The sequence below is a fragment of the Gossypium raimondii genome, chromosome 12 (assembly GCF_025698545.1).
Source record: "Gossypium raimondii isolate GPD5lz chromosome 12, ASM2569854v1, whole genome shotgun sequence".
Classification (NCBI taxonomy): domain Eukaryota; kingdom Viridiplantae; phylum Streptophyta; class Magnoliopsida; order Malvales; family Malvaceae; genus Gossypium; species Gossypium raimondii.
In genome coordinates, this window is record NC_068576.1 from 5,072,010 (window position 1) to 5,216,188 (window position 144,179).

General features: G+C 35.9%; 9 protein-coding genes, 1 long non-coding RNA gene, 1 other non-coding gene and 3 pseudogenes across 11 annotated transcripts; 6 read left to right on the forward strand and 8 right to left on the reverse strand.

Annotated features, from left to right (window-relative positions):
- Positions 1 to 19,081: 19,081 nt before the first annotated feature.
- Positions 19,082 to 19,834, forward strand: LOC128035428 (secreted RxLR effector protein 161-like). The gene has a single exon (XM_052625162.1). It carries the CDS (start codon positions 19,082 to 19,084, stop codon positions 19,832 to 19,834), a length of 753 nt encoding a protein of 250 aa, XP_052481122.1.
- A 967-nt stretch (positions 19,835 to 20,801) lies between these two features.
- Positions 20,802 to 21,713, reverse strand: LOC105762968 (uncharacterized). The gene has a single exon (XM_052625163.1). It carries the CDS (start codon positions 21,711 to 21,713, stop codon positions 20,802 to 20,804), a length of 912 nt encoding a protein of 303 aa, XP_052481123.1.
- Positions 21,714 to 23,966: 2,253 nt separating this feature from the next.
- On the reverse strand, positions 23,967 to 26,077 carry LOC128035365 (uncharacterized). Its single transcript, XR_008191781.1, has 2 exons — positions 25,510 to 26,077; positions 23,967 to 24,270 (listed from the first exon to the last, which is right to left on the reverse strand). It is a non-coding gene; the product is annotated as an uncharacterized LOC128035365 (long non-coding RNA).
- Positions 26,078 to 26,123: 46 nt separating this feature from the next.
- LOC105762971 (uncharacterized) lies at positions 26,124 to 27,253 on the reverse strand. Its single transcript, XM_012580972.2, has one exon. It carries the CDS (start codon positions 27,039 to 27,041, stop codon positions 26,223 to 26,225), a length of 819 nt encoding a protein of 272 aa, XP_012436426.2. The 5' UTR covers positions 27,042 to 27,253; the 3' UTR covers positions 26,124 to 26,222.
- Positions 27,254 to 27,914: 661 nt separating this feature from the next.
- Positions 27,915 to 28,887, reverse strand: LOC105762969 (uncharacterized). The gene is made up of 2 exons (XR_008191779.1): positions 28,170 to 28,887; positions 27,915 to 28,117 (listed from the first exon to the last, which is right to left on the reverse strand). It is a non-coding gene; the product is annotated as an uncharacterized LOC105762969 (transcript).
- An 8,714-nt stretch (positions 28,888 to 37,601) lies between these two features.
- LOC128035429 (calpain-type cysteine protease DEK1-like) lies at positions 37,602 to 38,552 on the forward strand (annotated as a pseudogene).
- A 14,993-nt stretch (positions 38,553 to 53,545) lies between these two features.
- LOC105762323 (hypothetical protein) lies at positions 53,546 to 54,506 on the reverse strand. Its single transcript, XM_012580184.2, has one exon. It carries the CDS (start codon positions 54,469 to 54,471, stop codon positions 53,653 to 53,655), a length of 819 nt encoding a protein of 272 aa, XP_012435638.2. The 5' UTR covers positions 54,472 to 54,506; the 3' UTR covers positions 53,546 to 53,652.
- A 929-nt stretch (positions 54,507 to 55,435) lies between these two features.
- LOC105762974 (uncharacterized) lies at positions 55,436 to 56,049 on the reverse strand. The gene is made up of 2 exons (XM_052625164.1): positions 56,008 to 56,049; positions 55,436 to 55,975 (listed from the first exon to the last, which is right to left on the reverse strand). Exons 1-2 carry the CDS (start codon positions 56,047 to 56,049, stop codon positions 55,436 to 55,438), a joined length of 582 nt encoding a protein of 193 aa, XP_052481124.1.
- Positions 56,050 to 64,564: 8,515 nt separating this feature from the next.
- On the forward strand, positions 64,565 to 71,029 carry LOC128035430 (calpain-type cysteine protease DEK1-like; annotated as a pseudogene).
- Positions 71,030 to 81,632: 10,603 nt separating this feature from the next.
- LOC128035431 (uncharacterized) lies at positions 81,633 to 82,451 on the reverse strand. Its single transcript, XM_052625165.1, has one exon. The coding sequence runs from the start codon at positions 82,449 to 82,451 to the stop codon at positions 81,633 to 81,635; it is 819 nt and encodes a 272-aa protein (XP_052481125.1).
- Positions 82,452 to 83,423: 972 nt separating this feature from the next.
- LOC105761927 (uncharacterized) lies at positions 83,424 to 84,335 on the reverse strand. Its single transcript, XM_052625166.1, has one exon. It carries the CDS (start codon positions 84,333 to 84,335, stop codon positions 83,424 to 83,426), a length of 912 nt encoding a protein of 303 aa, XP_052481126.1.
- A 7,016-nt stretch (positions 84,336 to 91,351) lies between these two features.
- Positions 91,352 to 94,029, forward strand: LOC128035432 (calpain-type cysteine protease DEK1-like; annotated as a pseudogene).
- Positions 94,030 to 122,115: 28,086 nt separating this feature from the next.
- On the forward strand, positions 122,116 to 122,622 carry LOC128035433 (uncharacterized). The gene has a single exon (XM_052625167.1). The coding sequence runs from the start codon at positions 122,116 to 122,118 to the stop codon at positions 122,620 to 122,622; it is 507 nt and encodes a 168-aa protein (XP_052481127.1).
- A 2,559-nt stretch (positions 122,623 to 125,181) lies between these two features.
- LOC128035434 (uncharacterized mitochondrial protein AtMg00810-like) lies at positions 125,182 to 125,583 on the forward strand. Its single transcript, XM_052625168.1, has one exon. It carries the CDS (start codon positions 125,182 to 125,184, stop codon positions 125,581 to 125,583), a length of 402 nt encoding a protein of 133 aa, XP_052481128.1.
- Positions 125,584 to 144,179: the final 18,596 nt, after the last annotated feature.

Genomic DNA, 144,179 nt, shown 5'->3' on the forward strand with positions numbered 1-144,179 from the left:
TACTTGAAAAACTAGATCTAACATTGTTGTTTTAGATTTTAAATATTAGATTTTTAAAATTTTAAAATTTTTAGTGTTAATTGTCAATCTCATTATTTTAAGTTAAATTTATTGATTTTCAAATTTTTGGTATTAATTTTGAAATTACATTTTCTTTTAATATCCTATGTTAATTATTGGATTTTAGTTTTAGCTCTCTTTTAGTTTTTGATGGTAGGTCGTATATTTAAATTCGTGTTTAGAATTCTGATTTAAAAACCCTAAACACCAAACTTCATAGGATTATCTTTGAATAGGCATTTTAGGGATTCTCAAACATTCCACGCACATAATCATACTCCCGAACTTAGATTTTGGTACTGATATTAGGGTGTAGCATTTATTTATTTTTTTCGTTATATTCATATTAAGTTTAGTCTTAAAACTTTAGGCAATAGGTGGTTAACTAGACTAGCTCGAATTGGTTAATGACAACACCACATTTTTAGGTTTTCATGTCTAGCTTGCTAGGTTCTCGACTAACACGTTATGCAACTGGTTGACTCCACTTGGAACTAGTTTTGAGAGTCGAGTTACTTAGGTTTTGGTATTTGGGTTTCCACTGGTATATGTTGTGAATATTTTCTTTCTAGAGGGATTGTGTATATTCTTGAGAAATGACCAAAATGCCTTTTTGGAAAAAAATTCCGTTTTACCCTTTAGATCAATTTCTTCACAACAAATAATTATTTAGCCACTCAAATCTCATAACTCGCATTCTACCTTTAATATTAATTCATTGGGGCGAGGGTGAAAATTACATCGTTCCCTTTTACAGTAGAAATGAGAATTTTACCATTTAGTCATTGTACTTACCATTTCTGAACTTGCCAGTTTTGAAGAGATCTAGTCTCTATAGACTAGAAGACCAAGTGGAGCATAATTTTAGTTGCATATTCTATTGTTGCGGCAACTACTTCACCATGCTTTTGCATATTTCAACAACAGTGCAGTTCTAGTGTTTTGCTACGCGATTTTGCTCAGATGTATAAGGTGTTGTGAACTCTTTGTTTATTCCATTTGCTTCGTGAAAGGTGTTGAATTCAGTTGACAAAAACTCACCTATCATGTCTGTTTAGAGAGTTGTTTTGTTCCTACTACAATTCAACCATTTGTAAAAACAAGGGGTTTGCACGCAATATGTGCATGTTGCACATGTTGGCAACAAATAGAAAAATGGGTGGAGTTATTATACGATTATCTTTCTGTGGTGGAGGGAGGCAATATTTGCATGCAAGCTTAATAATTTCTACACATATTGCCAACTAATAGAAAAAAAAAGGGTGGAGTTTAATGGTTGATATTTGGCAACAAGCTGGCCTCACCATTTTTCATCAATTGAAACGTGTGATAGATTTGAATATAAGCTTGTTGTTATCACTATTAATGGATGAATCCGTGTGAATAGATTGATTGTTGTTTAATTTAGAGACAAAATAAATCCTACTAGCCTCAAACTTGATAAATTAATTGCATCATATTTAAAAAGAAAGTAAAATAGAAAAACCTAAGGTTAACTTTGTTTCATTACTATCTAGTTACTGTTTTATGTAAATTTTTGTTTTCTCTAGAAGAAAAGAAGGATAAAACAAATGCTACTGAAAGAGGAAAAATAACATGGAGCTTTTGTCGTATGGAAATGGAAAAGAGTATTTCATTTATATGTATGTATGTATGTATGTATGTATGTATGTATGTATGTATGTATGTATGTATGTATGTATGTATGTATGTATGTATGTATGTATATATGTATGTATGTATGTATGTATGTATGTATGTATGTATATTTGATTTCTATACATGATGTAATCCAAAATTGGGTTTGGTTTTTTACAGGGTAAGGATGTTAAGAAGCGAGACTCTTGCTTTGATCATACACCTAAAGTGGCATTCAAGTCCATCTTCAAGATCTTGAATAAACAACTCCAAGTCTTTTAACTGGTTTTGCATATCAAGATTTATGATATCAGATTTGGTTATTTTGAAGGATTTCAAAGCAACGTCAACCGTTTCAAATTCATTCTTGTTTATTCCAGCATTTTCGCATTCTATTCTTCTTTGATGTAATAGTTTCAAAACTGATAACAAACTTCCAGGCTTTGGTCCAGAGATGATAGATAACAAATCTGTTGAAGTTGGCATCCATGCAGCTCATGCAGCAAGGAGCAGCAAATGCAGTCGAGCTAAGCTTTACAGCAGTTGAAGCATGATGTTGCTGTTTAGTTTTATTTTGATTTTGTTACTTCAATGTTCTTTTTGTAATCAAGTTAGATTTGAACTTAGTGAGTATCTCATTCATGATGTAATTAGGTGTTGCTTGACTGAGAATTCAACAAAGCAACATGTACAAGTTAATTTAGCAAGTTTCAATGTAACTTAGTGGTGTTAGGTAGTTGTTTAGGTGAAAATTTTTTTGTCTTGATAAGCTTGAATGATATATGTAATGGCTTAGTGCCTTTGTTGTTTTGAATTAATAAAAAGCAAGAAGTGTTCATCCATATACTCTCTATTTTTCTTTGCCTTCAATTCAGTTCTATTCTTAAGCAAATTTCTACTTTATTTCTTCCCCAAGTCACGAGTCTTGTTGTTCAAGTCATAGCTGAACTAGCTTGCTTGTTTTTCATAACACTAACAATTGGTATCTAGAGCTCTTATCTTAGTGGACCTGTAACATGTGAACTTTAAATCGATGGCTTCATCAGGCTTCTTACCAGCTGCAACACCAATCTTCAATGGAGAGGGCTTTCACATATGGGTGGTCAAAGTGAAGACCTATCTACCGGCATTTGATTTATAAGAGGTAGTCAACTCGGATACTGAACCAGCTCCACTTAGAGCCAATCCAATAGTGGCTTAGATCAGGAAACATGCTGATGAAAGGACAAAGAGGCATAAAGCCATGTCTTGCATTCAAAATTGTGCGTCAGATGTCATCTTCACCAGGATTTTGGCCTGTGAGACACCAAAGCAGGGTTGGGATAGATTGAAAGAGGAGTTCCAAGGGACAGAGAGGACAAGGCAGCAATAGTTCCTGAACCTGGAAGAAACAGTCAACCAATATTCAGATAGGATCATAGTTGTAGTAAACAATATAAGGTTTCTAGGAGAACAGTTCAGTGAAGTAAGGATTGTGGAGAAGGTTATCTCTACCTTACCTGAGAGCTATAAGGCTAAAATTTCTTCCCTCGAAGACTCAAGGGATCTGACAACCATCTCCTTAACTGAGCTAATTAATGCTCTGTATGCACAAGAGCAAAGCAGGACCAGCAGACTGGAGGAGCACCAAGAAGGTGCCTTCCAAGCTAAAACTAAGCCAGTCTCGAGCACCTCTGCCTACAAAGGAAAAAAGACTTGGAGAGACAAGCCTAAGTTAGATGCTGCAAGAAGAAGGGACCAATCCTGCAGGCATTGCAAAAGACCTTGTGATAGCCCGAAATAGGGCCTAATCGAAATAGTGGTTTCATAACCACAAATTCGAAGTGAAATAATTTAATTTTATAAATTTTTATTAATTATTGATTGATTGAAATATTGTGTGAAGATATGGATAGGAAATTTTAATGATTTAGTGCCTAATTGAATTTTTAGGACTAAATTGAGAAAAATGCAAAGTGTGTCTAATTAGTGATTAAATGACTTAATTGAATTATTGCATGAAATTGGAAGTGTTTATGTGGCAATTAGACCATAAATTAGTGTTATGGACACAAAAGGGTAATTCTACAAAAATATCTAAGTAATGGGTCAAGGGCATTTTTGTCAAAAGTGAATAAAAGATAAAATAAAGTGAAAATAAGTGTCCATCTTCTTCAAAATCAGACGTTTGCTGCCAAAAAAATTCATGTCACCATAGCTAGGGTTCTTGATCTTCCTAAGCTCAATTGTAAGTGATTTCTTGCCCCGTTTTTAATTATTTTCGTATTTTTATGCTTATTGATGCTTGAATTTCATGCTTCTACTATTTAATTTAAATGAAATTAAAGTTTAAAAATTGACCCATTCATGATATAATTGTAAATTGATTAGTGATGTTAGATAATGAATGTTTGAAGTGTTAATTACAAGTTTTACTAGATGAATTTTGATGAAAATGTTGAAAAAGGGCTAAATTGTGAAAGATGGTAAAGTGTGCATAAAGTTGTGATTTTGTGAAATTGAGGGCTGTTATGAGCATGAAATATGATTTAGTGAAGTTTGAAATTTAAAATTTAGTGAATTTTATTTTTACGAGCTTTGGGACAAAAGTGGAATTTTGAAAAGTTATGGGAAAATGTAAATTTGCCAAAATGTTGTGTATGAATTGTATTTGAATGGAATATTGATAAAATGTATTAAATTGTGTTAATATAGATCAAGAAAGAAGAAATAGTGGAAGTGATCGAGGAAAAGAGAAAGTTATCGACTAAATTACAAAAATAGTCGTTTTGCATTGGAGGTAAGTTACGTGTAAATAATAGTTATATTTTTATAAATTGTGAATTATATTTGATATGTGAATTAATATTCAATGTGGAAGGAAAATTATTCATGAATTATTCAAGTGTTAAAGTGTTGGAAATAAAGTGTTAAGTGTAAATTCCCGGTTGAACTTAGGAATAGAAGTGGATACAAGTGACATGTCACTAGAGATTAGTGTTACAGTGTTACAGTGAGTCCCGGGTGCTGGGTGATCTAGCATGTGTTGCAGACACCTGACAGCTTGTGTGAGTAGGCCCGTGGACATTTCCAGTGTTATTGATCTGTGGTAGCCGGCTACATTTCAGTGGTAACCGGCAACATAACAATGGTAGCCGGCTACATAATGATGGTAGCCGGCTACATATCGGTGTTGCACTTATGTGCTAAATCTCTACGATCTGTGTATATTCGAGTGTTCAACGGGATTAATGATGGGTTAAAGTGAATATGAAATGAAGTGTGTATGCAGTACAATTGAAAGAATTGAGCATATGTGATAAATGTTAAGTGTGAAAATGTATATGCAAGTGAATTGGTAAGATTGTGCATGTGTAAGTGATTGAAATTGCTAAGAAATGTTTTGATTAGTTATATGTTAAAAGTGTTAATTATTAAAAGAGTAATTATTGTTTACATGTAACTTACTAAGCTATTTATAGCTTACACCTTTCTTTCTTTCCTTTGTTTTATAGGGTTTTGAGCTTGCTCGAATTGGGGATCGTCGGAGCTCGTATCACACTATCACAGCCATCTCGGTATTATATGTTTTCAAAATGTTTAAAGTTATGGCATGTATAGAGTCTTAATCATTTTGAGCATGTTCAAATGATATGGCTAAGATTAGCTATTGAAATAGTTAGTAAAAATTATGTTTTGGGTGTTATGTATGTTTAAATGGTAACTAATTCAAAGAAGCAGTTTCTTTGACAGCAGCAGTGACGTGAATGTGAAAAATCACCATAAATAGTAGAAATGGAATTAGAGAGTGAATGATATATAGAATTAAATCTTATCAAGCCTATTTTTACATAAAAGAAACGGTGTAGGCAAAGGAATTTTATATTCTGAGATATTTTAACTTTAGTGTGACAGGGTCAGAATGGTTTTTGAAGTCCACTGTTCTGACTTTAGAAAATCATTATAAATTTCACAGAAATAATTATAGGTCATAATTTATATTTCTAGATTCCTTGGTGAGTCTATTTTCAAAAGAAACAAACGGTAACCATATATGAATTCTGTATAATTAGATAATTGGTTTTTAGTCCCAAAAGATCAGACCTATCGAGCTGTGAAACAGGGGATACTTTAATGAATAAACTGTACTAATTGGCTTAGTCAAAAATTCTTAAAATTTTATGGTAAATAGGAATATGAGTCTAGTTTCAGGGAAAATTTACAGATCTAAATTTTGAGTCTCGTAACTCGATTTATAATTAAATTAGTGACATTCATGCAGGTGGACAGTTTTGTTGTGAACAGTGAATTTAATTTTAAAAGCAAATTTTTATGGTCCGAATTGGTAAGTTAAATTGGATGACATCTCGTACTCGATTCCGGTGACGGTCCCGGGTAAGGGGTGTTACAGACCTTGTCATCCAGAGGTAAGTTGCTGGTTTAGGCCAGATGTGCAGTGTCAATACTGCAAAAAGATGGGGCATGTTGAAAAGGCTTGCAGAAATAAGGGCAGACAAGACAGAACCAACCCCAGTAGCCAAATGTTGAGGCTCGAGTAGCAAAAGAAGATAGTGATCATGAGGAGCAAGTTTTTTCTGTGTTATGCTCAGCTGCTCAGCAGAAGGTCACAAATGGATGGCTCTTAGATAGTGGTTACACCAACCACATGACACCAGATGCTGCTATCTTCAAGTCATTAGACAGAAGCTGCAAAACCAAGGTAAAAGTTGGTAATGGCCATTTTATTAAGGCAGAAGGTAAATGAGATGTTTGATATGCACTCCTACAGGTAACAAGCTCATTTCAAATGTGTTGCTAGTGCCTGAGATTGACAGAAATCTTCTAAGCATAGCTCAACTGTTAGAAAAAGGTTACTTTGTGGTGTTCAAGGGTAAGGAGTGCCAAATCAATGATCCAAGTGGATCCAGGCTTATGTAAGTCACTATAGCTGACAAAAGTTTTGTTGTTGATTGGAAGAATGACTTACACTCAGCCTACACAACTTCATCAAATGAATCCAAGCTTTGGCACCAAAGGCTTGGTCATGCAAATTACAGATCAATGGACCAGCTAACCAAAGAAGATTTGGTTGAAAAATTCAAAAGTCCAGTTGAAAAGTAGGAAGTATGTGAGGTATGCCAGCTAGGAAAGCAGGCCAGGCTTCCATTTCCCTCAAGTCAGGCCTGGAGAGCTTCAGAAAGGCTGTAGCTCGTGCACACTGATGTGTATGGCCCCATGAGACTGAGTCACTAAATGGAAGCAGGTGCTTCATTCTGTTTATTGATGATTTCTCAAGGTTTTGTTGGATTTATTTTTTGAAGCAGAAATCAGAAGTGGCCTCAGTGTTTACCAAGTTTAAGATTGCTGCAGAGATTGAAACAGGTTGCAAACTCAAGACCCTAAGGTCTGATAATGGAACTGAGTATACCTCAGTTCAGTTTCAAGTTTTTTTTACTGAAGCAGGCATTAAACATCAATTTACTAACACTTACACTCCTCAACAGAATGGTGTAAGTGAAAGAAAGAACATGAGCCTGATGGACATGGCCAGATGCCTTTTGTTTGAGAATAATTTGCCCAAAACATTGTGGGCTGAAGCAGTTAACACTGCTGTGTACATTCAAAATAGGCTCCCAATCAAGGCTTTAGCTAAAAATACTCTATTTGAGGCCTGGTTGTGGTTCAAGCCTTCTCTGGCTCACCTGAGGGTCTTTGGCAGCATATGCTATGCTCATGTTGCAGCAGTGAAGAGGGGCAAGTTGACCAAGAAGGCTCAACCTGACATTCTGGTAGGCTACAGTACAGTCAAGAAAAGCTATAGGATCTTGGATCCTTCAACAAACAATGTGCTTGTGAGCAGAGATGTGGTGTTCAATGAGAAAACATGTTGGAATTGGGAGAAGAATGAACCTGAGACAGTTCCTGAAGACCTGATGGTAGATCCAACTGAGCCAGATCAGAATGATTCTGAAATGGACATAGTTGATGAACCAGTCAGGGGCACAAGACCATTGACTGAATTTATGAAAGAGCTCAAATGGCTGAGGTTGAACCGAGCTACTTTGAAGAGGCTGAAGCTCAGCAAGGCTGGAAATAGGCCATGACAGAAGAAATCAGAATGATTGTGAAGAACTAGACATGGGAACTAGTTGAAAGACCAGCTAACAGAAAATTTATTTGCGTAAAATGGGTGTTTCGAGCTAAGCACAATACTGATGGGAGCTTGAATAAGCTAAAAACAAGGCTAGTTGTTAAGGGGTTTAGCCAGAAGTATTGTTTGGATTACGTGGAAACCTTTGCACCAGTGCCTAGGCTAGACACCATCAGGCTGCTAATTGCCTTAGTAGCACAAATGCAATGGAGAATTCACTAGCTTGATGTGAAGTCAGCCTTTCTAAATGGATTTCTTGAATAGGAGGTCTATATTGAACAACCTTAAGGTTTTAAAGTGGCTAGCAAAGAAGACATGGTTTACAAACTTAAGAAAGCCTTGTATGGCTTGAAACAGGCACCAAGGGCCTGGTATAGCATGATCAATGCTTACCTTGCTAGCCTTGGATTTGAAAGAAGCAATAGTGAACCTACTTTGTATGTTAAGAAGAAAGGTGCTAAAACACAATTAATAGTGTCTCTATATGCTGATAACCTGCTAGTGACAGGTGGAGACCAAGCAATGTTAGTTAATTTCAAAGCCAAAATGCAGCATATGTTTAAGATGTTCGATTTGGGACAAATGTCCTATTTCCTTGGTATAGAAGTGTCCCAAACTCAAAATGGAATCTTTTTGAGTTAGAGAGCACTTGCAATGAAGATTTTGACCAAGTTTTTTATACTGAATTGCAAGGGGACAAACACACCAATTACTATTGGAGAAAAACTATCGAGCCAATATGTTTTTGAACAGGTTAGTGAATCTGTTTATAGAAGCCTAGTTGGTTGCTTGTTATATTTAACTGCCACTATACCAGATATCATGTTTGCTATGAGTTTACTCTCAAGATTTATGCATTGCTGCAATGAAAAACACTTTAAAGCTGCACAAAGGGTGCTCAGGTACATCAAAGGTAGCCTGAATTATGGAATGCTATATAACAAGGTTGAAAACTTTAAAATGATTGGCTATGCTGATAGTGATTGGGCTGGCTCAATGGATGATAGGAAGAGAACCTTAGGGTATGTTTTTACTTTTGGCTCAGCCATTTTCTGTTGAAGTTCGAATAAGCAATCAATTGTTGCTCAGTCCACAGCAGAAGCAGAATATGTGGCAGCTGCAGGAGCTGTAAATCAAGCCATATGGCTAAGGAAGATCTTAGTTGATTTGAATCTGCATCAAAGGGAAGCAACAGAGATCTATTGTGACAACCAATCTGCGGTTGCAATTGCAAAGAATCCAGTGTTCCATGGAAGGACAAAACACTTCAAAATTAAATACCATTTTGTTAGGGAGATGGAGCAAGCTCGAGAAGTAAAGCTGATTGATTGTAATTCTGAATAACAACTGCCAAACATCTTGACAAAGCCCCTTAGTGTGTCAAGATTCAACAAATTAAGAAAGCAAATGGGAATTTGCAGCATGGAAGCCAAGGAGGAGTGTTGAAGTTGGCATCCATGCAGCTCATGCAGCAAGGAGCAGCACATGCAGTCGAGCCAAGCTTTGCAGTAGCTGAAGCACAATGCTGCTATTTAGTTTCATTTTGATTTTGTTACTTTAATTATCTCTTTGTAATCAAGTTAGATTTGAACTTAGTTGGAAACTCCTTCATGATGTAATTAGGTTGACTGAAAACTCAGTAAAGAAACATGTACGAGATAATTTAGCAAGTTTCAATGTATCTTAGTGGTGTTAGTAGTTGTTTAGGTGAAAATTTGTTTGTATTGATCAGCTTGACTGATATATGTAATGGCTTAGTGCCTTTGTTGTTTTGAATTAACAAAAATCAAGAAGTTTTCATCCATATACTCTCCATTTTTCTTTGCCTTCAACTTAGTTCTATTCTTAAGCAAATTTCTGCTTTGTTTCTTCCCCAAGTCACGAGTCTTGCTGTTCAAGTCATAGCCGAACTAGCTTGATTTTTGTTCATAACACCAACAAAATCCTCAAACATAGAACAAGTCACTGCTTCAATCTTCTTCAACATGCTAACAGTTTCTGAAGGTGAGACTGTGTTTTTCCTTTGTATGACCTTCAAGTTTCCCAATGCCTTGTGGATAGTCTTTTTGGCAACTTTCCTGGAGCTCATGTATTTCCTCACTTCACTTGCGATCTCGGCTTCACCGATTTTCCTTCGACGCAAAGCCGATTGAAGTTCACTTGCACTTTCTTTTATTTGCAGCAAAATATCTTTTGCAGTGCTGCAAAGGTTGAGGAGTCTAAGAGAACCATCCAACAACTCATCAGCACATTCGTGGGCTAAAGCATGGTGGGACAGAGGCAACTGAAGAAACTTAACAACACAGTCATACAAATCTTGAAAGCCATTTAGTTTATGGCTTATTGATGATGATGAAGTAGATGCCTCTTTAGAAGCCCTCAATCTATTCAAATGCTCATTAACATCTGTTGCTAGTGGGTGTTGTCTAGATGAGCGGGGGAAATTGTTGGATCGAGTGGTTGCCAATGTTTTTGTTCTGAGCAAAGAAGCCTATTTGTTGAATCAACGTTTCTTGCAATTTTCGCTGAAATACTAGGCATCTGCTCCCAAGTTATATATATGTATATGCATATCAATCCATGGAGACAAAGGGAATCTCAAATGCTTCTTCTTTCTGCTAATGTTGACATGATTAATTAAGATCTCGATCAAAGGGTGGCAGCAATGTTATTGCAATGTCTCCCCTCTACCATCTCTCCAGCTCACAATCCAAGCACTTCAATATATATATATCCTTGATGTTTCTTTGCACACGTTGAAACCATCCTAGCTGCCAATGCACGGGAGTTGGTGACATTTTTCAAATATATTAAGGAAAAACAGACAACCAATTCATTATTTCCACGTGTGTGTTAGCACTTACCATTATTTTTCATGCAATTTGATAACAAAATAAAGAAGGGTTTGAAGTTGAACAAGATCCACTTTCTGATCCTTGCTTTCTTTTCCCCCAACATAAGAAAATTTTATGATTAACATAATATCAAATTAGCATCTTTTCATTGCCATCTTCCATGTGATAAACTGACGGGCATGGAGTTTTTAGTTTTTAGCAAGTTTTCCATTGTCTTCAGTGGGACAAGTGGAATCCTGGCAGCTCACATATTCATAGAAATTATTAAAAATTTATTGATTTTTAATTTTTGGTATTAATTTTAGAATGAAATTTTCTTTTCATATCCTATGTTAATTTTTGGATTTTAGTTTTAGTTCTATTTTAGTTTTTGAAGGTAGGTCATATATTTATATTCGTGCTTAGAATTTTGATTTAAAAACCTTAAACACCAAACTTCATAGGATTATCTTTGAATAGGCATTGTAGGGATTCTCAAACATTCCACGCACATAATTATACTCCCGAACCTAGATTTTGGTAATGAGATTAGGGTGTAGTATTTATGTTTTTCTTTTCGTTATATTTATATTAAGTTTAGACTTCAAACTTTAGGCAATAGGTGGTTAACCTGACTAGCTCGAATTGGTTAGTGACAACACCACGGTTTTAGGTTTTCGTGTCTAGCTTGCTAGGTTCTCGACTAACACGTTATGCAACTAGGTGACTCCACTTTGAACTAATTTTGAGAGTCGAGTTACTTAGGTTTTGGTATTGGGGTTTCCACTTGTATATGTTATGAATATTTTCCTTTTAGAGGGATTGTGTATATTCTTGAGAAATGACCAAAATGCCTTTTTGGAAAAATTTCTGTTTTACCCTTCAGATCAATTTCTTTACAAAAAATAATTATTTAGCCACTCAAATCTCATAACTCACATTCAACCTTTAACATGAATTTATTGGGGTGAAAATTACATCGTTGCCTTTTTACAGTAGAAATAAGAATTTTACCATTTAGTCATTGTACTTACCATTTCTGAACTTACCAGTTTTGAAGAGATCTAGTCTCTATAGACTAGAAGACCAAGTGGATCATAATTTTAGTTGCATATTCTGCTGTTGCGGCAACTGCATCACCATGCTTCTGCACATTTCAACAACAGTGCAGTTCTAGTGTTTTGCTACGCGATTCTGCTCAAATGTATAAGGTGTGGTGAACTCTTTGTTTATTCCATTTGCTTCACGAAAGGTGTTGAATTTAGTTGACAAAAACTCACCTACCATATCTGTTTAGAGAGTCGTTTTGTTCCTACTACAATTCAACCATTTGTAAAAACAAGGGGTTTCTATACAATATGTGCATGTTGCACATGTTGGCAACAAATAGAAAAATTGGTAGAGTTTAGTATACGATTATCTTGTTGTGGTGGAGGGAGGCAATATCTGCATGCAAGCTTAATAATTTCTACACATATTGCCAACAAATAGAAAAAAAGGGTGGAGTTTAATGGTTGATATTTGGCAACAATCTGGCCTCACCATTTTTCATCAATTGAAACGTGTGATAGATTTGAATATAAGCTTGCTGTTATCACTATTAATGCATGAATCCGTGTGAATGGATTGATTGTTGTTTAATTTAGAGACAAAAGGAATCCTACCAGCCTCAAACTTGATAAATTAATTGCATCATATTTAAAAAGAAAGTACAATACAAAAACCCAAGGTTAACTTTGTTTCATTACTATTTAGTTACTGTTTTATGTAACTTTTTTGTTTTCTTTGGAAGAAAAGAAGGTTAAAACAAATGCTACTGAAAGAGGAAAAATAACATGGAGATTTTATCGTATGGAAATGGAAAAGAGTATTTCATTTATATGTATGTATGTATGTATGTATGTATGTATGTATGTATATTTGATTTCTATACATGATGTAATCCAAAATTTGGTTTTGTTTTTTACAGGGTAAAGATGTTAAGAAGCGAGGCTCTTGCTTTGATCATACTGTTCAAAGGTGGCAACTACAGCAGCAACATGCAAGAAACCATGCAAAACTCACGTTGCATGCATGGAACCAGGAACTCAGTAGAAGCATGCTAAAGTCCATGGTGTAATTCGACAGTAGCTTTGTTTATCTAGTTGACTTTTGTTAGCCTATGGTGTAATCATTATTTGCTTTGATCAGCTAAGGTTAAATGTGTGCTTAGCTGATTTAGTAGTCAATTTAGGTTGTCTTTTGTTGATGTAAACCTTTAGTTACTTGCACAAGCAAGCTTTGTTTTCTTTCTATGTATTTTGATCAATTTATGTAAGCAACTAAGTTCTTATTCGGGTAATGAAGAAAACCCTTTGTTCATTCATTTTTCAGCTTGTTTTGCTTCTGTTTTTAAGCTTTCAAACACTTAAACAATTGTTTTGATTGTTTTTGAACCTTGTTGCTAAGTTAAAAAACCAACAAATGGTATCGAGAGCCTACTGTCTTTGAGGGCCTCTTGTTGTGACTGAGGTTGTTGAAGTCAAGTGCTTGAAAGAAAAGAAACAGGAGCTACCTTTGCTACTTAGTCTTTAGAAGCTGCCTTACACAACTGATATGCTTAATTTTTCAATAAGAAAAACAATACATTTATAGCCAACTACATCAGTTATTACTACCTACTACCACTAAGTAGCCTAGTAACTTTAAAAACATTGCTTGTACACAAACAAACCACCTAAACTAGTCATTCAACACCTAAACATATCAAGTCGTCATCGACTTATTCATTTCAAGTAGTTTAATCAACAAAGAAACTAAAGAGAAAAACTTAACTTGTACACAAGTCGATTATGTCAATCAGCACCTAAAAACATCAAAACAATACCAACTTAGTTCATTTTCAACTAAGTAGCTTAACAAAGAAACTAAAGAGAAAACCTTGTTATTACAGCAAGTATACGTCTTGTAGCATGTCATCAACCCGCATTCACTTCAACCAAAACATGTAGCTGCACTGGTTGGCCAATCTCAACAGAACGACCATCTTTTCATTGCCATCTTCCATGTGATAAACTAACGAGCATGGAGTTTTTAATTTTAACAAGTCTTCCATTGTCTTGATGGGACAAGAGGAATCTGACACTCACATATTCACGTAAATGTTTCATGAGATATTCCAAGATACCAGTTGTGATGATGAGGCTCTATAATTCAATTAGGGAAAATTAAAGGTAGGTCTAAGTTATTGGGATTCGGTGTAAGTTTTGGATATTAGCATGTCTTTGGATAAAAGTATTTTCAAGTTTTTCTTGTTCATGGTTGAATATGTCTCAAGTAAAAATTATCGCAACCATTTTGGAAATATAACTAAATGATTACTGTTTTATGTAACTTTTTGTTTTCTCTGGAAGAAAAGAAGGTTAAAACAAATGTTCTTGAAAAAGGAAAAATAACATGGAGATTTTGTCGTATGGAAATGGAAAAGAGTATTTCATTTATATGTATGTATGTATGTATGTATGTATGTATGTATGTATGTATGTATGTATGTATGTATGTATGTATGTATATTTGATTTCTATACATGATGTAATCCAAAATTGGGTTTGGTTTTTTGAGGTAAGGATGTTAAGAAGTGAGACTCTTGCTTTGATCATACACTTGAAGAGGCATTCAAGTCCATCTTCAAGATCTTGAATAAATGACTCCGTGTCTTTTAGCTGGTTTTGCATATCAAGATTTATGATCTCGATTTGGTTATTCAAGGATTTCAAAGCAACATCAACCTTTTCAAATTCATTCACGTTTCTTCCAAAGATCTTCGCACGCTATTCTTCTTTGATGCAATAGTTTCAAACCGATAACCAACTTCCGTGCTTTGGTGGGAGATGAGAGATAACAAATCCTCAAACATAGAACAAGTCATCGCTTCAATCTTCTTGAGATGCTAACTGTTTACGAAGGTGAGACGTGTTTTTCCTTTGTATGACCTTCAAGTTTCCCAATGCCTTGTGGATAGTCTTTTGGCAACTTTCCGGAGCTCATGTATTTCCTCACTTCACTTGCGATCTCGGCTTCACCGATTTTCCTTCGACGCAAAGCCGATTGAAGTTTACTTGCGCTTTCTTTTGTTTGCAGATAATATCTTTTGCAGTCTTTGCAAAGGTCGAGGAGTCTAAGAGAACCATCCAACAACTTATCAAGACATTCGTGGGCTAAAGCATGGTGGGATAGAGGCAATCGAAGAAACTTAACAACACAAGTCAGACAAATCTTGAAAGCCATTTAGTTTATGGCTTTTGATGATGATGAAGTAGATGCCTCTTTAGAAGCCCTCAATCTATTCAAATGCTCATTAACTTCTATTGCTAGTGGGTGTTGTCTAGATGAGCGGGGGAAACTGTTGGATCGAGTGGCTGCCATTGTTTTTGTTCTGAGGAAAGAAGCCTATTTGTTGAATCAATGTTTCTTGCAATTTTCACTGAAATACTAGGCATCTGCTCCCAAGTTATATATATGTGTATGCATATCAATCCATGGAGACAAAGGGAATCTCAAATGCTTCTTCTTTCTGCTAATGTAAACATGATTAATTAAGATCTCGATCAAAGGGTGGCAGCAATGTTCATGCTATTAGGAGATAAAGAAGAGTTGGTTAGTTGTTAACAGTTAGTTAGGTAAGGGCAGTTATAACCACTTTTGACTTACTGTATATATACGTACTTTGCATGAGAAAGCATATATGAAAAAATAATAGATGAGTTTCTATTCAGTGTTTCTATAAGGTTAGCATGGTATCAAGAGCCGGTTGATTCTTGCTGAGTCTTCTAAGAAAAAAAAAGAGGGTGCGTTTTGTCCCTCATGGCCACTGATGCAGCAGTTGATACACCCCGTCACTCGTCCAACACCAGAGAGGCTGAACACTCACAAGGTAATGGTGCTCAAGGCCCGACTGAAGTGCACTACTTCTCCAAGCATGATACAATAAAGCTTGCGTCGCACAACTACCTTTTGTGGAAACATCAACTCTTATTGATTCTTGAAGGGTATGGACTTGAAGGGTATGTGCTAGGTACCACTCCCTCTCCTCCTCAGTTCATTGATGGTCCTGATAGACAGCAAATTGCGAATCAAGATTTCATCGTTCATCGAAAGCAAGATAAGTTTCTTGCCTCTTGGCTTTTATCTACTATTACGGATGATATTTTGGCTCATCTTACAACCGCCAAAACTAGCTGTGATCTGTGGAATGCAATTGAAAGGAAATTTAATGCTAAATCAAACATAAAAATCTTAAGCATGCGGCATGCTTTATACTCTCTCAAGAAGTCCAATCTTTCTGTTAAAGAGTATATGTCGAAAGTCAAGCAACTCAGTGATGATTTGACTGCTGCTGGGAGCTTTATATCTGAACAGGAACAAGTGAGCGTTATATTGGCTGGACTTTCTGTTGAGTTTGATTCCATTAGAGTTCTAGCTACTGCAACTCCGTTATCTCTTGACTTTTTGAGTGAATTGTTACTTGACTGTGAAGCACGTCAGTTAGAGTTGTTAAAAGACACCCCATGTCAAGCAAATATGGCAACTCATCAGCGAAACAATGATGATACGGGTAAACGATCAGCAGACACTGCCAGGTATTCCCAAGACTCCAAGCAAAATGATAGAGGACAGGGCCGTGGGTGGTCTCGAGGTCATTTTTGGGGAAATGGACGAGGATGGTCACGTTCGAGGCCGCAATGCCAGTTGTGTGGGAAGATAGGCCACATGGTTCAAACATGTTACCATAGATTTGATGAATCTTTCTCTGGGAATGAAGGGGCTGGCACGGTCCAAGTTAATTGTCATCAGTTGCATGCTTCCAGTTGTGTGCCTGCTGCTCCTACCTGTCAAGTGGTGTCTCACTGGTGTAACTCAAGTCCTCAGTCTTCCTCTGGTGCTTTTCCTCCTCACCCATCTTCACAAAATAATTCTAACTGGTACCCCGATTCTAGAACGGCGAACCATATAACACCAGAGGTGTCCAATCTTGCGACTCCCTCTTCATATACAGGTAAGAGTTGTGTCAGTATGGGTAATGGTAATTCGGTGCCTATTGATCATATTGGTTCAACCATTCTCTCCACTGGGGCTCGACTTCTAAAGCTTCAGAACGTGCTGCATGTCCCTGCAGTGTGCAAGAATTTAATGTTTGTGGGTCAGTTTGCTAGAGATAACAATGTTTATTTTGAGTTTCACCCTGTTCTATGTTTTGTGAAGGATGTACAGACAGGGAAGACGCTTCTCGAGGGCCGCATACATGATGGCCTTTACAGGTTTCAGTTCACAAAGCCTTTATCAGCTTCAGTTGCTAAAGTTCCAGAGTCAAATTCAACTGTATTGAATACTGCCAACTCTGTTCAGTTTGCACCTTCTTCCTTGTGGCATGACAGATTAGGTTACCTGTGTACTGAGGTTCTTGAATGAGTTTTAAAAACTTGTAATTTTCCAATTAAAAAAAACTGTGTTCAACATGTGTGTACAGCTTGCCAACTCAGTAAAGCTCACAAACTTCCATTTACATCATCTAAAACAATGTATTCCTCTCCTTTTGAACTCGTAGTATCTGATGTATGGGGCCCTGCATGGTTACCTTCAAATGATTTTCGTTATTATGTTTCGTTTGTGGACATATATAGCAGATTTACCTGGGTCTATTTTCTTCAAAACAAATCTGAAGTGGCTCGGTGTTTTCGGGATTTCTATCAGCTGGTTAATGTGCAATTTGATAGCTCCATTAAAATGCTACAAACTGATGGTGGTGGTGAGTATCGAGTATTAGCTCGTGAGTTGTCCTCTCTTGGTGTCCAACACAGGATTGTGTGCCCCTACACTTCGAAGCAAAATGGGGTTGCTGAAAGAAAACATCGACAGTTTATTGATATGGCTCTGTCTTTCTTAGCTCATGCAAGTCTACCTTTGAAGTTCTGGTTCTATGCTGTTATGCATGCTGCCCACTTAACCAATCGACTACCTACTCCGGTCCTAGGACAGACTAGTCCCTATGAGGTTCTCCAAAAAGTCAAACCGAGCTACGAGCTTCTAAGGGTCTTTGGATGTGCATGCTTCCCAAATCTCAGGCCCTTTCAGCACCACAAGCTGAGCTTTTTATCCCAACAATGTGTATTCCTTGGCAATGTTCCTAATACCAAGGGCTATCGATGTCTCGCAGAGGATGGCAGCATGTTTGTGTCTCGACATGTAATTTTTGACGAGAAGAAATTCCCTTTCAAAGATGGGTTCCAAACCAAGGCCGTATCACAAAGTTTGCGGTGCATCATCGGTCTGTTCTCCCAGTGGTGTCAACTGGTAGTTCACATGTTCCTGCTACAGCACGGGCATCTGCTAGCCCATCTACCATAGGCACCTCTCCTGGCTAGTGTCAACACAACCCTACAGAGTCTCCTGCTCCTACTGGTGAACAATCACCTCCTGGTCTATCCTCATCTCGAAATTCCCTTAGTCAGTCAGCAGCAGGTCATGAAACAAGTGATCCACCTGATAGCTCTGACTTATCTCCATCACTACCCACTCGGGTCAATCATCATCCCATGCAGACACGTTTGAAAAGTGGGATTTTTCGACCTAAAGTGCTGGCTTCAGTCGTTGATGAAGTTGAACCTACCACCATTCATGAGGCTTTTCAGAGTCCAGCTTGGACTACAGCAGCTAAGGAAGAGTACAATGCCTTGATTTCTAATCACACCTGGGAGCTAGTTGGTTTACCCGAAGGTCAACGAGCTGTTGGCTGTAAGTGGCTCTTTCGTATTAAGAGGCATGCTGATGGTTCCGTTGCTAGATACAAGGGCAGACTAGTGGTCAAAGGGTACCTCCAGGAAGCCGGTGTTGACTTTCAAGAAACTTTCAGCCCCGTTGTCAAACCCACCACAATTAGAGTAGTCCTCGCCCTGGCCGTTTCTCACCAGTGGTCTCTTCGACAAGTTGACATAAACAATGCCTTTCTCAATGGAGACTTGAGTGAGGAAATCTATATGTCACAGCCACCAAGTTTCGAACAGTATGGCTTGCATGGAGAGCCTCTGGTCTGCAAGCTAAAGAAGGCTTTCTATGGTCTCAAACAGGCTCCACGAGCCTGGTTTCAAAAACTAAGGGATTTTTTGGTGGCCATGGGGTTCGACACTTCCAAGGCTGATAGCTCGCTCTTCATTCGACATCAAGGGGATGCTTTGTTGTACGTTTTAGTGTATGTCGATGACATCATCGTTACAGGCAGTAACTCACAGGAAATTGATCGATTTGTCAAGAACTTGATGCTCAGTTTGCGTTGAAGGACCTTGGACAGTTGAGCTACTTCCTTGGTATTGAAATCAAGTACACGTCGAATGGGATAGTTCTGTCTCAAACTAAATACATCAGAGATTTGCTTCAAAAAGCAGCTATGGACAGATCAAATGCTCTCCCAACACCGATGGTTGCTAATAATCGTCTGACTGCTGAGGAAGGAAGCCCCCTTGAAGATGACCATCAATATCGAAGCATCGTAGGTGCCTTGCAATATATCGTGATCACCAAGCCTGACATAGCCTATTCAGTCAACAAGGTGTGCCAATTCATGCATAAGCCACTAACTGGTCACCTCAAAGCAGTCAAGAGGATACTACGGTATTTACAAGGCACACTGAACTACGGATTACAGTTTACCCGCGCTTCCAAATTCCTTCTTGAAGGTTACTCTGATGCAAGTTGGGGATCGGACATTGACGATCGAAGGTCCACCTCTGGGTATTGTATCTTCCTTGGAGGTAATCCGGTCTCGTGGAGCTCGAAGAAGCAGCATGTTGTGTCTCGTTCCACAGCAGAGGCGGAATACAGGAGTGTTGCACATGTCACCGCTGAAATGACGTGGATACAATCCCTGTTGACTGAATTGTTTGTTCCAAGCTTACCAAAGGCACTGGTTTGGTGTGATAGCTCAGGAGCGATAGCAGTTGCAGGAAATCCAGTCATGCACTCCAAATTCAAACATGTGGAGCTAGATATTTTCTCTCTCAGAGAAAAGGTGGCAGCTGGAGTAGTTCAAGTTGGTCATGTCCCAGGGACCCATCAGCTAGCAGACATACTAACAAAGCCTTTGTCAGCTTCAGGGTTTAACCGTTTTCGGGATTTACTTCGAGTGGTTAACATGAACTAGGAGGGATTTTAGTTAGCCAGGGAACAGATAGGTATGAGGAATATTAGGAGATAAAGAAGAGTTGGTTAGTTGTTAACAGTTAGTTAGGTAAGAGCAGTTATAACCACTTTTGACTTACTGTATATATACGTACTTTGCATGAGAAAGCATATATGAAAAAATAATAGATGAGTTTCTATTCAGTGTTTCTATAAGGTTAGCACATGCAATGTCTCCCCTCTACCATCTCTCCAGCTCACAATCCAAGCACTTCAATATATATATCCTTGCCGTTTCTTTGCACACGTTGAAACCATCCTAGTTGCTAATGCACGGGAGTTGGTGACATTTTTCAAATATATTAAGGAAAAGCAGACAACCAATTCATTATTTCCACGTGTGTGTTAGCACTTACCATTAGTTTTCATGCAATTTGATAACAAAATAAAGAAGGGTTTGAAGTTGAACAAGATCCACTTTCTGATCCTTGCTTCCTTTTCCCCTAACATAAGAAAATTTTATGATTAACATAATATCAAATTAGCATCTTTTCATTGCCATCTTCCATGTGATAAACTGACGGGCATGGAGTTTTTAATTTTTAGCAAGTCTTCCATTGTCTTCAGTGGGGCAAGAGGAATCCTGGCAGCTCACATATTCATACAAATGTTTCATGAGATATTCCAAGACACCAGTTGTGATGATGAGGCTCTATAATTCAACTTGGGGACAATTAAAGTTAGGTCTAAGTTACTGGGATTCGGGTGTAAGTTTTGGATATTAGCATGTGCTGGATAAAAGTATTTTTCAAGTTTTTTCTTGTTCATGGTTGAATATGTCTGAAGTAAAAACAATTTTGGAAATATAACTAAATGATTTCCCAAGAGGTAGAATTTTGAGAAAGAAGATTGTATAATCTTTGTATTTCTTTTCTATTGTATAACCTCTGTAAAATTACAGTATATATGTACAACTGCGATGCCAATATTTAACAGCTGATGATATTAAGAACAGTAACTCTAGTTTTTATCATATGCCTGGAGAGGGTTTCAAGGCCTTCTTCAAGATCTTGGATGCTCAACTCTGAGCTTTGAAGCTCCTTTTGCACGTTCTCGACATGCTTCATGTTTTCGGATTTGATGCAGGAACGCACTGCAGCTTCAGCAGTCAAAAATTTATTTGCTTTCTGTTCTTCCTCGCACATTACTTTCTTCTGGTGCATTAGCTTCAAAACCAGCGACCAACGGCTCGATTTTGGTTCTGCCTCTGGCCCTGAAATAAAGGACAATACGGATTCTAGCACGCTGATGGTAACTGCTTCTACATCTCTTAAGACGCTAATCACAGCTCCATTCTCGCCAGGAGTACTGAGTTTATTCTGTATATGCTTCAAGTTCTTTAAGGCCTTGCAGATTGCCTTTTTCATGGCTTTCCTAGATGTCAAGTATTTCCTAAACTCATTAGCAAGCCCTTCGGCTCCACGTCTTCTGCGTAAAATTGACTGAAGCTCTTGTGTGCATTCCTTTGTCTGCAACAAGGCATCCTTAGCAGTGGTACATACATCCAAGAGCATGAGAGATCCATCCAAAAGCTCTTCAACCATTTCCCTTTGCTTCTCTTGGGCGAGAGCTTGTTGGGTGAGGGGAAATTGAAGCAATACATCAACACATTCATGCAAATCCTGAAGACCACTTAGATTGTGGCCTATCAATGATGATGTAGAGGCTGATTGAGATGCCCTCAATCGGTTCAGGTTCTCGTCGATTTGTGAAACGATAGGGTGTTGCCTTGAGGGCAAGCTGTTTGATCGAGCATGGTAAGAGGCTGCCATTTTCTTGTTATGCAAAAGCGATATGTGTTTCCAACTCTGCTTAGCTATTTGCTGTAGTCCCCTTACCATCTGCGCAACATATATATTACAGGTTGAGGCCAGACACGAGGAATCTCAATCATTTTAAATATCAATTGGAAGGAAGCAACATGAACTAACTCGATCTCGATCCCCACAACTATCGCCAAAATGTTTCTGCTGTGTCTCCTCTCCACAATCACAACAACTCATCACCCTTCGGTAGCAACAAACACTACTAGTTTTCAATGCCATAATATCCATATAAACAAATATTATATAATAATGCGCACTGTGGTACTACATTCAATGCCTTGTATTAATGAATCATTTGCTTTCAACTTGTCTCGTCTTCTTCTTGTTTTTGCTGTCTTGTTGATTAGGTTCCGCAAGGAGGCAAGATCCGCTTACTTCTAACAATTTATCTTTTTTATGCAGCAACACATGTATGGAATGAAATTATTTCTTTATTATTATTACTACTTTTTTTTAGCCAATACGAGTCCTTTAGCTGGTTTTGCATCTCAACATGATGTGTTCATCTCCTGACCCACAACCAGCATCAACATTTTCAAATTCATTAATGTCTCTTCCTGTTTGCTATTCGATTCTGGAAACTAACAACCAGCTGGTCTTCTTTCATTGTTCTTTTGGCCCTGAGATAAGGGACAACAAATTGTCAAACATGGAACAAGTCACGGTTTCAATCTCCCTTACCAAGTTAACCATGGCCTAGCTATCATCATCATCTCAACAAGAGAAAAACATGTTCTGTTTCCGAACCCTCTACATTTTTCAACGAATTTTGGATATGGATTCTACTAAATTTGGTGCTTCATTGTTTATCTATCTTCTACTATATATACAAGTACCAACTCTCTCTATATAAATGTAAGTCCCATTACTGGGAATTTCAAACGTCTCCACCTTTATTCCTTATTTCCCGTTGTAATTAAAAAATTTTCTTTTGTATTTTTCATTGCTTATTATTTTATCAAGTCTAGTTAAATTTCAGTCTAGCCTAAGGCTAACAAAGAATTGGTGTTGGAACTGTGAGATTTGAAACCGCACTTCATCTCATGTTTGCCTTGATATTCACTGTTTTCTCTAAATTATAAGAAAGATAAAGCTTGTCTCTTAGTATCGCTTTTGGCTTCATTTCGAGAGAGACTCCTTATTCGATGCTTTGAACAATACATGGTTGTTAAATATAACTCAATCCATAATTGTTAGTTTATTTTATTGAAGAACAAATGGACATGGTTTCTTTGGGTGTGCAATTGGATGATGTCATGGGAACTAGCTATCTAATTTAAATGGACCGCGCAATTTATAGTGTTAATTAGAGTCAAGGTTTTCTCGTTCACAAGGCTGTCGAATAATTTAAATGTTCTCGACCCCTCGAAAACCTTGACGGAAATGAAAAATGACTATGAACATCTTTTGACATTTTCGATGGAGGAGCTCGAAAGGATTTGGTCATACTCCATTCATTGGAATCTTGGAGCTACGATTTGGCTTGTTTCTTTTCGTTGCACATGTCTTCCATCTTCTGTGCTCTTTCAGATAAAACCACAAACTTTTTCAATTCAAGTGCTCCCACTAACATTCGGATATCTTTGTTCAGACCCTACTCGAAACGGGTGCACATTTCATCTTCTGTTGGCATAATCTCTCGGGCGTACTTACTAAGTCGGATGAATTCCCATTCATACTTTGCCACATACATGCTCTCTTCCTTCAATTCTAAAAATTCTCCTTTTTTTTCTTTTTAACGTATCGCCACCTGATATATCTCAATTCACCCGGTCTTTCGGAACGACTGATATCAAAGTAGTCCACCACTTGTAAGCTTCTTGTCTTAGTAGTGATATGGCACATCTTTAACCATCCTCGGGTTAGCACATCATTTCATCGAAAACTCGCTAAGTATTTTCCAACCAGTATTCAGTTCTAGTTGGACCGGATCATCATCCTTCTAATCTTTGAATTCTTAATCCCCACACTTTCAAATCTTATCAATCAGAGGCCGATGAACACTTACTGTATTTTAAGGAAAATGGGGTGTTGTAGGAGGCACGGTCGGGGGTAGAGATTGAGGAGCCAAGAGAGTATCTCCCGTGAATTGTGTACACCATTAATTCATCATTTGGAAGAAGGCATCTCGCACTTCACTTTCAAACCCTTGCGGAACGACCATACTATATGTTGCTCCTAGATCGAAACAGGGAACTGTTGGAATAATGGCAGCAACAAAAAGAAAGAGAACAAGACAGAGAAAAAAGGAGGAAGAAACAAAAACAATTTACTTGCTCACAAACGTGCAGCAAGGAAGCAATCTGCCTTACACAACTGATATGCTTAATTTTTCAATAAGAAAAACAATACATTTATAGCCAACTACATCAGTTATTACTACCTACTACCACTAAGTAGCCTAGTAACTTTAAAAACATTGCTTGTACTCAAACAAACCACCTAAACTAGTCATTCAACACCTAAACATATCAAGCTGTCATCAGCTTGTTCATTTTCAAGTAGTTTAATCAACAAAGAAACTAAAGAGAAAAACTTAACTTGCACACAAGCTGATTATGTCAATCAGCACCTAAAAACATCAAAACAATACCAACTTAGTTCATTTTCAACTAAGTAGCTTAACAAAGAAACTAAAGAGAAAACCTTCTGTTACAAAGCAAGTATACGTCTTCTTGCATGTCATCAACCGCATGCACTTCAACCAAAACATGTAACAGCAGCATGGTTGGCCAATCTCAACACTCCTCCTTGGACTCCATGCTGCAAATACCAGTCATTCATCAAGTTTTTGAACTTGGCAGCCCTTAGATGCTTTGTTTCAAGCTGACCAATTCATTTTCAACATTGGCCTCATTCACAAACAAATCTGACTTACACACTTGACTATCCCAGTCTTTTTGTGCCAAAGATTTGTTCACCAAATGGAGTCTTCTCCTCCTTCACAGCCTTGGTTGACAACACATCTTACCTTGTTTCTTTGTTCACTACAATCCTGCTTCTTCTTGTACAAACAGTTCGTGAGTACAGTTTATTTGCCTTCATTCTGCCATTTTGGCTTGCAATTCGACAGGCTCACACTTTGCTTAATGTCTTCAACAGGCTTGCAACTATACAACACGCATTAAGCTTCCACATGTTGCTGAGCTCACACCTTTGACAAACTCACATCTTTGCATATTGTCTTCAATAAGTGTCTTCAACAGGCTCGCACTTTGCTAAGCTTGCAGCTTTGACATCTTGCTAAGCTTGCACATTTGGAAAGCTCACACCTTTCCTTGAAACTCCTCCTTCAGCTTATTCAAGCTTGTTTGGGGGTCTTATAAGTTTGAGCCGATGCTGTCTTCTCTTGCTTGTGCTTTGACAGCTTCTTTCTTTTTAACAGGCAACGGAAGCAAAATCAATGGCCCTTAAGACTTAGGCTCTTGATACCATTTGTTGGAACAATGGCAGCAGCAAAAAGAAAGAGAACAAGACAGAGAACAAAGGAGGAAGAAAAAAAAACAATTTACTTGCTCACAAATGTGCAGCAAGGAAGCAATCTGCCTTACACAACTGATATGCTTAATTTTTCAATAAAAAAAACAATACATTTATAGCCAACTATATCAGTTATTACTACCTACTACCACTAAGTAGCCTAGTAACTTTAAAAACATTGCTTGTACACAAACAAACCACCTAAACTAGTCATTCAACACCTAAACATATCAAGCTGTCATCAGCTTATTCATTTCCAAGTAGTTTAATCAACAAAGAAACTAAAGAGAAAAACTTAACTTGCACACAAGCTGATTATATCAATCAGCACCTAAAAACATCAAAACAATACCAACTTAGTTCATTTTCAACTAAGTAGCTTAACAAAGAAACTAAAGAGAAAACCTTGCTGTTATAGCAAGTATACGTGCTGTAGCATGTCATCAACCTGCATCCACTTCAACAAAACATGTAACAGCAGCATGGTTGGCCAATCTCAACAGGAACGACCATCTTTTCATTGCCATCTTCCATGTGATAAACTAACGAGCATGGAGTTTTTAATTTTTAACAAGTCTTCCATTGTCTTCAGTGGGACAAGAGGAATCCTGGCAGCTCACATATTCACAGAAATGTTTCATGAGATATTCCAAGATACCAGTTGTGATGATGAGGCTCTATAATTCAATTTGGGGAAAATTAAAGGTAGGTCTAAATTACTGGGATTCGGGTATAAGTTTTGGATATTAGCATGTGCTGGATAAAAGTATTTTTCAAGTTTTTTCTTGTTCATGGTTGAATATGTCTGAAGTAAAAAAATACTGCAACCATTTTGGAAATATAACTAAATGATTACTGTTTTATGTAACTTTTTTGTTTTCTCTGGAAGAAAAGAAGGTTAAAACAAATGCTACTGAAACAGGAAAAATAACATGGAGATTTTGTCGTATGGAAATGGAAAAGAGTATTTCATTTATATGTATGTATGTATGTATGTATATTTGATTTCTATACATGATGTAATCCAAAATTGGGTTTGGTTTTTTACAGGGTAAGGATGTTAAGAAGCGAGACTCTTGCTTTGATCATACACCTGAAGAGGCATTCAAGTCCATCTTCAAGATCTTGAATAAACAGCTCCAGGTCTTTTAGCTGGTTTTGCATCTCAAGATTTATGATCTCAGATTTGGTTATTCCGAAGGATTTCAAAGCAACATCAACCTTTTCAAATTCATTCACGTTTCTTCCAGCATCTTCGCACGCTATTCTTCTTTGATGCAATAGTTTCGAAACTGATAACCAACTTCCAGGCTTTGGTCCGGAGATGAGAGATAACAAATCCTCAAACATAGAACAAGTCACTGCTTCAATCTTCTTCAGCATGCTAACTGTTTCTGAAGGTGAGACTGTGTTTTTCCTTTGTATGACCTTCAAGTTTCCCAATGCCTTGTGGATAGTCTTTTTGGCAACTTTCCTGGAGCTCATGTATTTCCTCACTTCACTTGCGATCTCGGCTTCACCGATTTTCCTTCGACGCAAAGCCGATTGAAGTTCACTTGCGCTTTCTTTTGTTTGCATCACAATATCTTTTGCAGTGCTGCAAAGGTCGAGGAGTCTAAGAGAACCATCCAACAACTCATCAGCACATTCGTGGGCTAAAGCATGGTGGGACAGAGGCAACTGAAGAAACTTAACAACACAGTCGTACAAATCTTGAAAGCCATTTAGTTTATGGCTTATTGATGATGATGAAGTAGATGCCTCTTTAGAAGCCCTCAATCTATTCAAATGCTCATTAACTTCTGTTGCTAGTGGGTGTTGTCTAGATGAGCGGGGGAAACTGTTGGATCGAGTGGCTGCCATTGTTTTTGTTCTGAGCAAAGAAGCCTATTTGTTGAATCAACGTTTCTTGCAATTTTCACTGAAATACTAGGCATCTGCTCCCAAGTTATATATATGTATATGCATATCAATCCATGGAGACAAAGAGAATCTCAAATGCTTCTTCTTTCTGCTAATGTTGACATGATTAATTAAGATCTCGATCAAAGGGTGGCAGCAATGTTCATGCAATGTCTCCCCTCTACCATCTCTCCAGCTCACAATCCAAGCACTTCAATATATATATCCTTGCCGTTTCTTTGCACACGTTGAAACCATCCTAGTTGCCAATGCACGGGAGTTGGTGACATTTTTCAAATATATTAAGGAAAAACAGACAACCAATTCATTATTTTCACGTGTGTGTTTGCACTTACCATTATTTTTCATGCAATTTGATAACAAAATAAAGAAGGGTTTGAAGTTGAACAAGATCCACTTTCTGATCCTTGCTTCCTTTTCCCCTAACTTAAGAAAATTTTATGATTAACATAATATCAAATTAGCATCTTTTCATTGCCATCTTCCATGTGATAAACTGACGGGCATGGAGTTTTTAATTTTTAGCAAGTCTTCCATTGTCTTCAGTGGGGCAAGAGGAATCCTGGCAGCTCACATATTCATACAAATGTTTCATGAGATATTCCAAGACACCAGTTGTGATGATGAGGCTCTATAATTCAATTTGGGGACAATTAAAGGTAGGTCTAAGTTACTGGGATTCGGGTGTAAGTTTTGGATATTAGCATGTGCTGGATAAAAGTATTTTTCAAGTTTTTTCTTGTTCATGGTTGAATATGTCTGAAGTAAAAACAATTTTGGAAATATAACTGAATGGTTTCACAAGAGGTAGAATTTTGAGAAAGAAGATTGTATAATCTTTGTATTTCTTTTCTATTGTATAACCTCTGTAAAATTACAGTATATATGTACAACTGCGATGCCAATATTTAACAGCTGATGATATTAAGAACAGTAACTCTAGTTTTTATCATATGCCTGGAGAGGGTTTCAAGGCCTTCTTCAAGATCTTGGATGCTCAACTCTGAGCTTTGAAGCTCCTTTGCACGTTCTCGACATGCTTCATGTTTTCGGATTTGATGCAGGAACGCACTGCAGCTTCAGCAGTCAAAATTTATTTGCTTTCTGTTCTTCCTCGCACATTACTTTCTTCTGGTGCATTAGCTTCAAAACCAGCGACCAACGGCTCGATTTTGATTCTGCCTCTGGCCCTGAAATAAAGGACAATACGGATTCTAGCACGCTGATGGTAACTGCTTCTACATCTCTTAAGACGCTAATCACAGCTCCATTCTCGCCAGGAGTACTGAGTTTATTCTGTATATGCTTCAAGTTCTTTAAGGCCTTGCAGATTGCCTTTTTCATGGCTTTCCTAGATGTCAAGTATTTCCTAAGCTCATTAGCAAGCCCTTCGGCTCCACGTCTTCTGCGTAAAATTGATTGAAGCTCTTGAGTGCATTCCTTTGTCTGCAGCAAGGCATCCTTAGCCGTGGTACATACATCCAAGAGCATGAGAGATCCATCCAAAAGCTCTTCAACCATTTCCCTTTGCTTCTCTTGGGCGAGAGCTTGTTGGGTGAGGGGGAATTGAAGCAATACATCAACACATTCATGCAAATCCTGAAGACCACTTAGATTGTGGCCTATCAATGATGATGTAGAGGCTGATTGAGATGCCCTCAATCGGTTCAAGTTCTCGTCGATTTGTGAAACGATAGGGTGTTGCCTTGAGGGCAAGCTGTTTGATCGAGCATGGTAAGAGGCTGCCATTTTCTTGTTATGCAAAAGCGATATGTGTTTCCAACTCTGCTTAGCTATTTGCTGTAGTCCCCTTACCATCTGCGCAACATATATATTACAGGTTGAGGCCAGACACGAGGAATCTCAATCATTTTAAATATCAATTGGAAGGAAGCAACATGAACTAACTCGATCTCGATCCCCACAACTATCGCCAAAATGTTTCTGCTGTGTCTCCTCTCCACAATCACAACAACTCATCACCCTTCGGTAGCAACAAACACTACTAGTTTTCAATGCCAGTATATCCATATATACAAATATTATATAATAATGCGCACGGTGGTACTACATTCAATGCCTTGTATTAATGAGTCATTTGCTTTTAACTTGCCTCGTCTTCTTCTTGTCATTGCTGTCTTGTTGATTAGGTTCTGCAAGGAGGCAAGATCCGCTTGCTTCTAACAATTTATTTATTTTATGCAGCAACACATGTATGGGAATGAAATTATTTCTTTATTATTATTACTAGTATTTTTTGCCAATACGAGTCCTTTAGCTGGTTTTGCATCTCAACATGACGTGTTCATCTCCTGACCCACAACCAGCATCAACATTTTCAAATTCATTAATGTCTCTTCCTGTTTGCTATTCGATTCTGGAAACTAACAACCAGCTGATCTTCTTTCATTGTTCTTTTGGCCCTGAGATAAGGGACAAAAAATTCTCAAACATGGAACAAGTCACGGTTTCAATCTCCCTTACCAAGTTAACCATGGCCTTGCTATTATCATCATCTCAACAAGAGAAAAACATGTTCTGTTTCCGAGCCCTTTACATTTTTCAATGAATTTTGGATATGGATTCTACTAAATTTGGTGCTTCATTGTTTATCTATCTTCTACTATATATACAAGTACCAACTCTCTATATATAAATGTAAGTCCCATTACTGGGAATTTCAAACGTCTCCACCTTTATTCCTTATTTCCCATTTTAATTAAATTTTTTTTGTGGTATTTTTCATTCCTTACTATTTTATCAAGTCTAGTTAAATTTCAGTCTAGCCTAAGGCTAACAAAAAATTGGTGTTGGAACTCTGAGATTTGAAACCGCATTCATCTCATGTTTGCCTTGATATTCACTTTTTTTCTCTAAATTAAAAGAAAGATAAAATGGTCTCTTAGCATTGCTTTTGGCTTCATTTCGAGAAAGACTCCTTGTTCGATGCTTTGAACAATACACAATTGTTAAATATAACTTGATCCGTAATTGTCATTTTATTTTATTGAAGAACAAATCGGCATGATTTGATTCGTGTGCAATTGGATGATGTCATGGGAACTAGCTATGTAATTTAAATGGTCTGTGCGATTTATACTGTTAATTAGAGTCAGGGTTTTCTCATTCACAAGGTTGTCGAATAATTTAAATGTTCTCGGCCCCTCGAAAACCTTGACGGAAATGAAAAACAACTATGAACATCTTTTAATCTTTTCGATGGAGGAGCTCGAAACGATCTGGTCATATTCCGTTTATTGGAATCTTGGAGCTTCGATTTGGCTTGTTTCTTTTTGTTGCACATGCCTTCCATCTTCTATGCTCTTTCAGATAAAACCACAAACTTTTTCAATTCAAGTTCTCCCACTAACATTCGGATATCGTTGTTCAGACCCCACTCGAAAAGGGTGCACATTTCACCTTCTGTTGGCATAATCTCTTCGGCGTACTTACTAAGTCGGATGAATTTCCATTCATACTTTTCCACATACATGCTCCCTTCCTTCAATTCTAAAAATTCTCCATTTTTTTTCTTTTTAAGGTATCGCCACCTGATATATCTCTTTCTGAATTCATATACAAAGAAATCTCAATTCACCCGGTCTTTCGGAACAACTGATATCAAAGTAGTCCACCACTTGTAAGCTTCTTATCTTAGTAGTGATATGGCACATCTTTAACCATCCTCGGGTTAGCACATCATTTCATCAAAAACTCGCTAAGTATTTTCCAATTAGTATTCAGTTCTAGCTGGACAGGATCATCATCCTTCTAATCTTTGAATTCTTAATCCCCACACTTTCAAATCTTATCAATCAGAGGCCGATGAACACTTACTGTACTTTAAGGAAATTGGGGTGTTGTAGGAGGCACGGTTGGGGGTAGAGATTGCAGAGCCAAGAGAGTATCTCCCGTGAATTGTGTACACCATTAATTCATCATTTGGAAGAAGGCATATCGCACTTCACTTTCAGGCCCTTGCGGGACGAGCATACTATTTGCCTTGCGGAACTGCGATGCCAATATTTAACAGCTGATGATATTAAGAACAGTAACTCTAGTTTTGATCATACGCTGGAGAGGGTTTCAAGGCCTTCTTCAAGATCTTGGATGCTCAAATCTGAGCTTTGAAGCTCCTTTTTCACTATCTCGACATGCTTCATGTTTTCGGATTTGATACAGGAACAGACTGCAGCTTCACAACTCAAAAATTTATTTGCTTTCTGTTCTTCCTCGCACATTACTTTCTTCTGGTACATTAGCTTCGAAACCAGCGACCAGCGATCAACGGCTCGATTTTGATTCTGCCACTGGTATTGAAATAAAGGACAATACAGATTCTAGCACGCTGATGGTAACTGCTTCTACATCTCTTAAGCCGCTAATCATAGCTCGATTATCGCCAAGAATACTGAGTTTATTCTATATATGCTTCAAGTTCTTTAAGGCCTAGCGGATTTCCTTTTTCATGGCTTTTGATGAAGTTGGCTTCCATGCAGGACAAGAAGTAGCACAAGGAGTAGACCATGCAGCTCAAGCCATGCATGTTGCAGCTAGAGCCTATGTTGTTGATTTTGTTACTTAGTTAGATTTGAACTAAGTTTGTAAGATATTCGATGTAATTAGGTGCTGATGGATTGATAAATCAACTTTAGTATGTGTGCAAGTTATATTTATCAATTACTAGGTTACTTAGTGGTGTTAGGTAAATGTTTAGGTGACATTTGCTTATTTTGACCAGCTTATTAACTGGTATATGTAATGGCTTTATGCCTCAATTCTTTTGTAATGAAATATTTTAGAAATTCTTCTTAATTCTCTAGTTTTTACTCAAGTTCTTAATCTGATATTGAATGTTTTCCTCAACAAGACATCGAGCCTTCTAGCTCAAGTTTCTATCAAATTTCTCCTTATGTTCTCTTAGTTCTAACAATTTGTAACAAGAGCTCATTTCTTTTTGGACCTGTCATTTTTTTCAATCCTCAAAATCATGTCTTCATCCAGTTTCTCTCCAACTCCACCACTAGTGTTCAATGATGAAGGCTACCACATTTAAATAGTGAAAATGAAGACCTACCTGGACGTATTTGACTTGTGGGAGGCTGTCAACTCGTACGTTGAACCACCACCTTTGAGAGCCAACCCTACTGTGGCTCAGATCAGGCAGCATTTTGATGATAGAGCCAAGAGATACAAAACAATGTCATGCATCCAAAACAGTGTGTCAGACTTGATCTTCACATGGATCATGGCTTGTGAGTCTCCAAAATAGGCCTGGGAAAAGCTTGAGGAGGAGTTTCAAGGGACTGAAAGAACGAGATAGAAAAAACTCTTGAATTTAAGAAGGGACTTTGAAAATTTGAAGATGAAGGAAGAAGAAACAGTAAAGCAATACTCAGACAGGATCATGCCTGTTGTGAACATCACCAGATTGCTTGGGGACCAGTTAAGTGAAGCAAGAATAGTTGAAAAGGTTATTGCAACCTTACCTGAAATATATAAAGCCAAAATCTCTTCCATTAATGACTCAAGATATTTACCAAGCATCACTTTGGCTGAGATGATCAATGCTCTTTATGCTCAGGAGTAAAGCAGAGCTAGCAGAAAGGAAGAGCATCAAGAAGGTGCCTTCAAGCCAAGAGCTGACCAACCTCAAGCTTCTCTGGCTATAAAGGGAAGAAAACTTGATTAGATAAGCCTAGAAGAGATGAAGCAAGAAGAAAATATCCACCTTGCCCACACTGCAAACTCTTTCAGTTCAAGTTCCACCATTAACATTCGTATATCTTCATTCAGACCCCACCCAAAATGGGTGCACATTTCATCTTCTGTCGGCATAATCTCTGTAACAACCCAACCCATTTCTTTGTGGTGTCAAAACAGTGATTTTAGGGCCACAAATCTGACGTATGAGTTAGAAAATTTTACTATTTAATATTTACGAGTCAAATATAGTGTTATAATACAATTTGATTTAATGATTTATGTTAAATGAAAGAATAATTAGGTTCAAGTGGTATGTCCCTAAAGTCAAGTGGTTTTAGAAAATGAGGTCTCGGGACCTCGTTTCTACAAATTGAGCTGTAAATATTTTATTAAGGTCGTATTAAAATTTTGTTAAGAAATTTAAAGGTTTAGATAGTTAATTAAGTAAAAAGAACTAAATCGTAAATGTTACAAAAGTGAAATTTTAATAGCTAAAAATGGGCAAATGGTTATGGAATCTATAAATAATGAACTTAAATGGTAATTAAAACATTCATTTTGATAGTGGACAATTATGGGTATTTTTTTTTTGTTAATTTATAAGTTAGTAACGTAAGGGTAAAATAGTAAATAAATAATAAAATGTAAATTAAATAAAACTTTAGATTGTCATCTTCTTCAATTTGGCTTGGTAGAACCGAAACACCATTGAAATAGGAACGAATCTTTCGGCCTTGGTGAATTTTCATGCATGGTATGGTGTTTTTGCCCATCTTTTAATAATCTTTTTGTTTTTTAGCTCATATTAGCTTAATCTAGCTAACTAGGGGGGTCAATTTTGTAAAACTGTTAAACATTATAGATTATTCCGTGAGTGGATTTCATATGTTTTTGAAGTTTTATGATAGATTGTTAAGATTGGTTGTAAAATAGACATGTTTTGTTTAGTGATTTTTTATGCTTTTAAAGTTTAAGGACTTATTTATGAAAATGGTAAAATTCAAGGAATATATTGTGAATTTATGATAAATATGAGTTGTTATAAGACTAGGTAAAAATATCTAACATGAATTTTAGCAATAAATGATAAATTTGCAAGTTTCGGGTTTAGGGACTAAATTGTATAAAAGTTAAAATATTGGGGAAAATTTGTAAATTGTTAATGGAAGGGTTTAATTGCATAAAATTACTTTTTAGAATTCTGGAAATGTATTAATTGGGTTGAGTTATTATTTAGATCAAGAAACATCGTAATTGAATATAAATCAAGGAAAAGCTAAAGTTTTGGACTAGTTGTCGATTCCGTTTTAATAACCGTTTCAATCAAGGTAAGTTCATATAAGGATTAAGTTATTATAAATTATTTTGTATGTCATGTTTATAATTACTATGTTATAAATAATTAGATTTACAATTATACAAGATTCGTAATATAGACCAAAATATGATGTTAATTAAATTGAATGACATAGTGCTTTGGTTTGGATAAAATAATAAAAGGGAATTATGGTGAAGGAATTGTATATTGAAATAAAAATATAATAGAAAGCAAAAATTAAGGTAAGTGGATTTTGGATGGATTATTATGTATAACATGGATGATGGTATTGTATTTAATAATTAAAGTGAGTTATGATGAATTTATGAGCATATAAATTTCATGAATGGTTATATGAGAATGAAGGTTAGAGATAAGGATATGGAAAGAGACCCGTTGAGCCTAGAGAAAGCTTAGGATACAAATGACATGTAATTAAGAAGTATATGTATTGGGTACTGGTCTTGGAGGTCCTACCGATGGCTGAGATGTAGCATGTGTTGCGGATTTTCCACAGCTTGTGTGAGCAGCATCGTGTAGCTACCGTCCTGACCCACAACTCGTGAGAGCATTATTTAAAAGTTAAAGGAAATGTTACATTAACATGAAAAGGTATTCCATGTATCCGATGTTATTCGAAAAGGTTCAACGGATAAGAAAGATCAATGGAAAAGCATGTATAAAGACTTAATGTTCATATGATATGAAAAGATTAATATGCATATACAAGATGAAAATGGATGATAATTTATGTTGAATATTCTCAAATATTTATAGTATTTCAAGAACTATAAATGAATGGGTGTAATTAATCAAAAGATAAATTTTTTGTCATTGGTCAAAAGTTATATCATTTGATTTTTGAAAAAACAATATAACTATTCAAACAATATTACTTGAATAATTATAAAATTAAATGAATAATTATTATTTATTTATTCATAAAGACACCTATTGAAAGATTTCTCTATGAAGAGACATGAAAATTCCTATAAATAGGAATGAGATTTCATTTGGAAATCACACTAACAAATTCTAAAATTCTTTCTTTCCTTTCTCTATTTTCTAATATTATTAGATTATTCTATAAAGTATTACTGCAGAAATCTTTTTTAGAATTTGAGTTTCTTGTTATACATTGCTTAGTGGACTATTCTCGTCAGTGCAAAGCGCAAATAGTCATTGGCTTCATTGTATCCTCGAGGTTAATTTGCTTGAAACTCTTTTGTACACTGAAGATAGGTGTGGGTGAATATAACCTTAAAGATAATGGCTTGATACATGCCTTGGAGCCTTGTCCTATTTTTTCTTTTTTTGTTCGAGTTCCATTCGTGTGTTCGAGATTTTCCTCACTGGAGATTTATGCTAACAATTTATCGAGTAATGGATGAAATATGCATGAAATTTATTTCTCAATATATGTTACGTTTTATAGATGTATTGTTTACTTACTATCTATTAACCATATGATTTCAATGGAAAGTATGTGTAAAGAATATATGTATGGGTGATGGATTATGGATAAAGCCTAAATGTTTATCATGTATATGCCATGAGTTACTTGGGATTTATATGTAATGATATATTTACTAACCTTATAAGGTGATGTGTATTGGAAAGGAAGTTTGGCATATGACATGATGAGAGAAGGTTTGGTTGTTTAATTTAATATGTTTGGTAAGTTTAAGTTTCATTATATTGAATTTACTAAGCATTAAATGCTTACGTAATTATTTCCTCTGTCTTGTAGATTATTGGAAGCTCATTGGTTGGAATCTCGATGAGTATCCTCACACTATCTATTTGACATATTGGTATTTATGGTTATTTTGGTTAATGGTTATAAATGGCATGTAATAGGGTTGAAAGGTTTGTTCAAGTGAAATTGCTTGTCTTAAGTTATGTCAAGCTTGTTGTGCTTAATAAGGTAAATCTTGGCTTGAATAATAGTTACAAATATGGGTGAATGAACCTTCATGCATACTCCATAGATTCTAGATAGTATATGGTATGATGGTATGTTTTGGAATGGTTATTTTGGCATGGTTGGCATAGGGATAAACTAGATCTTGTGCTTGAGATGTGGCAATATAGCTTTGTTTTAATTGAAGTTTTTTTGGTATAAATGTTGTGCCTTTGAATGGCATATTCGTTAGAAGAAATATGTTGATTGAAATGGTATGTTTGTATGTGTTTGAAGTGTGTATAGGTTTATTTGAATGTATGCACAAATGGACTGGTTGGTTGGGCAAGTTTTGGTCTTAAAATGGCTTATTTTTAGGGTCAATTTATGGAGCACACGGGCTGTCACACAGCTGTGTGACACACACGACCTGGCTACATGACCATATGTCATTTATTATATTTGGTGTAAGTTTCAGGCGGCCTAAAATACGACCGTGTGTATCAAGTCAGTGAGTTACACGGTCTAGAACACGGCCTGTGACATGGTCGTGTGACCCAAGTTAATGAGTCACACGATTTAAGACACGGGCTGGGACACAGCCATGTGTCCCATTGTTCGAATACCACACGATCTAGGATATGTCACATAGCCGTGTGACCCCTGTTTTCAAAATTTTTAACCTTCTCTCAAATTTTTTGAATTGTTTTAAATTAGTCCCAGATTGATCCTGAACTGTTCTTAGGGCCACGAAGACTCAATTTAAGGTCAAATGTGTACATTTGCTATGTTTGTAATGAATTTTTAGTAATTAATATTAAACGACATTATTAAAATGGTTTGAAGTTAATTGTTCTGGTTGTTCAATAATGCCCCGTAACCCTAATCTGACGCTAGAGACAAGTTAAGGGTGTTACATTTAGTGGTATCAGAGCTATGGTGTAGTTGGCTTTTGAACTGAACGTAGCATGTATGGAGTCTAGAAATACATGCTATTTTATAACCCGAGATAGTGTGATATCTCCTGACATGATTTGAAATAATTTTTCATTTAGATAAAAGATTATTAACAATCGAGCTAATTTTGATAATGCTGAAAGTAATATTCAAGTCTCTGATTAAAAGGTTGCTAATGATGAGAAGAAATTCATAAACGTTAGACTAGAGGTTCATAGTGTTTATATTAAAAATGAATGTTATGTTTGTTGTGCATATATAATAATTAAATTTTGTGGCTTTACGACCTCCACCCCCTCGTCCTCAAAATTCTATATCACGGAATGTTTATAGTATTTCTGTTGTGAAAGCCCACAAAAGTGGAGCTAAATAGTTTAACGGTAAAATGAGTAATAACTTTGATTGTTAGAGCCAAGAGCTGATTAACAAATACCAAAAATTCTAGATGAAATATTAGATTTTTCCGAATATTATTTGAGATGCGCGGCGTCACTACTAAAAGAAGTAGTTATTCATTGGTAATTGACTTTAACTATTATGGTATCTAAATTATGGGTTACCCAGGATTTCTCCTGAATTGATTACTTTAGTGAAACAAAATAATGTGAGATCACCGATGACTTTAGTAGCCAGTGTGATAGACCTGAACATAGTCATTAAGGTCAAGTGTCTTTTTGTCTATAGTGGCATGTGCACTTGTTTTATTTTCAGTTATGGTGTTTTACATGTAGGGATGCTGGCTAATCATAATGTTAGGCAGAAATATTCTTAGTCTGGCTGAGTAATGATTGGCATTGCTCTATTTTTGGCATTCTAGTCAATTATGATTTGGGAGAGGACTCGATGGAAAAACTCATGTGTTGTTACTTTTCTTCTTCTACTAGTTGTTGCTTTGCTTTATGCATATAAAATTTGTGTTGTTTATGTCATAGCTGGTTCCAATGCGTCTGAGCGATATTCTCCTTCTAAATTTTTCTTTGGGGTATCATCAATTTCCTTAGCAATCAATATGCTCTTATTATGCCGCAAGGTCTTCAATAGAAATAGCTTGAATGCGGACGAGTTTGCCCAAAAGGCTCATAAATTTGCATATTACGATAGTATAGAAATGGGTTATGTTCTCGGGAGTTTAGTAGGGCTTTACATCTTGGACTTCTTTACCTTGGCTTTCTTATTGTTCTTATTGTCTACTCTATCGTATATGGTCCATTTGCAAAGGATACACATTGGCTTGGGGTTATTACATTTTTTACGGTTATAATTCTTGGTTGGATCATGGAAGCATGTTGATATACGTCTCAGCTTTTTAGAAGTCATGTTGCTACATTTGTTGTTGCTAGAACTATATGGTTTTTTCTCATTTGCTTTGGAGTGCATTATTGGTACTTGAGGCATTGTTTTAGCTATGCGGTTGTAGCATCTGTCTTATTAGAGCACTGTGATCCGTCTAAGAGGAGGTTTTCGTAAGAATGAGCAAAGTAGTTCTTCTAGTTCATTTGATGGTTGTAACTCAAGTATGAAACGCAGTAATAATGTTGAAGCAGGTCATTCTACAAATACTGTTTGAGGTAGTAGTCAGAGTATGATACAATGCTCTGATACTAATAATTGGAATAGTCTTTTTATGTATCCAACTTTTAACTTTTAGGAAAGGATAAATAGTGACAAGAGTGTAAACAGTGGAAGACTAAATTTAACATACATAGCAGTTCTCATTACTCTGATGATCTCGAATTATGTCAACAAGTTAAATCTGGATGTCAGATTTCGTATGAACTAATACAATTTGTTATGAATTTTGATTGGTATTATGAGGGAATTATGATAGATTTTATGTCTGGATTATCTTGATGACAAGAAGAGAGATTTGCTTTGAATTGTTACTATCAAATTAAAGAAGTCGATTCAATCTATTCTAGTTAGAGCGGATTGCCCACTCGAAAAGCTAGTTAAGATGTATGTATATGAATTTATCTTTAGATTCTGAAGTAAATTTCATAGAGTTATGGCACAACCAGACGAAAAGTCATAGCGAGAAACTCAGTTTCTAGAAAATATAACACAAGGATATATCAACCAGATTAGAGATAGTTGGGAAAATGTTATTATGGGTTAAATTCGTTTTGATAATAGCAACTATTAGACTTGCATTTAATTGATACTGTTTGAAGCTTTTTATGAATGGAATGTAGAACCCTGGTATGCTAGCCCCATCCGCTACACACCATCTCATAAATCATACTAGAGCATATATCAGAACATATCTTATCATACCAGAGCATATCATAAATCATACCATCATGATTTGTATCATATCATATCAGATTATATCATACAAAGTCTTACCCCCATCCGCTACACACCATCTTCGTCCAGCCAATCACACCAAATAGGACTACAAGAGTCCGTCCATCCAATCACACTAATATGTGGCAGTGTGCCACTCACATAAGTGCAGCTGAGCTACCATATATATAAATTTGCGGTCTAGTCGCTATAATTGTAGTATAAACTACAGTATAACACTTCCTCCATCATACCATAACCCACCCCAATGCATATGCAAAATCACATTAACATACATACATATCACATAGGTTGTATGGCATGCATTCATAAACATATGTTATACGAAGCGTAACATAACACATAACTTATACAAATCATAGCATAACATATTACATAGTCGAATCAGATAGCTTATCAGAACAGATAACATAACACGTATAACACACAAGATTAACTCACATACCTACTTATAGCAAACCATAACACATTATTTTACTTATCGGAACTTATTAACATACCTCCAACACTTACTTATGTATGTTTACAGAAACTTACACTTTTCTGAGCCTACATAATGCCCACCGACCTAATTTTTGAGTCTTGTAAACGATTCCTAATTGGGACTCAAAATTGCCTCAAAAGGCCCACACAACCCAAAAAGCTAACCCGTGCGGTCCACATGGCCATGTGGCACACAAGTTCCACTACAAGGCTTAGCATACGGCCGTGTGGCCGCTAGGTAGTTTCAAAAACAGCTCTTATTTCATGAATTTCTCAAATTTCGAGTGAAAAATCGAGTTAGAATCACACACCTAATAGCTGGTACGACAAACCACAAGTTTGGAACTCACGAAGCCCCAAAAAGACTAACTTAACAGAAGTCATTAGCCATGGCTAACTCAACGAAGGGACGTCGTATGCACCACCCTTTCCCCCTATTGAAAAACCAAAATGATTAATAGTCGACTGTTTACAAAACACCACCCCTCTCAAATGACAAGAAGAAACTTACCACTGAAGAACAAAATTGTAAAACTTACCCATTAGAAAAATCAATGAGAAAGGAACGGTAAAGCAAAAAATGAAGAACAATGTCAGAGAAACTATAACAAACCAAAATTTTCTAGAAAAGAAAGAAAAAAGAGAAACGGAAGAATGGGAGAAAGTTGAGACGTGAAATAGGGAGAGTGGAAGACCAGAAGAGATTATTGGGTTAAATCAAACTACCCACATCCCACTAAATCCACTAACTAACCACCTATCAGATTCCCTCAGAGTTAAAAAAAATAATTTTCACTTTTCATACATAGGGATTTGAACACGAGATCTTTAGGTAAGCTAAACTCTTACCACTAAGCCAGCAAGCTCATTCTTGTCATAGTTGAGTGAAAATAATTTATAAATCAGATGTTCAAAGATAGAGGTTTAGGCAAAATAGTAAAAATTCAAGGAAAAGATTCAAACCCGAAACCTCACACACATTATTCACATCTCTTAACCATTGATCCAGAAAAAATTACTTGATAAAATATTCACAATATTAACTCAAAAATCAAGGCTTGACCACTCTTGGTTCCACCAACCTAATCCTTCTAACCCAGTTTTTGGGATGTGACAATAAGGATTTTAATTAGAAAGAAAGTTCAATTAATCAACCTAATATTAACTCAAAAATCAGGTTGTGACCACTCTTGGTTCCACTAACCCAATCCTTCTAACTTAATTTTTAGGATGTGACAATAGGGGTTTTAATTAGAAAGAAAGTTCAATTAATCAACCTAATAGTAACTTAAAAATCAGGGCGTGACCGCTCTTAGTTCCACTAACCCAATCCTTCTAACTTGATTTTTCGGATGTGATAATAGGAGTTTTAATTAGAAAGAAAGTTGAATTAATCAACCTAGAGTCAGTTGCTCTTACTTTCGAAAGAGATATTAGCATAATTTAGGGATTTCTACTGATCAAGATACTAAGTGAAGAAATTGTGTAATTGAGATTGATAATTGGTTCGCGATGGAATGTGCAAGTGTACATAGTCGTTATCAAGTAATAAGTAAGTAAAAGTGATACGAGGGTTGCGCGCGGACCAAGATCGAGTTGCCAAGTCACGGGAAACTCCTATGAAAAACCCTAAACAATCAGATCTGAAACGAAACAGAAAATTAAAATATTAGAATTTTGAATTTCCAGATCTGAAATAAAATCTCCAAAATAATAAAGAATCAAATTGAGAATAGAAATAAGTGTTAATAAGGAATCTTGAAACCCTAGAGGAGATTGCGATTCGCCCAATTGAACACCAAGATAGTTTTCCCAAATTTCGACAACTGATTTTACCCAAAAGAGTATGGAAGAACCCTAGAAATTGGGGATTTTTTAATGATTCCTTAAGATAGAAAAAGGTGAAAACACAATAAAACAAAAAAATAAATTAGATAAAGATTCAGTATAGCGTAAATAAAGAAAGAATTGATAGTAAGAAATTAAAAGATAAGTCCTAAGAAGCCTTGAAATCCCGAAAGATCTCACAACTCCTTCAAACGGCTCTAATCTCCTCCAAAGAATATCAATGGCAAGAAGAAGGTTGAAGATGGCTCCCACAATAAAAAGATTGTTAAAACAACTTAAAGAAAACTCAAGAGAAAATCCTTGGAGAACTCAAAGAGAATTTTCACTCAAATCAAATCTGAAATTTTCAATGTAATTGTCATGTAATGTAGGGTGGTGGCCAATCCATATAAATAGGCCTTATAACTAGTCCTAATCTAATTAGAAAACTAAAATAAAATAAAAACTCCTAATTATTTTAATATGGAAATTCACCAAGGGTCTTTATTTGGGACTCTGGGACTGAATATTTACATAAAAATTAAACTAAGTAAAAATAAATAAATAAATAAAAATTAAAATAAAACTTTACAACTTGGGCCACTTTGACAATTTGGCCTGATTTTCAACTAAGTATGGGTGGATTTCTTGATTGGGCTTGGAATCTTCTTATTGGGCCTTGCCTTCAAGAATTTGGGTTGGGCCTTTGTGCCTCGTATCATTCCCCCCTTCCTCAAAAAGATTCGTCCTCGAATCTGAAAAATCAAATGGGGACAAGTCAGCCATATTGAAAGATGGACATGTTTTAAAGCATTCAATCCTCTCAAATTATTTCCACAAACCATGAATAAATCGTGAGTAATAAATCAAATGGTAAACGTAATCGTCACAAGTAGGTATTTGAAAAGGTTCACACGGTTCACAGAGTTGCACAATCATACCATGCATTAATTGACGGACTATAGATTCACTCACACATGCATCATAAAAATTATCAAAAACAATAATCTTTTTATCAACCATCAAAATATATAGATCATCAATAAATAAAATATGACAGTCAAGCATGTTTCGATCTAAGTGTTTTACAAAAATTAAATCATCAACATGATCTTTGTCACTATCTGAGGAGTACAAAGGTGTTTCAAAAGTTTCAAGCATCTTACCTTTATAATGAGAAGAATAAGGGTCGATTTTACCTTTTCCATTTAATACAAACCTTCGCTCATCGGGGGCATAGTGTAGTCGAAACTCCGTTGTTGAGTTAACCTTTGTCAAATGCAACTCAAACTTCATGTATAACCACAGAAACTTTTCGACATCCTTCTTCATATGTGGCCAATGGAAGTGTTCTATCCCACGTAAAGGTGGTAAACCTTTAGGGACTCACTAAAAGATCCACATAATCCCGCAAAAGACATTGAAACACACTAGGCAAATATCCATTAATGTTAGATAGAGATAAATAGTTTTGCCTAAACCTCACAAGGATACAAGGTTGTTTATTGAGTAGGGCTCTCCGCACATCTTTTTTGTTCCAATCAATTTTTCTCTCTAGTTTTGCCACTTATGGATTCACTCACCTTTGGGCCCTTTAAATTTTGACTTTTTCACTACTAGCCTCTTTTCTCTCTGTCTTTTTATTTTTCCTTTCTCCTCACCCCTCACAAAATTTCATCATTTTTAATTGATCTTTATATACATCATTGGGATTTAAAGGAGCAAGAGTGAATTTTCGCCTTTAAACACAAGAGAGTATCTATTGAGCTTGCCTTGGTGTGTAACATCACGATCAAATTGCCAAGGTCGTCCAAGGAGCAAGTGTGCCACATGCATTGGGACCACATCACACCATACCTCATCCTCGTAATTCCCGAGCTTAAAAGTGATCAAGGACTGTTTTGTAACCTTAACTTCGAGCATTCATTAAGCCACTTTGAAGGTGATACGGCTTAGGGTGCTCGATACAAGGTAACTTTAAGGAATCCACCAAATAATCGCTAACTACATTTGAACAACTCCCACTATCAATCATAAGTGAACATAAGTTACCTTTTATAAAACACCTAGAATGGAAAATATTGGTCCTTTGGTTATCACAATTGTCTCCCATTTGGATGTTAAGGGTGCGGAGCATCTTATTATTATTATTATTATTTTGGACTACCCGCAATACAAACACTCAACACTCAAAAAGAAAAATTAGCAAACCTCACCGTTAATCACTCAAAAGAAAAATTCAAATTCTCAATTAGGTAGAATTCAATCTTGTGAGTTCTTTATTGGAGTTTATATCAACCAATTAGAGAGTGTGAACCAAACTACCAAAGAATCCTAATTTGCACTAGGATGCCAAAACCGACGAGACACCAATTGATTTGTGTTGCAATCGAGGAAGGATTGTGCACATGTTTAAATTCTACTAACACAAGAAACAAGAAGGTGTTAGATATTGTAAAGGAAGAATAAAAGCAAACAAATGAAAACCTACAGCTAAGAATCAATAAAAATTGCTGAAAACAGAAAACCCGAAAAACTGCAGAGTAACTTGACAACTTCGTTCGAGGTGTTCCCGATCTCAAAAAATCATGAAAATAAATCTGGAATGTCCTTAAATATTTAATTTTTGATCTGGAAAGTTTGGGCACTAAACTCAACCCGCTGAATATTTTTTTAAAATTTTTATTGGATTTCGTCTTTTTCAATTTTTTGACTTTTTTGACTGATTTTTTTGCGGGAATAATTTTTTTATATTCAATCACAGTGCCACAAATATGTATGTAAAATTTCAGATCAATTGGACAACGTTTACCCACTCAAATGAATTTTTTGAAAGATTTTTCTGGGTAAAACTGCTGTTTTGCTTTAAAAATTGAGATCAGTTTAGAAATCAACCAAGAACACCCAAAACGCCCAAAATCTGATACCAAATGATACGAGGGTTGCGCGGACCAAGATCGAGTTGCCAAGTCACGGAAACTCCTATGAAAACCCTAAACAATCAGATCTGAAACGAAACAGAAAATTAAAATATTAGAATTTTGAATTTCCGGATCTGAAATAAAATCTCCAAAATAATAAAGAATCAAATTGAGAATAGAAATAAGTGTTAATAAGGAATCTTGAAACCCTAGAGGAGATTGCGATTACGCCCAATTGAACACCAAGATAGTTTTCCCAAATTTCGACAACTGATTTTACCCAAAAGAGTATGGAAGAACCCTAGAAATTGGGGATTTTTTGGGCTGATTCCTTAAGATAGAAAAGGCTGAAAACACAATAAAAACAAAAAAATAAATTAGATAAAGATTCAGAGCAAGCAGAAATAAAGAAAGAATTGATAGTAAGAAATTAAAAGATAAGTCCTAAGAAGCCTTGAAATCCCGAAAGATCTCACAACTCCCTTCAAACGGCTCTAATCTCCCCTCCAAAGAATATCAATGGCAAGAAGAAGGTTGAAGATGGCTCCCACAATAAAAAAGATTGTTAAAACAACTTCTAAAGAAAACTCAAGAGAAAATCCTTGGAGAACTCAAAGAGAATTTTCACTCAAATCAAATCTGAAATTTTCAATGTAATTGTCATGTAATGTAGGGTGGCTGGCCAATCCATATAAATAGGCCTTATAACTAGTCCTAATCTAATTAGAAAACTAAAATAAAATAAAAACTCCTAATTATTTTAATATGGAAATTCAGCCAAGGGTCTTTATTTGGGACTCTGGGACTGAATATTTACATAAAAATTAAACTAAGTAAAAATAAATAAATAAATAAAAATAAAAATAAAACTTTACAACTTGGGCCACTTTGACAATTTGGCCTGATTTTCAACTAAGTATGGGTGGATTTCTTGATTGGGCTTGGAATCTTCTTATTGGGCCTTGCCTTCAAGAATTTGGGTTGGGCCTTTGTGCCTCGTATCAAAAAGAGTTATCGTTTCCACAAAGACTATGTCTGTTAATCAAATAAATAAAAATTATGAATTTACAAGTTGATAAAGAAAACAGAATAATTTGGGGTGATAGATTTTAAAATTGAATTAATTAACTAGATGCAAATTAACCGAAATTAAATTAATTAACTAGATTAAAATTAATCAGCTTTTAAAACCATTTCAATTAGGGAAAAACATTCTTGATCGATTGACTATTCGAAACCCACAAATCATGAAGTGTAAGTGCAACTAAGGGTAACTAGTTTGTTATCTTGACATAGTTGTTGGGTAAAGGTTATGAATTGATTAAATGAAAGAATTTAATAATTAATTAGCTACTTATTTTTTAGAATATTATTGAATTACGTGCTAACCCGAACTCCCCAAATCATCCGTAAAGGCGAAGAACGATTGTACGTACGGTTTGCATCGATACAGTGTAAGGAATCTAACTAGTTTGGATTCTTAAAATAATTATAATTTCAACGATTATTTTGAACTCAGAAGTGGGTGTTTAGGGGCTAGTTTAGTGGTAAATTTATTGAATTTATACTGAATTTTTGTTTAGGCTCGTTTAAAGAATTATTAAGGAAAATTGGAAGATTCGCTAGTGTGTTGTGAGGAAGCGAAAAATAAGGTGTGGGTCGTAGAGTCATAAAATTGTTTGAAAATATTAAATATCATGTTATATTTGATAAATTAGCTTGCTGATTGGATTGACTTAATATCCCAATTATTGATTTTTTAAGTGGCCAAACCAGGTATGTTTTGAGCCATAAAAGATTGACATGTTGGCAAAATTGCTAGTTTGATAGTATGAATGTTTGATTGAGTTTGTAATTGCATATTTGAGTTATGAGATATGAGAATGTTTGACTGAATGATATAATGTGTTGAGATATTAAGCTTATGTATGATTTAAATGCATGGGATATTTGTTATGATGTGTACTGAAAATGGTGCTATTTATGCACAATAAAAATCCGTAAAGTACGTGAAATTGAACGATATTGATTGATACCAACTCAATGGTAATTTGAAAGATTGGAACACTGTTTCCATTTACTAAAAGTATGTGATTATTGATGAAATGCTGAGCATGTCAAATAAATGTGAAAAGTATTGAGATATGATTATCTATGAGATTGTGTGACACATTGCATATGCATTGGGTTGAGATTTTGTGGTTGACGGAGGAGGTCCGTGGAGTACTAGCGGCATATTAAGTCCGTATTATTTGTAGCCACTGCACTGCACCAAGAGTACTGAAGGGAATGGTGATTTATCTCATTTTTACTAGTAGCTTGTCTGCATTTTTACTAGCAAAATTCTCTCAATATTGTTATCAGTGGTTTTAACCACAATGGGCTTACGCCCATACTGTTTTGGAGTTCAGATGACAAGTTCTTGGGAACTCGTGGTGTCTAGCTGATGGTATGGGTAGAAACATTTTTGCATTACATCATGTGCATGACATATTCGGAGGTTATTAATTTATGCTATGTATTATATTTGGAGGTTATTAATTTATGCTATGTATTGTATTTTGTTGTACTGAATGGTGATTGTTACTCGAATGAATGATGTCCCTTGCTCATACACCGTTTGACATCAATTTGACAATGGCTATGTAAGGATATGAAATTCCAATGATAGTTTTGTGTTCTTCTATTAATGCTAAGATGTTTCAATGTATTCGATATTTATGTTTTTGTACGTTTAAATAATTTTTCGATTCACACTGAGCTTTTCATAAGCTCGCCCCCAATAGTGTTTAACTTTTTAAGTAAACCTCAAAACTAGGACCGAACTCGACATTCGAAGAATCAACTCGGACCTCGGATTATTATTATTTAATTAAGTATTCTGAAGTCTTTATTGGTTTTGGCTCATAATTTTTAATTATTTCTGGTCTATGGCTTGATAACTTTTCTTTTGGGAAATTTTCCATGAATGGATTTCTTAAGCATAATAACTGGATAATGCATGATATTGGGCTTAAGTAAAATTTGATATTGTTCCCTAGTTTCCACTACATTGCAAAAGAATTGTTTTTGAAAAAAAAAATTGATAAGGCAACTAATTTTCCAAAATGACTTGAAAAATGGTTTTTCCGCTGCATTAGTTTAACTTCGAGTTTTTTTTTAAAGAAGAGAGACAAGCAAACTGTTTTTCTAAAACAACACTCTCAACAATAGAATGAACCCTAAGCATACAAGGCCTAATGAATGAATACTTTTAAACTAACTTAAAGTAAAACTACTGTTTTCTCTAAAATGAGTTTATTTAAAGTCATTAACCATGCCTAACTCACCGAAGAGACGTCGTATGCACCACCCTCTCCTCCTATTGAAAAACCAAAATGATTAATAGTCGAATTTTTACAAAACACCACCCCTCTCAAACGACAAGAAGAAACCTACCACTGAAGAACAAAACTGTAAAACTTACCCGTTAGAAAAATCAAAGAGAAAGGAACGGTAAAGCAAAAAAATGAAGAACAATGTCAAAGAAAGTATAACAAACCAAAATTTTCTAAAACAGAAAGAAAAAGAGAAATGGAAGAATGAGAGAAAGTTGAGACCTGAAATAGGGAGAGTGGAAGACTAGAAGAGATTATTGGGTTAAATCAAACTACCCACATCCCACTAAATCCACTAACTAACCACCTATTAGATTTCCTCAGAGTTAAAAAAATAATTTTCACTTTTCATACATAGGGATTTGAACACAAGATCTTTAGGTAAGCTAAAGCCTTACCACTAAGCCAGCAAGCTCGTTCTTGCCATAATTGAGTGAAAATAATTTATAAATCAGATGTTCAAATATAGAGGTTTAGGCAAAATAGTAAAAATTCAAGGAAAAGATTCAAACCCGAAACCTCACACACATTATTCACATCTTTTATCCATTGATCCAGAACAAATTACTTGATAAAATATTCACAATATTAACTCAAAAATCAAGGCTTGACCACTTTTGGTTCCACTAACCCAATCCTTCTAACCCAGTTTTTGGGATGTGACAATAAGGATTTTAATTAGAAAGAAAGTTCAATTAATCAACCTAATATTAACTCAAAAATCAGGGCGTGACCACTCTTGGTTCCACTAACCCAATCCTTCTAATCCAATTTTTAGGATGTGACAATAGGGGTTTTAATTAGAAAGAAAGTTCAATTAATCAACCTAATATTAACTCAAAAATCAGGGCGTGACCGCTCTTGGTTCCACTAACCCAATCCTTCTAACTTGATTTTTCGGATGTGATAATAGGAGTTTTAATTAGAAAGAAAGCTGAATTAATCAACCTAGGGTCAGTTGCTCTTACTTTCGAAAGAGATATTAGCATAATTTAGGGGTTTCTACTGATCAAGATACTAAGTGAAGAAATTGCGTAATTAAGATTGATAATTGGTTCGCGATGGAATGTGCAAGTGTACATAGTCGTTATCAAGTAATAAGTAAGTAAAAGAGTTATCGTCTCCACAAAGACTGTGTCTATTAATCAAATAAATAAAAATTATGAATTTACAAGTTGGTAAAGAAAACACAATAATTTGGGGTGATAGATGTTAAAATTAAATTAATTAACTAGATGCAAATTAATTAGCTTTTAAACCCATTTCAATTAGGGAAAAACGTTATTGATCGATTGACCATTCGAAACCCACAAATCGTGAAGCGTAAGTGCAATTAAGAGTAACTAGTTTGTTATTTCGACATAGTTGTTGGGTAAAGGTTATGAATTGATTAAATGAAGGAATTTAATAATTAATTAGCTACTTATTTTCCAGTGTATTATTGAATTAGGTGCTGACCCAAACGCCCCAAATCATCCGTAAAGGCAAAGAACGATTGTACGTACGGTTTGCATCGATACAGTGTAAGGAATCTAACTAGTTTGGATTCATAAAATAGTTATAATTTCAATGATTTTTTTGAACTCATAAGTGGGTGTTTGGGGTCTAGTTTAATGTTAAATTTATTGAATTTATACTGAATTTTGGTTTAGGTTTGTTTAAGGAATTATTAAGGAAAATTGGAAGATTCGCTAGTGTGTTGTGAGGAAGCTAAAAATAAGGTGTGGGTCGTAAAGTCATAAAATTGTTTGAAAATATTAAATATCATGTTATATTTGATAAATTAGCTTGCTGATTGGATTGACTTAATAGCCCAATTATTGATTTTGTGAGTGGCCGAACCAGGTATGTTTTGAGCCATAAAAGATTGACATGTTGGCAAAATTGCTAGTTTGATAGTATGAATGTTTGATTGAGTTTGTAATTGCATATTTGAGTTATGAGATATGAGAATGTTTGACTGAATGATATAATGTGTTGAGATATTAAGCTTATGTATGATTTAAATGCATGGGATATTTGTTATGATGTGTACTGAAAATGATGCTATTTATGCACAATAAAAATCTGTACAGTATGTGAAATTGAACGATATTGATTGATACCAACTCAATGGTAATTTGAAAGATTGGAACACTGTTTCCATTTACTAAAAGTATGTGATTATTAATGAAATGCTGAGCATGTCAAATAAATGTGAAAAGTATTGAGATATGATTATCTATGAGATTGTGTGACACATTGCATATGCATTGGGTTGAGATTTTGTGGTTGACGGAGGAGGTCCGTGGAGTACCAGCGGCATATTAAGTCCGCATTATTTGTAGCCACTGCACTGCACCTAGAGTACTGAAGGGAATGGTGATTTATCGCATTTTTACTAGCATCTTGTCTGCATTTTTACTGGGAGAATTCTCTCAATATTGTTATCTGTGGTTTTAACCACAACGGGCTTAAGCCCAAAATGTTTTGGAGTTCGGATGACAGGTTCTGGGGAACTCATGGTGTCTAGCTGATGGTATGGGTAGAAACCTTTTTGCATTACATCATGTGCACGACATATTAGAATGTTATTAATTTATGCTATGTATTGTATTTTGTTGTACTGAATGGTGATTGTTACTCGAATGAATGATGTCCCATGCTCATACACCGTTTGACATCAATTTGATAGTGGCTATGTAATGATATGAAATTCCAATGATGGTTTTGTGTTCTTCTGTTAGTGCTAAGATGTTTCAATGTATTCGATATTTATGTTTTTGTCCGTTTAAATAATTTTTCGATTCACACTGAGCTTTTCATAAGCTCGCCCCCAATAGTGTTTAACTTTTTAGGTAAACCTCAAAACTAGGACCGAACTCGACATTCGAAGAATCAACTTGGACCTCGGATTATTATTATTTAATTAAGTATTCTGAAGTCTTTATTGGTTTTGGCTCATAATTTTTAATTATTTCTGGTCTGTGGCTTGATAAAATTTCTTTTGGGGATTTTTGCATGCATGGATTACTTAAGCATAATAACTAGATAATGCATGATATTGGGCTTAAGTAAAACTTGATATTGTTTCCTAGTTTCCACTACATTGCAAAGGAACTATTTTTGAAAAACAAATTGATAAGGCAACTAATTTTCCATAATGACTTTAAAAATGGTTTTTTCGCTGCATTAGTTTAACTTCGAGTTTTTTTTTAAAGAAAAGAGACAAGCAAACAGTTTTTCTAAAACAACACTCTCAACAATAGAATGAACCCTAAGCATACACGACCTAATAAATGAATGCTTTTAAGCTAACTCAAAGTACAACTACGGTTTTCTCTAAAATGAGTTTATTTAAAGTCTTAAAAAGTAACGTAAGTTACCTTGGCCATTTTGGTGGCTAATGTAGCCTTTTCAATCTAGCAATAATGTCTAGGCCGAGTTTGGGAGGTTATAAAACCCATCAGAGTATTGGTAGAAGTGCAGGGAATGTTGAACTTTTGCTACTGACTTGACTTGTTTCGATAGAAGTCCTCAAGGTATCGATAGAAGTGCAAGAGATGCTGAACTTTTGCTACTGACTTGACTTGTTTCTGTAGAAGTCCTCAAGGTATCGGTAACACTTTGGTTGTATCGGTAGAAGGGACCAGGGTATTGATAGAAGTCTCAAGCCAAAACTTCCTTGCTTACTAGAGTACGTTCTATAGATAAAAGTCTGGTTTTATCGGTAGAACTCCCAGTTCTACCGACAGAATTCTGTAGCTTTTTCAAGGTCTTTTCATCTTGAGTTCTACCAATACTTGTCCACTAAGCATCGGTAGAAGTCCTTCAGACTTTAAAAACTCGTTAAAAATAAGTTAATTTAAGGCTTTTTAACAATTTATTTTGTCCAACACTTTGAAAATGATTTTAAGGACTTATAAACAATTTTGTAGATTTAAGTAGGGAATTTTAATATACTTTTTTAATATCAAAATACTTGAAAAACTAGAGCTAACATTCTCGTTTTAGATTTTAAATATTAGATTTTTAAAATTTTAAAATTTTTAGTGTTAATTTTCAATCTCAGTATTTTAAGTTAAATTTAATTTTATACATTTAAGTTAAATTTATTTATTTTCAATTTTTGGTATTAATTTTAGAATTAAATTTTCTTTTAATATCCTATGTTAATTATTGGATTTTAGTTTTAGCTCTCTTTTAGTTTTTGAAGGTAGGTCGTATATTTATATTCGTGCTTAGAATTTTGATTTAAAAACCTTAAACACCAAACTTCATAGGATTATATTTGAATAGGCGTTGTAGGGATTCTCAAACATTCCACGCACATAATCATACTCCCGAACCTAGATTTTGGTAATGAGATTAGGGTGTACTATTTACGTTTTTCTTTTCATTATATTCATATTAAGTTTAGTCTTCAAACTTTAGGCAATAGGTGGTTAACCAGACTAGCTCGAATTGTTTAGTGACAACACCACGTTTTTAGGTTTTCGTGTCTAGCTTGCTAGGTTCTCGACTAACACGTTATGCAGCTAGGTGACTCCACTTGGAACTAATTTTGAGAGTCGAGTTACTTAGGTTTTGGTATTTGGGTTTCCACTTGTAAATGTTGTGAATATTTTCTTTTTAGAGGGATTGTGTATATTCTTGAGAAATGACCAAAATGCCTTTTTGGAAAAATTTCCGTTTTACCCTTCAGATCAATTTCTTCACAACAAATAATTATTTAGCCACTCAAATCTCATAACTCACATTCAACCTTTAACATGAATTCATTGGGGTGAAAATTACATCGTTGCCCTTTTACGTTAGAAATGAGAATTTTACCATTTAGTCATTGTACTTACCATTTCTAAACTTACCAGTTTTGAAGAGATCTAGTCTCTATAGACTAGAAGGCCAAGTGGAGCATAATTTTAGTTGCATATTCTGCTGTTGCGGCAACTGCTTCACCATGCTTCTGCACATTTCAACAACAGTGCAGTTCTAGTGTTTTGCTACGCGATTCTACTCAGATGTATTAGGTGTTGTGAACTCTTTGTTTATTCCATTTGCTTCGCGAAAGGTGTTGAATTCAGTTGACAAAAACTCACCTATCATATCTGTTTAGAGAGTCGTTTTGTTCCTACTACAATTCAACCATTTGTAAAAACAAGGGGTTTTTACGCAATATGTGCATGTTGCACATGTTGGCAACAAACAGAAAAATCGGTAGAGTTTATTATACGATTATCTTGTTGTGGCGGAGGGAGGCAATATCTGCATGCAAGCTTAATAATTTCTACACATATTGCCAACAAATAGAAAAAAAGGGTGGAGTTTAATGGTTGATATTTGGCAACAAGCTGGCCTCACCATTTTTCATCAATTGAAACGTGTGATAGATTTGAATATAAGCTTGCTGTTCTCACTATAAATGCATGAATCCGTGTGAATGGATTGATTGTTGTTTAATTTAGAGACAAAAGGAATCCTACCAGCCTCAAACTTGATAAATTAATTGCATCATATTTAAGAAGAAAGTACAATACAAAAACCCAAGGTTAACTTTGTTTCATTACTATCTAGTTACTGTTTTATGTAACTTTTTGTTTTCTCTGGAAGAAAAGAAGGTTAAAACAAATGCTACTGAAAGAGGAAAAATAACATGGAGATTTTGTCGTATGGAAATGGAAAAGAGTATTTCATTTATATGTATGTATGTATGTATGTATGTATGTATATTTGATTTCTATACATGATGTAATCCAAAATTGGGTTTGGTTTTTTACAGGGTAAGGATGTTAAGAAGCGAGACTCTTGCTTTGATCATACACCTGAAGAGGCATTCAAGTCCATCTTCAAGATCTTGAATAAACAGCTCCAGGTCTTTTAGCTGGTTTTGCATCTCAAGATTTATGATCTCAGATTTGGTTATTCCGAAGGATTTCAAAGCAACATCAACCTTTTCAAATTCATTCACGTTTCTTCCAGCATCTTCGCACGCTATTCTTCTTTGATGCAATAGTTTCGAAACTGATAACCAACTTCCAGGCTTTGGTCCGGAGATGAGAGATAACAAATCCTCAAACATAGAACAAGTCACTGCTTCAATCTTCTTCAGCATGCTAACTGTTTCTGAAGGTGAGACTGTGTTTTTCCTTTGTATGACCTTCAAGTTTCCCAATGCCTTGTGGATAGTCTTTTTGGCAACTTTCCTGGAGCTCATGTATTTCCTCACTTCACTTGCGATCTCGGCTTCACCGATTTTCCTTCGACGCAAAGCCGATTGAAGTTCACTTGCGCTTTCTTTTGTTTGCAGCACAATATCTTTTGCAGTGCTGCAAAGGTCGAGGAGTCTAAGAGAACCATCCAACAACGCACCAGCACATTCGTGGGCTAAAGCATGGTGGGACAGAGGCAACTGAAGAAACTTAACAACACAGTCGTACAAATCTTGAAAGCCATTTAGTTTATGGCTTATTGATGATGATGAAGTAGATGCCTCTTTAGAAGCCCTCAATCTATTCAAATGCTCCTTAACTTCTGTTGCTAGTGGGTGTTGTCTAGATGAGCGGGGGAAACTGTTGGATCGAGTGGCTGCCATTATTTTTGTTCTGAGCAAAGAAGCCTATTTGTTGAATCAACGTTTCTTGCAATTTTCACTGAAATACTAGGCATCTGCTCCCAAGTTATATATATGTATATGCATATCAATCCATGGAGACAAAGGAATCTCAAATGCTTCTTCTTTCTGCTAATGTTGACATGATTAATTAAGATCTCGATCAAAGGGTGGCAGCAATGTTCATGCAATGTCTCCCTCTACCATCTCTCCAGCTCACAATCCAAGCACTTCAATATATATATCCTTGCCGTTTCTTTGCACACGTTGAAACCATCCTAGTTGCCAATGCACGGAGTTGGTGACATTTTCTAATATATTAAGGAAAACAGACAACCAATTCATTATTTCCACGTGTGTGTTAGCACTTACCATTATTTTTCATGCAATTTGATAACAAAATAAATAAAGAAGGGTTTGAAGTTGAACAAGATCCACTTTCTGATCCTTGCTTCCTTTTCCCCTAACATAAGAAAATTTTATGATTAACATAATTTCAAATTAGCATCTTTTCATTGCCATCTTCCATGTGATAAACTGACGGGCATGGAGTTTTTAATTTTTAGCAAGTCTTCCATTGTCTTCAGTGGGGCAAGAGGAATCCTGGCAGCTCACATATTCATACAAATGTTTCATGAGATATTCCAAGACACCAGTTGTGATGATGAGGCTCTATAATTCAATTTGGGGACAATTAAAGGTAGGTCTAAGTTACTGGGATTCGGGTGTAAGTTTTGGATATTAGCATGTGCTGGATAAAAGTATTTTCAAGTTTTTCTTGTTCATGGTTGAATATGTCTGAAGTAAAACAATTTTGGAAATATAACTGAATGATTTCACAAGAGGTAGAATTTTGAGAAAGAAGATTGTATAATCTTTGTATTTCTTTTCTATTGTATAACCTCTGTAAAATTACAGTATATATGTACAACTGCGATGCCAATATTTAACAGCTGATGATATTAAGAACAGTAACTCTAGTTTTTATCATATGCCTGGAGAGGGTTTCAAGGCCTTCTTCAAGATCTTGGATGCTCAACTCTGAGCTTTGAAGCTCCTTTTGCACGTTCTCGACATGCTTCATGTTTTCGGATTTGATGCAGGAACGCACTGCAGCTTCAGCACTCAAAAATTTATTTGCTTTCTGTTCTTCCTCGCACATTACTTTCTTCTGGTGCATTAGCTTCAAAACCAGCGACCAACGGCTCGATTTTGATTCTGCCTCTGGCCCTGAAATAAAGGACAATACGGATTCTAGCACGCTGATGGTAACTGCTTCTACATCTCTTAAGACGCTAATCACAGCTCCATTCTCACCAGGAGTACTGAGTTTATTCTGTATATGCTTCAAGTTCTTTAAGGCCTTGCAGATTGCCTTTTTCATGGCTTTCCTAGATGTCAAGTATTTCCTAAGCTCATTAGCAAGCCCTTCGGCTCCACGTCTTCTGCGTAAAATTGATTGAAGCTCTTGTGTGCATTCCTTTGTCTGCAAAAGGCATCCTTAGCAGTGGTACATACATCCAAGAGCATGAGAGATCCATCCAAAAGCTCTTCAACCATTTCCTTTGCTTCTCTTGGGCGAGAGCTTGTTGGGTGAGGGGGAATTGAAGCAATACATCAACACATTCATGCAAATCCTGAAGACCACTTAGATTGTGGCCTATCAATGATGATGTAGAGGCTGATTGAGATGCCCTCAATCGGTTCAAGTTCTCGTCGATTTGTGAAACGATAGGGTGTTGCCTTGAGGGCAAGCTGTTTGATCGAGCATGGTAAGAGGCTGCCATTTTCTTGTTATGCAAAAGCGATATGTGTTTCCAACTCTGCTTAGCTATTTGCTGTAGTCCCTTACCATCTGCGCAACATATATATTACAGGTTGAGGCCAGACACGAGGAATCTCAATCATTTTAAATATCAATTGGAAGGAAGCAACATGAACTAACTCGATCTCGATCCCCACAACTATCGCCAAAATGTTTCTGCTGTGTCTCCTCTCCACAATCACAACAACTCATCACCCTTCGGTAGCAACAAACACTACTAGTTTTCAATGCCATTATATCCATATATACAAATATTATATAATAATGCGCACGGTGGTACTACATTCAATGCCTTGTATTAATGAATCATTTGCTTTTAACTTGCCTCGTCTTCTTCTTGTCATTGCTGTCTTGTTGATTAGGTTCTGCAAGGAGGCAAGATCCGCTTGCTTCTAACAATTTATTTATTTTATGCAGCAACACATGTATGGGAATGAAATTATTTCTTTATTATTATTACTAGTATTTTTTGCCAATCTGAGTCCTTTAGCTGGTTTTGCATCTCAACATGATGTGTTCATCTCCTGACCCACAACCAGCATCAACATTTTCAAATTCATTAATGTCTCTTCCTGTTTGCTATTCGATTCTGGAAACTAATAACCAGCTGATCTTCTTTCATTGTTCTTGTTAAGTTTAGTTCCCATGCAAAGGTGGCCATGCACGACATGCAAAGGTGGTCATGCTCGAAGAAATAGCGACAAGCGGTGGTGCCATTGTGTGCAAAGAATCAAGTTTGAAGTCGCCAATCCACTTGCTGTTTTAGTTCCATTTTGATTGTTTTGTAATCTAGTTCATGTTGAACTAAGTAGGTAAATGTTTTGATATTGATTGGTGAAAAGTCAACAATGCAAGTTGTACAAGCTAATCTTGTAAGTTTCAATGCAAATTAGTGGAGTTAGGTAGTTGATTAGGTGATTACTTGTTTGTTTTACTTGTTGATGAAATATGTAATGGCTTAATGCCTTGTTTTGAGTTAATGAAAAATATCAGCTCATTTTTCATTCATTCCTTCTCTCTCTCTTTTCATTATTCTCTGCTAGTTTCATTTTCTGCTTTTGCTTCGAGTTTGTTTCTTCAACAAGGCTCGAGGCTTGCTATTCAAGCAAGATACAAAACAACTGTTATTGTCTCTTTGTTCCAACAATTGGTATCTAGAGCTTCATTCTTAGTGGACTGTTGTATTAAACTAAGAAAGTGAATGTCTTCCTCAAGTTTTTCACCAGTGCCCCACCAGTCTTCAATGGAGATGGCTTCCACATATGGTGGTCAAGATGAAGACTTACCTGCAGCCTTTGATCTGTGGGAAGTTGTTAACACAGATCTTGAGCCAGACCACCGAGGCTAATCCCACGAGAGCTCGAGATAAGGCGAAGATCTTGATGAGAGGACCAAAAGGCATAAAGCCATGTCTCCGCATCCGAGCGTGTATCGATGTCATCTTCACGAATTATGGCTGTGAGACTCCAAAACAGGCCTGGGATAAGCTTAAGGAGGAGTTTCAAGGCCTTTGAGAGAACAAGGCAACAGCAGCTATTAAATTTGAGAAGGATTTGAGAATCTAAAGATGAAGGAAGAAGAAAGCAGTGAAGCGATGATGAGCAGAATCATAGCAATGGTTAATGATATAAGGCTCCTTGGTGAGCACTTTGATGAGGCAAGAATTGTGGAAAAGGTCCTCTCCACTTTGCCCGAGAGATATGAGGCCAAGATATCCTCCTTAGAGGACTCAAGAGACCTTGCTACCATCTCTTTGGTGAGCTAATCAACACTTTCTATGCTCGGGAACAAAGGAGAGCTAGCAGAGTGAAGATCACCGGAAGGTGCATTCAATGCCAAGGCGGAGAAGCCTCGAGCTTCAAAGCGCAAGAGGCAAAGGCCTTGGAAAAACAGCCTAAGATCGTCATCGCAAGGAGTAATGACCAGCCCTGCAGACATTGCAAGAGGCCAGTCATCCAGAAGCAGATCTTGGTTTAGGCGGATCAAGATGCCAACACTTGCAAGAAGAAGGGCCATGTTGAAAGGGTGCAGTAAAAGCGAGGAGTAAGCCAAGGCGAGAATCAATTTCAGATCAAAGGTTGAAGCTCGAGTAGCCGAGGATCTGTAGTGACCAAGAAGAATGTGTCTTTCTTGTTTCTCGCTTAGCTGCTCGGAAGAAATGCTCAAAATCTTTGGTTCTTTGGGCGGTGGTTGCACTAACCACATGTCACCAGATGCCTCCTTGTTTAAAACCTTGGATGAAGTTATAAAACCAAGGTCAAGGTTGGAAATGGTCATTTATAAGGATGAAGGAAGAGGAGAAGTCTTGATATGTACTCCCACAGCAACAAGATCATTCCAAATGTCTTTGTTGGTGCGAGATTGATGAAACCTTCTCAAAGATAGCTCAACCGCCGAGAAAGGTTATTCATTGTGTTCAAGGACAAACAATGCCACATTCTCGATCCAAGTGGATCAAGCCTTATGACGATCACAATGGTGATAAATGCTTTGAGGTTCACTGGGCAAATGACTCAAACTCAAATATACGGCCTCTGTTGATGACTCCAAGCTTTGGCATCAAAGGCTTGGACATGCCAACTTCAGATCAATGGCTCGTATGGCCAAAGAGGGTTTGGCAGAGAACTTCACCAGCTCAGTGGAGCATGATGATGTATGTGAAGTTTGCGGATGGGGAAGCAGCAAGGCGCCATTTCCTACAAATTCACTTGGAGAGCTCTTGAAAGACTGCACTGGTGCACTCGATGTATGTGGCTGATGAGGATTGAATCACTCAAAGCAAAAGCAGTATTTCATCCTCTTCATTGATGATCTTACAAGGTTTTTTGGATTTTCTTCTTAAAACACAAGTCCGAGGTAGCTCAAGTGTTTGTGAAGTTTAAAACTGCTGTAGAGACAGAAACAGGTTGCAAGCTGAAATCGATAAGGACAGACAATGGCACTGAGTACACTTCAGCTCAGTTTCAAGCCATTTGCAATGATGCTGGTATCAAACATCAGCTTACAAATGTCTACACACCTCGCAGAATGGGGTAGCTGAAAGAAAGAATAGAAGCGATGGATATGGCGGATGTCTCTGTTTGAAAAGCGCCCAAAACCATGTGGGTGAGGCGATAAACACTGCAGTTACCTTGAGCAGGCTTCCTACCAAAGCTCTTGCATCCGAGACACCTTCGAGGCTTGGTTCGATTCAAGCCTTCTTTGGCACATCGAAGGTGTTTGGTTGCACGTGTTATGCACAAATACCAGAAAGAAAGAGAGACAAGCTCTCTAAAAGGGCTCAACCAGTGTTCTAGTAGGCTCTATTTCGGTCAAGAAGGGCTACAGGTTCGGATCCCTTGACAAACAAAGTCCAGGTGAGCAGAGATGTCATCTTTGATGAAAAAGCCTGCTGGAATTGGGAGAAAAATGAGCCAGAAGCAGTTTCAGAAGACCTAGTGCCTAATCAAGCTGAACTTGAGCAGCTAGGACCTGAAATGGATGTTGATGATGTGCCTGTGAGAGGCACAAGGCCCCTAGATGATATTTATGAAAGGGCACAGGTTGCAATAGCAGAACCTAGCAGTTTTGAAGAGGCTGAGGCAGATGAAGGCTGGAAACTAGCTATGGTCAATGAAATCAACATGATTGAGAAGAACCAGACATGGGAGCTAGTTGATAAACCTGCTGGAAAGAAGACCATTGGAGTAAAATGGGTCTATCGAGTAAAACAGAATGCAGATGGCAGTCTGAACAAGCTAAAAGCCAGGCTTGTTGTCAAAGGATTTAGCCAAAGGTATGGTCTGGACTACCTGGAAACATTTGCACCAGTAGCCAGGCTTGACACAGTTAGAATGATAGTTGCCTTGGCTGCTCAACATCAGTGGACCATTCATCAGCTTGATGTTAAGTCTGCATTTCTCAATGGTTTCCTGGAAGAAGAGATCTACATCGAGCAGCCTCAAGGATTTGTGATCACTGGCAAAGAACACATGGTGTACAGACTGAAAAAGGCTTTATATGGTCTGAAACAGGCTCCTCGAGCCTGGTATGCTCGAATTGACTCTTACCTGCTCAGTTTGGAATTTGAGAGAAGTCCCAGTGAACCAACACTGTATGTGAAGAAGAACCAAGCTGAAACTCAGCTTATCCTGTCACTCTATGTTGATGATTTACTGGTAACTGGAGGAGATAGAAGAATGCTCGCAGATTTCAAAAGAAAAATGATGGAAATGTTTGAAATGTCTGATTTAGGCAGAATGAACTACTTCCTTGGAATGGAAGTGAAGCAAACAGAAAAGGGAATCTTTCTTAGTCAGAGTTCTTTTACTATGAAGATCCTGGATAAGTTCTCTATGAAGAACTGCAAGCCAACAAGCACACCAATGGCTGTTGGAGTGAAGCTTTCGAGGCAAGGGAGTGGTGAACCAATTTGTGAGACTATGTACAAGAGTCTCATTGGTAGTCTGTTGTATTTGACTGCAACAAGACCCGATATCATGTTTGCTGTTAGTGTGCTATCGAGATACATGAATTGCTGCAATGATCAGCACTTTCAAGCGACTAAAAGAGTGCTAAGATACATCAAAGGCACCATTGATCATGGTGTATTGTTCAAAAAATTTGAAAACATGAAGTCGATAGGCTATGTTGATAGTGATGAAATGGATCGAGTGATGACATGAGGAGCACATCCGGATATGCATTTAGTCTTGGCTCGGGCATGTTTTCTTTGGAGTTCTAAGAAACAAAGTCAGGTGGCACAATCAACAGCAGAAGCTGAATATGTTGCTGCTGCATCTGCTGTGAATCAAGCCATATGGCTTAGAAAAATCTTGGCTGATTTAAACCATAACCAAAAAGAGGCAACAGAGATTTATTGCGACAACAAATCTGCTGTTGCAATTGCAAAAAATCCCATTTTTCATGGTAGAACCAAGCACTTCAATATTAAGTTGCATGTTATAAGGGAGATGGAACAAGCTCATGAAATCGAGCTGATTCATTGCAGTTCAGAAGTGCAAATTGCTGATATCTTCACAAAGGCACTCAATGTGTCTAAATTTGTTAAATTCAAAAGGGAATTAGGTGTTACTAGCATGGAAACTAAGGAGGAGTGTTAAGTTTAGTTCCCATGCAAAGGTGGCCATGCACGACATGCAAAGGTGGTCATGCTCGAAGAAATAGCAGCAAGCAGTGGTGCCATTGTGCAACAAGCTGAAGTTTGAAGTCGCCAATCCACTTCTTCGTTTTAGTTCCATTTTGATTGTTTTGTAATCTAGTTCATGTTGAACTAAGTAGGTAAATGTTTTGATATTGATTGACTGAAAAGTCAGCAATGCAAGTTGTACAAGCTAATCTTGTAAGTTTCAATGCAAATTAGTGGAGTTAGGTAGTTGATTAGGTGATTACTTGTTTGTTTTACTTGTTGACTGAAATATGTAATGGCTTAATGCCTTGTTTTGAGTTAATGAAAAAATATCAGCTCATTTTTCATTCATTCCTTCTTCTCTCTTTTCTGTTATTCTCCTGCTAGTTTCATTTTCTGTTTTGCTTCTGAGTTTGTTTCTTCAACAAGGCTCGAGGCTTGCTATTCAAGCAAGATACAAAACAGCCTGTTATTGTCTCTTTGTTCCAACAGTTCTTTTGGCCCTGAGATAAGGGACAAAAAATTCTCAAACATGGAACAAGTCACGGTTTCAATCTCCCTTACCAAGTTAACCATGGCCTTGCTATTATCATCATCTCAACAAGAGAAAAACATATTCTGTTTCCGAGCCCTTTACATTTTTCAATGAATTTTGGATATGGATTCTACTAAATTTGGTGCTTCATTGTTTATCTATCTTCTACTATATATACAAGTACCAACTCTCTATATAAATGTAAGTCCCATTCTTTGGGAATTTCAAACGTCTCCACCTTTATTCCTTATTTCCCATTTTAATTAAATTTTTTTGTGGTATTTTCATTCCTTACTATTTTATCAAGTCTAGTTAAATTTCGGTCTAGCCTAAGGCTAACAAAAATTGGTGTTGGGCGTGAGATTTGAAACCGCATTCATCTCATGTTTGCCTTGATATTCACTTTTTTTCTCTAAATTAGAAGAAAGATAAAATGGTCTCTTAGCATCGCTTTTGGCTTCATTTCGAGAAAGACTCCTTGTTCGATGCTTTGAACAATACACAATTGTTAAATATAACTTGATCCGTAATTGTCATTTTATTTTATTGAAGAACAAATCGGCATGATTTGATTCGTGTGCAATTGGATGATGTCATGGGAACTAGCTATGTAATTTAAATGGTCTGTGCGATTTATACTGTTAATTAGAGTCAGGATTTTCTCATTCACAAGGTTGTCGAATAATTTAAATGTTCTCGGCCCCTCGAAAACCTTGACGGAAATGAAAAAGGACTATGAACATCTTTTAATCTTTTTGATGGAGGAGCTCGAAACAATCTGGTCATATTCCGTTTATTGGAATCTTGGAGCTTCGATTTGGCTTATTTCTTTTTGTTGCACATGCCTTCCACCTTCTATGCTCTTTCAGATAAAACCACAAACTTTTTCAATTCAAGTTCTCCCACTAACATTCGGATATCGTTGTTCAGACCCACTCGAAAAGGGTGCACATTTCACCTTCTGTTGGCATAATCTCTTCGGCGGACTTACTAAGTCGGATGAATTTCCATTCATACTTTGCCACATACATGCTCCCTTCCTTCAATTCTAGAAATTCTCCATTTTTTTTCTTTTTAAGGTATCCCCACCTGATATATCTCTTTCTGAATTCATATACAAAGAAATCTCAATTCACCCGATCTTTGGGAACGACTGATATCAAAGTAGTCCACCACTTGTAAGCTTATTGTCTTAGTAGTGATATGGCACATCTTTAACTATCCTCAGGTGAGCACATCATTTCATCGAAAACTCGCCAAGTATTTTCCAACCAGTATTCAGTTCTAGCTGGATCGGATCATCATCCTTCTAACCTTTGAATTCTTAATCCCCACACTTTCAAATCTTATCAATCAGAGGCCGATGAAAACTTACTATATTTTGAGGAAAATGGGGTGTTGTAGGAGGCACAATCAGGGGTAGAGGTTGCGAGCCAAGGAGTAGCTCTCATGAATTTCGCACACCATTAATTCATCATTTGGAAGAAGGCATATCGCACTTCACTTTCGGGCCCTTATGAACGAGCATACTATTTGCCTTATGAATCTGCGATGCCAATATTTAACATCTGATGATATTAAGAACAGTAACTCTAGTTTTGATCATACGCTGGAGAGGGTTTCAAGGCCATCTTCAAGATCTTGGATGCTTAAATCTGAGCTTTGAAGCTCCTTTTTCACTATCTCGACATGCTTCATGTTTTCGGATTTGATCTGAGAATGAATGCGACTTCACAACTCAAAATTTTATTTGCTTTCGTTCTTCCTCACACATTACTTTCTTCGGTACATTAGCTTGAAACCAGCGATCAACGGCTTGATTTTGATTACGCCTTGGCATTGAAATAAAGGACAATCTGATTCTAGCACGCGATGGTAATCGCTTCTACATCTCTTAAGCCGCTAATCATAGCTCGATTATCGCCAAGAATACTGAGTTTATTCTATATATGCTTCAAGTTCTTTAAGGCCTAGCGGATTTCATTTTTCATGGCTTTTGTTGAAGTTGGCTTCCATGCAGGACAAGAAGTAGCACAAGGAGTAGACCATGCAGCTTAAGCCATGCATGTTGCAGCTAGAGCCTATGTTGTTGATTTTGTTACTTAGTTAGATTTGAACTAAGTTTGTAAGATATTCGATGTAATTAGGTGCTGATGGATTGATAAATCAACTTTACTATGTGTGCAAGTTATATTTATCAATTACTAGGTTACTTAGTGGTGTTAGGTAAATGTTTAGGTGACATTAGCTTATTTTGACCAGCTTATTAACTGGTATATGTAATGGCTTTATGCCTCAATTCTTTTGTAATGAAATATTTTAGAAATTCTTCTTAATTCTCTGGTTTTTACTCAAGTTCTTAAGCTGATATTGAATGTTTTCGTCAATAAGACATCGAGCCTTCTAGCTCAAGTTTCTGTCAAATTTCTCCTTATGTTCTCTTAGTTCTAACAATTGGTATCAATAGCTCATTTCTTTTTGGACCTGTCATTTTTTTTCAATCCTCAAAATCATGTCTTCATCCAGTTTCTCTCCAACTCCACCACTAGTGTTCAATGGTGAAGGCTACCACATTTAAATAGTGAAAATGAAGACCTACCTGAACATATTTGACTTGTGGGAGGTTGTCAACTCGTATGTTGAACCACCACATTTGAGAGCCAACCCTACTGTGGCTCAGATCAGGCAGTATTTTGATGATAGAGCCAAGAGATACAAAACAATGTCACGCATCCAAAACAGTGTGTCAGACTTGATCTTCACATGGATCATGGCTTGTGAGTCTCCAAAACAGGCCTGGGATAAGCTCGAGGAGGAGTTTCAAGGGACTGAAAGAACGAGATAGAAAAAACTCTTGAATTTAAGAAGGGACATTGAAAATTTGAAGATGAAGGAATAAGAAACAGTAAAACAATACTCAGACAGGATCATGCCTGTTGTGAACATCACCAGATTGCTTGGGGACTAGTTCAGTGAAGCAAGAATAGTTGAAAAGGTTATTGCAGCCTTACCTGAAATATATAAAGCCAAAATCTCTTCCATTAATGACTCAAGATATTTATCAAGCATCACTTTGGCTGAGATGATCAATGCTCTTTATGCTCAGGAGTAAAGTAGAGTTAGCAGAAAGGAAGAGCATCAAGAAGGTGCCTTCAAGCCAAGAGCATCAAGAAGGTGCCTTCAAGCCAAGGTGCCTTCAGATAAGCCTAGAAGAGATGGAGCAAGAAGAAAATATCCACCTTGCCCACACTGCAAACTCTTTCAGTTCAAGTTCCACCATTAACATTCGTATATCTTCATTCAGACCCCACCCAAAATGGGTGCACATTTCATCTTCTGTCGGCACAATCTCTGTAACAACCCAACCCATTTCTTTGTGGTGTCGAAACAGTGATTTTAGGGCCACAAATCTGACTTATGAGTTAGAAAATTTTACTATTTAATATTTACGAGTCAAATATAGTGTTATAATACAATTTGATTTAATGATTTATGTTAAATGAAAGAATAATTAGGTTCAAGTGGTATGTCCCTAAAGTCAAGTGGTTTTAGAAAATGAGGTATCGGGACCTCGTTTCTACAAATTGAGCTGTAAATATTTTATTAAGGTCGTATTAAAATTTCGTTAAGAAATTTTAAGGTTTAGATAGTTAATTAAGTAAAAAGAACTAAATCGTAAAGGTTACAAAAGTGGAATTTTAATAGCTAAAAAGGGGCAAATGGTTGTGGAATCTATAAATAATGGACTTAAATGGTAATTAAACCATTCATTTTGATAGTGGACAATTATGGGTATTTTTTTGTTAATTTATAAGTTAATAACGTAAGGGTAAAATAGTAAATAAATAATAAAATATAAATTAAATAAAACTTTAGATTGTCATCTTCTTCAATTTGGCTTGGTAGAACCGAAACACCATTGAAATAGGAACGAAGCTTTCGGCCTTGGTGAATTTTCATGCATGGTATGGTGTTTTTGCCCATCTTTTAATAATCTTTTTGTTTTTGAGCTCATATTAGCTTAATCTAGCTAACTAGGGGGTCAATTTTGTAAAACTGTTAAACGTTATAGATTATTCCATGAGTGGATCTGATATGTTTTTGAAGTTTTATGATAGATTGTTAAGATTGGTTGTAAAATAGACATGTTTTGTTGAGTAATTTTTTATGCTTTTTAAGTTTAAGGACTTATTTATGAAAATGGTAAAATTCAAGGAATATATTGTGAATTTATGATAAATATGAGTTGTTATAAGACTAGGTAAAATATCTAACATGAATTTTAGCAATAAATGATAAATTTGCAAGTTTGGGTTTAGGGACTAAATTGTATAAAAGTTAAAATATTGGGGAAAATTTGTAAATTGTTAATGGAAGGGTTTAATTGTATAAAATTACTTTTTAGAATTCTGGAAATGTATTAATTGGGTTGAATTATTATTTAGATCAAGAAAAAGCAGTAATTGAATTTAAATCAAGGAAAAGCTAAAGTTTTGGACTAGTTGTCGATTCCGTTTTAGTAACCGTTTCAATCAAGGTAAGTTCATATAAGGATTAAGTTATTATAAATTATTTTGTATGTCATGTTTATAATTACTATGTTATAAATAATTAGATTTAGAATTATATAGTATTCGTAATATAGACCAAAATATGATGTTAATTAAATTGAATGACATAGTGCTTTGGTTTGGATAAAATAATAACAGGGGAATTATGGTGAAGGAATTGTATATTGAAATAAAAATATAATAGAAAGCAAAAATTAAGGTAAGTGGATTTTGGATGGATTATTATGTATAACATGGATGATGGTATTGTATTTAATAATTAAAGTGAGTTATGATGAATTTATGAGCATATAAAATTCATGAATGGTTATATGAGAATGAAGGTTAGAGATAAGGATATGGAAAGAGACCCGTTGAGCCTAGAGAATGCTTAGGATACAAATGACATGTAATTAAGAAGTATATGTATTGAGTGCTGGTCTTGGAGGTCCTACCGATGGCTGAGATGTAGCATGTGTTGCGGATTTTCCACAGCTTGTGTGAGCAGCATCGTGTAGCTACCGTCCTGACCCACAGCTCGTGAGAGCATTATTTAAAAGTTAAAGGAAATGTTACATTAACATGAAAAGGTATTCCATGTATCCGATGTTATTCAAAAAGGTTCAACGGATAAGAAAGGTCAATGGAAAAGCATGTATAAAGACTTAATGTTCATATGATATGAAAATATTAATATGCATATACAAGATGAAAATGGATGATAATTTATGTTGGAATATTCTCAAATATTTATAGTATTTCAATAACTATAAATGAATGGGTGTAATTAATCAAAAGATAAATCTTTTGTCATTGGACAAAAGTTATATCATTTGATTTTTGAAAAAACAATATAACTATTCAAACAATATTACTTGAATAATTATAAAATTAAATGAATAATTATTATTTATTTATTCATAAAGACACCTATTGAAAGATGTCTCTATGAAGAGACATGAAAATTCCTATAAATAGGAATGAGATTTCATTTGGAAATCACACTAACAAATTCTAAAATTCTTTCTTTCCTTCCTCTATTTTCTAATATTATTAGATTATTATATAAAGTATTACTACAGAAATCCTTTTTAGAATTTGAGTTTCTTGTTATACATTGCTTAGTGGACTATTCTCGTCAGTGCAAAGCGCAAATAGTCATTGGCTTCATTGTATCCTCGAGGTTAATTTGCTTGAAACTCTTTTGTACACTGAAGATAGGTGGGGGTGAATATAACCTTAAAGATAATGGCTTGATACATGCCTTAGAGCCTTGTCCTATTTTTTCTTTTTTTGTTCGAGTTCCATTCGTGTGTTCGAGATTTTCCTCCTTTGGAGATTTATGCTAACAATTTATCGAGTAATGGATGAAATATGCATGAAATTTATTTCTCAATATATGTTACGTTTATAGATGTATTGTTTACTTACTATCTATTAACCATATGATTTCAATGGAAAGTATGTGTAAAGAATATATGTATGGGTGATGGATTATGGATAAAGCCTAAATGTTTATCATGTATATGCCATGAGTTACTTGGGATTTATATGTAATGATATATTTACTAACCTTATGAGGTGATGTGTATTGGAAAGGAAGCTTGGCATATAACATGATGAGAGAAGGTTTGGTTGTTTAATTTAATATGTTTGGTAAGTTTAAGTTTCGCTTATACGAATTTACTAAGCATTAAATGCTTACATAATTATTTCCTCTGTCTTGTAGATTATTGGAAGCTCAACTGGTTGGAATCTCGTCAAAGTATCCTCACACTATCTATTCGACATATTGGTATTTATGGTTATTTTGGTTAATGGTTATAAATGGCATGTAATAGGGTTGAAAGGTTTGTTCAAGTGAAATTGCTTGTCTTAAGTTATGTCAAGCTTGTTGTGCTTAATAAGGTAAATCTTGGCTTGAATAATAGTTACAAATATGGGTGAATGAACCTTCATGCATACTCCATAGATTCTAGATAGTATATGGTATGATGGCATGTTTTGGAATGGTTATTTTGGCATGGTTGGCATAGGGATAAACTAGATCTTGTGCTTGAGATGTGGCAATTTAGCTTTGTTTTAATTGAAGTTTTTTTGGTATAAATGTTGTGCCTTTGAATGGCATATTCGTTAGAAGAAATAGGTTGATTGAAATGGTATGTTTGTATGTGTTTGAAGTGTGTATAGGTTTATTTGAATGTATGCACAAATGGACTGGTTGGTTGGACAAGTTTTGGTCTTAAAATGGCTTATTTTTAGGGTCAATTTATGGAGCACACGGGCTGTCACACAGCTGTGTGACACACACGACCTGGCACATGACCATATGTCATTTATTATATTTGGTGTAAGTTTCAGACGGCCTAAAATACGACCGTGTGTATCAAGTCAGTGAGTTACACGGTCTAGAACACGGCCTGCGACACAGTCGTGTGACCCAAGTCAATGAGTCACACGATTTAAGACACGGGCTGGGACAGAGCATGTGTCCCATTATTCGAATACCACACGATCTAGGATATGTCACATAGCCGTGTGACCCCTGTTTTCAAAATTTTTAACCTATTCTCAAATTTTTTGAATTATTTTAAATTAGTCCTAGATTGATCCTGAACTGTTCTTAGGGCCACGAAGACTCAATTTAAGGTCAAATGTGTACATTTGCTATGTTTGTAATGAGTTTTTAGTAATTAATATTAAACGACATTATTAAAATGGTTTGAAGTTAATTGTTCTGGTTATTCGATAATGCCCCGTAACCCTAATCTGACTCTGGAGACGGGTTAAGGGTGTTACATTTAGTGGTATCAGAGCTATGGTGTAGTTGGCTCTTGAACTGAACGTAGCATGTATGGAGTCTAGAAATACATGCTATTTTATAACTCGAGATAGTGTGATATCTCCTGACATGATTTGAAATAATTTCTCATTTAGATAAAAGATTATTTACAATCGAGCTAATTTTGATAATGCTGAAAGCAATATTCAAGTCTCTGATTAAAAGGTTGCTAATGATGAGAAGAAATTCATAAAGGTTAGACTAGAGGTTCATAGTGTTTATATTAAAAATGAATGTTATGTTTGTTGTGCATATATAATAATTAAATTTTGTGGCTTTACGACCTCCACCCCCTCGTCCTCAAAATTCTATATCACGGAATGTTTATAGTATTTACATTGTGAAAGCCCACAAAAGTGGAGTGAATAGTTTAATGGTAAAATGAGTAATAACTTTGATTGTTAGAGCCAAGAGCTGATTAACAAATACAAAAAATTCTAGATGAAATATTAGATCTTTCAGAAGATTATTTGAGATGTGCTGCGTCACTACTAAAAGAAGTAGTTATTCACTGGTAATCGACTTTAACTATTATGGTATCTAAATTATGGGTTACCCAGGATTTCTCCTGAATTGATTACTTTAGTGAAACAAAATAATGTGAGATCACCGATGACTTTAGTAGCCAGTGTGGTAGTGATCGAAATGTAAATAGACCTGAACATAGTCATTGAGGTCAAGTGTTTTTTTGTCTATAGTGGCATGGGCACTTGTTTTATTTTCAGTTATGGTGTTTTACATGTGGGGATGCTGGCTAATCATAATGTTAGGCAGAAATATTCTTAGTCTGGCTGAGTAATGATTGGCATTGCTCTATTTTTGGCATTCTAGTCAATTATGATTTGGGAGAGGACTCGAGGGAAAAACTCATGTGTTGTTACTTTTCTGCTTCTACTAGTTGTTGCTCTACTTTATGCATATGAAATTTGTGTTGTTTATGTCACAGTTGGTTCCAGTGCGTCGGCGATATTCTCCTTCTAAATTTTTATTTGGGGTATCATCAATTTCCTTAGCAATCAATATGCTCTTATTATGCCGCATGGTCTTCAATAGAAATAGCTTGAATGTGGACGAGTTTGCCCAAAAGGCTCATAAATTTGCATATTACGATAGTATAGAAATGGGTTATGTTCTTGGGAGTTTAGTAGGGCTTTACATCTTGGACTTCTTTACCTTGGCTTTCTTATTGTTCTTATTGTCTACTCTATCGTTTATGGTCCATTTGCAAATGATACACATTGGCTTGGGGCTATTACATTTTTTACGGTTATAATTCTTGGTTGGATCATGGAAGCATGTTGATATAAGTCTCAGCTTTTTAGAAGTCGTGTTGCTGCACTTGTTGTTGCTAGAACTATATGGTTTTTTCTCATTTACTTTGGAGTGCATTATTGGTACTTGAGGCATTGTTTTAGCTATGCGGTTGTAGCATCTGTCTTATTAGAGCACTGTGATCCGTCTAAGAGGAGGTTTTCGTAAGATTGAGCAAAGTAGTTCTTCTAGTTCATCTGATGGTTGTAACTCAAGTATGAAACGCAGTAATAATGTTGAAGCAGGTCATTCTACAAATACTGTTGGAGGTAGTAGTCAGAGTATGATACAATGCTCTGATACTAATAATTGGAATAGTCTTGTTATGTATCCAACTTCTAACTTTTAAGAAAGGATAAATAGTGACAAGAGTGTAAACAGTGGAAGACCAAATTTAACATCACATAGCAGTTCTCATTACTCTGATGATCTCGAATTATGTAAACAAGTTAAATCTGGATGTCAGATTTCGTATGAACTAATACAATTTGTTATGAATTTTGATTGGTATTATGAGGGAATTATGATAGATTTTATGTCTGGATTATCTTGATGACAAGAAGAGAGATTTGCTTCGAATTGTTACTATCAAATTAAAGAAGTCGATTCAATCTATTCTTGTTAGAGCGGATTGACCACTCGAAAAACTAGTTAAGATGTATGTATATGAATTTATCTTTAGATTCTGAAGTAAATTTCATAGAGTTATGGCACAACCAGACGAAAAGTCATAGCGAGAAACTCAGATTCTAGAATATGTAACAAAAGGATATATCAACCAGATTAGAGATAGTTGGGAAAATGTTATTATGGGTTAAATTCGTTTTGATAATAGCAACTATTAGACTTGCATTTAATTGATACTGTTTGAAGCTTTTTATGAATGGAATGTAGAATCCTGGTATGCTAGCCCCATCCGCTACACACCATCTCATAAATCATACTAGAGCATATATCAGAACATATCTTATCATACCAGAGCATATCATAAATCATGCCATCATGATTTGTATCATATCATATCGAATTATATCATACAAAGTCTTACCCCCATCCGCTACACACCATCTTCGTCCAGCCAATCACACCAAATAGGACTACAAGAGTCCGTCCATCCAATCACACTAATATGTGGTAGTGTGCCATTCACATAAGTGCAGCTGAGCTACCATATATATAAATTTGCGGTCTAGTCGCTATAATTGTAGTATAAACTACAATATAACACTTCCTCCATCATACCATAACCCACCCAAATGCATATGCAAATAACTTATACAAATCATAGCATGACATATTACATAGTCGAATCAGATAGCTTATCAGAACAGATAACATAACACGTATAACACACAAGCTTAACTCACATACCTACTTATAGAAAACCATAACATATTATTATACTTATCGGAACTTATTAACATACCTCCAACACTTACTTATGTATGTTTAAAGAAACTTACGCTTTTCTGAGCCTACATAATGCCCACCGACATAATTTTTGAGTCTTGTAAACGACTCCTAATTGGGACTCAAAATTGCCTCAAAAGGCCCACACAACCCAAAAAGCTAACCCGTGTTGTCCACATGGCCATGTGGCACACAAGTTCCACTACGGTTTAGTACGGTACGTGGTGGTCATTGTGTAGTTTCAAAAATAGCTCTTATTTCGTGAATTTCTCAAATTTCGAGCGAAAAATTGAGTTAGAATCACACACCTAATAGCTGGTACGACAAACCACAAGTTTGGAAATCACGAAGCCCCAAAAAGACTAACTTAACAGAAGTCATTAGCCATGGCTAACTCAACGAAGAGACGTCGTATGCACCACCCTCTCCTCCTATTGAAAAACCAAAATGATTAATAGTCGAATGTTTACAAAACACCACCCCCTCAAATGACAAGAAGAAACTTACCCTTGAAAAACAAAATTGTAAAACTTACCCATTAGAAAAATCAATGAGAAAGGAGCAGTAAAGCAAAAATGAAGAACAATGTCAGAGAAACTATAACAAACCAAAATTTTCTAGAAAAGAAAGAATAATTTTCAGATAACTAACCACCTATCAGATTCCCTCAGAGTTAAAAATAATAATTTTCAGTTTGCATACATAGGGATTTGAACACAAGATCTTTAAGTAAGCTGAAGCCTTACCACTAAGCCAGCAAGCTCATTCTTGTCATAGTTGAGTGAAAATAATTTATAAATGAGATGTTCAAAGATAAAGGTTTAGGCAAAATAGTAAAAATTCAAGAAAAAGATTCAAACCCGAAACCTCACACACATTATTCACATCTCTTAACCATTGATCCAGAACAAATTACTTGATAAAATATTCACAATATTAACTCAAAAATCAAGGCTTGACCACTCTTGGTTCCACTAACCCGATCCTTCTAACCCAGTTTTTGGGATGTGACAATAAGGATTTTAATTAGAAAGAAAGTTCAATTAATCAACCTAATATTAACTCAAAAATCAGGGCGTGACCACTCTTGGTTCCACTAACCCAATCCTTCTAACCCAATTTTTAGGATGTGACAATAGGGGTTTTAATTAGAAAGAAAGTTCAATTTATCAACCTAATATTAACTCAAAAATCAGGGTGTGACCGCTCTTGGTTCCACTAACCCAATCCTTCTAACTTGATTTTTTGGATGTGATAATAGGAGTTTTAATTAGAAAGAAAGTTGAATTAATCAACCTAGAGTCGATTGCTCTTACTTTCGAAAGAGATATTAGCATAATTTAGGGATTTCTACTGATCAAGATGCTAAGTGAAGAAATTGCGTAATTGAGATTGATAATTGGTTCGCGATGGAATGTGCAAGTGTACACAGTCATTATCAAGTAATAAGTAAGTAAAAGAGTTATCGTTTCGGAAAGACTATGTACATTAATCAAATAAATAAAATTATGAATTTACAAGTTGATAAAGAAAAACAATAATTTGGGGTGATAGATTTTAAAATTGAATTAATTAACTAGATGCAAATTAACCGAAATTAAATTAATTAACTAGATGAAAATTAATCAGCTTTTAAAACCATTTCAATTAGGGAAAAACGTTCTTGATCGATTGACCATTCGAAACCCACAAATCATGAAGTGTAAGTGCAATTAAGGGTAACTAGTTTGTTATTTTGACATAGTTGTTGGGTAAAGGTTATGAATTGATTAAATGAAAGAATTTAATAATTAATTAGCTACTTATTTTTTAGAATATAATTGAATTACGTGCTAACCCAAACTCCCCAAATCATCCGTAAAGGCGAAGAACGATTGTACGTACGGTTTGCATCGATACAGTGTAAGGAATCTAACTAGTTTGGATTCATAAAATAGTTATAATTTTAATGATTATTTTAAACTCAGAAGTGGGTGTTTAGGGGCTAGTTTAATGGTAAATTTATTGAATTTATACTGAATTTTTGTTTAGGTTCGTTTAAGGAATTATTAAGGAAAATTGGAAGAATCGCTAGTGTGTTGTGAGGAAGCGAAAAATAAGGTGTGGGTCGTAGAGTCATAAAATTGTTTGAAAATATTAAATATCATGTTATATTTGATAAATTAGCTTGCTGAGTGGATTGACTTAATAGCCCAATTATTGATTTTGTGAGTGGCCGAACCAGGTATGTTTTGAGCCATAAAAGATTGACATGTTGGCAAAATTGCTAGTTTGATAGTATGAATGTTTGATTGAGTTTGTAATTGCATATTTGAGTTATCAGATATGAGAATGTTTGACTGAATGATATAATGTGTTGAGATATTAAGCTTATGTATGATTTAAATGCATGGGATATTTGTTATGATGTGTCTTGAAAATGGTGCTATTTATGCACAATAAAAATCCGTAAAGTATGTGAAATTGAACGATATTGATTGATACCAACTCAATGGTAATTTGAAAGATTGGAACACTGTTTCCATTTACTAAAAGTATGTGATTATTGATGAAATGCTGAGCATGTCAAATAAATGTGAAAAGTATTAAGTAATGATTATCTATGAGATTGTGTGACACATTACATATGCATTGGGTTGAGATTTTGTGGTTGACGGAGGAGGTCCGTGGAGTACCAACGACATATTAAGTCCGCATTATTTGTAGCCACTGCACTGCACCTGGAGTACTGAAGGGAATGGTGATTTATCGCATTTTACTAGCAGCTTGTCTGCATTTTTACTGGCAGAATTCTCTCAATATTGTTATTAGTGGTTTTAACCACAACGGGCTTACGCCCGTAATGTCTTGGAGTTCAGATGACAAGTTCTTGGGAACTCGTGGTGTCTAGCTGATGGTATGGGTAGAAACCTTTTTGCATTACATCATGTGCACGACATATTCGAATGTTATTAATTTATGCTATGTATTGTATTTTGTTGTACTGAAAGGTGATTGTTACTCGAATGAATAATGTCCCATGCTCATACGCTATTTGACGTCAATTTGATAATGGCTATGTAATGATATGAAATTCCAATGATGGTTTTGTGTTCTTCTGTTAATGCTAAGATGTTTCAATGTATTCGATATTTATGTTTTTGTTCGTTTAAATAATTGTTCGATTCACACTGAGCTTTTCATAAGCTCACCCCCAACAGTGTTTAACTTTTTAGGTAAACCTCAAAACTAGGACCGAACTCAACATTCAGAGAATCAACTTGGATCAGAGATTATTATTATTATTATTTAATTAAGTATTCTGAAGTCTTTATTGGTTTTAGCTTGTAATTTTTAATTATTTCTGGTCTGTGGCTTGATAACTTTTCTTTTGGGGATTTTTACCTGCATGGATTACTTAAGCATAATAACTGGATAATGCATGATATTGGGCTTAAGTAAAATTTGATATTGTTCCCTAGTTTCCACTACATTGCAAAAGAACTGTTTTTGAAAAAAAAATTGATAAGGCAACTAATTTTCCAAAATGACTTGAAAAATGGTTTTTCCGCTGCATTAGTTTAACTTCGAGTTTTTTTTTAAAGAAGAGAGACAAGCAAACTATTTTTCTAAAACAACACTCTCAACAATAGAATGACCCTAAGCATACAAGGCCTAATGAATGAATGCTTTTAAGCTAACTCAAAGTACAACTACTGTTTTCTCTAAAATGAGTTTATTTAAAGTCATTAGCCATGCCTAACTCACCGAAGAGACGTCGTATGCACCACCCTCTCCTCCTATTGAAAAACCAAAATGATTAATAGTCGAATTTTTACAAAGCACCACCCCTCTCAAACGACAAGAAGAAACCTACCACTGAAGAACAAAATTGTAAAACTTACCCGTTAGAAAAATCAATGAGAAAGGAACGGTAAAGCAAAAAATGAAGAACAATGTCAAAGAAACTATAACAAACCAAAATTTTCTAGAAAAGAAAGAAAAAGAGAAACGGAAGAATGAGAGAAAGTTGAGACGTGAAATAGGAAGAGTGGAAGAATAGAAGAGATTATTGGGTTAAATCAAACTACCCACATCCCACTAAATCCACTAACTAACCACCTATCAGATTCCCTCAGAGTTAAAAATAATAATTTTCACTTTTCATACATAGGGATTTGAACACCAGATCTTTAGGTAAGCTGAAGCCTTACAACTGAGCCAGCAAGCTCATTCTTGCCATAATTGAGTGAAAATAATTTATAAATCAGATGTTCAAAGATAGAGATTTAGGCAAAATAGTAAAAATTCAAGGAAAAGATTCAAACCCGAAACCTCACACACATTATTCACATCTCTTACCAATTGATCCAGAACAAATTACTTGATAAAATATTCACAATATTAACTCAAAAATCAAGGCTTGACCACTCTTGGTTCCACTAACCCAATCTTTCTAACCCAGTTTTTGGGATGTGACAATAAGGATTTTAATTAGAAAGAAAGTTCAATTAATCAACCTAATATTAACTCAAAAATCAGGGCGTGACCACTCTTGGTTCCACTAACCCAATCCTTCTAACCCAATTTTTAGGATGTGACAATAGGGGTTTTAATTAGAAAGAAAGTTCAATTTATCAACCTAATATTAACTAAAAAATTAGGGCGTGACCGCTCTTGGTTCCACTAACCCAATCCTTCTAACTTGATTTTTCGGATGTGATAATAGGAGTTTTAATTAGAAAGAAAGTTGAATTAATCAACCTAGAGTCAGTTGCTCTTACTTTCGAAAGAGATATTAGCATAATTTAGGGATTTCTACTGATCAAGATACTAAGTGAAGAAATTGCGTAATTAAGATTGATAATTGGTTCGTGATGGAATGTGCTAGTGTACATAGTCGTTATCAAGTAATAAGTAAGTAAAAGAGTTATCGTCTCCACAAAGACTTTGTCTATTAATCAAATAAATAAAAATTATGAATTTACAAGTTGGTAAAGAAAACACAATAATTTGGGGTGATAGATGTTAAAATTAAATTAATTAACTAGATGCAAATTAATTAGCTTTTAAATCCATTTCAATTAGGGAAAAACGTTATTGATCGATTGACCATTCGAAACCCACAAATCGTGAAGCGTAAGTGCAATTAAGAGTAACTAGTTTGTTATTTCGACATAGTTGTTGGGTAAAGGTTATGAATTGATTAAATGAAGAAATTTAATAATTAATTAGCTACTTATTTTCCAGTATATTATTGAATTAGGTGCTGACCCAAATGCCCCAAATCATCCGTAAAGGCGAAGAACGATTGTACGTACGGTTTGCATCGATACAGTGTAAGGAATCTAACTAGTTTGGATTCATAAAATAGTTATAATTTCAATGATTTTTTTTGAACTCATAAGTGGGTGTTTGGGGTCTAGTTTATTGTTAAATTTATTGAATTTATTCTGAATTTTGGTTTAGGTTCGTTTAAGGAATTATTAAGGAAAATTGGAAGATTCTCTACTATGTTGTGAGGAAGCGAAAAATAAGGTATGGGTCGTAAAGTCATAAAATTGTTTGAAAATATTAAATATCATGTTATATTTGATAAATTAGCTTCCTGATTGGATTGACTTAATAGCCCAATTATTGATTTGTGAGTGGCCGAACCAGGTATGTTTTGAGCCATAAAAGATTGACATGTTGGCAAAATTGCTAGTTTGATAGTATGAATGTTTGGTTGAGTTTGTAATTGCATATTTGAGTTATGAGAATGTTTGACTAAATGATATAATGTGTTTATATATTTAGCTTATGTATGATTTAAATACATGGGATATTTGTTATATTGTGTACTGAAAAGGTTGCTATTTATGCACAATGAAAATCCGTAAAGTATGTGAAATTGAACGATATTGATTGATACCAACTCAATGGTAATTTGAAAGATTGGAACACTGTTTCAATTTACTAAAAGTATGTGATTATTGATGAAATGCTGAACATGTCAAATAAATGTGAAAAGTATTGAGATATGATTATCTATGAGATTGTGTGACACATTGTATATGCATCGGGTTGAGATTTTGTGGTTGACGGAGGAGGTCCGTGGAGTACCAGCGGCATATTAAGTCTGCATTATTTGTAGACACTGCACTGCACCTAGATTACTGAAGGGAATGGTGATTTATCGCATTTTTACTAGCAGCTTGTCTGCATTTTTACTGGCAGAATTCTCTCAATATTGTTATCAGTGGTTTTAACCACAACGGGCTTAAGCCCAAAATGTTTTGGAGTTCGGATGACAGGTTCTGGGGAACTCATGGTGTCTAGCTGATGGTATGGGTAGAAACCTTTTTGCATTACATCATGTGCACGACATATTCGAATGTTATTAATTTATGCTATGTATTGTATTTTGTGGTACTGAAAGGTGATTGTTACTCGAATGAATAATGTCCCATGCTCATACGCTATTTGACGTCAATTTGATAATGGCTATGTAATGATATGAAATTCCAATGATGGTTTTGTGTTCTTCTGTTAATGCTAAGATGTTTCAATGTATTCGATATTTATGTTTTTGTTCGTTTAAATAATTGTTCGATTCACACTGAGCTTTTCATAAGTTCACCCCCAACAGTGTTTAACTTTTTAGGTAAACCTCAAAACTAGGACCGAACTCAACATTCAGAGAATCAACTTGGATCAGAGATTATTATTATTATTATTTAATTAAGTATTCTGAAGTCTTTATTGGTTTTAGCTTGTAATTTTTAATTATTTCTGGTCTGTGGCTTGATAACTTTTCTTTTGAGGATTTTTACCTGCATGGATTACTTAAGCATAATAACTGGATAATGCATGATATTGGGCTTAAGTAAAATTTGATATTGTTCCCTAGTTTCCACTACATTGCAAAAGAACTGTTTTTGAAAAAAAAATTGATAAGGCAACTAATTTTCCAAAATGACTTGAAAAATGGTTTTTCCGCTGCATTAGTTTAACTTCAAGTTCTTTTTTAAAGAAAAGAGACAAGCAAACTATTTTTCTAAAACAACACTCTCAACAATAGAATGACCCTAAGCATACAAGGCCTAATGAATGAATGCTTTTAAGCTAACTCAAAGTACAACTACTGTTTTCTCTAAAATGAGTTTATTTAAAGTCTTAAAAAGTAACGTAAGTTACCTTAGCCATTTTGGTGGCTAATGTAGCCTTTTCAATCTAGCAATAATGTCTAGGCTGGGTTTGGGAGGTTATAGAACCCATCAGAGTATTGGTAGAAGTGCAGGGAATGTTGAACTTTTGCTACTGACTTGACTTGTTTCGATAGAAGTCTTCAAGGTATCGATAGAAGTGCAAGAGATGCTGAACTTTTGCTACTGACTTGACTTGTTTCTGTAGAAGTCCTCAAGATATCGGTAACACTTTGGTTGTATCGGTAGAAGGGACCAGGGTATTGATAGAAGTCTCAGGCCAAAACTACCTTGCTTACTAGAGTGCGTTCTATAGATAAAAGTCTGGTTTTATCGGTAGAACTCCCAGTTCTATCGACAGAATTCTGTAGCTTTTTCAAGGTCTTTTCATCTTAAGTTCTACCAATACTTGTCCACTAAGCATCGGTAGAAGTCCTTCAGACTTTAAAAACTCGTTAAAAATAAGTTAATTTAAGGCTTTTTAACAATTTATTTTGTCCAACACTTTGAAAATAATTTTAAGGACTTATAAACAATTTTTGTAGATTTAAGTAGGGAATTTTTAATATACTTTTTTTAATATCAAAATACTTGAAAAACTAGAGCTAACATTCTCGTTTTAGATTTTAAATATTAGATTTTAAAATTTTAAAATTTTAGTGTTAATTTTCAATCTCAATATTTTAAGTTAAATTTAATTTTATATATTTAAGTTAAATTTATTTATTTTCAATTTTGGTATTAATTTTAGAATTAAATTTTCTTTTAATATCCTATGTTAATTATTGGATTTTAGTTTTAGCTCTCTTTTAGTTTTTGAAGGTAGGTCGTATATTTATATTTGTGCTTAGAATTTTGATTTAAAACCTTAAACACCAAACTTTATAGGATTATATTTGAATAGGCGTTGTAGGGATTCTCAAACATTCCACGCATTATAATCATACTCTCGAACCTAGATTTTGGTAATGAGATTAGGGTGTAGTATTTACGTTTTTCTTTTCGTTATATTCGTATTAAGTTTAGTCTTCAAACTTTAGGCAATAGGTGGTTAACCAGACTAGCTCGAATTGTTTAGTGACAACACCACGTTTTTAGGTTTTCGTGTCTAGCTTGCTAGGTTCTCGACTAACACGTTATGCAGCTAGGTGACTCCACTTGGAACTAATTTTGAGAGTCGAGTTACTTAGGTTTTGGTATTTGGGTTTCCACTTGTAAATGTTGTGAATATTTTCTTTTTAGAGGGATTGTGTATATTCTTGAGAAATGACCAAAATGCCTTTTTGGAAAAATTTCCGTTTTACCCTTCAGATCAATTTCTTCACAACAAATAATTATTTAGCCACTCAAATCTCATAACTCACATTCAACCTTTAACATGAATTCATTGGGGTGAAAATTACATCGTTGCCCTTTTACGTTAGAAATGAGAATTTTACCATTTAGTCATCGTACTTACCATTTCTAAACTTACCAGTTTTGAAGAGATCTAGTCTCTATAGACTAGAAGGCCAAGTGGAGCATAATTTTAGTTGCATATTCTGCTGTTGCGGCAACTGCTTCACCATGCTTCTGCACATTTCAACAACAGTGCAGTTCTAGTGTTTTGCTATGCGATTCTACTCAGATGTATTAGGTGTTGTGAACTCTTTGTTTATTCCATTTGCTTCGCGAAAGGTGTTGAATTCAGTTGACAAAAACTCACCTATCATATCTGTTTAGAGAGTCGTTTTGTTCCTACTACAATTCAACCATTTGTAAAAACAAGAGGTTTTTACGCAATATGTGCATGTTGCACATGTTGGCAACAAACAGAAAAATCGGTAGAGTTTATTATACGATTATCTTGTTGTGGCGGAGGGAGGCAATATCTGCATGCAAGCTTAATAATTTCTACACATATTGCCAACAAATAGAAAAAAAGGGTGGAGTTTAATGGTTGATATTTGGCAACAAGCTGGCCTCACCATTTTTCATCAATTGAAACGTGTGATAGATTTGAATATAAGCTTGCTGTTCTCACTATAAATGCATGAATCCGTGTGAATGGATTGATTGTTGTTTAATTGAGAGACAAAAGGAATCCTACCAGCCTCAAACTTGATAAATTAATTGCATCATATTTAAGAAGAAAGTACAATACAAAAACCCAAGGTTAACTTTGTTTCATTACTATCTAGTTACTGTTTTATGTAACTTTTTTGTTTTCTCTGGAAGAAAAGAAGGTTAAAACAAATGCTACTGAAAGAGGAAAAATAACATGGAGATTTTGTCGTATGGAAATGGAAAAGAGTATTTCATTTATATGTATGTATGTATGTATGTATGTATATTTGATTTCTATACATGATGTAATCCAAAATTGGGTTTGGTTTTTTACAGGGTAAGGATGTTAAGAAGCGAGACTCTTGCTTTGATCATACACCTGAAGAGGCATTCAAGTCCATCTTCAAGATCTTGAATAAACAGCTCCAGGTCTTTTAGCTGGTTTTGCATCTCAAGATTTATGATCTCAGATTTGGTTATTCCGAAGGATTTCAAAGCAACATCAACCTTTTCAAATTCATTCACGTTTCTTCCAGCATCTTCGCACGCTATTCTTCTTTGATGCAATAGTTTCGAAACTGATAACCAACTTCCAGGCTTTGGTCCGGAGATGAGAGATAACAAATCCTCAAACATAGAACAAGTCACTGCTTCAATCTTCTTCAGCATGCTAACTGTTTCTGAAGGTGAGACTGTGTTTTTCCTTTGTATGACCTTCAAGTTTCCCAATGCCTTGTGGATAGTCTTTTTGGCAACTTTCCTGGAGCTCATGTATTTCCTCACTTCACTTGCGATCTCGGCTTCACCGATTTTCCTTCGACGCAAAGCCGATTGAAGTTCACTTGCGCTTTCTTTTGTTTGCAGCACAATATCTTTTGCAGTGCTGCAAAGGTCGAGGAGTCTAAGAGAACCATCCAACAACGCACCAGCACATTCGTGGGCTAAAGCATGGTGGGACAGAGGCAACTGAAGAAACTTAACAACACAGTCGTACAAATCTTGAAAGCCATTTAGTTTATGGCTTATTGATGATGATGAAGTAGATGCCTCTTTAGAAGCCCTCAATCTATTCAAATGCTCATTAACTTCTGTTGCTAGTGGGTGTTGTCTAGATGAGCGGGGGAAACTGTTGGATCGAGTGGCTGCCATTATTTTTGTTCTGAGCAAAGAAGCCTATTTGTTGAATCAACGTTTCTTGCAATTTTCACTGAAATACTAGGCATCTGCTCCCAAGTTATATATATGTATATGCATATCAATCCATGGAGACAAAGGGAATCTCAAATGCTTCTTCTTTCTGCTAATGTTGACATGATTAATTAAGATCTCGATCAAAGGGTGGCAGCAATGTTCATGCAATGTCTCCCCTCTACCATCTCTCCAGCTCACAATCCAAGCACTTCAATATATATATCCTTGCCGTTTCTTTGCACACGTTGAAACCATCCTAGTTGCCAATGCACGGGAGTTGGTGACATTTTTCTAATATATTAAGGAAAAACAGACAACCAATTCATTATTTCCACGTGTGTGTTAGCACTTACCATTATTTTTCATGCAATTTGATAACAAAATAAATAAAGAAGGGTTTGAAGTTGAACAAGATCCACTTTCTGATCCTTGCTTCCTTTTCCCCTAACATAAGAAAATTTTATGATTAACATAATTTCAAATTAGCATCTTTTCATTGCCATCTTCCATGTGATAAACTGACGGGCATGGAGTTTTTAATTTTTAGCAAGTCTTCCATTGTCTTCAGTGGGGCAAGAGGAATCCTGGCAGCTCACATATTCATACAAATGTTTCATGAGATATTCCAAGACACCAGTTGTGATGATGAGGCTCTATAATTCAATTTGGGGACAATTAAAGGTAGGTCTAAGTTACTGGGATTCGGGTGTAAGTTTTGGATATTAGCATGTGCTGGATAAAAGTATTTTTCAAGTTTTTTCTTGTTCATGGTTGAATATGTCTGAAGTAAAAACAATTTTGGAAATATAACTGAATGATTTCACAAGAGGTAGAATTTTGAGAAAGAAGATTGTATAATCTTTGTATTTCTTTTCTATTGTATAACCTCTGTAAAATTACAGTATATATGTACAACTGCGATGCCAATATTTAACAGCTGATGATATTAAGAACAGTAACTCTAGTTTTTATCATATGCCTGGAGAGGGTTTCAAGGCCTTCTTCAAGATCTTGGATGCTCAACTCTGAGCTTTGAAGCTCCTTTTGCACGTTCTCGACATGCTTCATGTTTTCGGATTTGATGCAGGAACGCACTGCAGCTTCAGCACTCAAAAATTTATTTGCTTTCTGTTCTTCCTCGCACATTACTTTCTTCTGGTGCATTAGCTTCAAAACCAGCGACCAACGGCTCGATTTTGATTCTGCATCTGGCCCTGAAATAAAGGACAATACGGATTCTAGCACGCTGATGGTAACTGCTTCTACATCTCTTAAGACGCTAATCACAGCTCCATTCTCGCCAGGAGTACTGAGTTTATTCTGTATATGCTTCAAGTTCTTTAAGGCCTTGCAGATTGCCTTTTTCATGGCTTTCCTAGATGTCAAGTATTTCCTAAGCTCATTAGCAAGCCCTTCGGCTCCACGTCTTCTGCGTAAAATTGATTGAAGCTCTTGTGTGCATTCCTTTGTCTGCGACAAGGCATCCTTAGCAGTGGTACATACATCCAAGAGCATGAGAGATCCATCCAAAAGCTCTTCAACCATTTCCCTTTGCTTCTCTTGGGCGAGAGCTTGTTGGGTGAGGGGGAATTGAAGCAATACATCAACACATTCATGCAAATCCTGAAGACCACTTAGATTGTGGCCTATCAATGATGATGTAGAGGCTGATTGAGATGCCCTCAATCGGTTCAAGTTCTCGTCGATTTGTGAAACGATAGGGTGTTGCCTTGAGGGCAAGCTGTTTGATCGAGCATGGTAAGAGGCTGCCATTTTCTTGTTATGCAAAAGCGATATGTGTTTCCAACTCTGCTTAGCTATTTGCTGTAGTCCCCTTACCATCTGCGCAACATATATATTACAGGTTGAGGCCAGACACGAGGAATCTCAATCATTTTAAATATCAATTGGAAGGAAGCAACATGAACTAACTCGATCTCGATCCCCACAACTATCGCCAAAATGTTTCTGCTGTGTCTCCTCTCCACAATCACAACAACTCATCACCCTTCGGTAGCAACAAACACTACTAGTGTTCAATGCCATTATATCCATATATACAAATATTATATAATAATGCGCACGGTGGTACTACATTCAATGCCTTGTATTAATGAATCATTTGCTTTTAACTTGCCTCGTCTTCTTCTTGTCATTGCTGTCTTGTTGATTAGGTTCTGCAAGGAGGCAAGATCCGCTTGCTTCTAACAATTTATTTATTTTATGCAGCAACACATGTATGGGAATGAAATTATTTCTTTATTATTATTACTAGTATTTTTTGCCAATACGAGTCCTTTAGCTGGTTTTGCATCTCAACATGATGTGTTCATCTCCTGACCCACAACCAGCATCAACATTTTCAAATTCATTAATGTCTCTTCCTGTTTGCTATTCGATTCTGGAAACTAATAACCAGCTGATCTTCTTTCATTGTTCTTTTGGCCCTGAGATAAGGGACAAAAAATTCTCAAACATGGAACAAGTCACGGTTTCAATCTCCCTTACCAAGTTAACCATGGCCTTGCTATTATCATCATCTCAACAAGAGAAAAACATATTCTGTTTCCGAGCCCTTTACATTTTTCAATGAATTTTGGATATGGATTCTACTAAATTTGGTGCTTCATTGTTTATCTATCTTCTACTATATATACAAGTACCAACTCTCTCTATATAAATGTAAGTCCCATTACTGGGAATTTCAAACGTCTCCACCTTTATTCCTTATTTCCCATTTTAATTAAATTTTTTTTGTGGTATTTTTCATTCCTTACTATTTTATCAAGTCTAGTTAAATTTCAGTCTAGCCTAAGGCTAACAAAAAATTGGTGTTGGAACTGTGAGATTTGAAACCGCATTCATCTCATGTTTGCCTTGATATTCACTTTTTTTCTCTAAATTAGAAGAAAGATAAAATGGTCTCTTAGCATCGCTTTTGGCTTCATTTCGAGAAAGACTCCTTGTTCGATGCTTTGAACAATACACAATTGTTAAATATAACTTGATCCGTAATTGTCATTTTATTTTATTGAAGAACAAATCGGCATGATTTGATTCGTGTGCAATTGGATGATGTCATGGGAACTAGCTATGTAATTTAAATGGTGCATGCGATTTATCTTCATTAATTAGAGTCAGGATTTTCTCATTCACAAGGTTGTCGAATAATTTAAATGTTCTCGGCCCCTCGAAAACCTTGACGGAAATGAAAAAGGACTATGAACATCTTTTAATCTTTTTGATGGAGGAGCTCGAAACAATCTGGTCATATTCCGTTTATTGGAATCTTGGAGCTTCGATTTGGCTTATTTCTTTTGTTGCACATGCCTTCCACCTTCTATGCTCTTTCGGATAAAACCACAAACTTTTTCAATTCAAGTTCTCCCACTAACATTCGGATATCGTTGTTCAGACCCACTCGAAAAGGGTGCACATTTCACCTTCTGTTGGCATAATCTCTTCGGCGGACTTACTAAGTCGGATGAATTTCCATTCATACTTTGCCACATACATGCTCCCTTCCTTCAATTCTAGAAATTCTCCATTTTTTTCTTTTAAGGTATCCCACGATATATCTCTTTCTGAATTCATATACAAAGAAATCTCAATTCACCCGATCTTTGGGAACGACTGATATCAAAGTAGTCCACCACTTGTAAGCTTATTGTCTTAGTAGTGATATGGCACATCTTTAACTATCCTCAGGTGAGCACATCATTTCATCGAAAACTCGCCAAGTATTTTCCAACCAGTATTCAGTTCTAGCTGGATCGGATCATCATCCTTCTAACCTTTGAATTCTTAATCCCCACACTTTCAAATCTTATCAATCAGAGGCCGATGAAAACTTACTATATTTTGAGGAAAATGGGGTGTTGTAGGAGGCACAATCAGGGGTAGAGGTTGCGGAGCCAAGGGAGTAGCTCTCATGAATTCTGCACACCATTATTTCATCATTTGGAAGAAGGCATATCGGACTTCACTTTCAGGCCCTTGCGGAACGAGCATACTATTTGCCTTGCGGAACTGCGATGCCAATATTTAACATCTGATGATATTAAGAACAGTAACTCTAGTTTTGATCATACGCTGGAGAGGGTTTCAAGGCCATCTTCAAGATCTTGGATGCTTAAATCTGAGCTTTGAAGCTCCTTTTTCACTATCTCGACATGCTTCATGTTTTCGGATTTGATACAGGAACAGAATGCAGCTTCACAACTCAAAATTTTATTTGCTTTCTGTTCTTCCTCACACATTACTTTCTTCTGGTACATTAGCTTCGAAACCAGCGATCAACGGCTTGATTTTGATTCTGCCACTGGCATTGAAATAAAGGACAATACAGATTCTAGCACGCTGATGGTAACTGCTTCTACATCTCTTAAGCCGCTAATCATAGCTCGATTATCGCCAAGAATACTGAGTTTATTCTATATATGCTTCAAGTTCTTTAAGGCCTAGCGGATTTCATTTTTCATGGCTTTTGTTGAAGTTGGCTTCCATGCAGGACAAGAAGTAGCACAAGGAGTAGACCATGCAGCTTAAGCCATGCATGTTGCAGCTAGAGCCTATGTTGTTGATTTTGTTACTTAGTTAGATTTGAACTAAGTTTGTAAGATATTCGATGTAATTAGGTGCTGATGGATTGATAAATCAACTTTACTATGTGTGCAAGTTATATTTATCAATTACTAGGTTACTTAGTGGTGTTAGGTAAATGTTTAGGTGACATTAGCTTATTTTGACCAGCTTATTAACTGGTATATGTAATGGCTTTATGCCTCAATTCTTTTGTAATGAAATATTTTAGAAATTCTTCTTAATTCTCTGGTTTTACTCAAGTTCTTAAGGCGATATTGAATGTTTTCGTCAATAAGACATCGAGCCTTCTAGCTCAAGTTTCTGTCAAATTTCTCCTTATGTTCTCTTAGTTCTAACAATTGGTATCAATAGCTCATTTCTTTTTGGACCTGTCATTTTTTTTCAATCCTCAAAATCATGTCTTCATCCAGTTTCTCTCCAACTCCACCACTAGTGTTCAATGGTGAAGGCTACCACATTTAAATAGTGAAAATGAAGACCTACCTGAACATATTTAACTTGTGGGAGGTTGTCAACTCGTATGTTGAACCACCACATTTGAGAGCCAACCCTACTGTGGCTCAGATCAGGCAGTATTTTGATGATAGAGCCAAGAGATACAAAACAATGTCACGCATCCAAAACAGTGTGTCAGACTTGATCTTCACATGGATCATGGCTTGTGAGTCTCCAAAACAGGCCTGGGATAAGCTCGAGGAGGAGTTTCAAGGGACTGAAAGAACGAGATAGAAAAAACTCTTGAATTTAAGAAGGGACATTGAAAATTTGAAGATGAAGGAATAAGAAACAGTAAAACAATACTCAGACAGGATCATGCCTGTTGTGAACATCACCAGATTGCTTGAGGACTAGTTCAGTGAAGCAAGAATAGTTGAAAAGGTTATTGCAGCCTTACCTGAAATATATAAAGCCAAAATCTCTTCCATTAATGACTCAAGATATTTATCAAGCATCACTTTGGCTGAGATGATCAATGCTCTTTATGCTCAGGAGTAAAGTAGAGTTAGCAGAAAGGAAGAGCATCAAGAAGGTGCCTTCAAGCCAAGAGCTGACCAACCTCAAGCTTTTCTGGCTATAAAGGGAAGAAAACTTGATCAGATAAGCCTAGAAGAGATGGAGCAAGAAGAAAATATCCACCTTGCCCACACTGCAAACTCTTTCAGTTCAAGTTCCACCATTAACATTCGTATATCTTCATTCAGACCCCACCCAAAATGGGTGCACATTTCATCTTCTGTCGGCACAATCTCTGTAACAACCCAACCCATTTCTTTGTGGTGTCGAAACAGTGATTTTAGGGCCTAAATCGACTTATGAGTTAGAAAATTTTACTATTTAATATTTCTGAGTCAAATATAGTGTTATAATACAATTTTATTTAATGATTTATGTTAAATGAAAGAATAATTAGGTTCAAGTGGTATGTCCCTAAAGTCAAGTGGTTTTAGAAAATGAGGTATTGAGACCTCGTTTCTACAAATTGATTGTAAATATTTTATTAAGTCGTATTAAAATTTCGTTAAGAAATTTTAAGGTTTAGATAGTTAATTAAGTAAAAGAACTAAATCGTAAAGGTTACAAAAGTGGAATTTTAATAGCTAAAAGGGCAAATGGTTGTGGAATCTATAAATAATGGACTTAAATGGTAATTAAACCATTCATTTTGATAGTGGACAATTATGGGTATTTTTTGTTAATTTATAAGTTAATAACGTAAGGGTAAAATAGTAAATAAATAATAAAATATAAATTAAATAAAACTTTAGATTGTCATCTTCTTCAATTTGGCTTGGTAGAACCGAAACACCATTGAAATAGGAACGAAGCTTTTACCTTGGTGAATTTTCATGCATGGTATGGTGTTTTGCCCATCTTTTAATAATCTTTTGTTTTTGAGCTCATATTAGCTTAATCTAGCTAACTAGGGGTCAATTTTGTAAAAGCATTAAGCGTTATAGATTATTCCATGAGTGGATCGATATGTTTTGAAGTTTTATGATAGATTGTTAAGATTGGTTGTAAAATAGACATGTTTTGTTGAGTAATTTTTATGCTTTTAAAGTTTAAGGACTTATTTATGAAAATGGTAAAATTCAAGGAATATATTGTGAATTTATGATAAATATGAGTTGTTATAAGACTAGGTAAAATATCTAACATGAATTTTAGCAATAAATGATAAATTTGCAAGTTTGGGTTTAGGGACTAAATTGTATAAAAGTTAAAATATTGGGGAAAATTTGTAAATTGTTAATGGAAGGGTTTAATTGTATAAAATTACTTTTTAGAATTCTGGAAATGTATTAATTGGGTTGAATTATTATTTAGATCAAGAAACAGCAGTAATTGAATTTAAATCAAGGAAAAGCTAAAGTTTTGGACTAGTTGTCGATTCCGTTTTAGTAACCGTTTCAATCAAGGTAAGTTCATATAAGGATTAAGTTATTATAAATTATTTTGTATGTCATGTTTATAATTACTATGTTATAAATAATTAGATTTAGAATTATATAGTATTACGGTAATATAGACCAAAATATGATGTTAATTAAATTGAATGACATAGTGCTTTGGTTTGGATAAAATAGTAATGAGGGAATTATGGTGAAGGAATTGTATATTGAAATAAAAATATAATAGAAAGTGAAAATTAAGGTAAGTGGATTTTGGATGGATTATTATGTATAACATGGATGATGGTATTGTATTTAATAATTAAAGTGAGTTATGATGAATTTATGAGCATATAAAATTCATGAATGGTTATATGAGAATGAAGGTTAGAGATAAGGATATGGAAAGAGACCCGTTGAGCCTAGAGAATGCTTAGGATACAAATGACATGTAATTAAGAAGTATATGTATTGAGTCTGGTCTTGGAGGTCCTACCGATGGTGAGATGTAGCATGTGTTGCGGATTTTCCACGACTTGTGTGAGCGACATCGTGTAGCTACCGTCTCGACCCACATTTCGTGAGAGCATTATTTAAAAGTTAAAGGAAATGTTACATTAACATGAAAAGGTATTCCATGTATCCGATGTTATTCAAAAGGTTCAACGGATAAGAAAGGTCAATGGAAAAGCATGTATAAAGACTTAATGTTCATATGATATGAAAATATTAATATGCATATACAAGATGAAAATGGATGATAATTTATGTTGGAATATTCTCAAATATTTATAGTATTTCAATAACTATAAATGAATGGGTGTAATTAATCAAAAGATAAATCTTTTGTCATTGGACAAAAGTTATATCATTTGATTTTGAAAAAACAATATAACTATTCAAACAATATTACTTGAATAATTATAAAATTAAATGAATAATTATTATTTATTTATTCATAAAGACACCTATTGAAAGATGTCTCTATGAAGAGACATGAAAATTCCTATAAATAGGAATGAGATTTCATTTGGAAATCACACTAACAAATTCTAAAATTCTTTTTTCCTTCCTCTATTTTCTAATATTATTAGATTATTATATAAAGTATTACTACTGAAATCCTTTTTAGAATTTGAGTTTCTTGTTATACATTGCTTAGTGGACTATTTCTAAAAGGCAAAGCGCAAATAGTCATTGGCTTCATTGTATCCTCGAGGTTAATTTGCTTGAAACTCTTTTGTACAATGAAGATAGGTGGGGTGAATATAACCTTAAAGATAATGACTTGATACATGCCTTGGAGCCTTGTCCTATTTTTCTTTTTTGTTCGAGTTCCATTCGTGTGTTCGAGATTTTCCTCCTTGGAGATTTATGCTAACAAGTTATCGAGTAATGGATGAAATATGCATGAAATTTATTTCTCAATATATGTTACGTTTTATAGATGTATTGTTTACTTACTATCTATTAACCATATGATTTCAATGGAAAGTATGTGTAAAGAATATATGTATGGGTGATGGATTATGGATAAAGCCTAAATGTTTATCATGTATATGCCATGAGTTACTTGGGATTTATATGCAATGATATATTTACTAACCTTATGAGGTGATGTGTATTGGAAAGGAAGTTTGGCATATAACATGATGAGAGAAGGTTTGGTTGTTTAATTTAATATGTTTGGTAAGTTTAAGTTTTGCTTATACGAATTTACTAAGCATTAAATGCTTACGTAATTATTTCCTCTGTCTTGTAGATTATTGGAAGCTCAACTGGTTGGAATCTCGTCAAAGTATCCTCACACTATCTATTCGACATATTGGTATTTATGGTTATTTTGGTTAATGGTTATAAATGGCATGTAATAGGGTTGAAAGGTTTGTTCAAGTGAAATTGCTTGTCTTAAGTTATGTCAAGCTTGTTGTGCTTAATAAGGTAAATCTTGGCTTGAATAATAGTTACAAATATGGGTGAATGAACCTTCATGCATACTCCATAGATTCTAGATAGTATATGGTATGATGGCATGTTTTGGAATGGTTATTTTGGCATGGTTGGCATAGGGATAAACTAGATCTTGTGCTTGAGATGTGGCAATTTAGCTTTGTTTTAATTGAAGTTTTTTTGGTATAAATGTTGTGCCTTTGAATGGCATATTCGTTAGAAGAAATAGGTTGATTGAAATGGTATGTTTGTATGTGTTTGAAGTGTGTATAGGTTTATTTGAATGTATGCACAAATGGACTGGTTGGTTGGACAAGTTTTGGTCTTAAAATGGCTTATTTTTAGGGTCAATTTATGGAGCACACGGGCTGTCACACAGCTGTGTGACACACACGACCTGGCACATGACCATATCTCATTTATTATATTTGGTGTAAGTTTCAGACGGCCTAAAATACGACCGTGTGTATCAAGTCAGTGAGTTACACGGTCTAGAACACGGCCTGCGACACGGTCGTGTGACCCAAGTCAATGAGTCACACGGTTTAAGACACGGGCTGGGACACAGCATGTGTCCCATTATTTGAATACCACACGATCTAGGATATGTCACATAGCCGTGTGACCCCTGTTTTCAAAATTTTTAACCTTTTCTCAAATTTTTTGAATTGTTTTAAATTAGTCCTAGATTGATCCTGAACTGTTCTTAGGGCCACGAAGACTCAATTTAAGGTCAAATGTGTTCATTTGCTATGTTTGTAATGAGTTTTTAGTAATTAATATTAAACGACATTATTAAAATGGTTTGAAGTTAATTGTTCTGGTTATTCGATAATGCCCCGTAACCCTAATCTGACGCTGGAGACGGGTTAAGGGTGTTACATTTAGTGGTATCAGAGCTATGGTGTAGTTGGCTCTTGAAATGAACGTAGCATGTATGGAGTCTAGAAATACATGCTATTTTATAACTCGAGATAGTGTGATATCTCCTGACATGATTTGAAATAATTTCTCATTTAGATAAAAGATTATTTACAATCGAGCTAATTTTGATAATGCTGAAAGCAATATTCAAGTCTCTGATTAAAAGGTTGCTAATGATGAGAAGAAATTCATAAAGGTTAGACTAGAGGTTCATAGTGTTTATATTAAAAATGAATGTTATGTTTGTTGTGCATATATAATAATTAAATTTTGTGGCTTTACGACCTCCACCCCCTCGTCCTCAAAATTCTATATCACGGAATGTTTATAGTATTTCTGTTGTGAAAGCCCACAAAAGTGGAGCTGAATAGTTTAATGGTAAAATGAGTAATAACTTTGATTGTTAGAGCCAAGAGCTGATTAACAAATACAAAAAATTCTAGATGAAATATTAGATCTTTCCGAAGATTATTTGAGATGTGCGGCGTCACTACTAAAAGAAGTAGTTATTCACTGGTAATCGACTTTAACTATTATGGTATCTAAATTATGGGTTACCCAGGATTTCTCCTGAATTGATTACTTTAGTGAAACAAAATAATGTGAGATCACCGATGACTTTAGTAGCCAGTGTGGTAGTGATCGAAATGTAAATAGACCTGAACATAGTCATTGAGGTCAAGTGTTTTTTTGTCTATAGTGGCATGGGCACTTGTTTTATTTTCAGTTATGGTGTTTTACATGTGGGGATGCTGGCTAATCATAATGTTAGGCAGAAATATTCTTAGTCTGGCTGAGTAATGATTGGCATTGCTCTATTTTTGGCATTCTAGTCAATTATGATTTGGGAGAGGACTCGAGGGAAAAACTCATGTGTTGTTACTTTTCTGCTTCTACTAGTTGTTGCTCTACTTTATGCATATAAAATTTGTGTTGTTTATGTCACAGCTGGTTCCAATGCGTCTGAGCGATATTCTCCTTCTAAATTTTTATTTGGGGTATCATCAATTTCCTTAGCAATCAATATGCTCTTATTATGCCGCATGGTCTTCAATAGAAATAGCTTGAATGTGGACGAGTTTGCCCAAAAGGCTCATAAATTTGCATATTACGATAGTATAGAAATGGGTTATGTTCTTGGGAGTTTAGTAGGGCTTTACATCTTGGACTTCTTTACCTTGGCTTTCTTATTGTTCTTATTGTCTACTCTATCGTTTATGGTCCATTTGCAAATGATACACATTGGCTTGGGGCTATTACATTTTTTACGGTTATAATTCTTGGTTGGATCATGGAAGCATGTTGATATAAGTCTCAGCTTTTTAGAAGTCGTGTTGCTGCACTTGTTGTTGCTAGAACTATATGGTTTTTTCTCATTTGCTTTGGAGTGCATTATTGGTACTTGAGGCATTGTTTTAGCTATGCGGTTGTAGCATCTGTCTTATTAGAGCACTGTGATCCGTCTAAGAGGAGGTTTTCGTAAGATTGAGCAAAGTAGTTCTTCTAGTTCATCTGATGGTTGTAACTCAAGTATGAAACGCAGTAATAATGTTGAAGCAGGTCATTCTACAAATACTGTTGGAGGTAGTAGTCAGAGTATGATACAATGCTCTGATACTAATAATTGGAATAGTCTTGTTATGTATCCAACTTCTAACTTTTAAGAAAGGATAAATAGTGACAAGAGTGTAAACAGTGGAAGACCAAATTTAACATCACATAGCAGTTCTCATTACTCTGATGATCTCGAATTATGTAAACAAGTTAAATCTGGATGTCAGATTTCGTATGAACTAATAAATTTGTTATGAATTTTGATTGGTATTATGAGGGAATTATGATAGATTTTATGTCTGGATTATCTTGATGACAAGAAGAGAGATTTGCTTCGAATTGTTACTATCAAATTAAAGAAGTCGATTCAATCTATTCTTGTTAGAGCGGATTGACCACTCGAAAAACTAGTTAAGATGTATGTATATGAATTTATCTTTAGATTCTGAAGTAAATTTCATAGAGTTATGGCACAACCAGACGAAAAGTCATAGCGAGAAACTCAGATTCTAGAATATATAACACAAGGATATATCAACCAGATTAGAGATAGTTGGGAAAATTTTATTATGGGTTAAATTCGTTTTAATAATAGCAACTATTAGACTTGCATTTAATTGATACTGTTTGAAGCTTTTTATGAATGGAATGTAGAATCCTGGTATGCTAGCCCCATCTGCTACACACCATCTCATAAATCATACTAGAGCATATATCAGAACATATCTTATCATACCAGAGCATATCATAAATCATGCCATCATGATTTGTATCATATCATATCGGATTATATCATACAAAGTCTTACCCCCATCCGCTACACACCATCTTCGTCCAGCCAATCACACCAAATAGGACTACAAGAGTCCGTCCATCCAATCACACTAATATGTGGTAGTGTGCCATTCACATAAGTGCAGCTGAGCTACCATATATATAAATTTGCGGTCTAGTCGCTATAATTGTAGTATAAACTACAGTATAACACTTCCTCCATCATACCATAACCCACCCAAATGCATATGCAAAATCACATTAACATACATACATATCACATAGGTTGTATGGCATGCATTCATAAACATATGTTATACGAAGCGTAATATAACACATAACTTATACAAATCATAGCATAACATATTACATAGTCGAATCAGATAGCTTATCAGAACAGATAACATAACACGTATAACACACAAGCTTAACTCACATACCTACTTATAGAAAACCATAACATATTATTATACTTATCGGAACTTATTAACATACCTCCAACACTTACTTATGTATGTTTAAAGAAACTTACGCTTTTCTGAGCCTACATAATGCCCACCGACATAATTTTTGAGTCTTGTAAACGACTCCTAATTGGGACTCAAAATTGCCTCAAAAGGCCCACACAACCCAAAAAGCTAACCCGTGTTGTCCACATGGCCATGTGGCACACAAGTTCCACTACACGGTTTAGTACACGGCCATGTGGTCGCTGTGTAGTTTCAAAAATAGCTCTTATTTCGTGAATTTCTCAAATTTCGAGCGAAAAATCGAGTTAGAATCACACACCTAATAGCTGGTACGACAAACCACAAGTTTGGAAATCACGAAGCCCCAAAAAGACTAACTTAACAGAAGTCATTAGCCATGGCTAACTCAACGAAGAGACATCGTATGCACCACCCTCTCCTCCTATTGAAAAACCAAAATGATTAATAGTCGAATGTTTACAAAACACCACCCCCTCAAATGACAAGAAGAAACTTACCACTGAAAAACAAAATTGTAAAACTTACCCATTAGAAAAATCAATGAGAAAGGAACGGTAAAGCAAAAAATGAAGAACAATGTCAGAGAAACTATAACAAACCAAAATTTTCTAGAAAAGAAAGAATAATTTTCAGATAACTAACCACCTATCAGATTCCCTCAGAGTTAAAAATAATAATTTTCAGTTTGCATACATAGGGATTTGAACACAAGATCTTTAGGTAAGCTGAAGCCTTACCACTAAGCCAGCAAGCTCATTCTTGTCATAGTTGAGTGAAAATAATTTATAAATCAGATGTCCAAAGATAAAGGTTTAGGCAAAATAGTAAAAATTCAAGAAAAAGATTCAAACCCGAAACCTCACACACATTATTCACATCTCTTAACCATTGGTCCAGAACAAATTACTTGATAAAATATTCACAATATTAACTCAAAAATCAAGGCTTGACTTCCACTAACCCGATCCTTCTAACCCAGTTTTTGGGATGTGACAATAAGGATTTTAATTAGAAAGAAAGTTCAATTAATCAACCTAATATTAACTCAAAAATCAGGGCGTGACCACTCTTGGTTCCACTAACCCAATCCTTCTAACCCAATTTTTAGGATGTGACAATAGGGGTTTTAATTAGAAAGAAAGTTCAATTTATCAACCTAATATTAACTCAAAAATCAGGGTGTGACCGCTCTTGGTTCCACTAACCCAATCCTTCTAACTTGATTTTTTGGATGTGATAATAGGAGTTTTAATTAGAAAGAAAGTTGAATTAATCAACCTAGAGTCAGTTGCTCTTACTTTCGAAAGAGATATTAGCATAATTTAGGGATTTCTACTGATCAAGATGCTAAGTGAAGAAATTGCGTAATTGAGATTGATAATTGGTTCGCGATGGAATGTGCAAATGTACACAGTCATTATCAAGTAATAAGTAAGTAAAAGAGTTATCGTTTCCAGAAAGACTATGTCTGTTAATCAAATAAATAAAAATTATGAATTTACAAGTTGATAAAGAAAAAACAATAATTTGGGGTGATAGATTTTAAAATTGAATTAATTAACTAGATGCAAATTAACCGAAATTAAATTAATTAGCTAGATGAAAATTAATCAGCTTTTAAAACCATTTCAATTAGGGAAAAACGTTCTTGATCGATTGACCATTCGAAACCCACAAATCATGAAGTGTAAGTGCAATTAAGGGTAACTAGTTTGTTATTTTGACATAGTTGTTGGGTAAAGGTTATGAATTGATTAAATGAAAGAATTTAATAATTAATTAGCTACTTATTTTTTAGAATATAATTGAATTACGTGCTAACCCAAACTCCCCAAATCATCTGTAAAGGCGAAGAACGATTGTACGTACGGTTTGCATCGATACAGTGTAAGGAATCTAACTAGTTTGGATTCATAAAATAGTTATAATTTTAACGATTATTTTGAACTCAGAAGTGGGTGTTTAGGGGCTAGTTTAATGGTAAATTTATTGAATTTATACTGAATTTTTGTTTAGGTTCGTTTAAGGAATTATTAAGGAAAATTGGAAGAATCGCTAGTGTGTTGTGAGGAAGCGAAAAATAAGGTGTGGGTCGTAGAGTCATAAAATTGTTTGAAAATATTAAATATCATGTTATATTTGATAAATTAGCTTGCTGAGTGGATTGACTTAATAGCCCAATTATTGATTTTGTGAGTGGCCGAACCAGGTATGTTTTGAGCCATAAAAGATTGACATGTTGGCAAAATTGCTAGTTTGATAGTATGAATGTTTGATTGAGTTTGTAATTGCATATTTGAGTTATCAGATATGAGAATGTTTGACTGAATGATATAATGTGTTGAGATATTAAGCTTATGTATGATTTAAATGCATGGGATATTTGTTATGATGTGTACTGAAAATGGTGCTATTTATGCACAATAAAAATCCGTAAAGTATGTGAAATTGAACGATATTGATTGATACCAACTCAATGGTAATTTGAAAGATTGGAACACTGTTTCCATTTACTAAAAGTATGTGATTATTGATGAAATGCTGAGCATGTCAAATAAATGTGAAAAGTATTAAGTAATGATTATCTATGAGATTGTGTGACACATTACATATGCATTGGGTTGAGATTTTGTGGTTGACGGAGGAGGTCCGTGGAGTACCAACGACATATTAAGTCCGCATTATTTGTAGCCACCGTGACCGCACTGAGTCTTGAAGGGAATGGTGATTTATCGCATTTTACTAGCGACTTATGCGCATTTTCCGCGTAATTCTCTCAATATTGTTATTAGTGGTTTTAACCACAACGGGCTTACGCCCGTAATGTCTTGGAGTTCAGATGACAAGTTCTTGGGAACTCGTGGTGTCTAGCTGATGGTATGGGTAGAAACCTTTTTGCATTACATCATGTGCACGACATATTCGAATGTTATTAATTTATGCTATGTATTGTATTTTGTTGTACTGAAAGGTGATTGTTACTCGAATGAATAATGTCCCATGCTCATACGCTATTTGACGTCAATTTGATAATGGCTATGTAATGATATGAAATTCCAATGATGGTTTTGTGTTCTTACATTAATGCTAAGATGTTTCAATGTATTCGATATTTATGTTTTGTTCGTTTAAATAATTGTTCGATTCACACCGAGCTTTTCATAAGCTCACCCCAATGATGTTTAACTTTTAGGTAAACCTCAAAACTAGGACCGAACTCAACATTCAGAGAATCAACTTGGATCAGAGATTATTATTATTATTATTTAATTAAGTATTCTGAAGTCTTTATTGGTTTTAGCTTGTAATTTTTAATTATTTCTGGTCTGTGGCTTGATAACTTTTCTTTTGGGGATTTTTACCTGCATGGATTACTTAAGCATAATAACTGGATAATGCATGATATTGGGCTTAAGTAAAATTTGATATTGTTCCCTAGTTTCCACTACATTGCAAAAGAACTGTTTTTGAAAAAAAAATTGATAAGGCAACTAATTTTCCAAAATGACTTGAAAAATGGTTTTTCCGCTGCATTAGTTTAACTTGAGTTTTTTTTTAAAGAAGAGAGACAAGCAAACTATTTTCTAAAACAACACTCTCAACAATAGAATGACCCTAAGCATACAAGGCCTAATGAATGAATGCTTTTAAGCTAACTCAAAGTACAACTACTGTTTTCTCTAAAATGAGTTTATTTAAAGTCATTAACCATGCCTAACTCACCGAAGAGACGTCGTATGCACCACCCTCTCCTCCTATTGAAAAACCAAAATGATTAATAGTCGAATTTTTACAAAGCACCACCCCTCTCAAACGACAAGAAGAAACCTACCACTGAAGAACAAAATTGTAAAACTTACCCGTTAGAAAAATCAATGAGAAAGGAACGGTAAAGCAAAAAATGAAGAACAATGTCAAAGAAACTATAACAAACCAAAATTTTCTAGAAAAGAAAGAAAAAGAGAAACGGAAGAATGAGAGAAAGTTGAGACGTGAAATAGGAAGAGTGGAAGAATAGAAGAGATTATTGGGTTAAATCAAACTACCCACATCCCACTAAATCCACTAACTAACCACCTATCAGATTCCCTCAGAGTTAAAAATAATAATTTTCACTTTTCATACATAGGATTTGAACACGGATCTTTAGGTAAGTGAAGCCTTACAACTGAGCCAACAAGCTCATTCTTGCCATAATTGAGTGAAAATAATTTATAAATCAGATGTTCAAAGATAGAGATTTAGGCAAAATAGTAAAAATTCAAGGAAAAGATTCAAACCCGAAACCTCACACACATTATTCACATCTCTTACCAATTGATCCAGAACAAATTACTTGATAAAATATTCACAATATTAACTCAAAAATCAAGGCTTGACCACTCTTGGTTCCACTAACCCAATCTTTCTAACCCAGTTTTTGGGATGTGACAATAAGGATTTTAATTAGAAAGAAAGTTCAATTAATCAACCTAATATTAACTCAAAAATCAGGGCGTGACCACTCTTGGTTCCACTAACCCAATCCTTCTAACCCAATTTTTAGGATGTGACAATAGGGGTTTTAATTAGAAAGAAAGTTCAATTTATCAACCTAATATTAACTAAAAAATTAGGGCGTGACCGCTCTTGGTTCCACTAACCCAATCCTTCTAACTTGATTTTTCGGATGTGATAATAGGAGTTTTAATTAGAAAGAAAGTTGAATTAATCAACCTAGAGTCAGTTGCTCTTACTTTGAAAGAGATATTAGCATAATTTAGGGATTTCTACTGATCAAGATACTAAGTGAAGAAATTGCGTAATTAAGATTGATAATTGGTTCGTGATGGAATGTGCTAGTGTACATAGTCGTTATCAAGTAATAAGTAAGTAAAAGAGTTATCATCTCCACAAAGACTTTGTCTATTAATCAAATAAATAAAATTATGAATTTACAAGTTGGTAAAGAAAACACAATAATTTGGGGTGATAGATGTTAAAATTAAATTAATTAACTAGATGCAAATTAATTAGCTTTTAAATCCATTTCAATTAGGGAAAACGTTATTGATCGATTGACCATTGAAACCCACAAATCGTGAAGCGTAAGTGCAATTAAGAGTAACTAGTTTGTTATTTCGACATAGTTGTTGGGTAAAGGTTATGAATTGATTAAATGAAGAAATTTAATAATTAATTAGCTACTTATTTTCCAGTATATTATTGAATTAGGTGCTGACCCAAATGCCCCAAATCATCCGTAAAAGCGAAGAACGATTGTGCGTCACGGTTTGCATCGATACTGATGTAAGGAATCTAACTAGTTTGGATTCATAAAATAGTTATAATTTCAATGATTTTTTGAACTCATAAGTGGGTGTTTGGGGTCTAGTTTATTGTTAAATTTATTGAATTTATTCTGAATTTTGGTTTAGGTTCGTTTAAGGAATTATTAAGGAAAATTGGAAGATTCTCTACTATGTTGTGAGGAAGCGAAAAATAAGGTATGGGTCGTAAAGTCATAAAATTGTTTGAAAATATTAAATATCATGTTATATTTGATAAATTAGCTTCTGATTGGATTGACTTAATAGCCCAATTATTGATTTGTGAGTGGCCGAACCAGGTATGTTTTGAGCCATAAAAGATTGACATGTTGGCAAAATTGCTAGTTTGATAGTATGAATGTTTGGTTGAGTTTGTAATTGCATATTTGAGTTATGAGAATGTTTGACTAAATGATATAATGTGTTTATATATTTAGCTTATGTATGATTTAAATACATGGGATATTTGTTATATTGTGTACTGAAAAGGTTGCTATTTATGCACAATGAAAATCCGTAAAGTATGTGAAATTGAACGATATTGATTGATACCAACTCAATGGTAATTTGAAAGATTGGAACACTATTTCAATTTACTAAAAGTATGTGATTATTGATGAAATGCTGAACATGTCAAATAAATGTGAAAAGTATTGAGATATGATTATCTATGAGATTGTGTGACACATTGCATATGCATTGGGTTGAGATTTTGTGGTTGACGGAGGAGGTCCGTGGAGTACCAGCGGCATATTAAGTCTGCATTATTTGTAGACACTGCACTGCACCTAGAGTACTGAAGGGAATGGTGATTTATCGCATTTTTACTAGCAGCTTGTCTGCATTTTTACTGGCAGAATTCTCTCAATATTGTTATTAGTGGTTTTAACCACAACGGGCTTAAGCCCAAAATGTTTTGGAGTTCGGATGACAGGTTCTGGGGAACTCATGGTGTCTAGCTGATGGTATGGGTAGAAACCTTTTTGCATTACATCATGTGCACGACATATTCGAATGTTATTAATTTATGCTATGTATTGTATTTTGTTGTACTGAAAGGTGATTGTTACTCAAATGAATGATGTCCCATGCTCATACACCGTTTGACATCAATTTGATAGTGGCTATGCAATGATATGAAATTCCAATGATGGTTTTGTGTTCTTCTGTTAGTGCTAAGATGTTTCAATGCTTTCGATATTTATGTTTTTGTCCGTTTAAATAATTTTTCGATTCCCACTGAGCTTTTCATAAGCTCGCCCCCAATAGTGTTTAACTTTTTAGGTAAACCTCAAAATTAGGACCGAACTCGACATTCAAAGAATCAACTTGGACCTCGGATTATTATTTAATTAAGTATTCTGAAGTCTTTATTGGTTTTGGCTCATAATTTTTAATTATTTCTGGTCTGTGGCTTGATAAAATTTCTTTTGGGGATTTCTGCATGCATGGATTACTTAAGCATAATAACTGGATAATGCATGATATTGGGCTTAAGTAAAATTTGATATTGTTCCCTAGTTTCCACTACATTGCAAAGGAACTATTTTTGAAAAACAAATTGATAAGGCAACTAATTTTCCAAAATGACTTTAAAAATGGATTTTTCGCTGCATTAGTTTAACTTCGAGCTTTTTTTTAAAGAAAAGAGACAAGCAAACAGTTTTTCTAAAACAACACTCTCAACAATAGAATTAACCTTAAGCATACACAACCTAATGAATGAATGCTTTTAAGCTAACTCAAAGTACAACTACGGTTTTCTCTAAAATGAGTTTATTTAAAGTCTTAAAAAGTAACGTAAGTTACCTTAGCCATTTTGGTGGCTAATGTAGCCTTTTCAATCTAGCAATAACGTCTAGGCTGGGTTTGGGAGGTTATAGAACCCATCAGAGTTTTGGTAGAAGTGCAGGGAATGTTGAACTTTTGCTACTGACTTGACTTGTTTCGATAGAAGTCCTCAAGGTATCGATAGAAGTGCAAGAGATGCTGAACTTTTGCTACTGACTTGACTTGTTTCTGTAGAAGTCCTCAAGATATCGGTAACACTTTGGTTGTATCGGTAGAAGGGACCAGGGTATTGATAGAAGTCTCAGGCCAAAACTACCTTGCTTACTAGAGTGCGTTCTATAGATAAAAGTCTGGTTTTATCGGTAGAACTCCCAGTTCTATCGACAGAATTCTGTAGCTTTTTCAAGGTCTTTTCATCTTAAGTTCTACCAATACTTGTCCACTAAGCATCGGTAGAAGTCCTTGAGACTTTAAAACTCGTTAAAAATAAGTTAATTTAAGTCTTTTAACAATTTATTTTGTCCAACACTTTGAAAATAATTTTAAGGACTTATAAACAATTTTTGTAGATTTAAGTAGGGAATTTTAATATACTTTTTTAATATCAAAATACTTGAAAAACTAGAGCTAACATTCTCGTTTTAGATTTTAAATATTAGATTTTTAAAATTTTAAAATTTTTAGTGTTAATTTTCAATCTCAATATTTTAAGTTAAATTTAATTTTATATATTTAAGTTAAATTTATTTATTTTCAATTTTGGTATTAATTTTAGAATTAAATTTTCTTTTAGTATCCTATGTTAATTATTGGATTTTAGTTTTAGCTCTCTTTTAGTTTTTGAAGGTAGGTCGTATATTTATATTTGTGCTTAGAATTTTGATTTAAAAACCTTAAACACCAAACTTTATAGGATTATATTTGAATAGGCGTTGTAGGGATTCTCAAACATTCCACGCACATAATCATACTCTCGAACCTAGATTTTGGTAATGAGATTAGGGTGTAGTATTTACGTTTTTCTTTTCGTTATATTCGTATTAAGTTTAGTCTTCAAACTTTAGGCAATAGGTGGTTAACCAGACTAGCTCGAATTGTTTAGTGACAACACCACGTTTTTAGGTTTTCGTGTCTAGCTTGCTAGGTTCTCGACTAACACGTTATACAGCTAGGTGACTTCACTTGGAACTAATTTTGAGAGTCGAGTTACTTAGGTTTTGGTATTTGGGTTTCCACTTGTAAATGTTGTGAATATTTTCTTTTTAGAGGGATTGTGTATATTCTTGAGAAATGACCAAAATGCCTTTTTGGAAAAATTCCGTTTTACCCTTCAGATCAATTTCTTCACAACAAATAATTATTTAGCCACTCAAATCTCATAACTCACATTCAACCTTTAACATGAATTCATTGGGGTGAAAATTACATCGTTGCCCTTTTACGTTAGAAATGAGAATTTTACCATTTAGTCATCGTACTTACCATTTCTAAACTTACCGCTTTTGAAGAGATCTAGTCTCTATAGACTAGAAGGCCAAGTGGAGCATAATTTTAGTTGCATATTCTCATTGCGCGGCAATCGCTTCACCATGCTTCGCACATTTCAACAACAATCTGATTCTAGTGTTTTGCTATGCGATTCTACTCGGATGTATTAGGTGTTGTGAACTCTTTGTTTATTCCATTTGCTTCATGAAAGGTGTTGAATTCATTGACAAAACTCACCTATCATATCTTTAGAGAGTCGTTTTGTTCCTACTACAATTCAACCATTTGTAAAAACAAGAGGTTTTTACATAATATGTGCATGTTGCACATGTTGGCAACAAATGTAAAAAATCGGTAGAGTTTATTATACGATTATCTTGTTGTGGCGGAGGAGGCAATATCTGCATGCAAGCTTAATAATTTCTACACATATTGCCAACAAATAGAAAAAAAGGGTGGAGTTTAATGGTTGATATTTGGCAACAAGTCGGCCTCACCATTTTTCATCAATTGAAACGTGTGATAGATTTGAATATAAGCTTGTCGTTCTCACTATAAATGCATGAATCCGTGTGAATGGATTGATTGTTGTTTAATTTAGAGACAAAAGGAATCCTACCACCTCAAACTTGATAAATTAATTGCATCATATTTAAGAAGAAAGTACAATACAAAACCCAAGGTTAACTTTGTTTCATTACTATCTAGTTACTGTTTTATGTAACTTTTTGTTTTCTCTGGAAGAAAAGAAGGTTAAAACAAATGCTCTTGAAAGAGGAAAAATAACATGGAGATTTTATCGTATGGAAATGGAAAAGAGTATTTCATTTATATGTATGTATGTATGTATGTATATTTGATTTCTATACATGATGTAATCCAAAATTGGGTTTGGTTTTTACAGGTAAGGATGTTAAGAAGCGAGACTCTTTCTTTGATCATACACCAAGAGGCATTCAAGTCCATCTTCAAGATCTTCAATAAATGACTCCTGTGTCTTTTAGTGGTTTTGCATCTCAAGATTTATGATCTCGATTTGGTTATTACGAAGGATTTCAAAGCAACATCAACCTTTTCAAATTCATTCACGTTTCTTCCAAAGATCTTCGCACGCTATTCTTCTTTGATGCAATAGTTTCAAACCGATAACCAACTTCCGTGCTTTGGTCCGTGTTGAAGCCGTGGCTCGCATTGCAACAAAGAACCAATAAACAACAAATTGGTCAAAGACCAACAAAGAAAGAAATTGTACTATTTTAGTCGCTATATCTGCTTTTGTAGCAAAGAAATGGAGTTGGTTCAGTTATAAAATTATTTTTGAATATTTTGTTCCTATGGAACTTAGCCTAAATCTTTGTAATGAGTTAGCTAAGTTAGTAGGAAAGATTGTGATGTAATAGCCGGTATGCGAGCTTTCTTTTGTATACAAGTTGCTATATTTTTAGTAAGTATTAAGTAAGAGCAGTTAAATTAGTAGGTAATCAAATACTTTTGTAACCTTCATATATTCAAAATTTGAATGAAATTATGATGACTTTCGATTACAAATTTTCTTTTTGAGTTCTTTTCTTTTGTTTTTTCTTTCATTCGTTTTTACTTTCTTTGCTCGCCATTTATCCAACAAATGGTATCAAGAGCTTTCAGTCTTTGAGGGCCTTGGTTGTACACTGTCACTAAGCAAATTGTGTTTGAAACAAAAGAAGAAGAGGTTGTTTTGCTTGCTGAAAAATGAGTTTTACACCACCTCTTCCACCTGTCTTTGCTGGAGAAAATTACAACATCTGGGCAGTGAAAATGAGAACATACCTGCAGGCACACGACCTGTGGAATGTTGTTCTCAATGACACTGAGCCACCACCACTAAGAGCCAACCCGACCATAGCCCAGATTAGGCAGCACAATGAAGACTGTGCCAAGAAGTATAAGGCTATACCGTGCCTTCAAAGTGGAGTCTCTGATGTTATTTTCACAAGAATAATGGCTTGTGATACTCCAAAGCAGGCCTGGGACAAACTCAAGGAGGAGTTTCAGGGGTCTGACAAGACCAGGCAACAGCAACTGATCAACATGAGAAGAGATTTTGAAAATCTCAAAATGAAGGACTCAGAAACCATCAAGCAGTATGCTGACAGAATCATGGCTATCACAACAAAGATAAGGTCGCTTGGGAGGAATTCATGACCAAAGAGTGGTTGAGAAGGTCATAACAACCTTGCTGGAGAAGTATGAAGCAAAATTTCTTCTTTGGAAGACTCAAGGACTTGTCAACAATCCCTTTGATGAGCTTATAAATGCTCTTTATGCTCAAGAGCGAGAGAAGGGCAAATAGGCGGGAGGACCACCATGAAGGAGCTTTTCGGGCTAGAGGCGAGAAAGCTCAAGTGCAAACTTAAATGTCAAAGGCAAAAGCCTTGACCGAGAAGAAGAAGAAAGAACCTGTCAAAAGGAAGTTCCCACCTTGTGTCCATTGTAAGAAGACTACTCATCTTGAGAAATACTGCTGGTACAGACCAGACATTCAATGCAGAGCCTGCAAGCAATTTGGCCACATTGAAAAGGTCTGTAAGAGCAAGTCAAAAACACAACCACAATTTCAAAGCCAAGCTCAAGCTGCAGAAGAGGTTGAAGCACCAGAAGAGCATGTTTTTTCAGCATCATGCTTTGCAAGCTCGAGCAAGGTTAGCAAAATTTGGCTGATTGACAGTGGATACACCCACCATATGGCTTCTGAGAAGAGTATATTCAAGGAGCTTGACACTACCTTCAAGTCCAAAGTCAGAATTGGCAATGGTGAGCTACTGGAGGCAAAAGGGAAAGGCAAGGCTTTGATAAGCACCAAGTCAGGTATTAAAACCATTTCAGAGGTTCTCTATGTACCTGATATTGACCAAAACTTGCTAAGTGTTGGCCAGCTATTGGAAAAAGGCTATTCTCTGATTTTTGAAGGCAAGAACTGTTTGATCAAAAATGCCGCTGGTGAAGTGTTAACCACAGTGGCTATGCAAGATAGGACTTTCATTGTAGATGTGAATCAGCTTCAGGCTAAAGCATATGCATCTCAGTCTGATGAGACTGATTTGTGGCACAGGAGGATGGGACATGTGAACTACAATTTTCTGAATATGATGCAAAAGATGGATTTGGTCAGTGACATGTCTAAAATTGAGCCAAAGAATGTTGTATGTGAGGTCTGTCAGCTAGGCAAACAGACCAGATTACCCTTTCCAATCAACAAGGCATGGAGAGCACAAGGGAAGCTTCAGCTTGTTCATACAGACATCTGTGGACCAATGAAGACTACCTCCTTAAATGGCAAGCAGTACTTTGTACTCTTCATTGATGATTATTCAAGGTTCATTGGGTAAATTTTTGAAGCATAAGTCGATGTTTATGACTCTTTTCGCAGAATTTAAAGCCTTGGTCGAAAACCAAGCAAATTGCAAACTAAAATGTTTGAGGTCTGACAATGGTTCTGAGTATGTATCTCAGAAGTTTCAAAAATTGTGTGATGATGCTGGAATTCAACACCAATTGACTACTGTGTACACACCACAGCAAAATGGTGTTTGTGAAAGGAAAAACAGAACAGTCCTTGATATGGCTAGGTGTTTGATATTTGAGGCTAAAATGCCTAATGTTTTTTGGGCTGAAGCTGTGAATACAACTATTTACCTGTTGAATAGGTTGCCAACTAATGCAGTCAAAGGAAAAACTCCCTTTGAAGCCTGGTTTGCACAGAAACCATCTGTCTCTCATTTGAAGGTATTTGGCTGTCTATGTTATGTGTTGGTACCTGAGGAGAGAAGAACCAAGTTGGATAAGAGGTCCATGCCTGGGGTGTTTGTTGGCTACAACAATGTGAAGAAAGGATACAGAGTCTTTGATCCACTGACCAAGAAGGTTGTAGTGAGCAGAGATGTGAAATTCAGTGAAGCAAGTAGCTGGAAATGGGATGGAATTCAAGCAAATTTACCTGATGGAGAACAGATTGATGTTGATCTGCAGCAAGCTGAAAATGAAGAAGTAACTGAAAATGGCCATGATGATCAACCTGTTCGAGGCACCAAGACATTAACTGACATCTATGAGAGATGTGCAGTAACTATAGTAGAGCCTTCATGTTTTGAAGAAGCTGCAAAAGAAAAATGCTGGCAGGATGCTATGGAAGCTGAATTTAAAATGATTCAGAAAAATGATACATGGGAGCTTGTAAACAGACCTGAAAACAGAAAAATTATAGGTGTAAAGTGGGTCTATAGAATTAAGAACAATGCAGATGGCTCTCTTAATAGACATAAGGCCAGACTGGTTGTTAAAGGTTATAGTCAGCAGCAAAGGGTTGATTTTTCTGAAACCTTTGCACCTGTTGCAAGGTTGGATACTATCAGATTGCTGTTAGCTTTGGCAGCTCAAAAGCATTGGAAGGTGCATCATCTGGATGTTAAGTCAGCCTTTCTAAATGGCTTTCTTAATGAAGAAATATTCATTGAGCAACCTGAGGGTTTTAAGGTCACTGGTGAAGAACAGAAGGTCTACAAGCTGAAAAAGGCTTTGTATGGTCTAAAACAGGCTCCAAGGGCCTGGTATGAGAGGATTGATGGCTACTTAGCAAGGCTCGGGTTCACAAAGAGTATCAGTGAGCCTACACTCTATGTTAAGAAGGATTAGGAGGAAACCTTGTTAATTGTTTCCTTGTATGTTGATGATTTGTTGGTTATTGGCTGCAAAGATGAACTTATTGAAGACTTCAAGAAACAGATGCAACATGTCTTTGAGATGACTGACCTTGGTCTGATGACCTACTTTCTTGGCATGGAGATAAAACAAGGAAGTGATGGCATTCTCATAAGTCAGCAAACATTTGCTTCCAAGGTGCTTGAAAAATTTTGCATGTTGAAATGCAAATCAGTCACTACACCAGTTGCATTGGGAGAAATATTGTCAAGTGCCAGTGAACATGATCGAGTAGATGAGAAGGCATATAGAAGCTTAATTGGTTGTTTGCTTTATTTACAAAGAACTAGACCGGACATTGTCTATTTGTTAGTCTACTTTCAAGGTTTATGCACCGCAAAGAATGTGGCACATCTGAAGGCAAAGAAAAGAGTGTTAAGGTATGTCAAAGGAACCATCGATACTGGTGTGAAGTTTTTGAGGGCAAAGGAGCTGAAACTCGTAGGCTATTCTGATAGCGATTGGGCAAGGTCAGTTGATGACATGAGGAGCACTTCAGGTTATTTTTTCACCTTAGGCTCGAGTGTTTTCAGCTGGAGTTCAAAGAAGCAACAAATTGTTGCACAATCCGCAGTAGAGGCTGAGTATATCTCAGCTGCAGCAGCAGTAAATCAAGCCATTTGGCTTAGGAAGATTTTGGATGATTTGAATGAAAATCAAGCCCAGCCTACTGAGATTAGAGTGGATAACCAATCAGCTATGGCCATAGCCAAAAATCCAGTCTTCCATGGTAAGACTAAACACTTCAAAATCAAATTCCGTTTTGTTAAAGAAGTTGAGCAATCGAGGAGGTTAGCTTAGTTCATTGCGATTCGTAAATTCATTAATGACATTTTAACTAAACCATTGGGAGCCAACCGATTTAATGCTTTGAAGGAAAGGATTGGTGTTTGTTGCATCTGAGACCAAGGAGGAGTGTTGAAGCCGTGGCTCAGATTGCAACAAAGAACCAACAAACAACAAATTGGTCAAAGACCAACAATGAACAAATTGTACAATTTTAGTCGCTATCTTTGCTTTGTAGCAAAGAAATGGAGTTGGTTCGGTTATAAAATTATTTTTGAATATTCTGTTCCTATGGAACTTAGCCTAAATCTTTGTAATGAGTTAGCTAAGTTAGTAGGAAAGATTGATCGATGTAATAGTGGTATGCCACCTTTCTTTTGTATACAAGTTGCTATATTTTAGTAAGTATTAAGTAAGAGCGATTAAATTAGTAGGTAACTATCAAATACTTTTGTAACCTTCATATATTCAAAATTTGAATGAAATTATGATGACTTTCGATTACAAATTTTCTTCTTGAGTTCTTTTCTTTTGTTTTTTCTTTCATTCGTTTTTGCTTTCTTTGCTCGCCATTTATCCAACAAATCAGGAGATGAGAGATAACAAATCCTCAAACATAGAACAAGTCATTGCTTCAATCTTCTTCAAAGATGCTAACTGCTTTCAAGGTGAGACTGTTTTTCCTTTGTATGACCTTCAAGTTTCCCAATGCCTTGTGGATAGTCTTTTGGCAACTTTCCGGAGCTCATGTATTTCCTCACTTCACTTGCGATCTCGGCTTCACCGATTTTCCTTCGACGCAAAGCCGATTGAAGTTCACTTGCGCTTTCTTTTGTTTGCATCACAATATCTTTTGCAATCTTTGCAAAGGTCGAGGAGTCTAAGAGAACCATCCAACAACTCATCAAGACATTCGTGGGCTAAAGCATGGTGGGACAGAGGCAATCAAGAAACTTAACAACACAACAGACAAATCTTGAAAGCCATTTAGTTTATGGCTTATTGATGATGATGAAGTAGATGCCTCTTTAGAAGCCCTCAATCTATTCAAATGCTCATTAACTTCATTGCTAGTGGGTGTTGTCTAGATGAGCGGGAAACTGTTGGATCGAGTGGCTGCCATTGTTTTTGTTTCGAGCAAAGAAGCCTATTTGTTGAATCAACGTTTCTTGCAATTTTCACTGAAATACTAGGCATCTGCTCCCAAGTTATATATATGTATATGCATATCAATCCATGGAGACAAAGGAATCTCAAATGCTTCTTCTTTTCGCTAATGTTGACATGATTAATTAAGATCTCGATCAAAGGCTGGCAGCAATGTTCATGCAATGTCTCCCTCTACCATCTCTCCAGCTCACAATCCAAGCACTTCAATATATATATCCTTGCCGTTTCTTTGCACACGTTGAAACCATCCTAGTTGCCAATGCACGGAGTTGGTGACATTTTCTAATATATTAAGGAAAACAGACAACCAATTCATTATTTCCACGTGTGTGTTAGCACTTACCATAATTTTTCATGCAATTTGATAACAAAATAAATAAAGAAGGGTTTGAAGTTGAACAAGATCCACTTTCTGATCCTTGCTTCCTTTTCCCCTAACATAAGAAAATTTTATGATTAACATAATTTCAAATTAGCATCTTTTCATTGCCATCTTCCATGTGATAAACTGACGGGCATGGAGTTTTTAATTTTTAGCAAGTCTTCCATTGTCTTCAGTGGGGCAAGAGGAATCCTGGCAGCTCACATATTCATACAAATGTTTCATGAGATATTCCAAGACACCAGTTGTGATGATGAGGCTCTATAATTCAATTTGGGGACAATTAAAGGTAGGTCTAAGTTACTGGGATTCGGTGTAAGTTTTGGATATTAGCATGTTCTGGATAAAAGTATTTTCAAGTTTTTCTTGTTCATGGTTGAATATGTCTGAAGTAAAACAATTTTGGAAATATAACTGAATGATTTCACAAGAGGTAGAATTTTGAGAAAGAAGATTGTATAATCTTTGTATTTCTTTTCTATTGTATAACCTCTGTAAAATTACAGTATATATGTACAACTGCGATGCCAATATTTAACAGCTGATGATATTAAGAACAGTAACTCTAGTTTTATCATATGCCTGGAGAGGGTTTCAAGGCCTTCTTCAAGATCTTGGATGCTCAACTCTGAGCTTTGAAGCTCCTTTTGCACGTTCTCGACATGCTTCATGTTTTCGGATTTGATGCAGGAACGCACTGCAGCTTCAGCACTCAAAAATTTATTTGCTTTCTGTTCTTCCTCGCACATTACTTTCTTCTGGTGCATTAGCTTCAAAACCAGCGACCAACGGCTCGATTTTGATTCTGCCTCTGGCCCTGAAATAAAGGACAATACGGATTCTAGCACGCTGATGGTAACTGCTTCTAAATCTCTTAAGACGCTAATCACAGCTCCATTCTCGCCAGGAGTACTGAGTTTATTCTGTATATGCTTCAAGTTCTTTAAGGCCTTGCAGATTGCCTTTTTCATGGCTTTCCTAGATGTCAAGTATTTCCTAAGCTCATTAGCAAGCCCTTCGGCTCCACGTCTTCTGCGTAAAATTGATTGAAGCTCTTGTGTGCATTCCTTTGTCTGCAACAAGGCATCCTTAGCAGTGGTACATACATCCAAGAGCATGAGAGATCCATCCAAAAGCTCTTCAACCATTTCCCTTTGCTTCTCTTGGGCGAGAGCTTGTTGGGTGAGGGGGAATTGAAGCAATACATCAACACATTCATGCAAATCCTGAAGACCACTTAGATTGTGGCCTATCAATGATGATGTAGAGGCTGATTGAGATGCCCTCAATCGGTTCAAGTTCTCGTCGATTTGTGAAACGATAGGGTGTTGCCTTGAGGGCAAGCTGTTTGATCGAGCATGGTAAGAGGCTGCCATTTTCTTGTTATGCAAAAGCGATATGTGTTTCCAACTCTGCTTAGCTATTTGCTGTAGTCCCCTTACCATCTGCGCAACATATATATTACAGGTTGAGGCCAGACACGAGGAATCTCAATCATTTTAAATATCAATTGGAAGCAAGCAACATGAACTAACTCGATCTCGATCTCCACAACTATCGCCAAAATGTTTCTGCTGTGTCTCCTCTCCACAATCACAACAACTCATCACCCTTCGGTAGCAACAAACACTACTAGTTTTCAATGCCATTATATCCATATATACAAATATTATATAATAATGCGCACGGTGGTACTACATTCAATGCCTTGTATTAATGAATCATTTGCTTTTAACTTGCCTCGTCTTCTTCTTGTCATTGCTGTCTTGTTGATTAGGTTCTGCAAGGAGGCAAGATCCGCTTGCTTCTAACAATTTATTTATTTTATGCAGCAACACATGTATGGGAATGAAATTATTTCTTTATTATTATTACTAGTATTTTTTGCCAATACGAGTCCTTTAGCTGGTTTTGCATCTCAACATGACGTGTTCATCTCTGACCCACAACCAGCATCAACATTTTCAAATTCATTAATGTCTCTTCCTGTTTGCTATTCGATTCTGAAACTAACAACCAGCTGATCTTCTTTCATTGTTCTTTTGGCCCTGAGATAAGGGACAAAAAATTCTCAAACATGGAACAAGTCACGGTTTCAATCTCCCTTACCAAGTTAACCATGGCCTTGCTATTATCATCATCTCAACAAGAGAAAAACATGTTCTGTTTCCGAGCCCTTTACATTTTTCAATGAATTTTGGATATGGATTCTACTAAATTTGGTGCTTCATTGTTTATCTATCTTCTACTATATATACAAGTACCAACTCTCTATATATAAATGTAAGTCCCATTACTGGGAATTTCAAACGTCTCCACCTTTATTCCTTATTTCCCATTTTAATTAAATTTTTTTTGTGGTATTTTTCATTCCTTACTATTTTATCAAGTCTAGTTAAATTTCAGTCTAGCCTAAGGCTAACAAAAAATTGGTGTTGGAACTCTGAGATTTGAAACCGCATTCATCTCATGTTTGCCTTGATATTCACTTTTTTTCTCTAAATTAGAAGAAAGATAAAATGGTCTCTTAGCATTGCTTTTGGCTTCATTTCGAGAAAGACTCCTTGTTCGATGCTTTGAACAATACACAGTTGTTAAATATAACTTGATCCGTAATTGTCATTTTATTTTATTGAAGAACAAATCGGCATGATTTGATTCGTGTACAATTGGATGATGTCATGGGAACTAGCTATGTAATTTAAATGGCCTGTGCGATTTATACTGTTAATTAGAGTCAGGGTTTTCTCGTTCACAAGGTTGTCGAATAATTTAAATGTTCTCGGCCCCTCAAAAACCTTTACGGAAATGAAAAACGACTATGAACATCTTTTAATCTTTTCGATGGAGGAGCTCGAAACGATCTGGTCATATTCCGTTTATTGGAATCTTGGAGCTTCGATTTGGCTTGTTTCTTTTTGTTGCACATGCCTTCCATCTTTTATGCTCTTTCAGATAAAACCACAAACTTTTTCAATTCAAGTTCTCCCACTAACATTCGGATATCTTTGTTCAGACCCCACTCGAAAAGGGTGCACATTTCACCTTCTGTTGGCATAATCTCTTCGGCGTACTTACTAAGTCGGATGAATTTCCATTCATACTTTGCCACATACATGCTCCCTTCCTTCAATTCTAAAAATTCTCCATTTTTTTTCTTTTTAAGGTATCGCCACCTGATATATCTCTTTCTGAATTCATATACAAAGAAATCTCAATTCACCCGGTCTTTCGGAACAACTGATATCAAAGTAGTCCACCACTTGTAAGCTTCTTATCTTAGTAGTGATATGGCATATCTTTAACCATCCTCGGGTTAGCACATCATTTCATCGAAAACTCACTAAGTATTTTCCAACCAGTATTCAGTTCTAGCTGGACAGGATCATCATCCTTCTAATCTTTGAATTCTTAATCCCCACACTTTCAAATCTTATCAATCAGAGGCCGATGAACACTTACTGTACTTTAAGGAAATTGGGGTGTTGTAGGAGGCACGGTTGGGGGTAGAGATTGCAGAGCCAAGAGAGTATCTCCTGTGAATTGTGTACACCCTTAATTCATCATTTGGAAGAAGGCATATTGCACTTCACTTTCAGGCCCTTGCGGGACGAGCATACTATTTGCCTTTGTTGGAACAAAGAGACAATAACAGGCTGTTTTGTATCTTGCTTGAATAGCAAGCCTCGAGCCTTGTTGAAGAAACAAACTCAGAAGCAAAACAGAAAATGAAACTAGCAGGAGAATAACAGAAAAGAGAGAAGAAGGAATGAATGAAAAATGAGCTGATATTTTTTCATTAACTCAAAACAAGGCATTAAGCCATTACATATTTCACCAACAAGTAAAACAAACAAGTAATCACCTAATCAACTACCTAACTCCACTAATTTGCATTGAAACTTACAAGATTAGCTTGTACAACTTGCATTGTCGACTTTTCACCAATCAATATCAAAACATTTACCTACTTAGTTCAACATGAACTAGATTACAAAACAATCAAAATGGAACTAAAACGACAAGTGGATTGGCGACTTCAAACTTCAGCTTGTTGCACACAATGGCACCACCGCTGTTGCTATTTCTTCGAGCATGACCACCTTTGCATGTCGTGCATGGCCACCTTTGCATGGGAACTAAACTTAACACTCCTCCTTAGTTTCCATGCTAGTAACACCTAATTCCTTTTGAATTTAACAAATTTAGACACATTGAGTGCCTTTGTGAAGATATCGACAATTTGCACTTCGAATCGCAATGAATCATTTCGATTTCATGAGCTTGTTCCATCTCCTTATAACATGCAACTTAATATTGAAGTGCTTGGTTCTACCATGAAAATGGGATTTTTGCAATTGCAACAGCAGATTTGTTGTCGCAATAAATCTCTGCTGCCTCTTTTGGTTATGGTTTAAATCACCAAGATTTTTCTAAGCCATATGGCTTGATTCACGCAGATGCAAGAAGAACATATTCAACCTGCATTGTTGATTGTGCCACCGACTTTGTTTCTTAGAACTCCAAGAAAACATGCCCGAGCCAAGACTAAATGCATATCCGGATGTGCTCCTCATGTCATCACTCGATCCGGCCGACCACTATCAACATAGCCTATCGACTTCATGTTTTCACCCTTTTGAACAATACACCATGATCAATGGTGCCTTTGATGTATCTTAGCACTCTTTTAGTCGCTTGAAAGTGCCGATCATTGCAACAATTCATGTATCTCGATAGCACACTAACAGCAAACATGATATCGGGTCTTGTTGCAGTCAAATACAACAGACTACCAATGAGACTCTTGTACATAGTCTCACAAATTGGTTCACCACTCCCTTGCCTCGAAAGCTTCACTCCAATGACCATTGGTGTGCTTGTTGGCTTGCGATTCTTCATAGAGAACTTATCCAGATCTTCATAGTAAAAGAACTCGACTAAGAAAGATTCCCTTTCGCATTTGCTTCACTTCCATTCCAAGGAAGTAGTTCATTCGCCTAAATCGACATTTCAAACATTTCCATCATTTTTCTTTTGAAATCATGAGCATTCTTCTATCTCCTCCAGCTACAATAAATCATCAACATAGAGTGACAGGATAAGTCGAGTTTCACTTGGTTCTTCTTCACATACGGTGTTGGTTCATCGACTTCTCTCAAATTCCAAACCGGCGTGTAAGAGTCAATTGAGCATACCAGCTCGAGGAGCCTGTTGCACCATATAAAGCCTTTTTCACCAGACACCATGTGTTCTTTGCCGTGATCACAAATCCTTGAGGTCGCTCGATGTAGATCTCTTCTTCCAGGAAACCATTGAGAAATGCAGACTTAACATCAAGCTGATGAATGGTCCACTGATGTTGAGCGACCAAGGCAACTATCATTCTAATCGTGTCAAGCCCGCCTTGGTGCAAATGTTTCCGTGTAGTCCGCACCATACCTTTGGCTAAATCCTTTGACAACAAGCCCGGCTTTTAGCTTGTTCAGATCGCCATCCGCATTACATTTTACTCGATAGACCCATTTTACTCCAATGGTCTTCTTTCCAGCAGGTTTATCAACTAGCTCCCATGTCTGGTTCTTCTCAATCATGTTGATTTCATTGACCATAGCTAGTTTCCAGCCTTCATCTGCCTCAGCCTCTTCAAAACTGCTAGGTTCTGCTATTGCAACCTGTGCCCTTTCATAAATATCATCTAGGGGCCTTGTGCCTCTCACAGGCACATCATCAACATCCATTTCAGGTCCTAGCTGCTCAAGTTCAGCTTGATTAGGCACTAGGTCTTCTGAAACTGCTTCTGGCTCATTTTTCTCCCAATTCCAAAGAGCTTTTTCATCAAAGATGACATCTCTGCTCACACGGACTTTGTTTGTCAAGGGATCCGAACCTCAGTAGCCCTTCTTGACCGAAATAGTAGCCTACTAGAACACTGGTTGAGCCCTTTTAGAGAGCTTGTCTCTTTGTTGCCGGTATTTGTGCATAACACAGCAACCAAACACCTTCAGATGTGCCAAAGAAGGCTTGAATCGAACCAAGCCTCGAAGGTGTCTCGGATGCAAGAGCTTTGATAGGAAGCCTGCTCAAGGTAAAGCTGCAGTGTTTATCGCCTCGGCCCACATGGTTTTGGGCGTTTCTTTTCAAACAGAGACATCCGCCATATCCATCGCTTCTATTCTTTCTTTCAGCTACCCCATTCTGCCGAGGTGTGTAGACATTTGTAAGTCGATGTTTGATACCAAAGATCATTGCAAATGGCTTGAAACCGAAGTAAGTGTACTCGATGCCATTATCCGTCTTATCGATTTCAAATTTGCAACCTTGTTTCTTTCTCGTAGCTTTTAAACTTCACAAACACTTGAGCTACCTCGGACTTGTGTTTTAAGAAGAAAATCCAGCAAAACCTTGTAAGATCATCAATGAAGAGGATGAAATACTGCTTTTGCTTTGAGTGATTCATCCTCATCGGCCACATACATCGAGTGCACCAGTGCAGTCTTTCGGTAGCTCTCCAAGTCAATTTGTAGGAAATGGCGTCTTGCTGTTTCCCCATCCGCAAACTTCACATACATCATCATGCTCCACCGAAGTGGTGAAGTTCTCGCCAAACCCTCTTTGGCCATACGAGCCATTGATCCGAAGTTGGCATGTCCAAGCCTTTGATGCCAAAGCTTGGAGTCATCAACAGAGGTCGGTATTTGAGTTTGAGTCATTTGCCAGTGAACCTCAAAGCATTTATCGGTCATTGTGATGTCATAAGGCTTGATCCACTTGGATCAAGAATGTGGCATTGTTTGTCCTTGAACACAATGAATAACCTTTCTCGGCAGTTGAGCTATGCCGAGAAGGTTTCATCAATCTCGCACCAACAAAGACATTTGGAATGATCTTGTTGCTGTGGGAGTACATATCAAGACTTCTCCTCTTCCTTGATCCTTATAAATCGACCATTTCCAACCTTGACCTTGGTTTTATAACTTCATCCAAGGTTTTAAACAAGGAGGCATCTGGTGACATGTGGTTAGTGCAACCACCGCCCAAAGAACCAACCTTTTTGAGCATTTCTTCCGAGCACTAAGGAGAAACAAAGAAAGACTGTTCTTCTTGGTCACTCTGATCCTCGGCTACTCGAGCTTCAACCTTTGATGCTGAAATTGATTACGCCTTGGCTTACCTCTGCTTTTACTGCACCCTTTCAACATGGCCCTTCTTCTTGCGGTGTTGGCATCGTGATCCGCCTAAACCAAGATCATCTTCGGATGACTGGCCTCTTGCAATGTCTGCAGGGCTGGTCATTACTCCTTGCTTGAGACGTCTTAGGCTGTTTTTCCAAGGCCTTTGCCTCTTGCGCCTTTGAAGCTCGAGGCTTCTCCGCCTTGGCATTGAATGCACCTTCTGGTGATCTTCACTGCTAGCTCTCCTTTGTTCCCGAGCATAGAAAGTGTTGATTAGCTCACCAAAGAGATGGTAGCAAGGTCTCTTGAGTCCTCTAAGGAGGATATCTTGGCCTCATATCTCTCGTGCAAAGTGGAGAGGACCTTTTCCACAATTCTTGCCTCATCAAAGTGCTCACCAAGGAGCCTTATATCGTTAACCATCGCTATGATTACATGCAGATTCGCTTCACTGTTTCTTCTTCCTTCATCTTTAGATTCTCAAATCCTTCTCAAATTTAATAGTTGTTGTTGCCTTGTTCTCTCGGTGCCTTGAAACTCCTCCTTGCTTATCCCAGCCTGCTTTTGGAGTCTCACAGCCATAATTCGTGAAGATGACATCGATACAGCTCGGATGCAGGACATGGCTTTATGCCTTTTGGTCCTCTCATCAAGATGTCGCCTTTATCTCGAGCTCATGTGGGATTAGCCTCGGTGGTCTTGGCTCAAGATCTGTGTTAACAACTTCCCACGATCAAAGGCCCGGTAAGTCTTCATCTTGACCACCATATGTGGAAGCCATCTCCATTGAAGGTGGTGGGGTCTTTGGTGAAAAACTTGAGGAAGACATTCACTTTCTTAGTTTAATACAACAGTCCACTAAGAATGAAGCTCTAGATACCAATTGTTGGAACAAAGAGACAATAACGAGCTATTTTGTATCTTGCTTGAATAGCAAGCCTCGAGCCTTGTTGAAGAAACAAACTCGAAGCAAAATGTAAAATGAAACTAGCAGGAGAATAATGAAAAGAGAGAAGAAGGAATGAATGAAAATGAGCGATATTTTTCATTAACTCAAAACAAGGCATTAAGCCATTACATATTTCACCAACAAGTAAAACAAACAAGTAATCACCTAATCAACTACCTAACTCCACTAATTTGCATTGAAACTTACAAGATTAGCTTGTACAACTTGCATTGTTGACTTTTCACCAATCAATATCAAAACATTTACCTACTTAGTTCAACATGAACTAGATTACAAAACAATCAAAATGGAACTAAAAAAAGCAAGTGGATTGGCGACTTCAAACTTCATTCTTTCGCACACAATGGCACCATCGCTTGTCGCTATTTCTTCGAGCATGACCACCTTTGCATGTCGTGCATGGCCACCTTTGCATGGGAACTAAACTTAACAGCCTTGCAGAACTGCGATGCCAATATTTAACAGCTGATGATATTAAGAACAGTAACTCTAGTTTTGATCATACGCTGGAGAGGGTTTCAAGGCCCTCTTCAAGATCTTGGATGCTCAAATCTGAGCTTTGAAGCTCCTTTTTCACTATCTCGACATGCTTCATGTTTTCGGATTTGATACTGAGAATGCATCGTAGCTTCACAACTCAAAATTTATTTGCATTCTGTTCTTCCTCGCACATTACTTTCTTCGGTACATTAGCTTGAAACCAATGACCAAATGATCAACGGCTCGATTTTGATTCTGCCACTGGTATTGAAATAAAGGACAATATAGATTCTAGCACGCTGATGGTAACTGCTTCTACATCTCTTAAGCCGCTAATCATAGCTCGATTATCGCCAAGAATACTGAGTTTATTCTATATATGCTTCAAGTGCTTGATTATCTCGTTCACAAGGTTGTCGAATAATTTAAATGTTCTCGGCCCCTCGAAAACCTTGACGGAAATGAAAAAGGACTATGAACATCTTTTAATCTTTTTGATGGAGGAGCTCGAAACAATCTGGTCATATTCCGTTTATTGGAATCTTGGAGCTTCGATTTGGCTTGTTTCTTTTTGTTGCACATGCCTTCCACCTTCTATGCTCTTTCAGATAAAACCACAAACTTTTTCAATTCAAGTTCTCCCACTAACATTCGGATATCGTTGTTCAGACCCCACTCGAAAAGGGTGCACATTTCACCTTCTGTTGGCATAATCTCTTCGGCGTACTTACTAAGTCGGATGAATTTCCATTCATACTTTGCCACATACATGCTCCCTTCCTTCAATTCTAAAAATTCTCCATTTTTTTTCTTTTTAAGGTATCCCCACCTGATATATCTCTTTCTGAATTCATATACAAAGAAATCTCAATTCACCCGATCTTTGGGAACGACTGATATCAAAGTAGTCCACCACTTGTAAGCTTATTGTCTTAGTAGTGATATGGCACATCTTTAACTATCCTCAGGTGAGCACATCATTTCATTGAAAACTCGCCAAGTATTTTCCAACCAGTATTCAGTTCTAGCTGGATCGGATCATCATCCTTCTAACCTTTGAATTCTTAATCCCCACACTTTCAAATCTTATCAATCAGAAGCCGATGAAAACTTACTATATTTTGAGGAAAATGGGGTGTTGTAGGAGGCACAATCAGGGGTAGAGGTTGCGGAGCCAAGGGAGTAGCTCTCATGAATTCTGCACACCATTAATTCATCATTTGGAAGAAGGCATATCGCACTTCACTTTCAGGCCCTTGCGGAACGAGCATACTATTTGCCTTGCGGAACTGCGATGCCAATATTTAACATCTGATGATATTAAGAACAGTAACTCTAGTTTTGATCATACGCTGGAGAGGGTTTCAAGGCCTTCTTCAAGATCTTGGACGCTTAAATCTGAGCTTTGAAGCTCCTTTTTCACTATCTCGACATGCTTCATGTTTTGGTTTGATTTGATAGGAGAATGTAATGCGACTTCACAACTCAAAAATTTATTTGCTTTCGTTCTTCCTCACACATTACTTTCTTCTGGTACATTAGCTTCGAAACCAGCGATCAACGGCTTGATTTTGATTCTGCCACTGGCATTGAAATAAAGGACAATACAGATTCTAGCACGCTGATGGTAACTGCTTCTACATCTCTTAAGCCGCTAATCATAGCTCGATTATCGCCAAGAATACTGAGTTTATTCTATATATGCTTCAAGTTCTTTAAGGCCTAGCGGATTTCATTTTTCATGGCTTTTGTTGAAGTTGGCTTCCATGCAGGACAAGAAGTAGCACAAGGAGTAGACCATGCAGCTCAAGCCATGCATGTTGCAGCTAGAGCCTATTTTATATATACAAGTACCAACTCTCTATATATAAATGTAAGTCCCATTACTGGGAATTTCAAACGTCTCCACCTTTATTCATTATTTCCCATTTTAATTAATTTTTTTGTGGTATTTTTCATTCCTTACTATTTTATCAGGTCTAGTTAAATTTCAGTCTAGCCTAAGGCTAACAAAAAATTGGTGTTGGAACTGTGAGATTTGAAACCGCATTCATCTCATGTTTGCTGTTTAAAGGTGGCAACATCAGCAGCTACATGCAAGAAACCATGCAACGTGGACGTTGCATGAAAAGAACCAAGAATGCAGCAGATGCATGCTAGTGTCCATGGTGTAATTCGATAGTAGCATGTTTTATTTTGTTGACTTTTGATAGTTAATGCTGTAATCATTTTATGCTTTGGTCAGCTAAGATTAATTGTGTGCTTAGCTAATTTTGTAGTCTTTTTTAGGTTATCATTAAGTTGATGTAAATATTTTAGACACTTGCACAAGCAAGCTTTGTTTTATTTCTATGTATTTTGATCTATTTATGTTTGTAACCATGTTCTTATTCGGGTAATGAAGAAATCACTTTGTTTATTCAAATTTCCTTGTTTTTTGCTGCTGTTTTAATCTTTCAAACACTTCAACAGTCGATTTTGATTGTTTTTAAAACCTTGTTGCTGAGTTAAAAACCAACAAATGGTATCGAGAGCCTGTTGTCTTTGAGGGCCTCTTATTGTGTGCTGTGTTTGTTGAAGCTAAGTGCTTGAAAGAAAAGAAACAAGAGCTATCTTTGTTGCTCAGTGTTTGGAAGCTGCGTGAAGATGAGCTTTTCACCACCACCCCCACCTGTGTTTGCTGGTGAAAGCTACAACATATGGGCTGTAAAAATGAAAACATATCTACAGGCACATGACCTGTGGAATGTTGTTCAAAATGATGCAGAACCACCACCTTTGAGAGCTAATCCAACGATAGCTCAAATGAGGCAGCACAATGAAGACTGTGCAAAGAAGTACAAGGCTATGTCATGTCTTCAAAGTAGAGTTTCAGATGTCATCTTCACAAGGATAATGGCTTGTGACACACCAAAGGAGGCGTGGGATAAACTGAAGGAGGAGTTTCAGGGTTCAGACAAGACCAGACAGCAACAACTGATCAACTTGAGAAGGGATTTTGAGAATCTGATAATGAAAGACTCAGAAACCATCAAGCAGTATGCTGACAGAATTATGGCTACTGTCAACAATATAAGACTGCTTGGGGATGATTTTAGTGATCAGAGGGTAGTTGAGAAAGTCATAACAACCGTACCAGAGAAGTATGAATAAAAAATCTCTTCCCTGGAGGACTCGAGGGACTTATCAACCATTCCCTTGACAGAGCTGATAAATGCTCTCTATGCACAAGAGCAAAGAAGAGCAAACAGAATGGAGGAGTATTTTGAGGGTGCCTTTCAAGACAGGAGCAGAGAGAGCTCAAGCTCGAGCTCAAGTCACAAAGGCAAGAAGCCTTGGTCAGAAAAGAAAGAAAGAGGGGAGAAGGAAGCTGCCAAAAAGAAATTTCCACCGTGTGCTCATTGCAAAAGAACAACTCACCTTGAGAAATATTGCTGGTACAGGCCTGATATTCAGTGTAGAGGCTGCAAACAGCTTGGCCATATTGAGAAAGTGTGCAAAAACAAACCAAAAGCTCAGTCTCAGCATCAGAATCAAGCTCAAGCAGCTGAGGACATCGAGGCACAGGAAGAACATGTCTTCACAGCCTCCTGCTTTGCAAGCTCGAGAAAAGTCAGCAAGATTTGGCTGATTGATAGTGGATGCACTCATCATATGGCCTCAGATAAAACCATGTTCAAGGAGCTTGACACCTGTTTTGAGTCCAATGACAGAATTGGAAATGGTGAGCTTCTCAAAGCCAAAGGCAAGGGCAAGACAGTGATTTGCACCAAGTCAGGTATTAAAACTATCTCTGAAGTTCTTTATGTACCTGACATTTACCAGAATTTGTTGAGTGTTGGTCAGCTACTGGAGAAGGGTTATTCTCTCCTGTTTGAAGGCAAAACTTGTATAAGCAAATATGCTACTGACCAAGTGTTAGCAGCAGTAGCCATGCAAGACAGAACTTTCAATGTAGATGTGAATCAGTTGCAAGCAAGAGCTTATGCAGTTCAGGCTGATGAGGCAAGTTTGTGGCACAAACGAATGGGGCATATGAACTACAACTCACTCGGCCAATTGCAAAAACATAATATGGTTGAAGAAATGGCAAAGTTCGAGCCAAAGAAAGAAGTATATGAAGTCTGTCAGCTTGGCAAGCAGACCAGACTGCTTTTTCCAGTCAACAAGGCATGGAGAGCCCAAGAGAAACTTCAACTGGTTCACACAGACATTTGTGGACCAATGAAGACCAGCTCACTAAATGGCTGCAAGTATTTTGCCCTGTTCATTGATGACTGCACCAGATTTTGTTGGGTAAGTTTTTTGGAACAAAAGTCTGATGTTACTGACTTCTTTTGTAATTTTAAAGCTTTGGCTGAAAACCAAGCCAATAGCAAACTTAAAAGCTTGAGGTCAGACAATGGAGCTGAATATGTGTCTCAAAGGTTCCAGAAGATCTGTGATGAAGCTGGTATTCTACACCAACTGACTACTATCTACACACCACAGCAAAATGGTGTTTGTGAAAGGAGGAACAAGATTGTCCTTGATATGGCCAGATGCCTCCTGTTTGAGGCCAAAATGCCTAACAACTTCTGGGCAGAAGCAGTAAACACATCTGTTTACTTGCTGAATAGATTGCCAACCAAAGCAGTTAAGGGTAAAACACCCTTTGAAGCATGGTTTGGACAGAAACCAGTTGTGTCACACTTGAAGGTGTTTGGATGCCTGTGTTATGCATTGGTGCCAGCAGAGAAGAGAACTAAGCTGGAGAAAAAGTCCATGCTAGGTGTGTTTGTTGGCTACAGTAATGTAAAAACGGGTTATAGGATCCTTGATCCATCTACCAAAAAGGTAATTGTGAGCAGAGATGTCAAGTTCAATTAAAGAAGCTGTTGGAAATGGAATGGGACAGATGTAAGCTTAGTTGAAGAAGACTTGCAGGACCTTGATCTACAGCAAGCTGAGTTTGAAGTAGAAGCTGTGGATGATTTTGATGATATGCCTGTCAGAGGCACTAGAACATTGGCAAACATCTATGAAAGATGTGCTGTGACCATGGTTGAGCCATCCTGCTATGCAGAAGCCTCAAAAGAAAGATGCTGGCAAGAGGCTATAGAAGCTGAACTTAGAATGATCCAAAAGAATGAAACATGGGAGCTGGTTGATAGGCTAGAAAATAGGAAAATCATTGGAGTAAAATGGGTGTTCAGGATCAAGAACAATGCAGATGGATCACTGAACAAACATAAGGCCAGACTAGTAGTGAAATGGTACAGTCAGCAGCAAGGAGTAGATTTCTTTGAAACTTTTGCTCCTGTTGCAAGGTTGGACACTATAAGGCTGTTATTTGCCTTAGCAGCTCAGAAACAATGGCAAGTGCATCAACTGGATGTCAAATCAGCATTTTTAAATGGATTTCTCTTGGAGGAAATCTTCATAAAACAACCTGAAGGCTTTGAGGTTCATGGAGAGGAATAGAAGGTGTACAAGCTCAAGAAGGCCCTGTATGGCCTAAAACAGGCTCCAAGGGCCTGGTATTATCACATAGATGCCTACTTGACAAGGCTCAGGTTCACAAAAAGCACTAGTGAGCCTACTCTTTATGTTAAGAAGGAGGGTGATGAAACTTTGCTGATCGTGTCATTGTATGTTGATGATCTGTTGACTACTGGTTGCAAAAAGGAGCCAATTGAGACCTTTAAAAAGCAAATGTAAAGTGTGTTTGAGATGACTGATCTTGGCTTGATGACATACTTCCTTGGTATGGAAGTGAACCAGAACGAGCAAAGCATCTTCATAAGCCAGAAGGCTTTTGCATCAAAGGTTTTGAGCAAGTTCTGCATGACAAATTGCAAACCTGCTAGCACTCCTGTAGCACTAGGAGAAAAACTCTCAAGCAATGGTAATGAAGATCGAGTGGATGAAAAGAATTACAGAAGCCTAGTTGGTTGTCTGCTCTACTTGACTGCTACTAGGCTAGACATCATTCATGCTGTTGGTCTTCTATCGAGATTCATGCACTGCTACACTATTGCTCATTTTAAAGCAGCAAAAAGAGTTCTAAGGTATGTCAAAGGGACTTTGACCTGTGGAATGAAGTTTGAAAGAGCTGAAGAGCTGAAGGGCTGAAGCTGGTGGCATATTCAGACAGTGACTAGGCTGGCTCAGTTGATGATATGAAGAGTACATCAGGTTATTTCTTCACTCTTGGTTCAGGTGTTTTTTGCTGGAGCTCGAAGAAGCAACAGACAGTGGCTCAATCCACTACTGAAGCTGAGTATATTACTGCTGCTTCTGCTGTGAATCAAGCCATTTGGCTTAGAAAAATGTTGTGTGATTTGAATGTTGATCAACAGGAAGCAACAGTGATTAAAGTTGACAATCAATCTGCTGTTGCTATTGCTAAAAATCCGGTCTTTCATGGAAAAACCAAGCATTTCAAAATTAAATATCACTTTGTGAGGGAGGCTGAAATGTCCAAGGAAGTTAGCTTGGTTCACTGCTGCTCGAAAGATCAACTTGCTGATCTGTTGACAAAACCATTAGCTAGTTCAAGATTTGAATATTTGAAGGATAAGATCAGGGTTTGCTGTGTTGTAGACAAGGAGGAGTGTTTAAAAGTGGAAACATCAGCAGCTACATGCAAGAAACCATGCAACGTGGACGTTGCATGAAAAGAACCAAGAATGCAGTAGATGCATGCTAGTGTCCATGGTGTAATTCGACAGTAGCATATTTTATTTTGTTGACTTTTGATAGTTAATGCTGTAATCATTTTATGCTTTGGTCAGCTAAGATTAATTGTGTGCTTAGCTGATTTTGTAGTCTTTTTTAGGTTATCATTAAGTTGATGTAAACATTTTAGACACTTGCACAAGCAAGCTTTGTTTTATTTCTATGTATTTTGATCTATTTATGTTTGTAACCATGTACTTATTCGGGTAATGAAGAAATCACTTTGTTCATTCAAATTTCCTTATTTTTTGCTGCTGTTTTAATCTTTCAAACACTTCAACAATCGATTTTGATTGTTTTTAAAACCTTGTTGCTGAGTTAGACACCAACATTTGCCTTGATATTCACTTTTTTTCTCTAAATTAGAAGAAAGATAAAATTGTCTCTTAGCATCGCTTTTGGCTTCATTTCGAGAAAGACTCCTTGTTCGATGCTTTGAACAATACACAGTTGTTAAATATAACTTGATCCGTAATTGTCATTTTATTTTATTGAAGAACAAATCGGCATGATTTGATTCGGTGTGCAATTGGATGATGTCATGGGAACTAGCTATGTAATTTAAATGGTCTGTGCGATTTATAGTGTTAATTAGAGTCAGGGTTTTCTCGTTCACAAGGCTGTCGAATAATTTAAATGTTCTCGGCCCCTCAAAAACCTTAACGGAAATGAAAAATGACTATGAACATCTTTTAACCTTTTCGATGGAGGAACTCGAAACGATCTGGTCATACTCCGTTTATTGGAATATTGGAGCTTCGATTTGGCTTGTTTCTTTTTGTTGCACATGTCTTCCATCTTATGCGCTCTTTCAGATAAAACCACAAACATTTTCAATTCAAGTTCTCCCACTAACATTCAGATATCTTTGTTCAGGCCCCACTCGAAAAGGGTGCACATTTCACCTTCTGTTGGCATAATCTCTCAGCCGTACTTACTAAGTCGGATGAACTTCCAATCATACTTTGCCACATACATGCTCCCTTCCTTCAATTCTAAAAATTCTCCATTTTTTTTCTTTTTAAGGTATCGCCACCTGATATATCTCTTTCTGAATTCATATACAAAGAAATCTCAATTCACCCGATCTTTTGGAACGACTGATATCAAAGTAGTCCGCCACTTGTAAGCTTCTTGTCTTAGTAGTGATATGGCACATCTTTAACTATCCTCGGGTGAGCACATCATTTCATCGAAAACTCACCAAGTATTTTCCAACCAGTATTCAGTTTCAGCTGGATCGGATCATCATCCTTCTAACCTGTGAATTCTTAATCCCCACACTTTCAAATCTTATCAATCAGAGGTCGATGAACACTTACTGTATTTTGAGGAAAATGGGGTGTTGTAGGAGGCACGATCAGGGGTAGAGGTTGCGGAGCTAAGGGAGTAGCTCTCATGAATTCTGTACGCCATTAATTCATCATTTGGATGAAGGCATATCGTACTTCACTTTCAGGCCCTTGCGGAACGAGCATACTATTTGCTACTCCCTAATCAGAAAGGGAACAAGCATCTTTTCATTGCCATTTTCCATGTGATAAACTGACGGGCATGGATTTTTAATTTTTAGCAAGTCTTCCATTGTCGTCAGTGGGACAAGATGAATCTTGGCAGCTGACATATTAACAGAAATGTTTCATGAGATATTCCAAGATACCAGTTGTGATGATGAGGCTCTATAATTCAACTTGGGGAAAATTAAAGGTAGGTCTAAGTTATCGGGATTCGGGTGTAAGTTTTGGATATTAGGATGTGCTGGATAAAAGTATTTTTAAAGTTTTTTCTTGTTCATGGTTGAATATGTCTGAAGTAAAAAATTACTGCAACCATTTTGGAAATATAACTAAATAATTTCACAAGAGGTAGAATTTTGAAAAATAAGATAGTATAATCTTTGTATTTCTTCTTTATTGTATAACCTCTGTAAAATTACAGTACATATGTACAACTGCGATGCCAATATTTAACATCTGATGATATTAAGAACAGTAACTCTAGTTTTTATCATACACTAGAGAGGGTTTCAAGGCCTTCTTCGAGATCTTGGATGCTCAACTCTGAGCTTTGAAGCTACTTTTGCATGTTCTCGACATGCTTCATGTTTTCGGATTTGATGCAGGAACGGACTGTAGCTTCAGCACTCAAAAATTTATTTACTTTCTGTTCTTCCTCGCACATTACTTTCTTCTGGTACATTAGCTTCGAAACCAGCGACCAATGGCTCGATTTTGATTCTGCCACTGGCCTTGAAATAAAGGACAATACAGATTCTAGCACGCTGATGGTAACTGCTTCTAAATCTCTTAAGCCACTAATCACAGCTCCATTATCACCAAGAATATTGAGTTTATTCTGTATATGCTTCATGTTCTTTAAGGCCTAGCAGATTTTCTTTTTCATGGCTTTTGTTGAAGTTGGCTTCCATGCAGGACAAGAAGTAGCACAAGGAGTAGACCATGCAGCTCAAGCCATGTATGCTGCAACTAAAGCCTATGTTGCTGATTTGTTACTTCGAGGAAATATTTTGTTACTTAGTTAGATTTGAACTAAGTTGGTAAGATATTTGATGTAACTAGGTGCTGATGGATTGATAAATCAACTTTACTATGTGTGCAAGTTATATTTATCAATTACTAGGTTACTTAGTGGTGTTAGGTAAATGTTTAGGTGACATTTGCTTATCTTGAGCAGCTTATTAACTGGTATATGTAATGGCTTTATGCCTCAAATCTTTTGTAATGAAATCTATTAGAAATTCTTCTTAATTCTCTAGTTTTTACTCAAGTTCTTAAGCTGATATTGAATGTTTTTCTCAACAAGACATCGAGCCTTCTAGCTCAAGTTTCTGTCAAATTTCTCCTTATGTTCTCTTAGTTCTAACAATTGGTATCAAGAGCTCATTTCTTAGTGGACCTGTCATTTTTTCAATCTTCAAAATCATGTCTCCATTGAGTTTCTCTCCAAGTCCACCACCAGTGTTCAATGGTTAAGGCTACCACATTTAGATAGTGAAAATGAAGACCTACCTGCAGGTATTTGACTTGTGAGAGGTTGTCAACTCGTATATTGAACCACCACTTTTGAGAGCCAACCCCACTATGGCTCAGATCAAGTAGCATTTTGATAATAGTGCCAAGAGATACAAAGAAATGTCATGCATCCAAAACATTGTGTCAGACCTGATCTTTTCATGGATCATGGCTTGTGAGTCTCCAAAATAGGCCTGGGATAAGCTTGAGGAGGAGTTTCAAGGGACTGAAAGAACGAGACAGCAAAAACTCTTGAATTTAAGAAGGGACTTTGAAAATTTGAAGATGAAGGAAGAAGAAACAGTAAAGCAATACTCAGGCAAGATCATGCCTGTTGTGAACATCATCAGATTTCTTCGGGACCAGTTCAGTGAAGCAAGAATAGTTGAAAAGGTTATTGCAACCTTACCTGAAAGATATGAAGCCAAAATCTCTTCCATTAAAAACTCAAGAGATCTATCAAGCATCACTTTGACTGAGATGATCAATGCTCTTTATGCTCAGGAGTAAAGCAGAGCTAGCAGAAAGGAAGAGTATCAAGAAGGTGCCTTCCAGGCCAAGAGCAGACCAACCTCAAGCTCCTCTGGCTATAAAGGGAAGAAGACTTGGTTAGATAAGCCTAGAAGAGATGGAGTGAGAAGAAAATATCCACCTTGCCCACACTGTAAAAGGCTCAATCATCTAGAAGCAAACTACTGGTTCAAACCTGATGTGCAGTGTAAGATCTACAAGCAGATAGGCCATGTTGAGAAAGGGTGCAAAAAGAGGCCAAGCAAAAGCAAAACCAGCCTCAGCAGCCTAGAGCTAAACCTCAAGTGGCAGAAGAAGGATGTGATTAAGAAGAGCAAGTCTTTGCAACCTCTTACACAAACCACATGACTCCTGATGCAACTATTTTCAAGAACTTAGAAAAAAGCTTCAACACAAGAGTAAAATTTGGCAGTGGACACTACATCAAAGCAGAAGGCAAGGGAGATGTACTGATTGACACTCCTACAGGTACCAAACTAGTTACTAATGTTCTGTTTGTGCCTAAAATTGATAAAAATTTGCCAAGTATAGCTCAACTGCTTGAAAAAAGGTTACTTAGCAGTGTCTAAAGACAAAGAGTGCCTAATCAGTGATCCAAGTGGATCCCATGATTGACAGAAGTTTTATTGTGGATTGGAACAAAAGTTTAGAGAGTGCCTACACAACTATCTTAGATGAGTCTAAGTTGTGGCACAAGAGATTAGGCCATGCCAACTACAAGTTACTGGTTCAGCTGACCAAAAGGGACATGGTTGAAAACTTCACAAAATCAGTTGAGAAAGAGGACGCTTGTGAAATGTGTCAGCTAGAAAAGCAAACTAGATAGCCATTTCCTTTGAACAAGGCCTGGAGAGCCTCAGAAAAGCTACAGCTAGTCCACACTGATGTGTGTGGCCCTATGAAGACACGGTATTTGAATGGTAATAGGTATTTCATCCTCTTCATTGATGATTATTCGAGGTTTTGCTAGGTTTACTTTCTAAAGCACAAGTCAAAAGTGGCCTCAGTATTTTGGAAATTTAAGGCTGCAGCAGAAACAGAATTAGGGTGCAAGCTGAACACATTAAGGTCAGATAATTTAAATGTTCACATTAAGGTTAGAAGTGGCCTCACTATTTCTAATTCATAAGGCTATCGAATAATTTAAATGTTCTCGGCCCCTCAAAAACCTTGACGGAAATGAAAAATGACTATGAACATCTTTTGACCTTTTCGATGGAGGAGCTCGAAACGATCTGGTCATACTCTATTTACCGAAATCTGGGAGCATCGATTTGGCTTGTTTCTTTTTGTTGCACATGTCTTCCATCTTCTGTGCTCTTTCAGATAAAACCACAAACATTTTCAATTCAAGTGCTCCCACTAACATTTGAATATCTTTGTTCAGACCCCACTCAAAACGGGTGCACATTTAATCTTTTGTTGGCATAATCTCTCAGGCGTACTTACTAAGTCAGATGAATTCTCATTCATACTTTCCCACATACATGCTCCATTCCTTCAATTCTAAAAATTCTCCCTTTTATTCTTTTTAAGGTATCGCCACCTGATATATCTCTTTCTGAATTCATATACAAAGAAATCTCAATTCACCCGGTCTTTTGGAACGACTGATATCAAAGTAGTCCACCACTTGTATGCTTCTTGTCTTAGTAGTGATATGGCACATCTTTAACTATCCTCGGGTGAGCACATCATTTCATCGAAAACTCACCAAGTATTTTCCAACCAGTATTCAGTTCTAGCTGGATCGGATCATCATCCTTCTAACCTTTGAATTCTTAATCCCCACACTTTCAAATCTTATCAATCAGAGGCCGATGAACACTTACTGTATTTTGAGGAAAATGGGGTGTTGTAGGAGGCACGATCAGGGGTAGAGGTTGAGGAGCTAAGGGAGTAGCTCTCATGAATTCTGTACACCATTAATTCATCATTTGGATGAAGGCATATCGTAGTTCACTTTCAGGCCCTTGCGCAACGAGCATACTATTTGCTACTCCCTGATCGGAAGAAGGAACGTTACTATCTACTTCGTCAGATATGACATGATTTAATTCAGCCGATATGATTATCTGTAATGAAAACAAAGTCAAATTGGATTTGAAGCAATCACACTATCACAGGTTATTGTGTCATATATTTCTAGACTTGTACATGTTATGCTTCAGTCCGAAAATTGAATAAATCATAGCTCTGATACTACTAAATTTCACACCTCTTAATTGACCTGATCGTTAGGTTTGAGTTACAAGATGCTAGAACTATTGTCGGAGTAGCTACCGTCAAACATATTGTAATTATATCATTTTAAACAAACATTCATGTCTTAAACACATTCATAATATAATATACAATTAAATTTGAGTCTTAATCGAGCTTACGAAAGCTCTTTTATTGACTCGAACATGAAATAAAACCAAATTATAAAGTTTTAAACATTCAGGGCCGACGTCGTAATGTGACATTCTCCACATCATGATGTCGCCAGATAGTTTGCCACATCACGACATCAAGCCACTCGACGTCACAGCATTGCTTACTATCGATCGATGTTGCAACGAGGAAATGTGGTCATCAAGACAAGGACTAGGTTTTTGGTACAAATGAGGTCATTTGGTACCTATTTCATGTCAACCTAACCATTTGCACCTTTGATGCATTTGTGCACATTCAAACCTGCATAAAGCTTGATCAAACTCATACCAAACATTACATTCCAAGAAACTGCACTCCATCTCATGTTTTCCTTAATATTCACTTTTTTCTCTAAATTACAAGAAAGATAAAAATCGTCTATTAGTATCGCTTTTAACTTTATTTCAAGAAAGATTCCTTGTTCGATGCTTTGAACAATACACAGTTGTTAAATATAACTTGATCCGTAATTGTCATTTTATTTTATTGAAGAAAAATCGGCATGGTTTGATTAGGTGTGCAATTGGATGATGTCATGAGAACTAGCTATCTAATTTAAATGGTTTGCGCAATTGATAGTGTTAATTAAAGTCAATTTTTCTCATTCTCAAGGCTGTCGAATAATTTAAATGTTCTCGGCCCCTCAAAAATCGTGACGAAAATGAAAAACGACTATAAACATCTTTTGACTTTTTCGATGGAGGAGCTCAAAACTATTTGGTCATACTCCGTTTACCAGAATCTCAGAGCTTCGATTTGGCCTGTTTCTTTCCATTGTACATGTCTTCCATCTCCTATCCTCTTTCAGATAAAACCACGAACTCTTTCAATTCAAGTGCTCCCACTAACATTCAGATATCTTCGTTCGAACCCCACTCGAAATAGGTGCACATTTCATCTTCTATCGGCACAATCTCTCGGGAGTACTTACTAAGTTAGATGAATTTTAGTTCATACTTTGCCACATACATGCTCCCTTCCTTCAATTCTAAAAATTCTCCCTTTTTTATTTTTAAGGTACTGTCACCTAATATATTTCTTTCTGAATTCATATAGAAAGAGATCTCAATTAAACAGTCTACAAAGAAAAGGGGAAACAATAGGTAAGCATATGAAATCGTTAGTAAGTCAATATGAAATTTACTTAACTTACCATGTCGTCAGGTCATGTGGATTCAATCATGCTATGTGGGTTTATTGTTCGCTTCTCCCACGAATGTGCCAAGGGGTGTGTGGGTCATACGGTCGTTTCACCAGGCCATGTAACTCTTTATGACTAAATGTGTCAAGAGAAAATTAAAAAAAATGACTCCAGTATGCACATAGTCCATAACACGCCCATGTGTCTAAGTCGTATGTCTCATACGACCATGTTGCTGGGCCGTGTGGATTACTCCAAACTGTGTTCATCTCTTGACCCATAACCAGCATCAACATTTTCAAATTCATTAATGTCTCTTCCTACTTGCTATTCGATTCTGGAAACTAACAACCAGTTGTTCTTCTTTCATTGTTCTTTTTGTTGGCGTTTTATTAGCAGCAAAAGCAGAAAATAGGAAAAAAAGAATAAAGTAGCAAGATGCATGAAACATTGTACTTGCTCACAAACGTGCAGTAAGAACTAAAAAATTGATTTTTATTACCATAAATAAAGTAATACATAACTTTTATAGATAATATTTTCTACCAAACATAACTACTACCACTCATCAGTCTAGTAAGTTGTGAGACATTGCTTTTACACTAAAACAAGCATATCAAACAATTTATTCAACTACCTAAACATATTAAGTTTTCATCAAGCTTGTTCATTTTCAACCAAACAAAATTACAACGTAACTAAACAAGAACTTGCTATTGCAGCAAGCATACGAGCTGCAGCATACATACAAGTTGCAAGCTCTTCAACAAAATCATTACAACAGCATGGTTGGGCACTTTTCAACACTCCTCCTTGGTATCCATGCTGCAAATACCAATCATTTGTCAATTTTATTATCTTGGCAGTCCCAAGATGTTTTGTTTCAAGCTGACCCTGCTCAAACAATTCATTTACAACCTTAGTCTCATTCTCAACCAAATCTGAGTTGCACACCTAACTATCCCAATCTTTTGTGTCAAATTTTTTCTTCATATGGAGTCTTGCTTACACCAACTTTGACTTGCATTTAGAACAAAGTAGAAAACAAGACAAAAGCAGTTGGCCCTCAAAGACTTAGGCGCACGATACCAATTGTTGGTGTTTTATCAACAACAAAAGCAGAAAATGAGACAAAGAACAAAGTAGCAAGATGCATGAAACATTTTACTTGCTCAAAAATGTGCAGTAAATACAGAAAAGATGATTTTCATTATCATAAAAAAAACAATACATGACTTTTATAGATAATTTTTTTTCTACCAAACACAACTACTACCACTAATCAGCCTAATAAGTAGTGAAACATTGCTTGTACACTAAAACAAGCCAACCAAACAAATTCTTCAGCTACTTAAACACATCAAGTTATCATCAAGCTTGTTCATTTTCAACTAAACAAAATTACAATGTAACTAAACAAGGAACTTGCTATTGTAGCAAACATACGTGCTGTAACAGCCCGGTTTTAGTGAAATTGGAACAGTGGTTTCGGGGACACAAACTCGAGGTTGGAAGAAAATTTATTTTAATATTATTTTATGGTCTACATTATGATAGAAATATCGTATAAAAATTTCATTAATAAATCTTACCGATTACATGTTTAATTTGATGAAAAGGACCAAATTGCACAAAGTGCAAAAGTTAAATTCTAGTAGCTTAAGGTATCAAATAGCTATGGAATTTAAAATTAGATGTCCTTCTATGGAAAATAGACTATTTTAAGGAGTTAGTAGATACGGATGTTTATTCATCATTGGAAATTAAGAAATTATTAAGGTTAATTTTGGAAAGATGATAAAATAATGATGATAAATGAAATAAATAATTACAATATAATCATTTTCATCATCTTTCCTAAAACAAAATACATGGAAACCCTAGCCATGGATGTTGAGTTCAAGTAAGCTATTTTTGCTTAAATAGGTATATATTCTTCTCCTGTTTTTAATAATTTTTACGTTTTCGAGATCGTAATAGCTCAATCTAGCTATCTCGGGATTAATTTGAAAAAATATTAAAGTGTTAGGGTTTGGCCATGGATGTGTATAATTGAATTATAAATTTTATGGTATAAAATAAAAGGTTGTTGATAGATAAACAACTTTTGTAAAGAGAATTTTGATGAAATTATGATTTAGGGACTAAATTGAAAAGATAGAAAATACATGGAAAAGTCAAAATTTTATGGAATACATGGGCTACTATTTTTATATATAAAAATCGATTAGGCTTGGAATAATGATTAAATTGTATGAATTTTATTTTCCGAGCCTAGGGATAAAATCATAATTAATTAAAAGTATAGGAGTAAAATAGTAATTTTTCTAAAGATGTGTATTGGACTGAATTGAATGTCAATTGTATTAAATTGAGCTAAATTCATTCGTATAGATTCGGATAGACCTAGTACAAAATTGGATTGAGGAAAAGAAGAAGTATCGGATTAGTAGCTTACAAATCTACGTATACTTGTCGAGGTAAGTTCATGAAACTAATTTGTATATTTATATGTTTAAATTGAATGATATGTATGTGAAATGTATAATTTCCATGTATAAGTATTAATCACATATCCAACAAGTACTAAGTTCCGTTTGAACCTTGGAAATTCGATGGATACAAATGACATTTCATTAAGGGTTCCCGAATTGGTTGTGGTCCTGCATGTGTTGCGGACACACCACAGCTCGCAAAAGCGTCCCGTTATTTATCTCTTATGAGCAACCTATTATATGGCTCTCACGAGCTTCCCAATATTTGGCTCTCATGAGCTTCCCAATTAATGGCTCTCTTGAGCTTCCCGTTTATGGCTCTTATGAGCTTCCCGATAATTGGCTCGTAAGAGCTTCCTGTTATACAGCTCGCACGAGCTTCCCGTTATACAGCTCACATGAGCTTCCCGTTATACAGCTCACATAAGCTTCCCGTTACATGACTCAGAAGAGCTTCCCGATTACATGCTCGTATGGGCATACTTGTATATGAATTGACAGATTATAGATTTGTACACTTCGTGTGTACTACCTGTGTATCCAACGATATTTTAAATGGTTTAACAGGCGAAGTTCTGATATGACACAATATGAATTCGAGACAAATTATTACGGGTATATACTTGAAATACATGGATATGATTTGTACATGTTATATGTACACATGATATGGAAAGTATATGTATAAGGAAATTTGATTATTGTTGAGCTCATACATGTTTCTTGATATTCATATGAAATACATGACTAACATGGTTTATGAGGATAAGTGTTTAGGCTATTGGCCAAATTGCTTTGGATATATCTTCTTTGCTTACCTTAAATGTGAATAAATGGTAAGTTAAATTCCATGTTATACGAACTTACTAAGCTTAAATGCTTATTCTGTTTTATTTCCCTATTTTATAGTAACTCGAAAGCTCGTTAAGGTTGGAAGTTGGTCGGGGCTACATCACACTATCTATCGGCTCATTTCAGTATCTATAGTAAATTCATTTTGGTTATAATGCAATGTATAGGTTCATTTGGCCAATGATGGCATACAATTGTTTTGTTGTGATTAGCCATTTGAATGGCTTGAATTTCATGTATATATATGTGGCATTATCATGTTTAATTTGTTCTTGGTATGGTTGAATGATAGATAATTCATAAGCATATTGATGGTTGGATTGGATTGGTATATTAGGTATAAATATGCTTATATGTGTATTTGGTTAATTTGGTAAGCATGGATTCTTGGATATATGTGATGATATGTTATGTATAAGACTTGAGTTTGGCTTGTTTTAAGTAGTTTTATATGGCTTGATGATGTGCAAAAGTGTTGATATAGGTTGAAGACAAATTGGGTGAGAAATGTGGCTAAAAAAATGACCTATTTCATCCACACGAGTGTGTGTCTCAGTCGTGTGTGACACACAGCCAGGTGACACGGTCATGTGTCCCCTGTATCTTTTAATTAGTGCAAAACAAAATGCTCACACAGCCTAGCACACGGAAGTATGGCTTGGCCATATGACCTAAGTTAGAGAGCTCATAAGTTTAGACACATGCTGGGCAACGGTCGTGTGTCCCTATTTTGAATGTCCACATGGCCTGAGACACGAGCATGTCTTTTGGCCGTGTGAGACACATGGTTTGGCCACACGGGCGTGTGTCCCCTGCACCTTTAAAAAATTTTAATATTTTCTAAAAAATTCTTTGATTACCCTGTTTAGTCCGAATTTATTTCTAATATGTATTTCGGGCCTCGAGGGCTCACATAAGGGATAATATGATTGATTTTGATTTTTTTCTGATATGAATGCTAGTTGATATGAAATGTTTGTTATTTGATCTGTAACTTTCGGTAATGCTCCATAACCCTGTTATGACGACGGATATGGGTCAGGGGTGTTACATTTATTGGTATCAGAGCTACGATTTAGTCAATTCTCAAACTAACGTAGCATGTACGAGTCTAGCTATACATGTCATTATATAACCTGTGATAGTGTGATACCTCCTGACCATTTTAAAACATGTTTTCATATAGCAATGTCATCCAATCGAGCTGATTCCAAAGAAGCTAAAAGTAATGCTAAAGCCTTTGTGCAAAGAGTAGCCTCGAGTAGTAGAAGGCCCGTATCAGAGGGCCGAGAAGGAGAGGCTAAAGAATCCTTCTTCCAAATGATGAATGAATGGTTTACTGAATTTGTAAGAACAAATCTGGATGTGCAACAACCTTCACCCCCTCCTATTCCTTAATCGGTTCCCGATATGCCTCAAACTTTGAAACCCAAACCTGAAAAAGAGATTACTCAGAACCTCAAAATTAGATGTGGTTCCTTTAACCATTATCTTAAAGATTACCTCAAGAAACCCGAAAAAGATATTATTCAAACTTCGAGGCTGGGAAACACAGCTACGAGAGGTAGACCACCCTGTCATCCCAGAAATGTGAGTGGTAGTCATGGTGCAATAGAAGATTCCACTGTAAGATCTGAAGCACGAGGTAGGACTTATGCTATTCGTGCACGCGAAAATGCTTTTGCGTCAGATGTTATTACTGGTACTTTCTCTCTTACTGATACTGATGTAACTGTTTTAATTGATCCTAGTTTGACTCATTCATATATTTCCATGCATTTAGTGTCTAGTAAAAACTTACCTGTTGAGTCCACTAAATTCGTGGTTAAAGTATCAAACCTTCTAGACCAGTATGTCTTGGTTGATAAAATTTTCAAAAATTTCCCGTTAATGATACGGGGTTACTGTTTCTCGGCTGACTTGATGTTATTACTGTTTGATGAATTTGATGTGATTTTGGGCATGAATTGGCCAACATTGCATGATGTCGTAGTAAACTGTAAACAAAAATATATTGTATTGAAATGTCAGAATGGTGAAATGCTCTGTACTGTATCCGATAAATTAGACGGGTTGTCTAATGTGATATCAGCTATGTCAACACAGAGATATGTGAGAAAAGGTTGTAATGCTTATCTTGCTTATGTGTTGGATACTAAAGTGTCTGAGTTGAAGATTAAATCAGTGCCAGTGGTTTGCGAGTATTCTGATGTATTTTCAGATGAGTTACCCGAACTACCGCCGGTCAGAGAATTTGAATTTGCTATAGATCTTGTACCGAGAACAACACCGATATTGATAGCACCATATAGAATGGCTTCTACAGAGTTAAAAGCGCTGAAAGCACAGTTGCAAGAACTGACTGATAGGGGTTTTGCTCGACCTAGTTTTTCAACTTGGGGTGCACCGATTCTGTTTGGTAAGAAAAAGGATAGATCATTGAGATTATGCATTGATTACCGACAGCTCAACAAAGTTACAATCAAGAATAAATATCCACTGTCTTGTATTGATAATTTGTTTGATCAATTAAAGGGTACCACAGTGTTCTCGAAGATTGATGTTCGTTCTGGTTATTATTAGTTACGAGTGAAAGATTCAGATGTACCAAAAACAATATTTAGAACCAGGTACGGGCATTATAAATTTCTTGTGATGCTGTTTGGTTTAAAAAATGCACATGCGGTATTTATGGATTTGATGAATAGAATTTTTAAACCGTATTTGGATAGATTTTTTGTGGTGTTTATTGATGATATTCTGGTATATTCCCGATAGGAGACTAAACATGCTGAGCATTTGAGAATTGCTCTGCAAATTCTGCGTGATAAACAATTGTATGCTAAATTTAGAAAATGTGAATTTTGGCTTCGGCAAGTTGGTTTTCTAGGACACATAGTATCGGCTGAAGGTATCAAAGTTGATCCGAATAAAATTTCAGCAATTGTTAACTAGAAACCACCGAAAAATGTATCTGAAGTCAGAAGTTTTCTAGGATTAGCTAGTTATTATCAGAGATTTGTAAAAGTATTTTCGATGATAGCTACACCGTTGACACGGTTATTACAAAAAGATGTGAAATTTGAATGGTCTGACAAATGTTAGCAAAGTTTTGACCAGTTGAAAGCCTTGTTAACCGAAGCACCAGTTCTGGTTCAGCCTGGATTGGGTAAAGAATTTGTGATTTTAGTGATGCGTCATTGAATGGTTTAGGCTGTGTTTTGATGCAGGAATGTAAAGTAATAACCTATGCTTCCAAACAGTTAAAACCACATGAAAAGAATTACCCGATACATGACTTAGAATTGGCAGCTATTATCTTTATGCTGAAAATTTGGTGACACTATTTGTTCGGTGAAAAGTGTTATATATTTACTAATCATAAGAGCTTAAAATATATGATGTCACAGAAGGATTTGAATCTAAGACAGCGTAGATGGCTTGAACTGTTGAAACAGCTAAATATAATACCAAATATATTTGGATTCTGTTTCCTTCCACTGTAGGATGTGACCTTGTTGGTTCTTGTAACGTTAGTAGTAATACTAGAATGTTTCTAATATTACAAGCAATAAGTGACATCTAGCAATGCATTATTGCTACCCACGTTACAAGAAGTCGAGATTCGACATAATCTTTCTATGATAATCTTTTCATGTATTATATCCTTTTATCCTTAATATTTAGATTGGACACAAGTCATGGAATAGTTACACTTATATAGTTCAATCTCATATATCTTGATATTCTAAGTAGACTACTATAAACAAATAAGTGTGACATCTCATATTAACTTATTCAAGCATGGTCATGCATTTCTAGTCTTACTCTATCAAAAGGCCTAAGATATTGCTCCCATTATGTAGGAAGGAAAAATCCTATCTAGATCAACCATATCCCTCTACATAGATTGCGACATACCCAACATCAGCCCTTATAGTATAACCTATTATGGTATACGTTTGATTGTGTCAAAATATACAACTCACTATGTTAGGAAAATGATGATCTCAAGTCCGAGGATCATATATATAATTATCACTATGAGTAATTTTCTGACTATTACATAATAATCCAAGAACCATACTCATAGTGGGTCAGTCCAATATGTTGTTCTCTAACACAGAATCTTGTATCGATTTTGACATCCCTATGTCAATGACAACACTTTGTCATCAATCAACTACATATTAGTCTCAATGCATTATCATTTTCTAAGCCGACAATAATACTTAACTAAGTAACTTTTAAGAATAATCATATTATTCTCAGGACTTTAATATTTATCAGTTTATTTGTACACACAGAAAAAGAAACTGAAATAATAATGGCAATGCCTTATATTAACAAACAAGGTAAAATGAGTATGTGATTACAATCATCTCATGATTGGTCTTTGGGCATACTCTAACAATCATTTCCATGATGCCGCTATGTAGAGCCAGTACACCATTTCCATGATGCCACTCCGTAGAGCCAGTAGACCATTTTCGACCAAACCTCCTCAAATCCCCTTTCAATCCGTCTATTCCTCCATTACACCAATTTTCTTATCTTCAACTAACCTGCCAAAATAATTCCATCCGCATTCCGTATTATAAAATCATACATTCCATGCACAACATCACATTCAATAACATAACATAGAGTACACCACATAACAGTTCATGGATACACGACCATGTAATACATTTAGAGAACATATTTGCAAACATTCGTATAATTACACAACCATATGCAAGCATAACCACTCTAGTCAGCCACGATCATATATATATAGCCAAAAAGACTCAAATAGAACTCAATGCAAAGCATACAAGCAGTACAACAACCAAAACAAACCAGAATAACACCCAATTAGTAGAGTACAGAAACTCACATGTTATCCTTCGCCCTCACTAGGTTAGCGTTCCCAAATGCCAGAACCTCTTTTATCCTACCAGCTAAGCACGACAACCCATACTCTAATTAAACGAAGGTATTCAAAATTTAAAACTCAAAATCCAATATCATGCAAAACCTTTTCAAAGATTTCAGAAATCCTTACTTCACTTTTCTCAAATCCACGAATATAAAAAGATTAAGAAGCTTACCAATTTACTAGATTCTCTATTTTCCAGATTCAAACGTCATGATCACTGCCTTATACAGAGCTTTCCTAAACTTTCTCTTCTTCAGAGCAACTAAAGAATATGATGCAAAAAAGAAGAAAATAAAACAGAAATGAGAGAAATTTTGCTTGTAGAATAATCCTCCTCATACATATAAATGACCTTTCACGCACGGTCTCCAAAGTCCTAAATAATCTATCCATCATTAGTCATTCTGCTTCCCACGAAGGAACCAATTAGTTCCAACTTAATTGAACTAGAATTGAACGCCAACTATTTACCATTCAGCCCCTAAAATTTCCAAATTTTTCAATAGAGGTCGTCGCACCTACTATCTCTTTCAATTTACTCCCACTCCTTCCTAAATTCTAGGCCCTTAATGAAAATTGGGTGTGACATGTATAATAATGAAAAACGTAGATTTTTTCATGAAATTAATATTCATTTATCATCATATCTAAGTATTCATGTATTTTTTTTTTAGCCATAAACAAGGATGTACAGCAAAATTGTGGAAACAAATTTCTACAACTAATGGTTGAAGATGTTGAGAACAGAAACTTAGGTTTTGATAAAAAGCCTAAGCAAGCACTGAACCCCATCTTCAAGATCTTGAATGCTTGACTTGTTGATTGGTGTGGGGATAAAAATGAACTTATGAGAAATTAACCTAGACTTCAATGCGTGTATCAATGTCACTTTGTTTAAGGATCTATTCGTCCCTATCTATATTATGGTGTACAAAAAAATTACTGGCAAATGAACCTTGAGGGTACAATGGAGCCTAATGATTGTCTACATTTTGTACTGATGGAAACAGTCCACTGAGCATTGAAAGGAGCATAGCAAGGATATCAATTTCTATAAAGAATTTCTGCAGTATTTTTTTATTGAAAAATCTAGAGATATAAAAGATAGTGGGAGAATATAAAGAAACTTTGTTTCTATGTTTTTGGGTGTCATACAAATGAAATTTCACTCATATTTATAGAAACCCTCATGTCTCTTCATAGGGGCATAACTACCCAAATGGATAGTCATGTACTTAATAATAAATATAATTATTTAATAGATATATACTAAATAATTATGACTATTTGTTAATAATCAAGTGACATAACTTTTGAATTTAAGATATATAACTCATCACTATAAATAGTGACAACTTTTAGTTACTTATAACTTTTCATTTGCAACTATTGGAGCACTATATATATTTTGAAAATGTTCCAACAATCTCTCTCCATTTTCAAAATATTCTAGATTTTGATAATTTTGAAAATCAATTTTATAGATGAAGTTGTCTTACGATTGAACAATCACTTGGTGAAAACATGTTAAAGCTAATAAAAATTGCATGGCTATCTATGCTTTGAGCCAAGTATTTCGTTTGATTAACCGAACACATCTCACACAATGATTTCAATACCAGTCCATGCACAATATCCAATGACACTATTATGGCTATGTATTTGTAACCTCTTTTCATGGGTGTTGTTAGAGCCAAACCTTTGAACTCCAAGAAGCAGTCACACTTCTGCTCACATAGGTAGATCTCATCAAGAGTGTTATCATTATTATGACACTCTAACATATTTATGTTACGGGTCCATTAAGAGTTTAATACTCTCATTCTTTCCTTATCCTTATGGGTACCTAACACTTTTTACCTTGGAGTGATATATTATATATTATTTTATAATGCTAGTAGTCACATACTAATGATTTAATTTGTGTCATTGAACTCAAGGCTTGACGTCATACCAAGCGTTAGTTGAGTTTTCATCATGAGTGACTCAAATTTTATGAGCTTATACTTCATCCCTAAATTTTCAAATTTTCAAAATAGCTACGTTAATTATCTATTCCACATGGTGAAACTTTATATTTATTTGTGTCTTGAAAATTCACAAGACTAACATCCTTAGCATGTTCAAATACCTATTTTTTCGCAAAAGAATACTATCAATGATATCATTTCTACTATTGTGAAATTTTAGTGATCACTTCATATTTTCTTATCATGAAAATTTTATATTTGACTACTTTACTTATTTCTTGATATCCAAGAAATTAATTTCACAATCACCAAATATATGAAACCATACTTCATTTCTTTTTCACCAAGTAAATTGTTGTAAAGAGGCACGGAATCCCTTGGTGAAACTAAATAACATATTTTCTATTTGTCATAGTTTCTTTTCAAAGTCAATACATGACTTTAAAACTTTTTTGCATTCATAGTCAAATAACATTATTTTTCTTAACACATCATATATATACAAGGGTATAACATATATAGTCATATTAGAGGACCACCAATTTTCCAATCAAGTAACTATAAAATTACACATTTATTCACCCTTCCCTATGGACACTAGCAATTATTTGTTTACTATAATCAAAATCA

Excerpts from the sequence above, each read along its gene's own strand:
- LOC128035428 (XM_052625162.1), top strand. The coding sequence starts at position 19,082 with ATGGACAGATCAAATGCTCTCCCAACACCGATGGTTGCTAATAATCGT.
- LOC105762968 (XM_052625163.1), bottom strand. The coding sequence starts at position 21,713 with ATGGTAAGGGGACTACAGCAAATAGCTAAGCAGAGTTGGAAACACATA.
- LOC105762971 (XM_012580972.2), bottom strand. The coding sequence starts at position 27,041 with ATGGCAGCCACTCGATCCAACAGTTTCCCCCGCTCATCTAGACAACAC.
- LOC105762323 (XM_012580184.2), bottom strand. The coding sequence starts at position 54,471 with ATGGCAGCCACTCGATCCAACAGTTTCCCCCGCTCATCTAGACAACAC.
- LOC105762974 (XM_052625164.1), bottom strand. The coding sequence starts at position 56,049 with ATGGTTGAAGAGCTTTTGGATGGATCTCTCATGCTCTTGGAT. Across the intron at positions 55,976-56,007 it reads GATCTCTCATGCTCTTGGAT|ACAAAGGAATGCACACAAGA; the intron begins GTATGTACCACT and ends TGCCTTTTGCAG.
- LOC128035431 (XM_052625165.1), bottom strand. The coding sequence starts at position 82,451 with ATGGCAGCCACTCGATCCAACAGTTTCCCCCGCTCATCTAGACAACAC.
- LOC105761927 (XM_052625166.1), bottom strand. The coding sequence starts at position 84,335 with ATGGTAAGGGGACTACAGCAAATAGCTAAGCAGAGTTGGAAACACATA.
- LOC128035433 (XM_052625167.1), top strand. The coding sequence starts at position 122,116 with ATGAGCTTTTCACCACCACCCCCACCTGTGTTTGCTGGTGAAAGCTAC.
- LOC128035434 (XM_052625168.1), top strand. The coding sequence starts at position 125,182 with ATGACTGATCTTGGCTTGATGACATACTTCCTTGGTATGGAAGTGAAC.